Source organism: Aulostomus chinensis, chromosome 2, assembly GCF_037954235.1.
Source record: "Aulostomus chinensis isolate RoL2024-O1b breed Wild chromosome 2, RoL_Achi_v1.0, whole genome shotgun sequence".
In the NCBI taxonomy this organism is placed as follows: Eukaryota; Metazoa; Chordata; class Actinopteri; order Syngnathiformes; family Aulostomidae; genus Aulostomus; species Aulostomus chinensis.
This window is the reverse complement of record NC_141321.1, coordinates 20144453-20288631: the sequence shown is the minus strand read 5'-3', so window position 1 is coordinate 20288631 and position 144179 is coordinate 20144453. Positions and strand designations below refer to the sequence as shown.

The window sequence follows — 144179 nt, the reverse complement described above, 5'->3', positions numbered from 1 at the left end:
CTATTTCTGGTTGCTATATTTTTGCTTTTAAATGGAAAATCCTATGTTTTTGATGTTTGTAGCAGTGCTGTCACGCTACAGAGAGAAACAACCACGTGCGCACTCACTACATGGGCAGATATGGAAGGCAAGAAATAATCAGAGTTACAGCAAGAGTCAGGTGTCAGTGTGTTCTCTTCCTTGCCCATAAAAGTTAATTAAAGAAAAGGAATTTTTATTGTGCTCCATTGCTCAAGCCCGAGCGCTGGGCTGCTGCTTAATAACCGCCTCTCGTGAAGCTCTCTGAGCAGCCTATCCTGAAGCTGCTGTCAAGAGGAGGTGTACAGCTAAATAATGGTTGACTGGAGATGTGTGTGTAGTATGTGGGTGTGAACCAGGGTCAGGGAATTATTTTCATGTTTTCCAGAATTGTATACTCATAGTATATGCATCTATTACCATGTTTGGTTTTTATAATACACACTTTTCATCCACCATTGGTGACATCTATACAGCTGACTTTAGTGTGAGCGTCATGAGATTTTAGGTGTGATACCTTGCGTAATATCGTCATAGTAAGAATAACGCATGAGATGTAAGTGTTAATTCAGAATTATGTATTATTGAAGAAGGAAAATCCTAAAATATAAACAACATCATATAAATCATGGTACCATGTTATTGAAATTTAGGGTCTGTTGGTTACTTTGCAAGGCAATGTCAAAATCTGATCATACTTCAAGGAAAGCATTGCTCAATCTATGGCACCACAGGGTTGGTGGACAACACTGTTATCCATCCATCATCGTCTTCCGCTTATTCCTTACTAGTAAGGGTCGCTGGGGGGCTGGAGCCTATCCCAGCATCTACGGGCGAGAGGCGGGGTTCACCCTGGACAGGTCGCCAGTCCATCGCAGGGCCAACATACAGAGACGAACAACCATTCACACTCACAGTCACACCTACAGTCAATTTAGAGTATCAATCAGCCTCGTCCCCTCTTGATGTCTTTGGACTGTGGGAGGAAGCTGGAGTACCAGAGAGAACCCACACAGGAACAGGGAGAACATGCAGACTCCACACAGAAAGATCCCGTGCCCGAGCTGGGACTCGAACCCAGAACCTTCTTGCTGTGAGGCCACAATGCTGACCACTGCACCACCGTGCAGCCCGACAACACTGTCATTAGACACCTAAATATTCACAAGTGTGTTTCGGTGACATCAGTCGGGCCAATCAGAGTGCCTCATGTCATTTCCTTTAAAGCCCAGGTTGCACCAGTTGCGCTTGGCATGTTGCTGTTTCAGTGAACACATGAGCACTTCCCATCTGAGAAAACAGACCTCTTCATGGGCAGATGAGGGCACACACGCACGTCCTATGTTTATATAAGGGAGCAGCAGGCTGTTTCCATGTTGTCAAGCATCAAAAGATCCGAATGGCAATGCTTTGAATCTACTCATCTTATTGAAACACCCTTTTAATAGCATTTCACACATAACGTCTTGTCTGTGTGAAATCGAGGTGTAATATTCCTCTTTCCAAAAAAGCCGCCACTTGTGTGGCCATAAACATGTGGTGTGAACATTTAGCCCCGTGACAGTCTGGCAAACCTTGTAGTGTTCCCAGTCCAACCTCCTTGTTCTGCTGCTGCTGTTGTGGTCATAGTCCTGGTGGTACTTTTTTTGGTAAGTTTTTCAACTTACTGGTGATGTTCTGTCATCCAGCGATGACCATGTCGATCAAGCTCCTTCCGTGACCTTTTCATACAACAAGCCATCCTTCACAGTCCCATGAGGTGGTTGTCCATGGTCCTCTTGCCAGTGATGGTGAGCAGCTCCCTGATCTCAGCAGCTCCCAGGTGCTCATTTTGCTGAAGTGACGATGCGTCAGAAGAATATTTAGCCCCATGACAGTCTGTAAGTTTCAAAACAGCAGTTCGCCGCTCTGGCTGCCAGCAGCATCGCCGTTGACATTCTCAGAGGTGTTTGATGCGGGAGAACTGGCAAGCATTATGTTTACGAGTTTGCATCATCATCAACACATCTGCCCACCTCAGACCAAGCTGGCACACTGATGGCTTGGAGTCACATAGCAGTGGAGGCAGCAATACGTGTACCCTTGGAGGAGGAATATTGCCGGGCCAAAATTGAGCCCCAATTTGCCGCAGTCTGGCTGAAACCTCGGACTGAGCCGCAAACAAGACAGGCGAATTAGTGGCTCGGTGGCCAGTGTGAAAGTGCCTACACTGAAGCACCTGATGGAGGGAGCTCATGATTATTAGTTAGTTAAAGGGCGAGGGCGCTTGGTGTGAAAATATCATTGCACCTGCTGGAAACTAGCAATGACACTTGTGCTTCACCGAGCATCAGCTGTGCCGTGCTTAAGATCTGACCCTTGGTCTCCCAATCAGGTTCCTTTCAGGAGATGTAGTTTAGGTGTAATGACAGAGAGGCAACTATTCTTTCTAAACAACAATGGCTGCTCTTGAAGAGGTTTGTGTAGATGCTGCTGTAGGCTTGTGTTATATCAGAACTGGAGAGTATTTCTTCTTTCACAGAAAAGCAGAGAACAAGCTTTCTTGGTGGAAAATATGCTTCTGCTCTTCTGCAGACTGGCTGAAGCCTCTATGTCAGTTCATTGATCTGACTGGTCGAACTCTGTTGTAGATGGTGATAGACAGATGGTTCATCCAATCAGCTGCCAAGTATTTTTTGAAAGCGTGCATCCTTTTCCAAAAAGCCTCTATAAGCAACTTCTCAGCAAGCTCTGTGAAACAAATCATCTGATTGATCAGGTTTAACAGACGGAGCAGCGTATATGAAAATGGTGGAACTTGGAACTGATGCCAGTCTGTAGGATGTGGCTGTTTTGCAGGTGAGGAATGAAGAAAGATAGAAAACCACCATAGAAGGGTGGAGTACATACCCTGAGAAGCCCCTTCAGCCAGTCAGCTTTAGGATGTTTTTTGAGGAGAAGCTTCACTAGTGCGTCCGACTGTAAATGTTTCTGCTGTTATATCAGTCTATTTCTAGTAAGTGCACTTCAAGCCATGTTTATTCGAGTGACATACTGTAACCACTTGTTACTTCCAGAAATAACGTTTTCTACTCTCCAGCAGTGTCAGCAGAACTAATCGGGAGCTACTTCACTGTTAGGTGGCAGAAAATCAGTTGCAACGCAATTCTGATGGGTTCATTAACATTCTACAATGGTTGTAGAGAGGATCCAGATGTAACAAGGGTAGTGTACCTTGAGATTGAATTGGTTAATTGTTGTCACTTGTTGCACACAACTGAGATCAGTAATGGATGACATTATCATCGAGGACAGACCACTGTTCATTTATAAAATCTGTACTACTATGGGTTTCAGAAAAGTGGACTAGCAAGTCGTGTTTTTACCAAAAGGAGCACATTTTTAGCAGTAGCTTGCTTGAACTAAAACAGAGGTAAACTTTGCTGTTTTTGTTGACAGATTTTGCCACTGCGATGTCACAAAATATAGTGAACATTGCAGGTGTGTTGTGGTAGTAAACCTTGAAGTCATCAGTGGGGGATGCCCAAGGTCTGCAGGCCCAGCAGCTTGTGACTCCAATTAAGGTTTTTGCCTTTTTCTTCAACTGTATATGGATGTTACCAAGAAAGAGGAATTAATCAGCTTTGGCGTTGATGTTAACATATGCTAGCACAGTAATTCCTATCTCAGATACAAAAAGCAGTTAGCACTCCACTATCAACAACATCATGGAGGCAATAAAAGCTTGTCTGCAACTTTCTGTCATCTCCACAATTTCAGCTCATCTGAGCTGAGGCAGTGAGGCCCAAGAAATGGCCCATCCATCCATCCATCCATCCATCCATCCATCCATTCATGCATCCATTTTCAATACCACTTTTCCATTATGAGGAGCCTATCCCAGCTGACATTGGGTGAGAGGTGGGGTTCACTTTGGACAGGTCGCCAGTCCGTCGCAGGGCCAACACATATAGACAGACAACAATTAGGGGCTCAGTATCTTGCTCAAGGATACTCGGACATGGTCACCGGGGGAAATGAGGATCGAACCAGCGACCCTTCAGCTGCTAAATGGCCACTCAACCTCTGAGCCATAGACAGAAAGAAAGCCCCAAGAAATGGCCCACAATAGTAAATCCTGGTGCTGTCATGATGACACCGTTCACTTCTCGTTTGGTCTGAACTGAGTTTGGAATGTCAAATGTGGTAAACCAAAAGAAAAAAAAAAAAACAAGGGAAGGGGATCAATCCTATTCTGATTGTGATTAAAACTTGTGGGTGCACAGGTACATGCTGTGGTAGTGGTGGTGGGGGGGGGGGGGGGGGGGCTGTAAGGTGTTTGGGACTGGAGTCCAGCACTGCGGCTAACGGGGATATCTCTTTAGTTAGCTCCTGTGTGAAACTTAAAGGACACACTATGCTTGGTAGTTATTGGCAAATTGTGCCAATTTGTTGCCCTCCAACTAGAGGCAGACAAGTGGTTTGACTTTAATTACCAGGAAGAACGTGGAAGTAAATGAGGTGGCAGGTGAGGGGATGAGAACTGGGGGTGGGTGATAAGATGGAGGGGGGAAACTGAGAGGAGTGGAGCAGTGCAGCAGTAAAGGATGCATTAAGTAATTAAAGTTGGAGAGCAGCAGAATGAAGTGATGCGATGATTTCTCCAGTAATTGTCATAGCTATCAGAGAAGATTACAAGAAGCAGAGATGATAGGAGCAAACGGCAACAGCATGCTGTACATCATCAAACTGCTTTGACAGTTTTTCATACATAATCAGTCAGCTGAATACACACAAATACCGTCAATATAAAACATCACATATTAAACTCTGTAATATGACAAGATAATATATTTATTTATTTATTTATTTACCCAACCTGGTAATTAAGCCTTACAGAATCCACCACAAAAACATACAGGATTCATCTTCCATTTGATTCTATCAACATATTCTTACTAACAGTGCACATATGTTTAAATAATTACATATGCATCAATATTTAATGAACAACAAAGAAGTTAGCACCCTGTATGATATTTTCAGCTTGTGCCATGGGACTATGTTAACAATGTTTACACAAACTCATCTATGATTCATTTCTTGCCAGAAACTGAACCACCTCTTTTATTCCTCACTCCTTTCTTGAATCTGTGTGTGAGAGATAGCCAGTGGAAAGATGTAGGCTTGGTTGGCAAACCAGGGGAGATTTGATGCTTTCCCCCTGCAGGAACTTACAGATCATTCGGGAGGCCAATACCTCTGATAATGTTCTGAGTTTAGGGAACCGCTTGTGACCTCTTTCGAGGCCATTTTCAGGGGGGAAGTATGTACCTGCTCTGGTGTATGTACCTCTTTGAACAGCTCTTGATAAACTGCTGTATGGGGCTTGACACTGATTAGGTTGGACCACGAAATGAAGTCTAAGTGTTCCAAAATCTGAACAACAGACATCAATGGAGGTAACCACTAATTGCTGTATTATCCCCTCTGTTTTGCTGCTTCATTATTGCTTTGACCAGTTGTGAAACATTGAGATGGAAGCGGTCTACGTCAGCTCAGGGGGCGTTCCTGTAAACCTTTGCGCCACCTGGCGAGAGCCTAGAATCCTTGTAGTGGAGAACAGCCTTCTGGTATGAAAAGGAAGATGGAAAGACGACAAAGAACTGTAACCTTTTGTTCAGCTTGAAGCTGTAACTGCCATTCTCTCTCCTCCCATTCTCTGTTTTCAGTCTTTTCAGCCCTTCCCTCCCCTCCCCTCCCCTCCCTTACTGCAGGTCTTTCCAGCCCTTATTAATGCTAATTTATGCAGCCTGGTTGGCACAAAAGCAGCAGGGAGGGGTCCTCTCCCTTGATTACCAGCAGTGAGTGTGGGGGGTGTGGGAGGCTGGGGAGAGGGTGACCTGGACAGACACCTCATTTAATTTAATACATTGGAGCATGCAGCGGCGGGGGAGTCGAGGCGAGGGAGGGAGATAATCAAGAGGCTGGGCCCTTATAAATGTGCTCTGAGATGACAGAAGAGATTGGATTTGGAAACGAAGAGCTAAGAAGAGCAAAACCAAGCGGAACACAATTGATTGATTCCATTCAAGTGATCGTACCCACTGATGAGAAATGAGTTATTTTATTTTTTCGGGGGGGGGTGGGGGGTTGGAATCTCATGAGGTTTTTAAAAAAAAATTCAACACAAGTATTTTCATTGCCTATCCCTTATTCAGCAAACTCTCCCCTTCACAGCCCCGGTTGCAGAGATAAATAGTCACCATAAATTTTGGTTATGCAGCAAAATACTCTGTAAGCAGCAAACTTGCCACAGTTAGAAACTATTTCTTCTTTTGTCGACAAGCAACAAAAACAGAAAAACACAAAAAATAAGTCACCTTTAAGATTTCAGCCCATAAACATCATATTTATGGAGAATTCTTTGGTGAAATGTTTCAACTAATTTGATGATAGGAACCCTGCATCGAAAGAAATATGGAAGCCCCTGCATAATGTCATATAATCCAGCAGGGCAGCCTTGTAACTACCTTTCTGAGACGAAGACTGCATCATACGAGGTCCATTTAAAGAATTATATAATGTAGCCTCAGCCTATCAGACACTTTCAACCACAAAGTTAAGCAAGTGTGTTTGTTGCAGGCTTGTTCTACTACATTAGATTATTGTACTTTATAAAATCTGTTTTTATTTGATCAGCCGAGAGAATTTTGACATTAATGTATTATGAGAAACTGACGTAATACCAAACTTGACACAGATGCCCAAGCGCTTCTACCCCAAATAACATTTTAGCATCTCCAGTTCAAGGCTAATAACTGCAAGTGACCAGGGCTCCGAATGCAAATCTTTAACATAATATGATACCTGAGCCCTTTGTTCTCTGTTCTTCTGAAGATGAACTGTTCCATCCTGGGGCGAGTCTAAGACATCAGCCGAACACCACCCATCCATCCAGCCATCCATCCCTTCATCCACACTGTGACGAATTGCAGGAAATCAGATGGTGGCCATGACAGGCAGATTATGAGATTTCTCCGTCTACATGATTTGGCCCTGTCTCTGCTTCTTAATCGTTAAATGTGATTAAAGCAAACAAACTAAGCATTATTAGATTAGTCAAAGGGACACGGAGTCTTTGTTGCTGATTATCTTTCCTTTTTAATGAAATGCTGCTTAAAATTAACATTGCTTTCACTAATTTGATTTAGCCATTGCCCCAAGAAATACCAGACAGCTCTCATTTGCCCTCAGATGGCATTTTCTTGTCGGGACCTGTAGATCAAATGTTGGAGCAAGGCAAACATTTGAGGATTTGGGTTTTTTTTCGCAAAGTGCACCAGAGTTGATTAAGTTACTGTTTCTGCTGTATATGTGCATTATAGATGATGTCAGGTGAGACCAGAGGGAGATGAGGTACAAAGCCTGAGACACATGAAAACAGCAAGTGAATACTGACGGCAAAAGAAGTTGGAAATGTAGCATCATTTTAAAATAAAGTAGTGGAAAAGTATGCCAGTGTTAGTGTTGTGTGCTTGTATTTGTATGAAAAGTGTGTGTGTGTGTGCGCGTGTGTGTGTGTGTGTGTGTGTAAAATTGCCCGCAGGTTCTGCATTGTTGTTGAAAATAATCCTTTAAGCATAATCCTCCTTTGTGAGGTTCATTAATTGTGTTTAAAATCGGATGCAATCTAGCTGATTCAGATGTTTGCTTCAGAGCTTTTCTCAGCTTTAGCAACACAAAGCCTCTCAAAAATGACAGAGGAGATTTTAATTTGACTTTATACTACCTCATATCCCTTTGACTCAACAGTGTGGCCACACTGTGTAAACAGGGGTGAAATTAATTTAACAGCTTAACATCTCCAGTGTACAGCTGCTACCAGCCACTGCCGCTCAGTTTTGGGCAACAATAACTATAATTTTTGAATCTCCATGTTTTTTTTTAAATTATGAATATTTGAACTACATTGAATAGAGTGCACATGTGAACAGCATCCTCTGTGCCGCAGCAAGCTTTGATATATTTTACTCATAGTCTCATGGCTTTGCAGTGGAAGCAATTCAACTTTACAAAAGTCTGATTCTTTTTTTGCAAGCAGGATATAAGAAAACACTAATAAATAGATTTTGATGGCATTTCAGAATCAGAATCGCTTTACTGACGGCGGCACAGTGGTGCAGTGGTCAGCACTGTCGCCTCACAGCAAGAAAGGTCAGGGTTCGGGTCCCAGCTCAGGATCTTTCTGTGTGGAGTCTCCATGTTCTCCCTGTTCCTGTGTGGGTTCTCTCTGGTACTCCAGCTTCCTCCCACAGTCCAAAGACATCAAGAGAGGACGAGGCTGATTGATACTCTAAATTGACTGTAGGTGCGACTGTGAGTGTGAATGGTTGTCTGTCTATATGTGTTGGCCCTGTGATGGACTGGCGACCTGTCCAGGCTGAACCCTGACTCTCGCCCAAAAGCTGCTGGGATAGACTCCAGCCCCCCAGATAGTACTGGAAGCTGAGGAAAGATTATTTTGACTGTTGGGACTCTGTCTTCAGCTGATGTGTTCTTTCCACTCATGCTTCCAAGGGCATTGGATGAGGTCTTTTTTTAACCAGTTATCCATATTTGAGCAAGTTAGATTACATATTGGGTGCTAAAGTACCTTATTTTCTCTTACCAGGGAGGGAAGGGACATAGGCTTACTGGGTGATTATCCCCAGAAGACCCGCTGCAGCCAAGTAAGATGGATCAGGGTCAGAGCCAATCAGAAAGAGAAGGAGCAGGTCTTCATGCAGGAGAATGCAACTAGGAAACCCCTTCAACACTGATTTATTTTGAAGGATTTGGAGAAGATTCAACAGATTTGATTTGGGGGCTCAAAGGATCAAAGTCCATGTGAAATGGTTAAACACTTTCGCCTCCAGAAGTAATCCTGATTGTATTCTGGATCTATCCAGAGGAACTTTTTTTTTTTTTTTATTGTCAATAATTTTATTTAAATTATTTTGACTAAATTTTTTCAAAAAATATATTGAAATGCATAAACGATAAAAAAGAATAAAACTAAATTCTCTTTGATATGATGAAACATAATTAGCATATTTGCACATTGACCGTGAAAAAATTTAACAATCATGTATTGTTTTGATTACATATTGTCTCTGCAAGCCACCTTCAGAGTTTTTGAACATTTTTCACTTAAATGTCAGTTTACAATTTCTGGAACTTCTAGTTCGCTTATTTTTTGGACCTATATGGTCCAAGATGGTCTCATAAGGTGTGTGATATCGTCCTTAGTGCAGTGGTAACACCAATTGATGGAAAAGGTCCTTAATGGTGGAGTGTTACAACAACAGGAAAGTTGATTCATTTAACTTCCCTTCTACCCAAAATACTTTTTGCTTGTTGTTACTTCACGTCAATGCTTCGCTGCACAGAGTGATAAATATGCACAATTCTATACAAGAAGACTTTTTACATATCCATCTACATAAATTAAAAGTTTCACAGACCTTTTGTGTACAGCAGTTTTCGGAAAAAAAATGCAGATTCAGATTTCATTGAAGGATTTTAATAATGTAATTTGGAAGTGAAACCATATCAGAAGTTTGGGGGGTGGGGGGGGGGCTTGTATATAATTAGTCACTGGAGTAAGGCAAAGATTCAAAAAATTTTCTGCAAATCAGGGTCCTCATTGTATTTACTTTATAGATTCACGGTTCCCAGTCTGGAGCTCGTCCAGATTGGATACAAACCAAGCTCCTCGATGTACGCGGCTCTCTTCCTATCAGCCTTGCCTCTGAAATACACTCCATTTTTATTTTCCAGAATGAAACTTTAAGAAATCCATTTAGGATGGCCTCTGCAGCTTTGGCTGTCAGAGATACAGCCGCTTAAAACCAGAGGTCACCTCTACACTTGTTTAATAGCTACTCAGAGTACCTTAGTGAGTGTGTTTTTGCCCTGACTGGCAATAAATACTCATGGGCTGGGCTAGGTTTATCCTTTCTCTGTGTCTTAAAGGAATGCCTCTGTTTTAAAGGATTATGACACTGAAAACAAAAACACTGTATATGAATAGTGGCTCCTGTAAGTCTGTAGTTTACTCTTTGTCAAAAGGTATCGCTTCAAAGCAACAAGGGATAATAACCCAAATGCTCCAAGATAGGCAGGGAGCAGTTCAGAGGAAGACCGTATCGTGTGGTGGTACCACATTGATGTTAAAATTAAATCCTGAACCACAAAAACCACACCAGTGTTCACCAGTGAGGATCCTTTTTCAAGGCACGTAAATTACCTGCTTGAACAGCGTCATGGGATCGGGGCTGGTTGGCGTAGTTGTTGGGAAAAACAAGCATTGAGAATTGGAGTCTTTGAATACATTCAAGTCCTGTTAACACTGTGTCTTTTGTTGTTCTTTTGTTTTGTTGAAAACATGTTGGCCTTCATCAAGTTTGTCAGAATTACCATGATTTAGTAACAGATTACAAAACCTGCTACTTACAAATGTAATTATGTTGACTGGTGAAATTCACTGACAGTTGAAGAGCTGCTCCCTGGATGTTCTGTACACGGCTCTATATGCTATCCAGAGGAAAAAAGACCATAGATTCAGAAACAGATTTGTTTGAGTGAGAACTGAGTGAAGCTGTGTTTACAGTCCATGTCAGTCACTCAATCTAATTGACTATATTTGCAGATATTCATACTGTAAGACTATATTCTTATAGATTAATAATGGAGTCTGTAAATTGCTGTATATCTCTGACTTGTGGACAGAAAATCTTCAGCTCTTACTTTGCATGCTTAATGCCAAGGTTGTTTCAATAAAGGGGCTTTTTTGGCATATGTCATACATAATCATGCGTGATTACTAATTTGTGTTTGTGTTATTTGTGTCATCGTCTTCTCCGCTCAGCTTTTTCAAGCATATTGGTGTCTTCTCTTCAGATTGTTTTTTTTTTTGTTGTTGTTTTTTTTTCCCCTCCCTTTTTTTCTCTGGCTGGTGGCAGGAGGGAACTTGCCATGCATTTCACGTTGAACTCATAGTTCAACTGTTGCTATGGTGGTTGCTAGGGATTTAGCCTAGAGTGACGTGGAAGGTCCAAATATTGAAGGTGTCCTTCTGATGCAGAGGCAATGGAAGCTGTGAGGAATGAGCAATTGGCTCAGAGAGGTTTTTATGTGCCCTTTCATTATCATGCCTCTCTTTTGAAATATCAGAATTGATTTTCAAAACACAAGAAAAGACTGCATTCAAAGGCATAAGCCATGGCAAAAGGTGAAAATTTCTTTTCTATTTTATGCTTTTTTCAATCATTTTCCCATTTTGGCATGTATGCAGAATGTGCTCTGCATCCTCTTTATTATAAACTCTCCCACTTTATCTATCTACTAAAAAGACGAAGGATAACTGAAAATAATGTTTACTATTACCAATAATAGTGTCTGTATATTTGTCTGGTGGATATCAGTACATTATGCATTTTTTCTATAAGAGTATGCTGGACACCATTGTCATAAGACTCCCCTCTTTGCTTTATTGAAGATCTCTGGTATGCTGTAAAATGATTAAAGAGGGAATTTGCCTATAAATGGAACCTTTTGTCCAAATGATTCTCATATCAAGCAGTCAGACCTCTTATGGTGACTCCCTCAGGTGTTTTAGGGAATGACACCAGTGACTTAACTTGAAATCCAATGTCTTGTATGTCTTAAATATACATGAAAGGAATACACTGATAAATCAAGTAATTTGGCAATTGGAGCAAAGTAGTAAATTTGCCATTAATGTGTATATAAATACAGAACCAGACCCTCAGTAAAGTTTATTCCATCAGCCCTGAAGGTCTAAATGTTAACAGGGTAGTTTTTGTTTCATATTGCTCCACTGAGGCCGATCTTTCCTCACTGTTCCTGAGTGCATACTGGGTCGAGATAACAAGATAGATAATAACATCTAATGATAATCATAATCACCCACACATGGCATTCAGAGCCCAAAATGAGATTGAGGATTTCTCATGCGAAAAGCAAAACAATTAATTTGGCTTATGTATTTATGTTAATTGTGTGGACTCTTCCAATTAATGACAATGGAAAATCCATCAACCTCTAAAGTTCCATTTGATTTTTTTGCACACCTAAGGAGTCTGTTAATTATTAACTAATTAAACCGAATATTATCTCACTGAAAAAAAAATCTAAGAGATGTAAAAGATGAAGACAGACATCAGTTTTTCCCCTGTCCTCCTCCCTACTACTGCTACTGCTACATGATTCCCTTGGTTGCTCATGATAGATTCCATTAGATAAACCAGTCTGACGTGGTTGTGTCAAGCTTTAGTTAATTTGCTAATAAGAAGGTGGAACCTGAGAAATAGGAGAGGGTATTCTCTCTGTCTTCAGCATGGTAAGTCATCTGATGGATGCTAATGTGAACCACTCTTAAAAAAGCCAGCCCAATGGCAACGGCGTGGCCTGGTCTGAATGCTCCTCCTGAAGTGGAAGCTCTTTAAGTTTCATCCCTTTTATTTTACCCAATGTTGAAGCTTCCACACAACATGCACACTTCAGGTTATCTGATTCTACTCAACTTTGCTACCCTTAGATGAATGACAGAGGCCCATGTGACCGAGCTGGGGTTTACCATCTCTTGTACACATCAAGCAAGTTGAGTTAATTGGCGCTGTACTTGAGTGCAAAGTGCTAATGAAGGCATTTCCATTCTCCCAGAGGGTAGAAGACACTCTCAATCTCATTTCTTTCAAGAGGTAGGGGGCTAATATGCTTTCTATTCCTCCACTTGTGGGGCAAATGCATGGAAATAACAGCAGTCATTTCTGCCAGGCTCCTGGCAGGATGGTAATGGTCTCAAGCCAGTGTTGCCTTTCTCAGTAGTCCTGAGAAGAGAAGTATACTTGTTAGAGTGGCATTCACTTGAACTCAATTCCCTCCGATTGGGAAACAGTAACTATAAGAGTCTGCCTGTCATGATGCGGACCTGCGTGGAGCCATGTGACAGGTCAGTGAGAATTAGGGCCCCAGCCAGGGTGTTCTCTCAAGAATCTCCATCTATTTCTGGAGCTTGAACATGTCTATTCCGTCACAGATCAACGTCACAGTTTATGTAAATGACGAATGGGGCACCAGCCACTGTATAGAACATGACCGAGCAAACACTTCCCCTCCAGTAGCCTCAGGCAAGATGGAGGCTGAATCCTGACACTGACCAGAAGGATGTAGGAAGGTGTAGAGAGACAGAGGTTGACCCGGTTACCTCGGAAACATCTGGGACCAAATTGCCTAAGTTATTCCAACAAAGTCATTTTGACTTTTCACAGCGGAGACAAGTGCAGCCACAGACTGCATTGTTGAAACTTAGTGGAGGGCCTCATCTGGACCACCCTCAAAAAGATATTCAACGGGATCACAACTGATTATTTCTGTGGTAAAGCCTGTAAGACCACTCTTAATTTGCAGGCATCCTGTTCTCTGATGCTGTATGACAATAGGTTGACACTCGCTCTTGAAAGTGTCTCTGGATCAGGAGTTCTTCGCTGTCTATACTAAGGTGCCGTCTGTTTGGCCCTCGTGTTTGTAATATGCATGCATTCCATCCTAGAGGAGTTATCTGTTGGAGCACTGAACCTGGTTCATCCAAGGTGGCTGTCTTCTGTCTATACAGTCTGCTTTTATTCTCTGGTATTTCATGACAGGCTTTGTGAATTCCATGCCTTTTCTGTTGTTAAGGTGTGTTTTTTTTCCATTGGACTTTTGATGGCTAGAACCTGACTTTCAGGGTGTACTCATTATTTCTTGTTCAGTTGTATTCTGATTCTGATATTCTGCCAGTCAATCTGGCAGCTGCCAACCAATGGCAGGAAGAGGAACCATTGTGTCCAGTTCTCACCCTTCAAATATACAGATCAGGTTACAAATCTGTCAGCTTTAAATCTGGGTTTTTACTTCTTATGGAAGGCACCTGGAAAGACAGTGCCACTCTTACTTCTTCAGCTATGCCACCATCTCCACCTCATATCATTTGTATTTTGTTTCGTTATCTACCAATTTGATGACTTTGTTCTGCTCATGCTGTGTAATGACAGTTTTTACATATAGTGCAAATAATGGTGTTTAAGTTTGGTCTAAAGTTATAAGGTAGACATGATAGTGGACATAATATTCCTAAGTACGTTTATCTGCAACTGAAATTTAAAAAAATATCATTGACTGAAGCTTCTCATGATCTTGTTAATTAATTTATATACATAATTCAATTATCTTTCCAAACCTAATCTTTAGAAATTGGTCCATTAAAGGAATTTCACCTGAAATGACAACATGATGTCCGTGACATTTTTGAAAACAATTTAGAATTTCCAAGCTTTTGGGACACTTGGATTACTTCAAATGAGCAATACGGAGGCATTTTATGTTTTTAATGTGTTTACGTTTATGTATTAAACTTGGTCTCCCTTTACTTCAGTTGTTTGGGACATTAACACAATGCTTTTTCCTGTGAAACACCAGCAGCATTATGTGTATTACTTTCCATATTATCTCGAATTGAATGTTTATATTCCCGTAAATGCTCTTCTTGTTTTGTCTGACTGTTTTTTAGTAAGGCGTATTAGACCTGTTGCAATCAATGGCAGCCTAAGTGATCATGTCCAGTGCCCAACTCAAGGCCTGGGAGAGAGAGAGACCTGTCCTGCCCTTCCTTCTGCCTCCTCCTCTTTTGCCTTTTTCTTTCTGTTGTAGCTGTTGTAGCCACCTGGTAGGCTACTTAGCCTTGAGAAAAGACCTTGAACCCCTAATCAATAACTTTAGTCTTAATTGGTGGTTGGTCGACATCAGCACCAGACTATATGTGAGTGCATGTGCCCCAGACTGATTCTGCTCCATTTCCATCCTTTTTCCACCTAGTGTTGGGCTTGCTGTCAGCCCCTCTCTCTTCTATTTCCTGTCCTCGCCTCTGTTCAACCATGTTCGCAATGGAGAAAAACTAACCTGATCGGCTTCTGCTCAGTTATCTCCGTGGGATGAGACTCAATGTGATGTGCTGCTCTCTCACCAGGCCCATGACGTCCAGGCTGCTCAGGTAAATATCCGGGCTTAATGACGAGCGGGAAGATTAGGCAGTTACTCTTGTTGGCAATTTCAATGAGCGCCAAGAAATTAGCTGGTCTCGTTTGGGGTTTTCTGAACGGCTTATTATATGATCTAATGCAGACACACTTTATGAGTGTGGAGCACGGTATGGAGAGGGCAGTATTGATTGCATTCATTGTGAATTATGTGAATAGATAAAAGTGTGAGTGTGCATATATATGAGCCAATTATGCGCTCAGGTGCTAATGTAAAAATTCTGCTGAATAAATATGAAATATACCTCCATCAGCATCCGACGTGTGTCCCCTCGACACTAGTCATTTGAGATGATAATTGGGATAGCATGTTTGCCTTTTTTTGATGAGACAAGATATTGTGATAGCACTCCTCAGCCTGGATTTAAATGTGTATTGATCGGTGTGAGGCTCAGGAGCTCAAATCAAAACAGCAGTGCAGACTCCGCACACTTGCATATAGTTGTGCCTTTGTTTTTCTCATTATATTTTCAAGAAATTGTACAACACAAGTATATAAAACATCCATTCGTATGTCATTTAACAACACAAACTCATTTTATTTTTTCTTGCGCTCGTTTTCTGGTATAAGTGTGCTAATGTCAGGATTTAAATGAAGTATTGATCAGTTTAGGAGGGGAGAATAGAGAGAGAGGGAGCGATTGTGAGGCAAAGACAGCAAGACCAGGGTCATCGGTGTGGATCGCACACAGAAAGAGAGCGCTAACGGATGAGACACGTTTTTAAGCGATTCTGTGAAATAGATTTCTGCATAATCTTTATTTTTAATTCAGGAAGAAGTGCCAGGCTCTTTTGTTTGACTTATTCCGAGAAGCATAAATGGACCCGGAGACAACCACAACGCTTTTCACTGGATGGAATTGGAGAGAAATATCCTTTTTTATTCTTGATTTTTGTTGATTACATGGAATATGTGCCAGCCTGTTCGCAGATGCTTAAAAAATGGTTTGTTCTGGTTCCTGGGTCTCCATCTTGTCTGGCTATTTCGTCTGCATCAACGACACTGCTGCAGCCTCAGGCACACTGGGCTAAAGCCTCTGCCCAAGGTCTGTTTGTCTTTCTCTTGATGTCCTTCCTTTCTCCAAAACTCCCTCCTCTTCCTCTCTCACGTCTCTCTCTCTCTCTCTCTCTCTCTCTCTCTAGCTCTCTTCCTCTCTCTCCATCCCTTCCTCTCATGTGATTTAGCACAGCAAGGTTGTATTAATTAGTGGCCTGTTTATTGTTGTTGACACACTTAACTGAGCATGCGTCTGTGCTGTTTATCTCACCATTTGTGAGACATCATTGCCACAGTGATGTTAGAAGCTCTATGGTAACATGCATTTTACTTGAACACATTAATTTTGGACATTCCTCGTATTGGTGACAACATATTTTTACACAATTATATCTTGACATTTTTATGTTGTAAATAACTTTTTCTATTCTGTAGTCAAAAGTTCACCTTAACCTTATTCATATTTTATTTTCAAAAGTATCTATTAATTTTTGTTTCATGTTGTCAACTTTTTTAGACTAATGTTCAGATCCTATGTAGCAATTAATGTGTTATATCACAACACAAATGTATGTTACAATTAAATATGATTTTTTATATTAGCAGTGAAATTTGAGCTGTGTCTTCTGAAGTCTTCCTCACTCAGAACAAGCAGCTCCAGGCAGATATCAGGCCTGTCCTTGATGTAGAGAACTCAATCGGATCTTTATTTCTGTGTATCTGCATGGTGGGATCAGGAAGCATGGTGCCTTTTAGCCTCAGCTACAGAGAGAGAGCAGGTTGCCTGCACAAAGAGGATAGGCTCTGTGTATTGGATTGATTTTTCTCCTCCTCTAGCCGCCCTGCCTCCTTTTGTGGTTCAATAGCTGGACATCCAGGAGCAAGGATCTCTCAGTCGCAGTCAGAACTGCAGGAGAGCTGGCTGGATCTCCCAAGGAACAGAGTCGCATGCAGCAACACCAAAAGCAGCTTCAGAGCCAGATCAGCACATCCAGGAGCTCCAAAGTCAGGTACAGTGCTCACTGCTAGGCCCAGGTTTTTCTCGGAGGCCTCAGACTCAGACCCATCACCCTTCATGTCACCATCCTTATCAGTGCAATTTCAGCAGAACGGCATTGTTAAGAGCACATCTGAAATGTTTCCATCCCACTGTTTGCAAAGGCCATCTGAACAGGACTAACGACATTCAGCTCTGTATATAAAGAACAAGCTGGCTGCTGATGAAAAGAAAAATTGCTGTTGTTTTTCTGTCCATTTCATTTTCAGTCTCTTCTCACCCATTCTATCCCTCCTTCTCGGGTTGAAATAAATAATGGATGTTGATGGACTTATTTTTTTTTCCTTTTTAATTTGTAATTACCAAGGGCTGTTGTTGAAAATAGAGCAATGTTTTCATTAGCGACTTCCATTATTTTATTTTGTGTCAATTCCAATATGCCCGATGCATTAAAAAGACTTGATACACATTCTGTTGACTGTGATTTCTCTTTTGTTACTCAGGTAATGTTGATAACAAAAGAGCAAACACATACAAAAACACACCGATGCAACTTTGTGCGTCTACGCTTGCACCGTATGTCGTCCAGAGTTCATATTTCTCACAAAGCTTGAAAAGTTTTTCAATAAAGAACATAAAATTCCGGTTTGTCATCAATATGCTTAACCAACATCTAATGCAGCTATTGACTATATGTGCCTGATGCCTCAGCTATGTAGCACAGGCCAGCAGCTTACTGATCAGTTGTAGCACGAAGCAGGTAAGTCTAAAGATCCCCTCCACACATGCATTACGGTATACACAATTCTAATTACCACTTTAAAGAGATAATTTACCCCAAAAAGTGTATTTTGCCTTTCAAGTACTTACAAATATATGCCTTAAGGCATATTTTCCCTTATGTATCACTTCTTTGTGAGTCCAGAATGAAGACAAAGCCAGCCTGGTATATTTATCTTGAAGCTAATGACAACTGAACAGATTTGTGGTTATTAGTCTTCAGTTGCTATTAGCTTCAAGCTAAATGTACATGGCTGGCTCTTTCTGCATTCTTGACTCACAAAGAAGTCATGCATGAGGGGAAAAAAACATCTATGTGAGCTTAAGATGTGTATTTGTGAGCACATGAAAGGCAAAATACACTGCTTGAAGTATTTATTTAAAATCCTCAAACTGTCAGCTACTCCTCTCCCTCATTAAAAATTCTAGATTATGTAAATATAAAATTATTTTCATTTCATTGCTGCTGTACACAGGTTTCTCTTTAAAGTCCATTCTTGCTATTTGTGCACTGGACTTTTCAAAGAACTAATGCATGCTAAATTTGAGATCAGAATGAGCTTCCAAAATATTTGAAGTGTTCCAAATCCTCCAAATGAGGTTTTCACTGACCACTGAGAAATTTGACACTTTAACCAATAAATGAGAAAACAGTCTTCCAGTGTCAGAGGAAAACATATTTTTGACAGGAGGGGAACTTTTCTTCACATTTCTTGATTAGGCATTCGACTCTTTGCTGACTGGTGCTAGCCTGCTCGGAGAGCTGGCTCTGGGAGTGAATGACAGATACATTATCAACAAACCCAGACTAAGACTACAGTTCAATGTGCTGGGTCGCTGTCAGACTCTTCTTCTTGTAGATGAAACCGATGAATACAGTACCAGTCAGCAGCAGCCAACTGGAGTCACTGAATAACTGTAAACTGCAGCTAGCAGGCATGTTGTGTGCACAGATGTAGTGGAGTTTAACTGTTAAAGGATGACATCGCATTCATCCATGTGGTGCATGAAGGTGAAATGTTGGCTATGTTTCCCTTGACTTCCTCACACTTCCTTAGTTTTAGGCCCATGTACGGCCAAGGCTGTGCTGCCTTAGCCAACTGTCTTCCCGTCGTGTCCTCAACAACATGAGTGGGATGAAGCCATTTCTGTTTGCTCCTCTAGATCGTCTGAGTGTTTTTGGACTGTTTACAATATAAACAGTCATCGCAAACATGTTTTTTGGGCCATAGGCACCAAGATGATAATTACTCTGGCAATTGTATCAGATCTCGTAGAAATACGAGAAATACGTAAAATGACCACAACCTCTGGTTGCACGACATCTGTTAAAATCAGCACCTTGAAACAATGTCAGTTAGGATCCTTATTTTATGATGGGCACAGGAAAGCCTTTGTATAACAGCATAGTCCAATGAGTTGTGGATGATGGTGTTTTCTAGTTTAGAATTTTTTTTTTATCTATGTTCACTGACAACAGCTTCTTAAAATCAAATTCATCGTTCAACGTTGTGAAACCTGTTGACATAAACAGGACTTGGGCACGTTTCGCCAGCCTGTCTCCTGATGTGGACTTTCCTGTCCTTTAACAACAGTAACCACTATTTGTCACATGATGTTGATGAACAGGGACATTGCTATACATACAATGTATCACATCATGTGGCACCACCATGCAACGCAGTGTCAAGGTTCTTTTCTATTTACATATTTTCTATGAGATCACCCCTTCACTGTAATCTGTCCCGATTCGCTAATGGTACAACATTCTTAGGCATGTGATACATACTCAAATTTAAGTTAGACATATAAAACATCAACTAATCTATTATTCCCTACTGCAGTTTGTGAATTTAATTTTGCTTTTTTAAATTTTCCACCTCTTATAATAGACAGTAACGGGGAGCAGATGAGGGTTTAATGCAACACAATTTGGAATTTTACCACTGACGTGTTATGTGTCATGAGTTTAAATAGCTAGAATCATATTATATATACAGTATATATATAGGACATGTATGTGGAGCTAAAAAGAGAACATCTTGATTTTATTTTAAATGAGAGAATGAATGCGTGAATCACAGGCAATAGAACATTTTTACCCATGTCGACTCAATACCAACAACTCAGGGGGCGTATACATCACAAAGGGCCAATATATTAGACAGCACTCTCCCCAGCCGCCTTGTAGAATTTATGCCAGTCTATGCTGAAGCTGTTCTGGCAGCTCAACGTGGCCCCGGCTGTCTGCCACGTGTGTTTGTGTTGTGTGCATTACTATTTAAGTATGCATACTTGTCTATTTCTATCCTTCAGGTGTGTAGCTGTAATGGATAATATACACTCTTTACTGAGCGCAGCACAGGGCAGAATGGCAGAAAGCACCCAGTTGGGGCACAGATGTAAGGACTGTGAGGCTCAGCTGGTGCTGACATGTAGCAGGGTTATATAGTGGCAGGAGGGGAGCGAGGGAAGCAGGTAGAAGGTGAAACACCCACAGCTTCACCTGATACCATGTGGCTTGCTCACAAGACACGCAGTCTTACAGGAAATGGTTTGTGCTAAGCAATTGTGGTAATGGACAAATTTGTCACTAAGCAAGTTTGTTGTTCGTGTGTTTAGTTCAGCAGCCTCATCCACCATCCAAAAATACTCTGTTACTATGAGGCTTTACATCGGTGCCATAGTTTTAATGCCCAGTCTCTTTCCTTAGTATTCTTTTTCATTGTTGGTTTAGGAAATTGCAGGTGAGAGAAAAAAAAAAATTTGTGTCTGCGAGAGTTAACGGACCAGACGCTTAGGTTTGCAGGCTTGCTTTCATGTTATTTTATGCATGTACATGTATATGTGTGTAGGCATATGTGTGTTTCCAGTATTTGTCTCCCCCTCTCTCTGTCACCTTTGTTGACTTTGTCTTCCTCCTTGTGCAAAGCTGTGCTCGCCGCTTTAATGACGTATATATCCTATCTCCATTCTCTGCCTAATCCCGACAGCGCTAGCTCAGGAACAGATTACTGCTTACAGACACCAGAGGACAGAGAAGCATAGCAGGATGGGGGTTGGAGGGTAGAAAGAGATGCCTTAGTGATACAATATACAGAGGGATGGAGGAGGCCAGCACATGCATGTCAACAGTCTCTCTGCAGAGAGACTCTGTATGTTTTCCTATAATAATGCTTACATTGCTGATTTATTATTCCACATACTCGATGGAAATTTTTACATGTAGTGGTCACATTAAAATCCACACTGGCAATGTACTGATCCCAAATTTTCAGTCCCAATTCTAATACAGACCTGTTATGATCCGGTGTGTAATGATGAAGCTGTCTGCCTCACTGTGTGGAAGAAACTAGCACCTTTCTGTGTGCAAGGCAACATCAAGATTGATTTGAACATTGCTTTCTTAACATTGTAAAACAAATCAAGCTGGTTTTATAATTAAAAAAGGGAGGAATACTTTCAATACAGTAGGTCCCTCCATGCTGTTCGCTCTCTCACTCACACAATTCAGCTTACAAGTCTAATGCCAACCAACAACATAGAATACATGAACATGCAATCGCAGAATATAACAGAATTGAAATGACCAGACCTTCACTGTCACAATATTCAACCCAGCAACATGAGTCAGTATCCGATTGATATCCAATAACAGAGACAATTCCTCCTCTAAATCAAGTCTTTGGCTCTTTTCCCCCCCTTTCTTCAAATTTTAGCGTGCCAATTATCCAAATTGTGTTTTTCTCTTGGTTTATCATAAATCAGGTTAACATGCCGGTGAAAAGAGCACTGGAAAACACTCATCCTTAGAAATATCGCACCGACGTAAGTCTTGTCAAGTTAACATCCTTTAAAGCTGGCTAGCAAGCTAATGACACTGTAGCTGATGCATCGAAGCTAACAAACATGTTTGCAAATGCTTATTTTCATGTTACCAAGTGACTGACCTATTCAGATTCATTCTTAGGTGCTTGATCAAGTTGGATGTGGTCGAGCCTGCATCCATTATTTGACATTACTCATGTTGCATATTGTAGGTCAAGGACAAGTCTCAAGTCACATTTATGCAATTTGAGTTTCAGACTTGAGTTTCCATCTCCATCCAGCATCACCATCACATCACTGCGTCCCTATTTCGTTTCAGTACAATTCATGAAATGTGTATTCTACAAAGGCGTAGATGATAAAACATAAAATATGCAGATATATTTGAAGGGTTCGTGATCATCTCGCTGACTGTTCTCCCATCTTCCACTCTGACCTTTAGGCTCAAGAGGAGATGTTGCAGGTACAATCAGAGTTGTTGAACATCAGCAAGCTGTTGACTTCTCTCAACTCTGCCAGTAGAATCAAGGTAGGGAATCAAGCATTTTATGTAATTGCATTTTCCTCATGCTCTCTTTGTGAGGATCACATACTGTAGTTTAAATGACGTTGGATGTCCTGCCTTAAACACTTAATTATAATTCATGATGCCATGCTTATTATAGTGCGCACAAGGGAAGTCCCATAGGTGTAAATGTGTTTAATTAGAGCTTTTCTTTGAGCTTCAGCTTCAGGTGTAAATAACCGGGAGGGCTATGTCCTGGAGTGTAGTTGTCTATCCAGCAGCTGCTGTCATTATGCCAGTTGCCACCTGAAAAACATGACTTTTAGGACCAAATGATTGCTAATAAAACATTTGATTGAGAGGAGAAGAGAGTGAGAACCATAAAGAAGCTGGATTCTGCCCTTTAATTTCACCATCTCCAGAGAATTGGTTTTGCTGTGCTGTAGAGTGGGTCCCACACACAAGCAGTTTAGTTGTCTGCCCAAGGACTGAAATTTAATTTAGCCTCTGTGTGTGTGTGTGTGTGTGCGTGTGTGTGTGTGTGTGTGTGTGTGTGTGCGCGTGTGTGTGTGTGCGCATGCGTCTGTCAATCTCACAGTCTTTGTCTGTGCTTGTGTCTGCATAAGTCAGTTTGCAGTGCCTCTGTGGGTAAAACTTGCTTTGATTGTAAGATTTTTGTGCTGTAGTGTTTTCGAGTGCAAGCTGTATTTTGTGTTTTCTTATTCTCTTGTGACTCGATCGTTTTTCACTGCGAGCTTGTTGCGACACCAGTTCAGTCCAGTGTTGTTGTACTGGAGTGTTTATTTGCTCTGTATTATGTTCTTTGGATTTTAATGCTTTCTTATGGAGTTTTGTGTTTGATGTATTATCACTATGCTAACCTGTTCACCCCAAAAAAAAATAAAATAAAAAAAACTTAATTACTGTTGGCATCAGTGGTGTATTGTAGAACTTTCTGGCAGTAATTTTCAATAAATAAACACTAATTGTATGTTAGAAAGAACATCGGCTGAATCCTTGAACGGTGGTTGCCGTGGGTTTTCACGATGGTTAGTTCGTAACAGTTCTTTTGTGTGTATGTGCGTGTGCGTGTGTGTTTATGGTGCAGGTTCCTGATGAAAGCCTGGAGCAGAGGCATATATCAGAGCTCCAGCACTAATAAAAGGCCAGCAAGCTGTGCTCCTCTCCTTCTGGGAACAGCACTGCTTTTTACTGCTCGTCTGACAGCAAGATAAAGTGCCCTTCCAATTAGAAAAATATTTGGCCACATACCTACCAACAGCAATTGTAGGTTTTTATTTTTCATGCCATTTGATCAGGAATCCTTGCTATTTTTACAGTGTGCTTTCCTATCATCATGTCCTGGGTATACATGTTAATGTGCTGTTCATGACAGCACCACAATGCTGTATAATAAAATATTGGCGGTATTATTTTGTTATCTTTCTTTCTGTCTTTTTTTTGTGTTCCCTCATAAGGGTAGGGCTACACACAGTTATGTTTTAGCATGAGTTTGGGAGTGAGACAGTATTTGTTTTATTTTTCATTTTGCATGAGGGGATTCATGCTGCTGTGTGTGTTTGGGTTGATTTCATTCTTGTTGCCCTTGTCATCCATCTATGCCTCATACAGAGATGTGTGTGTGTGTGCGTGTGTGTGTGTGTGTGTGTGCGTGTGTGTGTGCGCGTGTGTGTGTGCGTGTGTGTGTGTGCATATATACTTAACTGCTGATGCTAGTCCCTATCTCTGTTTAAGAATACTGTAGATGTTTTTTTTTTCCTTTTTCTCCAGAGAGTGCATTAAAATTAAATTCTCTCTTGTTGTTGTGAAAAGAGGCACACGTAAAAAATAATTGGCTGTAGGAGAGAACAAAGGGCTGGCTCCTCTCTCCTCCCTGCACACCCCATCCAAGTATTAATACCAAGCCGGCTGCATTGTTCCGCTGTCTGCAGCCATCCCCCTAGCCAGACACTCAGCTCTGGAGAAGTCACTTTTAATGTCTGATAATCAAGGTGAATTTTCAAAAAGCTGCCATTTTCAAATGATGGTGTATATATTATGTGTAGATGGGAGTTCAGGAGCAGGCGAGCTTCATTCAGTGAGAGAGAGCGTGTCAGCCTTGCAAAGTGAAAGAGAGACACCTAACGGCTGTAGAGGGAACTGCAGGATGATTGTGTCGCTCTAATCAGAATTGTGTGAAGGACAGGAGCCAGCTGCAATATTGCTGTCACTGCTGAATTTTGCCTGATAATTTGCTTTGTCTGCAGTATTTATTCTTGCTGCGGTGTATTGTATTTTGCACCTCAGCCGACTGTACAGCACCATATTGCAGCATCTAGAGTAGCATAGTATCTGTACAGATGTTGCCTGCTGTTGCCCCTCACTGAACAGAGCTCTGGTGCAACATTATTGGCGAATCAGGCAGCAGAGCAGTGGAGCTCCATTTCCCTGCCACAGGGCACAGACTCATCTTCCTCTCGCTCCCCCCTCCACCACCACCACCACTAGGTATGATTATTTCTCCTCAGCTCCACCACACCATTATATTCCAGGTCCGCAGTTACCTCTCTCTGCTGTCATTTTTCATGGCATGTTTTTGCCCGTGTGCAGCACTGCACATTTGCTCTGTGCCTGTACAATATGTTAAGAATGTGAATATATGCAGTGTGCAGAACGTAATAAGTATATATTTATTTTCTTTGAGAAAATAGGCAGACTCCAGCCATGTATCTTAACAAACATGACTGCTGCGTATGCACTCGCCTCCCAGGCTTTTTACTCACCGGGGAAACCAAATTATAAATCTGAGGCAGACTGGTTGTTTTTCGTGCCATGACTGTTAAACTCCTCAGCTTGGTTGTGAGCTATGTTTGCTAACATCAGTAGGGTAACTTTTGGTTTGGTATGGGGCATTACAAATAGAACGTTTGAGATGCAGGATTTGTAATAATGGTTGAATTAATAGATCAGGTGGTCAGACACTCATACGTGAAATTAGCATGATACCCAAATAGAACGTAGATCTGTAACTCTCTTCCACAGTAGGATTAAAATGGATTCTGAGCTGGGAGCAGCACAATTGACAGGTTTCCCACTGTGAGGCTGTCAGAGTGAAAGATTTTCAGATTTGCTGAACAGAAAATTTAAAAGACCTTTATTCTTAGATATATATTATACCTGATGCTGTTAGTGTATCCACGACTGTTCCCAGAATTTCCTCTCTGCTCATTGCTGATGAGTATGAAAACAGCATGAAGGAAAAGGACAGAGGAACAGGAAACACGGAGGAGAAAGATGGAACTGCAACACAGCTGACATGGACACTTTTTAATTTATACATTTTTTTATGTGGTTTTGCTTGCATAGCACGGGTTGTGTCTGTCATCCTGCTGTGGGCTACAGTGCAAATCATATTAAAGGATATCCTCTACAATTTTAAATGTGCTGGCAGGCTGCTATTGAAATGTCATATCTGTGTGGAAAGACGCCAAATTTTTTTTCAATCTTTTAGTGTTTCATCAATTTGTGAGAATCCATGTCAGAGCTCACAGTAGATGCTCATATTAAAGCATTAGCACCTGATACCTGATTGGTTTATAGACAACTTGCCGTCAGTGCGATTGCATAATAAGCTTGTATTCAAATGTGTGAGTGCTACATTTTTTTCTCCATAGTATTAGACATAGTATTATTTTTCACTGACTGGTTTGAGGGCATACTTCCAGTGTGTTGATCTCAGCTGTGGTGGAGGATAAAGGCAGAGGAAAGGGCCATGGGCGTGCTGAAGTAAGGCTGTGCAGGGAATCTAGGGTGTATAGAGGGAGTGTGTTGTACCAGTCCAGTGTGGCAGAGCAAATCTGGCCCAGTGCCAGTCTGGGCACTGTGCCCACGAGGAGGCAGCACTGACTGTAGCACTGTACAAGACGCACACCGAGAAATACTCTGTGTGTGTGTGTGTGGGGGGGGGGGGTGTTTGAGTCTGGCAGAAGAGGTTTAGTCGGCATTTGCATGTGAAGTGGCCAGGTTATGATACAGCATGAGTGTGAGGGGACAGGACAAATAGAATGAAAAGGAGATTTTCCTGCCTTGAGGAGTTGCGTCACCAAATCAGTGCTGGTTAAGTTTGCTGTCAAAGTTGGATCCTGTTTTCACTGACGAGGAGTCGATGGAACACTTATTTAATCAGGTGTCTGTTGTTTCATTTAATCATGCACTTGATTGTTGCTGCTGTGTCTATTGTTTCTTTATACACTGCCTGAATAAATACTTTCTCCACAGGACACAAATGTTATCTTTCTGCCTTGTATGCATTTACATATTGTTTGCCTTTCTACATACTGTATTATCTTTCTCTCTCTCTCTCTCTCTCTCTCTCTCTCTCTGTCTCCCTCTTTCTCTGTGTTCTTTGTATCCTTAAAATATTCTGCACACCCCTCAGCAGTTCCGCATGGCAGACAGTCCTAATATAATCTGTGCGTCTGAATTCTAATTTATACCGTCAGGATAAAATAAATAGTCTGCAGTTAATTATGGGGAGCCAGCTCGTGGCTTTGCCCCGGTGATTTATGAAGTGCACGTAGGCATTCTGCAATGCATTTTTCTTAATTTATTTTTAATCTATCTTTCAATTAATTTTACTCCAAATGTCTTAATGATGGCAGAGGGCCGTGTTAATGAGGCTGCTGAGGTGAGACGTGCGCGGTGGAAGTGAGAAGCCTTGTGGATGGGGGTCATACAGAGGGTCTCATACAGGCCCAGCCCCCGCCATGTCTTTACACTACCCTCCGACCTTTTAGAGGGCGTTCAAACACATGCTAAAATACGGTTCATCAGAGGAAAATGATAATTTTCCAGTACTTGTGCAGCTTTTTGTTTCATGGTGCAGCAGAGGGATGTGTGCTATTTTTACTTCCTCAAATGAAGACAAAGCAGTACAATGTCTGTTCTCAGTAATTGGCATCTTCACACCCCACCATTCCTCCTGTTTCAACCAGTTCATTCAGCTATAGAAGTAATGTCACTCTATTCTTGAACTACACCTGTTTTTTCCAGCAATTTTGACAATGTATGATTGTCCAATTCACACATCTTGTAGTCTACCCACAAATTCAGCCTATAAATAAAAGTCGTATTCACAGTGGAACTGAATAAACCGTGTTTTGCTCGTTTTTGTCACTTCACGGTTCAGGTGAAGTGTCGTTTTTTTGTTGTTTTTTTGTCAGGCTGTTTGCTGACTGACCAGCTTCTGCAAGCGGATATCAGGCGTTGCTTCAGGCTTGCGTGGATTCACAGTCCTCTTGTACATTGCAGTCTTTGTCCCTGTGTGGTTTGACTCCTGGCTCACAGACAAGAAAATGCCTCATATGATTGGAAGCATTTTATCCATGGTTTCACCCCCCTCTCAAATTAGACCAGTGTCTCTTCTGTATTTGTTATGCACCATCGTTTTCTGCCAATTAGTATGGAGTGTGGTTATCTCACTGCTTGGAGGGCCTGGTGTGGGGTAAGCAGGATGGCTGGGTGTAACCATGGTGGTCAGTTACCAGACAGCTCACATCAGCCTACCCCATTAGGGACATCCGCTCACAGCTCTCTGTATCAGGATGCTCTCATTTACCGCCTCTACATCCAGCCATTTATCTCTTTCTTCCTTTGCTGTTCTCACTCTCTTCTCTCTCTCTCTCTCTCTCTCTCTCTCTCTTTTTAATTTTCCTCTCAAAAACAGATCTCACATTAAGCAGCCAAGCATGGCTGGCTGCAATGCATCTCCTGAAAGAGCAAAGGAATGATTTAATTTCTCCTCCTTTCTGTCTCTGTGGCCTCCTCTCCCTGCTCATGCACAGATCATTACACACAGAGGCCTCATTTTCATCTCCCTGTGAGGGCACATGCAGGCCTTTAACTACTCAGCCACGCCATGGCCATTGCTGACAATCAATACCTGTGGTCAGGACGGAGCACGCAGTGCTTCCTAAATAGGCCCTGAAGGTCCAGCTATAAAACACCTTAGAGGCCATACATGCCACCCCATAAGTCACCTTTTTCTTTCATTCCTATGGAAGAGTGAGGGGAGCTGAGACTGTGCTAGATAGGTTTCCCACTGAGTTGGGGGGAAAAATGATTAAGAGGTCACAGCAATTTTCGGAAGATACTATTAATTAAAGATTCAGGGTAGTAGATGACACTGCTTGTTGGCATAAGAAAGAATTACAGCTTTGGGGAAGTTTTGTTATCTGATATAAACAATACATTTCAACATGTGTCCACTGTTTTAGGTTGTTTTTCAAGGCAAAGTTAAGCAATTGTGTCCTTTACTAAAAATAACCGTACCATTACAGCAATGAAAAACTACTCAGTGACAAGTAAAAGTCCATGAAAGTCCATCCAACTCAAGTGATACTCCTACCAAGTATTAAGAGCAAATACAATAAAAGTAGAGCAATCTAAATGTAAGCTACCACTCTATTGAAATTAAACCATGAAAGAACTTCAGAGGGGAAAAAAACAGAAGTTAGAGGACCTCAAACACTCATGACATCAGAAATGTGACCCCCGACTACATAGTAGTGCTTTTCGAAAGACTTAAAGAACCAAAAGGATTGGAAATCACTAGTTTAATCTTTGACTGTGTTGTATGCAATCTCTTTGGCAAAATTGTCATCATAAAGTTAACTTATAAGTTAAAGCTACCAAGTAAATGTAGTGCTGTAGAATGAACAATTTCCCTTTTAAAATGTTACACGTGAAGGAGGTTCACACACTGTGAATCTTAACTTATATCCTTAAACTTTTAATTGTTAATAACTTCAAGGAGTAAGGAGTTCTCGGTCCTTACCTGTAGATTTGAGGAGACTGAGCTGCCAAGGCCACAGAATCTGTCTCTGGTCTGGGAATAATCACAACATCAGTGCTTTTCAGGATTGACAGCCAAAAGATACACAACGTGACTCTGAGTCAAGAGATGTGTTTTGTTTTCTTTTTTAGTTCTGCCAATATACTACATACCAGGAGGACAGTCTGCAGAATTGGATGCCTTGAATGGCTTTGCGTTGCTTCAGCATTTAATTCACTCTATAGACGGCAGTGAACCTCAATAAAAGCTTAGACTTAAAGACTTTCACTTCAAAACCTCCTGACTCATATCAGATCATACAATTTCCTTCATGGAGAGGAAATGTTAAGTGGTGAAACTTGAAAATTGTCACATAGAAGAAGCTTAATATTGCACTGAAAGGATATTTCACCTAAAAAGTTGAATTTGCCCTCAAATGACTAAGTGCCTTGAACATACAAAGTTGTTTATTCGTCTTCTGTGACTTCTTGATAACTTCAGAATTCAGAAAATGCTAGTCCCATTTAGCCTGACACTAACGCAGACAAATTTCTAGCAACGGCAGAAAAAAACTTTGCAAAATGGCTGTCCACAAACTTTCAAATGCATCATCTGGTATAATCCAAGTCATCTATCCGGGCATGTCTCCAATAAATCACAAACACTTTAATTTTATGTAAAAACAAATAGAACACTTCTGGTTTGATGTGATCATGACCAGCAATCAATCATAAATGGATGAAGTATTCACAGTGGTGCCAAACGCAAAGTGTTCTATTTTATTTATTGTTAACTCAAATAAAGTATTTATTGAGAACTGAGCATGAGGCAGATGTGGGATTCATTTTTGATGATTTTCCCAGTTTGTGATGGTTTAGATGATCAGCTAAAATGAGCTAAAGCAAGCTACTAGCGTACAGTGGTTTTCAGATGGTTTTGTTGATCAAGCTACTTGGCCAGTTGCAACTAGCCAGCCAGTTTGATCCACTGATGCGGATCAAAAAGATAGCAATAGAACATTTTTCTAAATTTTGGGTTTGATTAATGAATGCCACCACAAATAAATAAATGAAATATGCCATGAGCACTGAGTCAAAGTCAATTTGCGTTTACATGGTATGCTTGTCAAGCAAAATTTGTGACTTGAGACAAGTCATGAGAATCAAGTCCCCCACTTCTGATGTACAGGTAGTTAAAGAAGACTTGAACTTTACTGAACGATTTGTTTGACAGACAGCAAAAAGAGCATTTGGACAGTTACGCTGTTGTGAGTAGTTAGTCGCTTCGCTTCAAGCTAAAAATATATAGCTAGCTTTTCCTGAATTCCGGAGTTGCAGAGAAATCAATACTCCATTTTTTTTTTTTTTTTGGTTGAAGTATTGATTTGAGGACAGCACTAGGGTGATTAAACCCACTTCTGATTTAAAGGTGTACCTGTATTTTAATCAGGTAAACAGAGGAAAGTTAAGGAGGCAGAGATATAAAACGATGTGACTAAGCAGGGTGTATGTGTAGGCAACCCTCAGCACTCAACGTGGTCTGTAATCTGACAAGACATCAGGGCCTGCAGAGATGGTTTAATTTAAACAATAGGCTACTCACAACTGAGAGCTCCTAATGAGATTTCACTCAGTTGGAACATAAATGAAACCAAGATAAGCTCAGAGGAATAGTCAGTTCAAGTTTTTCTATATGGATAGTTCCCTGTTAAGCTTCCAGATTGCAGGGCTGGAATAGGTGATATATGGACCAGATGAGGGTTTTGCCTGGGGGGCTGGTACACACAGACAGAAAAATGGATGTGTTTCTCATCTTGCTCTGCCTCCAGCTGGCCCAATCCCTACATTAACCAAACAGATAGCCAACAACTTTGATTACCTTTGCATCCAGTCGCTCTCCCTATCCACCATTTCCCACTTCGATTGTGCAAATGAAAGAAGTGTTGGGATAGAAGGAGAAGCATAATTACTTATTTTACTGGAGTGCAACAGAATGCCTTTTGCAAAATGACTCTAATTCCAAATGGTTAACAAGTTTTTTCTTTTTAATAGAGCCGAATCCATGTGGCAGCAAATTGCTTTCTTATTTGAGGCCTTAATGGCTTTTCATACATTGCACTTCCAATAAGCAGTAAAGTCGGAAATTAATATTGCACACTGTGTTATGATGTAAATAGCAGCCAGATAGGAGAGTTGTACCTTCATGCAGAAACCTCTGATTAGATCCGTAATTGCTCTGGTGGAATGATTTTTCCCATTTGAGGACATTTATTTACTTGTATAATTTCCATTCATACACTTCATTCTAGCATCATTATCAGTGTCACATCTGTGTTGCTATATGTTGCATCTCACTTTATAATGACGTTTAATACATCATAATAAAAGATGCTCACAGGTTCTGGTTCTGACCCTGTATTATATCAGAGGCTGTTGCATGCTCTTTCTTTACTTACTCTGAAATCAGTTTAGTTTGTCATTAGAAAAAGGTGCTGCTCACCATTTTTCAGAGATTAAGGCTTGTACTGACAATACAAGACTGATATGTGACATTGTAGCAGATGTAGGCTGTAGGCACCCCACCCTGGTCTCAAACCCAGGGCTGTGGGCTACCTAACTTGAGCATGAGGGGGGTGACCAACCACTCCTGCCGCTACAGACATCACAACTAGTTTGGAACCAGTATTAGTCCAGTATGCACGGTACCCATGTATAATGTGAAAACCTGAAACCGTCAGTGTAAATGCAAAACTAATCTATTTTTCAATGGACTTGTGTCCAACAGTTGAAGTTTTGAAAACTTAACTACATGTAGTGTTATAGAAACTGCTTGGATTCACAAGTTGCCTCCAGGATCATTTGCATCGACTGCCTGACAAACCTTTAGAAACTTGTCTACCATGTCCTGTTCTGATATATTCCATTCATGTTTTGGGGTTGGATGATGGATGAGCTTTGTAAGTATTATTATTATTATTATTATTATTATTATTATTATTATTATTATTATTATTATCTTGTCTCCAAACCAATTTATTTAAGGGAGAATATAATATCCTTTTTGATTATGAGTTATGTAGCTTTCCTGATTAAAGACAGTCAGGAGGATTGGGAGAGTACTGCACTATTGTAGCCTAACCTGATTTTAAGTGATTTAAAAATGCAGCGACACAAAACAACATTTATAAAATTAGGTAAAATTATAGTTTGTATTGTACTTCTTGCTGATAGTTGATTAAATCGCCGCCTTAAACCATCGATGTGAACTTGTGATTTTTGTTCTCAGGAACATGTGCTCGCGTCTGATACCTGACAGTAACACTTCAAGCTAGGAGTTTGCAGAGGGATGCAAGAGACACCATAGTCCTCATCTCAGGTCAATGTGCCAAAAAGATGATGTGGAAGTTATCAAGTTGAAGTTAAAATATCTCATAATGTTGCAAACTAATTGCACTAATAAAATACATCCACAAGCAGACTTTTGATGAATATAAAGACCAAAAGATCACCATTTGTTCATGTCTATAGTTGCAGAGCAGATTTGTATTAGTCTGCTGCTGATGGGCTCAGAACAGTTTGAACCCACCTTGCTACCAGCAGGCGCAATCTAAAAAGATATATTTGTGCAAGGTGTTTCTTAATTAACTTTTGATCCAAGTCATTTCATTTCCAATTCCATTTTACACATTCTCAAATATTAATCCTTGTCTGTGCAGGGTAGGTATTGTATTCTTAATAAGGGGGATCACAGAGTGGGACACAGTTCACACAGCATACGGTATGGGCACAGGGGATGCTCTGTTAACAGCACACACATCAGAACATACATATAATATCACTCAAATCAATGATAAAGTAAATTCCTACAAGTGCACTTGAGGAGATGATCCTTGTTTATGTCACTATCTTTTAGATCAATGAGGTTTGTGTTTCAGGTGTAACTGACTGCTAAATCCTAGCTCTCCAACTCTGTAACAAAAGAGAGGTGTTAAAGGAACACACCCAGATTTTGGGGGAATATATTTATTGACTATCATTTTCATTGTCTGACAAGCAGATAGATGCAAGCGCTCCAGACCCCCATCGGACCACTGGGTGCTAGTTAGCTTAGCTGCAATCAACACTTGCAATTGTAGCAATGAGGCAGTGGTTAAGCTGTCTCTAAAGTAATGAAATCTCTTTCATGGGTTGTGCTCTTCATTCGCTGAGAAAGAAAACAACATTGAAAACGGTGCGAGATGTTGTCCTATCAGATACATACCTGGAATGACTCAGACCACCTCAGCTTCTGGTCCCTTCCAAAGCCTGTAGTTCCTCCTCTCTCTATGTTCCAGTTCAAATAGATCTGGATTAGGGTCTTGATTTCTCTTAAATAATATCAACACATTTTATTTGTGGAGATGATTTACAAAAAATAACAAAATGCAGATCATCAAAACCAGATTAAAATCAGTTCTGAATAGGGGGAGTGTGATCAGGGACTCGAATGTGGACAGGTCGATGCAGTCACAGACGTGAGAGAGGGGTCGGCAATGGAGGTCTGGTGCTTGGCCCTGTCTGGCAGACATTGTTGGATGGCATCACAGGAGCGAGTGAGCGTTGCGATGGATAATATCTCACCATTTTCAACAATTTTTATATAGTTAATGTTAAGCACAAGCCTAGTTTAACTAATGCAGGCAAAGAGCGTTTTGGAGAAAAGTGTATTTGATGACTCTTTGAGACGGCTGCTCCACTGCTAGCATTCAATGCAGCTACGCCAACTAGCAGTCAGCCATCTGGTGGGAGTCTGGAGGTAATGCACACAGAGGAGAGAATGGCATCTTACTGTTTGCCTGGCTCTAGTAATGAGGGGCATGAAGCATATTTCCCTTAAAGGCGGCATGTTGCTTTAAGAATGTTCATGTGCACGAACAAACACACAGCCAGCCTCACTTGTAAATAGAAATGGCAAATGAATTCAATTGAATGGATTTGTGATTGAAGTTAAGTGTCCTTTGGCGCAAGGGGCCTGAATGTTGCAGCATTCAGCCAGGTATTGGTCGCTAAACCACACACATTCAATTTGATCATTTGACTTTATCACCATGGCAACCTTTTGTTTCCTCTCAGCATGCTCCCATTTCACTTATCATTCTGGTAATTGGCTCTGATTTTTTTCTGCATATCTTGAAGGAAAAAAAGTCATGATGATCAAAATAAGACAATATTTATGAACCAAACATTGATAGGCAGGTGTGGAGGGTGGGGGCGGGGGGGGGGGGGTCTGCTTTCATTAGGGTGGAATATTAGTGTAGCAGAAGGGCTTTTTAGGGACAGATAAAGCTTGCTCTCCTTGTTTTCACAGGTTCCTGTTCATTGTGTGCAGGAGCCACATTGTTGAGCGAGTCTGAGTTTCGATTTGGTTTTAATTGGGTCACCCTCTCTCCTCTTTCACACAGCCTTTCTGTTGAACTCGGTTTAATTAGACCTACAAAATTGTGACACTACCAGAAACATATTATATGTGCTCTGTCTGTATTTCTATTGATGTTCTCTTTTTAGAAGTATTGATAAGACAAGCTATGTAATGACATTTGCTATACTGCTGTAGTCATCAATGCCCCTCAGCTGGTGTTCATGTATAGCAGCACAGAGAAATGGATAAAAGGTTTCATGGAAATAAAAGATGGTTCCTGAAGGTGCAGGTAGCCAGGCCTAATGGCTGTAACAGCAGCTGCTGCTCATTACCAAGGTCACTGGCTTCAGGACCAGTTGAGATCTGGTCCATATTCATTAAAACAGCCACGAGACCTGGCTAACAGGACTGCACTCACTAACAACACCAACTCAGGGAAAGGCATACGCGGTTCCTCAAATAGACATGTTCTTTCATTATCCTAGTCACCTCCACCGAGGAGCTTATATGATCACTGCTGTTTGTCTCTGTGCAGAATGACATAAACTTGAAAAGATAAGTTTTCACCAAATTAGTACAATGAATTATATTTCGGTGCAGATCCATTTAACACCAAGTGAATCAACGAAAGAGTGAGTTTGGCTGAGGTCTTAAAGCACCTTTTATTGTTGTTTACATCAGTGCTGGCAGAGGTTTTCTCTCCTCAGCCTCCATCTGTCAGCAGGATTACACAAACTAGCGACTCAGAGTAAAACTCTACCCAGTATCTGGTTATTTTGCTGCACGACGCAGAAGCTTGGAAATGAGACTCTAACGTACTCATCACGTTGGCCTACACCAGAAACAGATGTGCACGAGAACAACTTCACTAGGATTTCAGATGTATTCAACTAAAATATATTTGACAATTAAAAGGAAAGTAGAAGGAAGAAACACAGGAATTTTCATCGATGTTCATAAAAAAATTGTCGACATATTTATTTTACTTTTGGAAGTATTGTGAATATTTGGAGCACACAGTGCACACATTAGTCTGCTTCTTCATGGTTTTACCACCCTCTCACTCCCAGAACCACCACGCATCACATCATATGACGGGTGCAAGCGTACGTTCATCACTGCTTGCAGCTTTAATTAGGGCCTGAACACAAGAGTGCCAGGGGCCAAAAATTGAGCTTTCTGTAGTTTTGTTTTGTCTGAGTGTTTTCTTCTTTAAACTGGTTTCAAACCATATAGTCGTGCTGTGCTGGCATGAGGTCTGCATGTTTATATTACAGCAGGCCATGTAATGCATTTTTCTCACCGGTTATGGTTGTTTGAGTTGTAATTATAGTGAGAGGTATGTCAGCCCTCTACTATTAATTTCATTCCAAATATTTTCAAAAATCAAACTTCATTTTATAATGTTCAGTACAATGACAACAAAGCCTATTTCCGCTATGCCATTTTTATTCAGAATAAAGACGTAAGGACAGTCCGTCTTGCTGAGAGCAAACACAGCACAATGTGGGATTTATACATGTGTCAGTGGAATTAATTGATTTGCCCATATGTAACAGAGGAAAGTAAGCTCCTAATCCCAGTTTGCATTATTAAAGATAATACCACAGTGGATTCTGCAAGACCACCACATTGAATCAAAGTCTGACATGGACTGATGATGTATGGATATATTATTCAGAGCTTTGCATGGGCCTCAGAAGAGAGCAGCTCCTTTATATACCCTCCCCTATTACCTCCTCATATGTACACACTCGTGCACACAACCAGCACTCATCAACCCCTGGAGGGCACCTGTGTTTTCAAAGTAAAGACCACTTAGAGAATAGCCCCAGGCATCTGAATATTGAAGTGCCCTGTGTTACACATTAGAAACCTCTGTACAAGTCAGGAACATAAACACTCTCAGTGGCCTTGTCTCCTCCCAAGAATATCCCAAATACCTCAAAACAGGGGGGAAATCCGCTTACACCGTCCAGACTGGAACAGATAGTCTTTTGGGACTTGACCACATTAAGGACCACTCATTGAGATGTACAGCTCATCAGATAGTAACCTGGCTAAGAGTAACCGAGGGGAGGCTTTTTAATATTTTATCTCTGACAGGGAAAGTAAATATCTTCTAACGTTCAAGGATACCATACGTACATGAGGTGCGTTGGAAAGGTTGAAGGGAATATTTGACATCTTTAAGTTTGGGTTGAGTTCACTGACAGACGACATAAACAACAGCAGCGTAAACCGAGATGCACCAAAAGATAAAATGTGTTGGAGGTAAACAGCCCCTCCACCCTACTAACCCCACCACCACCACCACCACCCACTCCCCAGAACCCCCAACCCTCCTCTTCCAGAGTCAGACATGATGTTAATGATCAGACATTTCCTTCAATCTCCAAGTCAAGTAAATAAGCTTTGATTAGACACCAACTGCCGAAGCCAGCAGCTTTCACTGCCACTTTCATAATCTGTCACAATCAACACTTTAATATTAAAAGAAAAACAATCCTATTAACTAACAGAGAAAGACAAGAGTTCTCACCGAAGCAAGGGAGCTGTAATGTAAATTTTTAATGACCGTTCCTGCAGTGATGATTTTGTCTTTGTGTTTTGTCTGTTTGGAAGAGTCAGACCTGTCAAAGTGACGTCAGAGCGGTGGGTGCTGTAGCTGACGGAGACGTGTGGAAGGCTTAATAGACATTGGAACTGCTTCATCTCTAAATGTGTTGAGATGTGGGCATGAGGAATGGCATCATTACGCTAATGTGTTCAGGAAGCCAATGAGCTCTAACCTCTGCTGCTCAGCCTGAGAATTCAGTAAGAGCACAAACTAAGGTCACCTTAATCAGAGAGAGAGTGGCGGCGCTAACACACCCACCCACGCATGCACGCACGCACACGCACACACACACACACACACACACACACACACACACACACACACAAACACAACTCAATTAGATTTTTGAAATTGCTTTCAAATGAGTCGTACAACATGTCTCGCTGCTCTGTTCATGTATTTGTGTGAATAGCTCAGTTTGCGCACATCTCTCCATATTGGCAGGAAACTGCAGGTTTTTACATTAAACACAAAGAGACTCAAGTTCCTTTGTGTGCAGAGACAAGCAGATTAAGAGTGTTCATGAAGGGCAGGGAGAAAAAAAGGAACTCGATTTTATTGTCCTTTTTTTAAGTATCGTGAATCAATTTCTATTTGTGAGATGATATGTGAAAAGAAAAATCCAGCTATTTTACAATTTGAGTGGCTTTTTACACCTTACCAGCAGCAACAGCTAAATGTTGCAGTTGCCAGTTTAGTTTATTAAAAAAGCAATTAAAAATTATATATATATAATTTTTAATTGATATATATATATATAAACATGAATCAATATTATATATTATTTAAATGCAATGTTGTGATTAAAAAAAATTGCAATAATAACAAAACCGCACCGAAGACATTATACACATGTTCTCCTCAACCAGTGTTTCCAAAAACAGCAAAAGCAATATTTCTCTCCAGTCTGTATTTTTCTTGTCAACACTGCAGCAAGAGAGTTTCCACATATATTTGACACACATGTTTAATGACCAGAGAGTTTGTATCATTTGGATCCCTCCAACGTGTGTTTTGTTTGTTTTGTTTTTTAGTGATGAATTTCACCCGTCACATGTCCCTCTATGGCTGACCAATGAGTGTTGTGAAAGCATGTTTTTCTTTAATAAGTGCAGAGGTGAGGCAAAGCAAGCAGGTGATCAGTCATCCTGTCAGGATCGTACTGGTTGACTATCGGCGTGTATTGGCAGAGAGTTTAACCTGCCCCAGTTGCCTCCTTCATAGACCGGGAGGACAGAGAGAAGTTTTGTTCCTGGCCTGTTCATCATGTAGTTCATAAGACACTCTCTTTGTGAGATTAACATTGTAACCATTGGAATTGACACATTAAAAAAAAATTAAAGCTTTCCAATAACAGCCAGCATAGAGGGGGACATTTTGTACATTTTTTTGTTGGGGGGGGGGGGGGGTTCTTGTGCAGATTCGTATCCCTCAATCCTAATTCCTGTCTTTGTGGACTCTACTTTGCCCTCTGCTGTCTTTCCCCTCCTCATCAGATCAGGACACTTGTGTGGTCCGATACAGCCGGTGCACAACCACCATGAACAGTGGCACTCTCGCCTATGGGCCTCAGTTACACTCCTCAGAATGGATCTTTATTTACAACACAGAACTCGGAAACAGCTGGTCAATCCATTTAGCCTAAGGCCACTGATTTGTTCGTATTTACTACAACAGCCAAAGAAAAGCCAGGGTATTTTTTCTTCTCTCCTTCCTATTGATCCGGCGCTTAGAAAATCTGCCCTGCTGTCTAAACACTATTGATCTCTCCCTCTCAACGACAGCCTCTCGCACCAGTGTATAAAGGGACTGGATGAATTGAAATTTCATTTCCGACAACTTGTTCCTGTTATTTTTACCCTTTTTTTCAATAGTAGGGAACATGCGCTGGCGGGCCGCCACCGCAGAGAGTCGATCAACATTTGGCTCAGAGAAGAGGTGGGGGGGGGGGGGGGTGGTTTGGATCAGCCTAAGCAGGTCTGATCACCACTGTGCATCATGGCTGCCATTTTAGTCCTAAATATCTGAATCAATTGAGTTTGGAAACAGTTTTAACCAAAAAGACTGTTCTCATTCATTAGCTTTGAGATTGAAGGAGCCGCGAGGTCATTGGCGCAGTCAGGAGGAGGTGAGCAGCCCCCCCACCCCCGTAGGGTAAACCAACTAATAATGACTTGGTTGCTCCATCTGGCTCACCAGCATGTCCAACTCTTAGCATTACAACAAGATGGAGTGTTACATAAAAAGGGAGGTCCTAGTTTAATTAACATAAATATTCATGTAATGGTCATGAAACCAGCCCACATTCCATTTCTAGCTCTTAATGCTAATGCATATTTTAATACATTATCATTGCCGCCATCATAAGTCTTATTATGATAACTGTAATTATTAGATTTATGACAGAATTATGGTTTTGTTCCCTCAAGGCACATATTTTGTAGCAAATGCAATTTTTCCCCCTGTGTAACACTCTCAGCCTTCAAAATACTGAGCAGACACTGATAAAGATAAACACACAAACACCCTACTGTGGCTGCCGCTGTGCCTGTAAAACACTCCATCTGAATTGCATATCCGCCTCGCCACCAAGCTTGTCATAAGCTGTATTAAGAAAAATGGTCACACGGTTTGACATAAATTGGAAAATGACATTTGGAAAATGGTCGCTGCTGTGGAAATTAGAGATATTAAAATTATAAATCAGTGTCTGGAAGTGCAGGAGGTGTGGAGGCATTCCTACTTTTTTCTCACTCTACCTTTTCATCTGTGTTCATCTTTCTCTGTTTCTTTATGTCACACTTGTTGTTTTCAACTCTTTTTCTGGAGGCAGTGTATGGTGTCAGAGCCCAGAAGTCAGTCCAGTTAAAGTGGGTTTTTAAATGCAGCTACATATGACTTTGCCCCCACAGGGACAATCCCACTCTGTGTGCAAGTGTGTGTGTGTGTGTGTGTGTGTGTGTGTGTGTGTGTGTGTGTGTGTGTGTGTGTGCGTGCGTGCGCGTGTGTGTGTGTGCGCGTTACTGCTGCTCTATCTCGTCAGCTTATTGCTTGGCTCTCTGGCCGTAACCTGCTAATGGATCATCTCGGAGGTGTGATATGTATTATGCAAAAGTAAGGTGTGCTGACACCTTTAAAAAAAAGACAGCTTCATTCCTCCGCTCGCCTCACCTCTGCTCCCTGTTTTCTTTCCTGCCCATGTGTTGAGTAGAAAGAGGCAAAAATGGCAGACTGAAGAACAGATTCCTGAGCTAAAGGTTGAGATCTTCAGTAGACAACCTGTTTGAGGATGAGAAGCAAAAACTGCAAAGAAAGTGAAGCACACAGAAACACATATGAATACATATATGGCTTTTCCTCTGTAAAGAACCAGCTTGCTGGCACATTTAAATAATCGTGTACACCCTTGGACTTTAGCTCGCTCTCCTTGCTTTGGACCGGGTTCAAATAAGGTTGCTAGAAAAGGCTGCAAACTGAGGTCCTTCATGTGCCGACCTGATGACCTCTTCCTTTTCAGAAAGAAAAAAGTCCCTGCCTGAAGAGGAGCTGTGGATGTGTCATACAGTATATGCTACCTTTAATATGTGGGTCAGAAGCCCTTTTCAACAGTTGTGCAGGGAAGAAAACATTCATCTTTTTGTCCTTGAAAGATGAATGTGACATTCATATATATGGTCTAAGTATTTAGAGAGAGGTCCAAAGTAATCTCTCTCGTATGTGAAAAACGGGAGGTCACCCATTTAAGAGCAATCATTTCCTCAGACCTGCTTCACTTGGCGTTCTCAACACATAAAGCTGGTCTCTATAGCTTCAAATTGAATTTATTTTGCAATAGCAATTGTGTTTTCTAATGTTCATTCAAGCCTGGAGTCAGCTCAGCTTAATTTCCTTAACACAGTGGCTCCTTAAATGTCAGGTGAAACCTGGTGTAAATAATGTCCGTCAAGCTCACGGCTGCTATTCACGTGGTGTTGCTGTGTATGAACCATGATCATTCTAACAGTTATTTTCCACTCCATCCTCCTACCGTGTACATCAGTATTCCAGCACTTTGTTTCCTTCTGCTTCAAAATTTGCACTCTCTTTTCTGAAATTGAAATATTTAATCTTTATTCTGAAGTGGCACTCTGTGTTGATGAAGTTTCAGTTGCTTCTTGCTCCGGTTGAGAGCACAGAGAAAAATGTAGGGCAGGGTCAGTGCCGTTGACGGCCACTCGTGAATACTGAAAAAAAAAAAGAGGAAAACTTGACAGGTTCATCGGCATTGAGATGGCAACAGAAAGAAATGTTCAAAAAAATATAACAATGTGTTGCAAATATGAACCCTAGAACATTCTGTCTCTATAACTATGTTATCAAAGGAAATTTCTTGGTCTTTCCGTGTTTGTTGCTGGCTTTTCTGCTCTTGGTAACTCTTCTCTGAAGACGAGGTCTGGACCACAGCTCCAGCTACACAACACAGTCAGAGACATGTACTTTTATCAAACAAGCACTCACATCACTACTGTGCTGTGGCACAATGGACAAGCAGCAATGAAATTGAAGCTGGATACACACTAGATTACCGCCCCCGCTCCCCACCCCGATCTGATTATCCAGCCAGAGGATCCTGTAATGTGGCAGGTTTACGATAGTCTTCCTGATCTTGAATCATACGTGTCAAATCAGTTTGATATTTATGACTCTATGACGGGTTTGTGAGCCAATAAGAAGGAGCTGACCAGGAAGTGCCACCACAGCTGGATTGCTTCTTTAGCTTGTAACTGTAGCTAGCATTAGCTCCATTTGCATCCAATGGTAAAACTTCCACACACACACACACACACATACACACACACACACACACACACACACACACACACACACACAAATATACATACATACATATATAAAAGCCATGTACCTTCCATCCTCTTAGCAATAATTTCATCTACATACTGCTTTTTAATTCAAAACCTCACACAAGCACAACCACTTTTCAGTGTCTGCTCTCTGTTTTTTTTTCTTTCTGCAGTTGTATTTGATCATGGGAGAGTCTTGTGAGATCCTGAGAGCTGAGAGCTCAGAAGTGCAGCTCTTCTCCCTTCAAAACTGTTATAAATAAACCCTCTTGCCCTTCTCAGGGATGAAGACACAAAAGAGCTTGATTGTCCACATGAATAAAAGCTCCATCTCTTAGACAGTGCGAAGTAGGAACCCCACCCCTTCCTGGCCTTCACGCTATGTGTGACAGCCAAGTTCAGCCCTGCAGTGGTTCGGGTGGTCTTCAGGCCTGTGCTACATCACAAGGTGCGAATCTCGTACCTGGTGGCATCTGTTGAGCACTGAGATGATGTGTTTTTAAAGCGGCGTCTCGCTGTGCTTTGGGATGGCAATAAAACACGGCCTTCAAAGCACAGCCAAGCGCCACTTACTGCTGAGTGCTTCTCTTGTGGTTGGGTGAGATTACTCTCAAAAGTAATACAAGTACAAGTGTGGACAGGTTGATTAATAGAAGGGTCTGCAGAGGTGCATGCCGCAGTATATTATCACACCAACAAACTCTCCTTCGCATGGACTTTTATGGGCTGATCCTGTCACTGTGTGAGTTTGTCACTTCATAAAAATCGGTCCCCCTCCTTGAGTGTCTTTTAGTAAAAACTTATCAGTGTTGTTGCAAGCGTGTTGTTGTTACGTAGAGGGCAACACGGTTCAAAGATCATACATTTTGGATGAAAAGGCCTGTGTGTCATGGTTTACCTTTGGTACAGACGGATATCATCCTATTATAATCATCTGTCTGACTGACTGATCCCGCGCTACAATGACTGGAACTCAACCTGTAGAGGCACACGTCCATATTTCTGAGCTGGTGAGGCTTGCAAAAGCGAAATAAAGAAGCTGCACGGTCATCTTCTGTCTGCAGACAGAAAGAAATCTCAATCTGGTGGTCCAGAACTGCAGGATGTGGGAAGAGATGAATATCGTGAGAGGGGAAAGACGAGGGGTGAGAGAGAGACAGAGAGAGGGGGAGAGTGAGAGAGAGAGAGAGAGAGAGAGAGAGAGAAGCAGCAGATTGGGACCTTGAATCTGGATGAGACTTGTTTCAAAGCAATGGGGTTGAGTGACCTAGTATTCAGTAATGATGAGCAGGCTCAGGGTGATTGCAGTCATGGTGGGGAAGGAGGGTGGGGGCTGGTGGCAGCGTGCCATGCGGTCACCCCCTCATCACATCAGATCACAAGGTTCTAATTAACTTCAGCACCACATCAGACCGCAATCAGCAGAACCACAGAGGAAATTAGATTTTTTTTTTTTTTTTTGTTCAGTGGCGTTCAAAAGCTCGGTGTTATAATGTATACCAGCCTTGTGTTTTTAATTAACATTTTGTGCTTAGGAAGCATGTTAACAGTATCCCTTAATGAGCTTTGAGGAAAATGAGCCTCAGAGAGGACAAAGGGCAACTTCCCCCTGTGTTTGCTGATGTGCTGTTCTTTATTCTAATACAATGAGATTAGTAATCATTGTTTAACTCCTCATTCAATATTGGCTCCATACATAATTCCCGTCTCTACCACTCTGTGTGGAGTAGAGCATTATCAAGGGAGGCCTTTTGTTTATTTTGATGACTAGCGTAATGAGATCTGTCAAGATTTTGAGGGACTTTACTGTATTGTTGTTGAAGTTGTTCTTATCCTCATAATGGCTTTTAATCTATTCATGAAGCCCACTTGCAATAAAAGCAGATGAACTACATGTACATTTTTGACTTAATTTGTCTTTACTACACATTGTGATTAAACATGTAATTGTCTCCACTAATTTACACATTAAAATATGTGACAACCTTTTATTTGTTGCTCCTTTTTGGCCCAAACTGTCAGCAAATATTTATGGGCTTAACAATAGCACCTAGTTTCAGTACCGTACTTGTAGTTTAAGGGGTGGGGCCATGGGTTTTGTGAGGAGCAGAAATTTATTTCAACAAAGAAAAAGTACAGAATATGTCTTTACACGCTCAGACATGAGTCAAACTGAACTTTCAGACCCTTTTGCTGGTATAAAATTCAAACTTTGGCCCATCTGAGAGAAAAAGTTTTTTTTATTATTATTTGTAGTTTCCAACCGATGCAACCAATGAATGGAAGTATGTTTTTTCTTCAACAGACTAGGTGAAATTTTGGAAATCCTGTCAATGGCTTCCTGCTCCTCACTGGTATATTTATTTCCCCTTGAATCTGACTGGTCAGTTACTATGTTTTCATCTTTGTCCTTGTGTGTTATAAATTGGACAGGCCTGTCACATCAAAGCTGACGGGATGTTTTAAGAGTTTTTTTTATATATATTTATTTCGGTTCGAGCAGCAAGGTGAATAATGCATCTCAACGTGCTACATGCACTGTTTTTATCATTAACATGCAGCTCCAGATATCTGGAGAATACTTATGAGTACCGGTGAAATGTTTGTGATGTTATTTATTTATGTTGCTCCTTTCAATTATTCATTTGTTTATTTATTCATGGAAGAAGTAACTGAAATCTGAAATTGGAAAATTCATTTTTGCTGAAGGGCACTTGGCCCCACGCTCTATCCCCTCCCTACAAAAAAAAAAAAAACGAAAAGGGGGGGAGCACATCAGATTTGTTAGTAATTGCTTTATGTGGTGTTTCCTTAAACTCACCAGAGGACGAGTCAGTAAAGAAAGAGAGAAGTGAGCGGAAGTTAAGGTGGAAAGAGGATGAGACTAATTCTGTTTTCCCTCCAAAACTTACAACTTAGCTTGTTGAGAGGGCTGAGCCGAGGTAACACGGCATGCTGTGTGTGGAAATCAAATGTTCTGAACACTCTGACAGGATTCTACAGGTTGGACTGGAGGCAGAAGTTCAGATAGAGAAAAAGCATAATAGGCTGTTCTTGCCTTCGGTTGTATCCGTGCCTTCACGCTCTTCTGGCCCCTCTGTGTTATTGTGTGCTCACTGTGTTTTCTTTAATTATATGGAGTGGGATTTTGTTCAATTTCACACTTGCACAAACATGCAGCAATTATCCCTGATAAGTGATAACCATTCACTGAACATTAGAGTGTGTTTATGTACGTGGGCAAGCATCCATGCATGTTTGTATTTATGTGGCACCGACTTCAGCCTTGTGTCATAAACTGCTCACAGACATAGAATTCCAATTAGCGTAAAATATAAAAAGTAGAACAGGTTTTTTTTTATGTCTATACATTAGCATATTTACAGATCTCTCAGTTATTTTGACTCTCTGTCCTTGAAATTCCTGTTTGTCTGTGTCTCCATTTGCATGAGTTGCCATGGAGGTGCAGGAGGTGACGGATACCCATACTGGTCAGAAGATGGAGAAGAACAGCGGGAAAGGTACAGACCATGTACACACATACGTGGACATGTTCAGTAAACAGGCTAAAGAGCTGTTTGCGGAGCTGGTTTCATATTGAATTAATTATGATCATTTTAATCATTCTAAACACATTTCTTGTAATACTTTTTCACCTTAATGGACCGGGCTGCACGGTGGTGCAGTGGTCAGCACTGTCGTCTCTCAGCAAGAAGGTTCCGGGTTCCAGTCCCAGCTCCAGCACAGGATCTTTCTGTGTGGAGTCTCCATGTTCTCCCTGTTCCTGTGTGGGTTCTCTCTGGTACTCCAGCTTCCTCCCACAGTCCAAAGACATCAAGAGGGGACGAGGCTGATTGATACTCTAAATTGACCGTAGGTGTGACTGTGAATGGTTGTCTGTCTCTATGTGTTGGCCCTGTGATGGACTGGTGACCTGTCCAGGCTGTACCCCGCCTCTTGCCCGTTGACGCTGGGATAGGCTCCAGCCCCCCCCCCCACCCCCACCCCCGCAACCCTTAATGTAGGAATAAGCGGAAGACAATGGATGGAAGGACCTTACTGCTGAAACGATCCTGTAGTATTAAACATCTAATCTTAATGTTCCGCACTGGATCAGAGTCTTCCAGATCTTCAATTCTGATTGTGAGAGGAACATTTATGGAACACACTGAGTAGAAACCTACAATGAGAGAGCTGACCAGGAAGCTTCACAAGCTTCAAAGTTGTTAGCTCGAGCGAGAGGCAAGACTGCAAAGTATTTAATCCATATTTTGATTTCTCAGAACATCTGGATTTCACACACATTTTTACCCTCTTTTTTTCTGCAAATTATTGCACAATCAAGCAGAAAAAAACTAAAAAAAACTGCCCTCCATGATTGTATTTTTCTGAAGTTGCGTACCTTTCTGTGAGATCTTAAGTCCCTTGGCACACCACTGTTAAATCATGTCTGTCTTGATTGAAGATGAAAATCTTTTAGTGGGAATCGTGCTGTTCAGAAGGCAGGCCAGCTACCGTGCTGCCTTGTGGAGCATCTTTTGCGAAAGCAACTCCTGGAATCAAACCACTAATCCAAAGAATAATCGTCTCTACACCCTGAGCCGCAGCCGTCCTGCAAATGCTCTGACATTAAAAAAATGCTCCATTGTGAAACCTGAACAAAAAGATGAGATTATTACATATATGCTACTTGAATCTGATGCATTTTTAAGTCTTGATGGTTGCTGTCTCCTTCATCTAGAAGTGAATTCAACTGATAGAGTCAAAATGGTGCAAAATGATGCAACTGGCTGAGTAACAATCCTGTCAGAAGATTGAGACTGCTATGTTCTCTAGTTCATTTTCCTTTATGTTTCCCACCACTCAGTGTCTCACAAACCCTCAAGTACACTGGTTTTTCTTCTATTGTGACAAGGTAATGATACAATTAGTAATTCACCTCTAAACCTGAACAATTTTAATGTGAGGCTCTCGGTGTCAAATCAATAAACATCAGAAATGTATATCTAAGTTAATACCATCAATAAGAATAACTGCAGTGTTTTATTTAGGATTTGGGAATAAAGTACTTTAAATGTTCTGGGATTGATGCAACTTCAGTATGGCCAGGTTGGAGTTTATCATTTATGTGCAGTCTAATGAATTTGGCTGAAAATGCAGCTTGAGTGGGACTCAGGAGGGTGGTCAGGCATGTCACGCTCCCTTCTTCAAGGTGTCAACAAACAGAGCACAGCCATGGAATGACAATTTGTATCATTTAATTAAAGCACGCTTCTCCTGGCACAGTTCATTTATTTTAATCTTGTTTATGCACCTTGATTGTTTCACAATATAGCCTTTTTTTAATTAGCTCAGATTGATTAAATTGCATTGATCCTGTGTCCTTATTAAAATACCCTCCCACCCCCACCCTCACAGCTCTCCTTCCTTATTTTTCATAATTAATGTGAGAGTGTGGCAGTTTGGGGGAAGCACCGGTGACAGTATGGCACAATTTGCAATCAATTGTTAGAATTATTTATGGCGCTCGCTGTCTGAGTAGCACAATGACAGGCGTTTTATGAGTTTGTGTGCCATTTGTGGTGATAGATGCAGATATGTGACAGTGCTGTAAGCGCACCAGATGAGAGATCAAGCAGCGCTCGCATGTTTAGTGTTAGCCAGTTCAGATCAAATGAGTTAGTGGAGATGTTGATGCAACCGAAATGACCTTGGATGCATATGTATGCAAGCGTGCATGCATGGCTGCATACATGCGCCCGCTAGTAGGAGAATCTCATTCCAAACCTAGTATTATTAATCTTGATTGATGACTCAGTTTATCTCTGGAATAACAATCCTGTGATACCCCTCACCACCACCACATCTACTGCCTCCCTCTCCCCACATCCTAGCATCCAATTCTTCTCCCCCATCACACCCCGGTAGGAAAATGATATTAGAAACAAAATGAGATTTGAAATTTTGTGTTTGACAAGCAGCTTGATGAAATGGTTTCATAGCTGGGCTTGATCCATGGAAATTTTATGCTAATAATACTGCTGGCCAAGCAGTCTAGTTGGAAATTAATCAGGGGGCTGGATGGAGAGGAGAGGAGAGGAGAGGAGAGGAGAGGAGAGGAGAGGAGAGGAGAGGAGGTTGCTAAACCCCCCCCCCCCCATTCCCTCTCTCCAGTTCTGAATCTCATCAGAAATAGCCATGGGGTGTTGTCTGTGTGATGGGGTACGGCGAGAAATAGGGAGTTAGAAAATTACGCTGCAGCTTAGCGCTGATTGATGCAGTAATGTATGCAGCCATGCAGCAAGCTGCCATATCATGGATTACGACTCTTCCCTTCTCAAGCAGTCCCTCTCTGCATTAGATGGGACACACGTGCTTTAGAAAACAACACACACATTCCTCTATTTAGCCCTCTCCTGATAATAGTCAATCTGTCCAGTTCAGCTTTTTTTAGTGTCTTATATCATTTTTCTTACAGTTTTATGTCCAGTTAGGTGTTTATCTAAATGGTGACAGAGAGCCACAGTGTCTTTCCTCAGACAAACATATACTGTTTCCCTCTCTCTCTCTCTCTCTCTCTCTCTCTCTGTGTGTATTTATTCCTCTCTAAACCCTGGGAGTCATCATTACAGAGTCACTAATGAAGTCATTATCAGATTTCACTCCTTTAAAACAACACAATTAGCCAGAACCCTTAATGATGTTTGCAAGTTAAATGCAAACTAATCGCTTTTTTTCCCTCGCTCTATCTATCTCTCTCTTTCTCTCTCTCTCTCTCTCTCTCTCTCTCTCTCTCTCTCTCTCTCTCTCTCTCACTCACTCATTTCCTATCTCCAGGCTTGGTGCTCACTTGGAATAAAGAGAGTAAATGAATCACTGAAGTGTTTCGTGTATGTGGGTGTGTTCGTGGGCGCATGCTACCAGTCTGTGTGATTTATTATTTTTACCTCGAGAGACATCTGTTACACTATTCCTTATTTTTGTAATGCATCATCAGCCAGAGGAAAAAACAATATTATCCAGTCTGGGTTATTGTACTCTGGAGTCTAATAATCTAATGTACACTAGAGCTAGTGTTATTAAAGTACCAGTAGTGCTGTAGGGAGATGGTAGGTACACATCTGTCTGTCCCTGAATCCCCAGTGGTGCTCCCATTCCTTTCTTGCACCCCATCAACGCATAAATTCACAACACACACCCTCACACACTCAGGCTCATATCTAGTTTTCTTGCTGTGGACAAGCCAGCAGGAGGCACTGAATCCTGCACAGAGGGGAGAAAGTGGACGACGCCGAGCCTCCGGCAACTTAGGACAGTTTCCAGCAACATAGCTCTCATATAGAGAGTAGACACAAGCTCAGAAAACAGGCCGAGGACAGGTGGTCGAGACAAATATGGGCATTATTCCTGAAACTTTCTTTGATAGACAGCAGAGAAATATGTGATGGAAGATGAGTACCAAAGAGGCTAACTTGCAACACGTTGACTTCTCCTCTGCAGCCTCACAAGCACTAGGCTGGCCTCAGTGAGCGAGCTCAGCAGGACAGGACTCCACAGGCTGGACTCGTCTCACTGAAAGTGCAATAGTCATCATCAACCATTGAGTCATTTTATGCTCTGTTTTTCTTTTCTTGCTAGCCATATGTCCAAAGGATTTTTGTTCATATTACAAATCTGCAATATTCTACATTCTATCTACTATTCAAAAAGTTGTAATTTGTCTGAGTCTGAGCTGCCTCCCTATCGTTTTGCAATATCAAGCTAATAGACAAACAGCAGCCAAAGCATAAGTTTGGTGGGAATGATGCTAATGCTATGAACCTGTAAGAAATATATTTTTTATCTACTATTTAGTTTATCAAAAAAATTGGTGCTTTTTCTGGCTGTCATCGATAGTCATTCATCGTCACAATATTGCAGGGAACATGGAGAGAACTGCACGGTTGAGTCATTAAAAAGTTTGACTGATGTGTGCATACACGTGTATGAAGATTGTATGTGTGCATTCATGCACATGAATTGTTTCATGCAACTGTGGATTTATTTACATTGCAAAGGAGGGTACATTCTCAAGACTGGATAGACAAAGAAGAAAGACCATCTCAGATGGACGACAGTGGAAAGTCACGCTAAGAGAGAGAAAGTGGGCGTCGACACCTGATGGAGACCTGGAGGTGGCCAAAGGTCTGATGGGGGGCTTAACTCCATCAGTGACTGAAGTGTGAAGATGCTGCTTCTCACACACTTTCATGCTCGTTTTCTACTCAACCCGAATCCCAATAAACAGAGACAAATCCCTGAGTCCTCAGTGCTGATCTTCCAGCATCAGCTCTGCCTGTGTGTTTCCACGGGACTCATGAATGCTGCTCCATTTATGTCAGATCTCAATTAGCAAAACAAAGCCTCTTAATCACACAGCTTTCCATGAGCGTGTGTCACATGCATGCACGCGCACACACACACACACGTGCACGCACACACACACACACACACACACACAGTCATAGTGGTTTACAGCAGCTCAAATAGTTGAGTTGCATTAGAATGAGTTGTGTTTGGCTCTCTATAGTCATTCTTTCTGATATATCTGATCTTTGTGGATCTGTGAGAAATGCACAGGTACCCATGCGTTGAGACTTGAGAGATGAGATAGTGAGTTTATTCATGTTTAATGTCCAATTTTTGTAAGATTTAATCTTATTTGGCTATAACCTTCATTTAGTTTATGTGATCCTGGAATCACATGCTGTAAAACGAAAAGAGAACACATTCTTAAAAAAATGATGAAAGCTATGAATTCTCCAGTTCTTGGGTGAAAAAGGCATTCCGCATAATGGAAATTCTTTTGTTACTTTCCTTGAAATCTTGGAAGAATGACAAAATAACACTAGAATTTGATTTGCTTGCAAAGAGACCACATTAAAACACACGGGTTGAATGGATTTTAAGTTTAAATGTATTTCTATTAAGAATATATTGTAATAAAATGAATGAGGATATAATTGTTTCAACAGCCAGTCCCAGCAGCAGTGTGCAGCTGGCCTTATATCAGCATTTCTGCAGTTGTTTTGCTCAGCAAGGATACATGCTAGGATACATGCAGAGAGGCTGGAATATTCTACATTTCTGTGGAATATCCTGGTTCATCGGGACAAAAGGAGTTTGTAATCAGACATTGTTGAGTGGTTTGTAGTTGTTTGGATGGCAAGTGAAAGCCCACATGGGATCTTGACAGTAAGTTTCCCATCTGTAGAATCTACAACTGAGGGTCTATTGATGGAACCTGTGTTGATTGAAGTCAGCCATTTATGAAATAGTTAGTGTTGATGTTCCCTCGACGTTCAGTGTACTGGACTAATGAATAGAGACAAACAAGTCCATCAGTTGGTGATTTTTCAGCAAAACAGAAAAACACATCTTGTGTTATTGATTACATGAATCGAACCATTGGCTGCTTGGTGACTGTCTAATGATTTTACTGTTATATTCTGCAGCCTTTTCATATCGCAGTCGTTCCTCCATGCCCAGACGGGAAGGGAGTGCCCATCAGTAGGCAGACCCTCGGCATGTTAAGTCCATACCCACAGCATTGACTAATTGTTTGTTATGTCAGTGCTTGTCGTGCCCGTTTGCCTTTAATGGAGTGTAGTGTGGTGATCCATCAGGCTGTCGAGCAAGCCCCATGTCAGTTGAAGTGGTTGTGTGTCAGTGGGGCAAGCGTGCTGTGCAGATGTGATTTACTGCCCTGCTCATTGTGCCGTGTTGCGCCTCGCCTCTTAGCCACGCGATGCAGCCCACTCTGCCGCTCTACTCTTCTCCGCCCCACCCAACACCACCACCTCCACCCCTCTCACCTCAGATTGATTACCAGTGCAACTGGCTCATGACACTCGCCGTCTTCTCGCAACCTTTTAGTGCCATTTTATAGATGTTTAGCACTCCTCATTTGGCTATTTATACATCTTTAAGTGGCCGTGAAATATAGATTTGTCTTGATGGGTGTCAACATTGGAGCTATGGAAGCAGAGCTCAGTGGCACACCATTATTTTAATGGTGTGAGATGAAGTGGCCACATGGCAGGAATATTTTTCAAACATACCTAAATGATATTGTTTTTATTTCCATGTAATATTTGAACTCATATTTAAGTCAAACCTAAAAGACTTGTTTCTTTATTACCATGTTTGCTTGGTGCTGGGATAGGAAAATAGAGAAGAGGTGATTGCAAGCACTGATGCACACACACACACACACACACACACACACACACACACACACACAGGAATCCACATATTCTGCAAGAATGTTAAGGAGTGAGAAAAATCTTTAACAGTAACATGGTGTGTGACCTGTCATCCACACGCATATATTTCACACTATTCACAGCCAAGGTCTCATAGGTAATTAGGTGCTGGCATCTACTCAGTGTGACATGCCAGTTAATTGAATAGTTAACACGTTAGAGGACGGCCCATGCAGATTGGAGGTGACACCTGTCAGAGAGCTGTTCTCTCCCAACCTAGGATATTTCCTGGTTACCCTGATGTCATCTTTGTGGAAAAACCAAATTAGAGGCAGACAGCTGGGGGTGCATCAGGTGTGGAGATAGCTTAAGGGTGGAGGAAAGCAGCCGCTCCTCTCCTCTGTCCTTCAAGAGGATTTGTTAAGCTTCGGGCACCCAGTCTTACTTCACCCCGGGGCATTTGTGACAGGATGCTGACAATTCTCTGAGTTTGCAAGTGTGTGTGTGTGTGTGTGTGTGTGTGTGTGTGTGTGTGTGTGTGTGTGTGTGTGTGTGTGTGTGTGTGTGTGTGTGTGTACACGTGTGCCCACATGCAGGATAGCAGTCCCTCCCTGTCCCCCAAAGGCCCTGCAGCAGTGTGCCCAAGGCATTCAAGAGTAGAGTATGCGGTGTGCAGAGGTGTGTCTGCTGCTCACCCAGCTCAAAGACATCTGTCTGGCAGGTAGACTGGCATTTTCAAAAGAATAACAGTTTATCAAAACTAGTCATTGCTCCCCTTCACGCCATAAACTTGACTGAGGATAGATATGTCTCGACTTGTGTTCTTGTCAAGTGGTGTTGCAGATTCTGTAAGTCCTGTGAGGGGGGGGGGGGGGGGGGGGGAGTGCAGTCAGCAGGAGATAACAGCTTTAGAGTTAATGGTTGTAATGGTACCTGCAGGCAGAGAGCAGGTTACCAGCTGGTCCTCCAAATGTTCTTCTCTACATGTGCAATTAAATTCACACACTAGACTCATTATGGGCTCTCACATCTTTCACAGCAGAGCAGGAAGAGGATGGAATGCTACACCAGGCAGGACTACAACCCCACGGTCTGACGGCAGTACAACTGTTGATCCAACACAGACAGGCTCAGCGAGGCCTCAGCAGCTCCAAAAAAATACAGGTAGGAGAGATTTTTGAAAAACAAATGCATTATACCGTCTTACATATCAAACCTCATCTTTTCATTTACCTCTATCATATTCTGTATTATCAGATGTGGCAGACACGCCTCCAGTGCCGGATTTGAAATATAGAGTGAGACTGTCACCTATGCGTGTGATGCGGCAGTTGCTTTTGGTAGACACTCATCAGAAAATTGCCCTTCAGTTTGCAGCACAAGGCTTCTCATGTTGTACTATCACATCTTCTCTACACAACATAGCCGCTCATATGTGACACACTTACCAAAAAAAAAAAAAAAAGATTCCGTCGTGCACGTCAAATTAATCTGCATGCACTCTGAAAAAAGTTCTGGAGACAAAAAAGTAAATAAAGTGGAAATACTTCAATTTCAAAAAGGTAAGTACTCGACAGGAGACTACACAAACAACTGCATGAATGCTTTGTAAACACTTACCTGCAAACGTCTTCTGTCAGCGCAGTATTGTGGATTTACAGCAGGCAGCACGGCTGGGACAAATATGTCTCAAGGATGAGTATTTGTGTGAGAGTGAATATTTATTTGTTTTCAAGTGTTCAGTGTGTCTCTTTCTGCTCCTGTTTCAGCTTGCATGACAGAATGGAAGGACTTTACTGTCAGTGGGTGGGCATCAGGAGCCGCTGGCAAAGGTGCCACAGACAGAGAGGGTCCACGAGGCATCTCTGCATGACTGAGCTTTAGCTGCGCAGCTACAGGTATACTGTATTCCCTCCGGTGCTTAGAGCTTCAACCTGAAATACTCACATCTCTCAGAGCTGTTAGGGTATGATTTATCATGAGACTGCATTTAATTTAAACCTAGTGTGATCCCTAGACAATATGAAAAACACCAGGAAGGAAGTCATCTATGCGAGACCTCACACAGATACTAGCTGACAGAATATTTTAGCACTGGGATTCTGGATGTCCTGTATCCGCTGTCTATCCGCAGCTCCGTCCCCATTCCTCTGGGCCATTTGTGTGGGCCAGCTGATCAATAGGTGGATAATTTCAGGTTCGGGCCCCTCGTGTGAATCAGATGTTTAACTTGCCAGCTGAAGTGGGACGGGAGCATCTTAACCAGCACCTTGGCAAAGGTCTCATGTTCACTCAGCCACTGGGGCTGCTGTAAGACCACCCGCTACCTGCCAATAGGCATTAGGGAGGATTTAGTAATTAAGTGATAGGCTGAGGACTAAATTGGGTGTTTGTGGGCTGGCGAGGTCCCTACAGCCATGCAGATAGGGGATTCTAATTGCCAGGAATATTGATCAGCCTGGTGAGAGGGGTGCATAGGGAATTCACTAGCCATCGATTAGCTGTTACTGCACCTCACTTGTCAATGGAAGAGGGAGGTGAGCATTGGAAAGGCTCCGGGGTTTTCCCACAGTATCCCTTACTACCACCACCACCACCACCACCACTGGCTCCTGACACACACATTCACATATTCAGCTAGTGACACAGCATGTAGAGCTAAACTTGTTTATGTGAAAACCAGTTTCTTGCAGGCAGCTGAAGCCAGCAGTGTGTTCCGCGGGAAACGGGAAACAGAAAGAAAGACTTTAAAGGAGGCTCATTGGAAGTATTTTATGTACTAATAAAGTGCCACTCTTCACCTCGGCTCATCTTTCTCTCCCTCTCCTCTGTGTTTTCCTTCCAACTCACTTTGTATGGGCTCTGACCCGTAGCTGTGGTCCTAGTTAATGATAGAGAGAGAGAAAGAGGGAGAGAGAGAGAGACAGAGAGAGAGAGAGTGGGGGGGCTGGGCTGGCCTGCCCTCTGATATTTAATTAGCAGCTCCACCTGCCTGTAAATACTCCCTGGGTAGCACTCATACATTTACACACACACTTACACACACTGATGAGGATCCTATTCTATTCACTTACAGACCAGTGACATATTACCATCACAAAATGCCCACAAAACCGTGCCAGCAGAATTAATAAACATCATTAAATGTTAAACTTTGCATTAACTTGAGGCTCTTTATACGCCTACCCGTGAATACACAGCTGCATCCACTATGGATGCGGGGTATTTCAATTTATTCTACACGCATGCCCACTACAGGTCAGATTATAGAAATAAAGGCAACACAATGAATGCAACAAAGAAAAGGAGCTGCTTTATCTGTTTTTAACATAAAATTAAAAAAAAAAGTGTTGCTAAGGATGAATTTCTTCACTCAAGCTCTTGACAAGGGATTTACTGTGTCTGGTGGTAAAATTTGCATCTCAGGAACTTTGACACACAGGCAGATGTGAAAATGCTGGTTTAATTGCACTAAATTTCCCATGACGAGTTCAAATAGAGACACACCAACCAGATCAGGGTCTTAGTTTGAGGATTTCATATGTGGTTTTGAGAGTATCTTTCAGTTTTGATAGATTTTCTGAAGAAAGCTCCCCTCTGAGTTACTTTACTCTTTGTCATCATGTCATTCAGGAGGGGTTCAGGTGATGAGGGTCAACAGATGCTACAGAAGCAGGGAGCGCTGAAGGAAAGGACCATTGACCATTGGAGGGACATGTGCTAATTAATAAGCTCAAACAGTTTTAGATCTCAAGCAGGTCAATCAAAAAAAGATAAACCATCCCAGCAAAAGAAAAAGATCTTGTGATTTAATTTCCCATTAGTCCCAATAACGACCCATCATATGAAGGGAAATTAGATCATAAGCTCCAACATGTAGCTTGTTGTTTGCTCCTAAAGTGGCTTACAACCACTTATCAAGAAGGCTCGTTCTTTGAAGTTAGGTTCCTTTAGTGTGTTATTTGCATCAAAAACATGATTTTATAGCCAAGTCTAGTGAGTAATTATTTGATCTATTTAACAAAAAAAACCTGACGCATCTTAGCTACCATGTTCAATTTGTGCTGAAATGAACTGCAGAAACAGAAGCAGTGGTAAGGTTTGCTGCACAGCAGTTTCTAGCCTAAGTCATTTAGAGCCTATTACAAAACATCAATATATTGATTGAAGGAAGAGTCTCAGTGTACTGCTCTGTAAACACGCGATTGCCTGTTTTATCTGCTTGAATCTTATCAGGATTTAAATCGTCTCTCCTTGAATTCATTCAGTCCTAGCCAGATTGATTTTTAGCCCATAATTTGGATCATTCCACTTTTGATTTGTTTGGTTAATTCTCAGAAGAATCAAATGTTGTACATGAAGCAGTAGGGGTGCTTAAATTACTACCGGAGCCCATCTTTTTCTTAAAAGTAAGCGATCTTGGTATATTAAGTCCATCTCCCGGTGAAGCTTTGGCACCATGCAAAAGCAGCCCAGGTGGCTTTGGGAGTTGGGAGCTCACGGGTCAGGTCATGATGAAGCATGAAAAGGCAGGGAAAGAAAGTTTGAAGTGGACAGACGCTGACTCGTAGACAAGCCAAAAGATACACATTCAAATTTGCTTCCAGAGATCAGAATTCCTCAAAATTATGATTTTGGATTTGAAGTTTTGGTCTTGTACACTATTATGTTTAGTGTCTGAGTTCAAATATTCTTTTAATGCACAGATTTTATACATTGATTTATTAAAAACCAAATCAAAGACTGAATTTTTCATTTTTTTTTAATCCTGTTTCTCAGCATGACTCATGAGACAGTGGTATAAACATACACCAGTGAAGAGGAACAGTCAGTCTGCTTATTCTGTCTCAACTCTGATGAATTTATTGAAACTGATCAGCCATCAGGCTCATCATACAATACATTTACTGTATGTCACTGTTTACACCTGTGCAGTGAAAAAGTATTCCTGTCGGTGATGGTTTGAATCCACGTTCCAATTTCAGTGTCTGATCTGTGTAATTTCCAAGGTCATTTTCTCATCTCTGAAAGGGGATTGTTCCCCACGCTTGTCCTCTGATTGAAGCCTAGCTACAACCATTTATACACCATAAGAGTCAGCCTCCAGCCATGCTCACAAATTGAATTAGTTTCAGTCTGAATTTGTGTTTCAAAACTAGTAATTATATTTTAACCCCAGAGGAAACAAGAGAAATGAGTCCTATCTTCAAAAGTCATGAAATTTGAGGATATATGATTTTACACCAACCAAAGGGACACACGTCTGAAGCACAGCAATTTACCAACCGTTCCTCTGTTAGCAAATTAAATCACACCACACTTGACATCTTTCAGAAAGTTAGATAAATCTGATGAAAAAGTTTCTCTCTCAATTACCATCTGAAATTAATCTCCTTAATCCCAATTTGATCTCTTTCATGCATATTAGGGGTATCTTTCATCTGCCCACCTATGTGCTTTAAATCTCCGTCACAGAGTAGGAACGTGACTGTCAAACTTAGTCCTGCAGCTCTGTGAGATTGGTGAGCTGATTAGGGGGTGATGAGGACGGAGGGGTGTGACTGACAGACTCTTACTTTCTCTGTCTGTAGCTGGAGGAGCAGGAGGGAGTATCCAGGGGTGAGGATGACAGAGCACCACCCAGAGGCAGGTATGATCCAGCTGCCCCTTATCACAACACAGTGCCACACACACACAAACACACAAGTCAGAGAGACACATTGTAGCTCAAGATGTAGAGCAGGTTATCTGGTAAATTCCTGGATTGTTCCTTTGCTCTTCCTTGCTAAGTGTCCATGAGCATCTTCAAGCAGTACAGGAATGTGTGTGTGAATGGGTAATCCTGGAGCTAGCAGGAGTTACCGAAAACAAAACGTGCACTCGCTACATGTAGCGTGCTAATATTACAGTGCAGAGAATAGGTACTGTAAACCTACCAACAGTAATTAGTTATTCTTCTGAGGGAGCAGAGCAACAATGAACCTACACATCTACAAAATAATCAATAACTACTACATGAAAACAGCATAAAAGTATAAGCAGGGGAAGTAAGCACCCAGAATACTCAACCTGCCTTTATAGCCACCCACGCATGATGCTGGGCTGGCGATCATGGAGCAATCAGGAACACGCTGCAATACAGCCATGGATGGATCACGAATGCCCAGTTGCTTATTAGCTAAGGAGCTTCAGCCTTCTCCCCAGAGCTTGTTGGCCATAGTGAGTCAGACTACAACTGGAGCACTAAAACCTGGCAATGCAGGGCTCCGTTCTTTTCAATTAGAAGGTGCCATTGTTGATGTAATGCCAAAGGGGAACGAGATACTTGTCGCTGCACCTCACCTCACCCGCATCTGCCTTCAGAACAGCACAAGTTTCTCAATAACTGGATCCGTCTGAAGAGTACCTTGGAAGTCTGACTTTGGGAGCCAGGGATCAGAGCTTCCATTTCTTGAAGGCTGGGTGAATGGTGACAGGACAGGGATTCCATACTGGTCAGTGGACTGACCCCCAATGCTGTTCAGTTGCACCAAGCTTGGCAGCTGACAAATGTCACTTTAAGCCTCAAAGGTCTTCTTCAAAACCTGTGGTTCTAGGCTACTGGCCTCCTGTGATACTGAGAGAACTGTCAGTTGACAGGCACAACTGGCATCCACTTTAGGTGCAATAAGAGTGCTACTCGTATTGTTTGATGAACATATTGGCCTTTTTGAGTCTTTATGATTTTTTTTGTAGCTTTGGTTATTTTAAGGTTTTTGGGGAATGCCTTCTCTTAGTTATGTCCCATTTTACAGCAAGGGTGAGTTTTCAATTCAGAATACGCACTTCTCTCCCCTTAAACTGTTCCCAACATCCAAGTAGCTCATCCCACAGTTGACAATGATCAGGCTTACTTGCACAGCAGCCCCCCCCCCCCCCCCCCTTTAAGCGGCACTTTGACCAGCCAGTGATCTACAAGCCCTGAGCATGGTTATGATGGTATGAGTGCACTCTAATAGAAAAGAAAAGGAGACTCATCTCCTCTCTCAACAGTGAGCATTAGTCTGAGATGGCCAGAGATGAGTAGGGGGGACAATGGTAGCCCCTTCACAGTGCATTCTGGTCATTAGAGTGGACGACAAAGCCTTTCTCAAGTGGAGTTGTAACCTCCAGAGGTCACTCTGTTCACTAATTGTACACTACAGGCAAGATTAGATTCTGTTGTGAAAAAGAGGAGAGACTGTAAGCTCTGCCTGTTCTATGTGTGCCCAAAGCTGATTAGATAATGAGGTCTTTTCCAGACTCAGAGTCTGGCTTTACGCGAATATTAAAAGCTTTCTGACATTATAAGCAATAGTTCAGGTTTTCCCATTTTAGCCAGTCGAATATCAATAACGTGGATCTCGTATTAGTGTTTTGTTTATTACATATCATTTTGGAGCTTTTTTCTGTTCTGTACAGAGACATATATTTTATTTTCTATGTGTGAATGACTGCATAAATGTGTATTAATCTGTATGTGCTGACTCTGAGCCAATAGCACATCTCTGGCTCATTTCTAAGGCCTGATGTCAGTCTCTTTAAGTGCCTCTGTCAGTGTCACGTGGTAACAGCAGCACTGCAGCATCTTAATTGGTTTAGGAAAAGCATCCTTGTCATTGTGCGGTCAGTAAACTCTGCCAGAGAAAATGAAGTCCGAGCTGCCCCCCCCCCCCCCACACACACACACACACACACACAGCCAGTCCAAACAAAAAAATAATGATTATGTGCCTTGTATATTTGTGCGTTCGCTGTCTGTTTTCACTTTTTGCTTTTAGAAATAATTGCTGTTGGTTGTGTGGCTGCATCAGAGTAAGGGCATTAATGATTCTCACTGGCCGTGAGGAAACACTGCGCTGCAGAGGGCGGGAGGGGTGCAATTCATTTTCTCCAACTAAACACGTGCGATTGTGCGTATTGGTGCCTGAATGTGTTTGGTCATTTATTTTTAGGCGTAGTTTTTGTCACTTTGTTGTGTGGTATGCAGCCTATAATAATTGTAAAATAATTGTTTGTGGAGTTGTTTGTGTTTTTGAATGACTTCAGTGCTCATGCGTGTTTGTTTGTGCATGAGTTTGCGTGCATGTGTGCGTGGCGTGTGTGTGTGTGTGTGTGTGTGTGTGTGTGTGTGTGTGTGTGTGTGGATGGCTGTCCTTTTGCAGGGATTAGTTGGTGAATGCTGCAAGAGGATGATCAGACTGGGAGCACACCAGGGTTGCTCTGCGATCACACAGGGATTATGGGGGATATGGAGCTGTAGTGCATTCCAGGGCCGCCTCCAGTTAGGCTCATCTCCGCCACGCTCTCCTCACACACACCACTTTAATTGCCTTTGCTTCTTTCATTACTTTTATTGCCTCTCCTCTGCATTGCATGCTCCCTGGGCTTGTGGAAAGGTCATTGTGATGGTGCTGGTGAACACACAGTCTCCCTCACTAGCAGAAATTGGCTGTGCTGCTGAAGCTAGGAAGCAAGTGACACCACAGGGTAGCCACTATCAGACTGCGTGCAGATTTTAATCACAATGTCTAGAATTTCAACCAAGACTGGGCATATACTGAGCTATATTTTTGAATGCCACCTAAAGAAATGAGGTGTTTCAATAGATGTTTGCTTTGGTGGTGTAGATCTAGACCAATGATCCCATCTCTGACTGGTTTAATTCACTCTGTGTAATTATTAATGCATAATCATTGTTAAAATGACTTCATCCCCAACACAGGGAGGAGATGAGCAGCAGTGTTAATGGTATTGGCAATATCTTGGCTCAGAGGCAGTGAAGGGATGACAGTCCTTGGAGAAGAGCCATCTTTGTGCCTTACTGTGTGTGTGTGTGTGTGTGTGTGTGTGTGTGTGCGTGTGTGTGTGTGTGTGTGTGTGTGTGTGTGTGCGTGCGTGCGTGTGTGTGTGTATGTGTGAGTATGAGAGTGTGTGTCCGGTCTGGGATTCTCAATTACTAACATTTTTAGTTCAGCTGAATTTTGGTTACATTTCACATTTTTGTATGGGGACTAAATACTGGCTGTTGCTGAGGACGGCCAGGCTTATCTTTTTTATACGCCTATCTGAAAATTATTCGACAAGATACAGTTTTTGTTCAATCAAATATTCATATTCACCATCAAATTTATCTACTTTTTACAAATCAGTTATATATTTGAATTTAGAAAATTAGTTGACAGCCCTTACTCCCAAAGCAGCCTGGGAGGAGTGTTTTTATCAGAGTAATTGGTCAATCCAAACTACACACCTCAATTATATAAATATAAGTTCTTTATTTTTTGGTATTTTCTCTTTTGAGGGTTTACATTCCAAGCTCAAGTGTGTGTGTGTGTGTGTGTGTGTGTGTGTGTGTGTGTGTGTGTGTGTGTGTGTGTGTGTGTGTGTGTGTGTGTGTAGAGCAATAGCAGTCGTAATTTGTTCAAACACAAACTTTTTTTTTTAAGAAATCTGTTTACTTTACTCCACTACATCTGTCCTTTGGTCTAAAGTGTGTGTGGTTCAAGATACACTCCACCATCAACCAAACTAATCCCAGTACATTAGTTAGGCCCTATTATATACCGTTCTCTGGCTGAGGTCTCTCCGCACATTCACAATAATTGGTTTTCATCCCAACAATAGCTAATACACATTTTATCATATCCCTGCACTGCTGCAGGCAAGCAAATGAAAAACTGGCACTGAAAATACGAGTAAAGCATGTAGATCATCCATCTCTGCCAAGAAAACGAGTGGACAGCGCAGACACAGACAGAGTTATATTTATGTGCTTTAGTCTCAAATCCAACAATGTGTGAAATATAGTGTTGTGTTTGTGTCCGTGTATGTATGTCTGTAAGTAAGTGCGTGTGTGAACACACTTCCACGTGCAGGAAGGTGCGAAAGCTCAGTAAATTGAGGTCAGGAGATGTAACGCCAAGCTTGACCAGAGGAAGATCGGAGAAGAGATAAAAATACGCTGAAAATAAACTAACTGGCCAAACCATCTAAATATTGTTTTGCAACGTCAGTTGTCAACTTCATTTTCAGTTTTTTAAATGGATATTAAACTGTCACACAATAACCCTTATCAGATCATTTCAGCTTTATGATAAACTAATTATTTTAGTGGATTGACACATTCTAATTTGCAAAGACGTAATTGTAAAAGCTTGTCAATCGTGAGTGACTCAGTGTTGTGCTGCTGATATAATCAAGGCTTTTTAAAGTATGTTAACAAACAAGGGCCTTGAGATTTACTCTAGATATATGCCTGATAAAGCTACCTAATACAAAGAAACCTATGAGAGAAATATTTTTTTAATGTCGTGCTTAGTCCCAACAAGTGTAAATAGGCTGAAAATAGTGTACATCCTTCTGGTGTAATTATTGAGTCCATTTTAGGGGTAAACGGACGGTTAATTAAGAGCACAGGGCGTACAGACCATTCGCAGTCTGAATCGACAATTTCAGGACCTTAAATCATTAAAAAATAAAAAAATTGTTCTCCTGTTTTGTTTCCAACTTACTGCAGTGCTTCAGTCATTTTCCTTCAAGCTCATGACACGCGTTTGCTGTTTTCTCAATCGATGCAAGAAGTTACACGAAGGGAGGGGAGGTTCTTCATGAGTTCAAGACATCTAACTGTCAGCAAATTACACTTTTTGGCGACGTATGGCTTGAATCTTGTGGAGATGGTATGGGTTGTGGTATGGCTCGGTTTTTTGGAAGACCTATTTTTGACAGTGAGAACATTCTTGAACAGATTTTGATGATATTATGGGAGAAGTATGCGCTCTCCGAGTGCCCTCTAGTTTATTGTGTGCTACCTTTGATCGGAGGATGCAGAGATCCTTTGAAGAAAGATGCTGACATTTTTTAGATTTGACCAGAGACAGTAAATTTAGTGTTAACTTTTGATGGTCTTCAAAAGGACAACAGTTCCCTTCCAAAAGCGAGTTCAAATCAATACAAGCTCTTTTCTGAGACTACATGTTTTGTTCTTTTTCCTGCCCACTCCTGAGACAGTGTCAGTGACAAAGCAGTGAGCTTTCAGACAGAGCGTGAGTGTTTCTGGAGTGGCTCATCTAAAACACGGGTCAATACGAACACTCACCAGCACGTCACTGACAGTATCACTGAAAAGCAAAGCTGCTGCATAACTCCCAGGATTTTATGGGCTGTCATGTTGATTTTTCTTGTTTTGGGATTAGCATAGGCCACAGTGTGTTTGTGTGACTAATGGTCTGTGCTCTCCGGCTGTGAAATCAGCAGCCTGAGAGCCCTGAACAGCCTGCACATCAGTGTTTGAAGGCTGTTGCCCTCTCGGGCTTTTCCTCAGGGCCCTGTTGCTAATGGAGCCCCGGCATATCTTGCCGAGCCAAGACTCTCCTTTACATACAACCTTGTGGAGCACTCTTCTCCTCTACGCACCCACGGTGACCCCCCACTGCAATCTGCCCAACTCTGGCCGAGCAGTGTGGCCAGGCCTCAACTGATGACTAATACTTGTTAACACCGAAGACGCATTTGTGCAGTTAGCTGGGAAATATGGAGGATGGCAGAGGGAGTCTGTGATCAAATGACATGTGCGGCTGAGGAAAAGGACGTATCACCTTGACTGATGGTCTGATTCTCTAGAGTTGCCAAACTTTTCACCTCACCGACCCAAGGACAGTTTCTCCTCTGGCCAGACAGACAGAGAAGTCCCAGTGACTGTTAGTCTCAACAAAACCACACAGGACACTTTTAAATAAACATGTCGCACAGGTATCACCATGGAAACATTTTCTAAATAATATATGAATTTTCTATGTTGCTCGAAAAAAGGTTATTTGTTGGTGGAATGATGTCCCACAGTTAAAGCCATCTCATTTACCCAGCCAACACCAGCATCCCTCAAAGTAAGCCAGATTTCTCTCTCCTGGCATTTGCCTGCACTACCTCCCTATCTGATATCCTCTCAAATTGAAAGGAGGGAAATTGGGGCTGATTGAAGGGATAAGATTTTGGTGGTAAAAGGACAGAGGCAGAGCCAGAGTGAGGGGGACGGATGCGAACCCAATCTGCTATGTGTTGACTGTACTGATTAGGGGCTTGTGCTAAGATGAGCCTCTCTATCCCTTCATTCCTTGTGTTTACTCTGAGCTTCACTACCCTACACAGGCATCACTGATACGAGTGGCCCGCCAACCCCTTCTCCTCCCAGCTTTAGCCACATCACCTGCATCACAGGAGGTACAAGTGCTCCTTTGTATGCTGAAGTGGCCCAATTTAAAAAGAAAAAAAAAGATGAAAGCTTAACGGGTACAAGATGTGGTTTGGTTGAGTTTCTTAATCCATTAGCAGTAGAGTAAGCAATGTAATGGGTAATAAGGGGAGATCAGTGACATGTCTTAATATTTGCTTGAGTTTACAGTGGTCTGGCAGCTAATTGTGTGTGTATATTTATGCCTGAGACTGGTGCAAACTCAGCCTATTAAGGAAGCAGTGTCCAGCTAATGTTTTGGGACATTCAAAAAGCCTGCAGGGAGCCTTGAGAACAGAGGTGGGCTGAAAGCAAACCAGGGAATAATAATAAATAGATAAATACGCAAATGGATGGCAAGAGAGAAGCTAGAAAATTGCACATCCATTCTCACGCAAGACTTTGTTTATTTATGCTGTTGGAAGGTCGGTCTGGACGCAGGTCGGTGGGGGCTGAGGGGCAGATGCACAGCCTTTCCCTCTCAGTGTATGGCTCCCTTGGTTTCATTAAGTGTCATTACCAGTACTTTCAGAAAGCTGGCCAGGCTGAGACCTGACATCCCCTCTACAGATAGTTAGCCATGCATATGGATGGATTTCTGATCCCTCTTATCCACCACTGAGGAGGGGGAATTGGGCCAGTGAGAAGGAGAGTAGGGGTCTTAAAGGGCGCAGTCATATCTGCCTTTAATGGCAAAGATGGAGCTATTACTTCAGTTGAGGGGCTGTGTTCATGCTTGGTTTGCTGTTGTGTATATGTCACACAGGTTATCAACATTGTGAGTGTTTCACTTAAGATTTTCCTTGTTATGACTATATGGGTCATGCACACTTGTGTCTGCACCATCAAAACAGATTTGACGGGAAGTACTGTATCTCCATGTCGCTCATGACAGCCTCCTAAAAAAAAGTTTTTTTCTGGCGAGCTATCTGTAAATGATTCAAACTAGAAAAAGAGTCTGCTCTCTTTTACTAAATTTGTGTTAAATATTTATTGCTGTAGAACTTTTACTCACAGTATACAAAGTGTACTTTGTTAAAATACATAGTAGGCCAGCTAGAAAAATAACAGTATACCTATGTTCAGTTGTAGTTCAAAAAAGAACTTCTGCTAGCTGTTATTAAAGTTTTTCTGGCTAGGTTAGTACTTTTACATGAGACGTGTTAACATTTCATGTTTGCCATTTGGTGACTACCTCAGTTGGCATTACCCCTCTTGCTGCATGAAAACCACATCTGAGCCAGCTAGCTAGCTAGCTAGTAGCAACCTAGACGGGGAAAATGGCAAGGTATAAAAATTAGTGAATAGTTTTCCATACAATGATAATATGGACAAGTTTCCTGAATAAATTGGGCATATCCTCGTGTTATTTTGCAAGAGTTCAATAACAACTGGTTAAACCAGATGTATCTACTGTGAAGGCACAGTGAGAATGAGGTACTAGAACTTAGATTTGAGTACCTCTATAATTAATACATAAAGTAAAATTCTAAAAATACAGCCTTCTAGTACTTTACTTTAGTTAACTCAATAAAAAGAACGAGAACTTTACTTTTTTTGTAAGCGCAGTTATACGATGTACCCACAGTGCAATTTTGAAGTGTGCATTTCTGGCAGCATGTTATTCATTAGCAATTTGCTCTTCCAGTTCACTTACTTTGACAATGTCCCCTGATTGATGGAGGGCCTTGTTCTGCTTATTTGTATATCAGGGAATGAAATATTCATATTGTATGCTTTTCTGAGCAGAAGTTATCTAGATTCAGTGAAATGGTACTTGGGATTAGATTTTCACAGCAGATTGCTGTTATTAAGGCGAAAAAGCCGACTCCTTTGAACAGCCATCTTCCTGGGAGGCAATCTATTTCTCTTTTACGCAGTCAGTGTGCTGGACCATGGCTCTTAATGCACTGAAGCAAAAGTGCTTCGGTCCGCAACCTTTCACGCCTTCAGCTCTCCCTTATGTGATTGAATAGTTAATAACTATGAGTCGCCTCTGAAAGCTCACTTCTCTTCTTTTTGTCTGTTTGGCTGCTGTACCTGCCCATTGCTTTGTCTGGCTGCATGTCTACTTGCCCTAGATGCCAAGTCGACTGATAGCCCACCTCTTCTCCACCAGCCCCTCTTACTTTTATCTTTGTCTCTCGCCTGACTTCCCGCTTGTGGCTATCCTAGTCTGTGCATCAGATTTTTTTTTTGGGGGGGGGGGGGGTGACTAGAGATCAGCTTTTTCATCTCCTCTATCTCTTCCTATTCACATTCACACACAAACACACACACACACACACACACACACACACACGCATACACCCTCGCACAGCTCATTAGCCCATCCTACGCTCACAGCTCTGGCAGAATGTGACCCTGCCTAATTGTGTACCATGCTCATTTGTTCTCCCTGCATGATGTGACGATTGCTTATTTATTCTCCTCAGGGCTCCCATCTCACATTAAAATGATTGCCTCATTTCATTCACTGCACATTTTCACAAGCTTTATTTGATAAGCGTGTTTCCCTCGGCATTCAAATCCCTTCTTTTCCCATGCTTAAAAGTTATAATTTTACTGAGGCACATTATTGTTCATACTTGGGATTGTTTCACCGGCTAATTATCTGTGTTAGGAAATAATTTTGCATGTGTGATCCTATTTATTCTGGTGGAATTGAGCAGCACAAAAGGGGCAGACATTAATGATGCAGCTGGAATGTTTGAGGAGCCAATTGTGTAAAACTGGCAGACGTGGTCAACAACAAGCTTAAGAGGGATTTGGACAGTGTGGAAGCTCAGGCCAAATAAGCAGAGCACATTTGCATTCTGTTAGATTTTACATCTGGTTAGAGAAGTGTTTTACAAAAAAGAGCCATCAAGCCTTTTTGCCCAATCATATAATAAGGAATTGTTTTGACACAGAAAAGAGTATAACAAGCAGTTGCTGATTGGGAATTTGAGCAGTATTGTTACGCTTCAGCAGCTGACAGTTGATCTTTTCTCCCTCCAGCTACTGTACATCGACCAGTCCGAGTGAGGCAGCGGATTCTGGAACCTTGTTTATTTACTGGTGAGTCAGTTTAGACTGAGACTTGTTATAGCGACAAGCACGACCTAAGTTTTATTGGCGCAGGGTTAGTAACCCAAATCATTGAGGGTCTTTTTGGCACACGCTGAAATGTTTTAATTATCGACCCGCAAACTGACACAAAGTGAAAAAGGTGACATGTTTGTAGACTGTGCTGGACTCCCTTCACCTCTATTTTGGCCTCAACTTTTAGCCAGTCTCAACTCCATCTGCACCTGAGCCCTGAGTCAAGCTACATAAATAGCATCTTTCTCTTTATGCTCCCTCTAAGAATCAGGTCAGCTGGTTTAGGGGTTGTCTTCTTGATCATATCGTGGCTCTGATGGATCCATCAGTGTTCATGATCCACCCAGTCTGTTGTTTCAGTTTTAAGAGTGAGCTATGTGTGACATTTGCTTTCTCTGCAGAAATTTACAATACACAATTTCTCTTAAGTTAGCTGGCACTCTGACAAGCTAGCAAGTGTTCCTGTTTCTGATGTTCCTGTTTCTGATTTGTCAAAAGTCACAAGACGTCAGATGAAGATGTTTTTTAAGAGCATTCTGAAAGCCAACATTTCTAGTTACCTGACCCCCCCCCCCCCCCCCCCTTCGGTAAAACATGCTGCAAAGCAATATATAGGCCTGATTAATATAACTAATTTGCTGGTGCTTAGGCCAATTTTAAATAATTTCATGGAGGCAGCATTGTTGTATGGCTGCTTGTTGTGATAGTTCCACCATGGCCCTCCGTAATTGTTCAAAAATTAATAACAAAAAAAAGCACATGGTTTGGACGCACTGCTTTGCTCCAATGGACTGAGGAAGTGCTGGGAAACAGACTCACGCAGGCTTTTTCAGGGAGATTTGTGTATGATATTAAATATTCATTCACATGGAACAGATTTTACTTGAATTCAGAACAGGTACAGTGTTGATGTCTTGCGCCTTGGTTCTTGACCTTGACTTGCCCCTCAAGGAATCCCCCAATAACGGATCCAATGTGTGTATGTCGAATTTTGAAACACTACCTGAAGTCCAGTGGCAGCAGCAGGTGATGATGTAGCTTTCAAGTGGGTGAAGTGGAGGAGTGAGCGTAGCTCTAATGTGTGTTTAAATACACAGCTGTGATTAGAAGGGTGTGTGACACTGCCTGAACTAGCTGGCACGCTTTTGGCTTCATTCTATAAATGACAAATGTATACATTTCTCAAATTTAAGTGCCAAAAAATGATGCTAGTATAGATATTCAAATTCAGGACCTGTATTAAGTTTCAAAGAGTATTGAGTTTTTGATAAAACAAACATTTAAATGCATTGTAGCTTGTTTTTCTGTCTTTGATCATCCATTTACTGTATGTATGGCCTAATGATGTCTCTTGTGCTTTAACTGTTCACTGATGGCTACAGGAGCTCTGATTAAAGGAGCGGAGACGCCACAGAAGGGAACAAGTGGCTTCCAACCTCTTGGAGCCCGAGCATCCCCCAGCAGCCACACACACGCTGCTGGAGTTAGAGGAGTTTTTGTTGGTCCAGGAGTGACAGACCTCATCATGGTGCGAGTCCCCAGGTAGATTTCATGGTATACATCACACACACTTTCCAGTTCTTCCAACAAACATATATCTATTGGTGTACAGTAGCACACAACAGCAGGACCTTTTCAAGCTCAATCAGTTTTGGGTTATTGGCAAGATTTAGGCTCTTTCATATATTTTGTTAGGTTTGTACTCTCATTTTATTGGGTCACTCTTGTGGGGGGGGGGGTTGTATCTTTGTTTTCTATATATTATTACATTTTGATGTCAAGGCATAAATGTAGTTGTACTTTCATTATTATTTAATAAGTTAAATACACTGAGTTGAATAAATGATGAATTATGACATAAAGGCTTGACTTTATCTCTGTAGATGGAAACCGTCATTATGTGCTGTATGGTTATTTTGTACTCAGCTAATCATTGTTTTCATCTCTTAATCATGACCTCAGCAGAGTTCTGGCTGTTGCTAACACAAACGCATGCTCAAGTTACTGTTTGTCGACTTCTACAAAAGAAAAGAGACGACTGATGTGTTTTGAAACCCTCTGTCACATAACTACTGAGCCACAGGGCCCAAAAGCCAATGTAGCCAAAATCTTAATGAACGTGAACTGACAGACAAGAAATTGCAGCCAAATGAAAGAATAATAAAGGCATCTAAACCTTAACAAGTCTGCCTTTGTTCTTCCACTCCACCCACTAGAAGTTGGCTGCTCGAATGCAGGCATTGTTGCAGCTTTGAGGGCAGCTCTGAGAGTTCCATGCCCATCGGCCTTCAATCACATGGGATGTCTGAGTTTGACAGTATAAAGTCTTTCTTCTAGAACAAAATAAGACCCCTAAGCAATAGTGGATGAGCTTTTAGTAACCACACGGTCCACAGGGAGGTAGACCAAGCATGGTAGTTCACTATACACAAAGTGTTGGTTAGGGATAAGACAATGGACCAGTAAAAACATTACCGGATGCTGCAATACTCTGGCATTTCTTACATTCGCTAATAGACGTAAACAGTATCTGTTGTTGTGTGTGGTACATACCATTTTACCACAGAGAAAATAAACTGATGTAAAAATGTATAAAGCCTCATATTTTCATTCGAGTTCTCGCTAAACGAGTTCATGAGCGGTGCTCGTGAAGCTCATCACCGCCAGGTAAATCTCTGCATTCACACTAGATGGCACTAGTGCGTTCTGTCAGCAGAGGTGGCAGCGTCCTGTTAGCCCTCTGCTTTATTTCATGTGTATATATATATATATATATATATATATATATATATATATATATATATATATATATATATATATATATAATCATAAGGTTCTCATAGACTTCACTAATGTTGATTCTGTCATTTCACAGGGGTGTGTGTTGCTGAAAACATTTTTTATTTAGCAGTCTATTTACATCCAGAACAGTAACATCGGTTTAGCAAGGATGACTACTTCCTTGTAGCTCTTCGCTAATTTGACAATGGAGAATAATTTTATTGTGTGTGTCTTATAACCGTATCAGACCAAAGGGATCAAGCTGTGACAGTGACAAGTCATGTCACAGGACTTATATGACCTACAACCCAATTCATCCAGTAACGGAGTCCCCTTAACCCTACCCCTACTCCCTAGTAGAGCCTCTGCTCCACACAAGAGCTTTAAGTGTCTTGAAACTGCTGTAGCTGATAAAAAAAATCCAGACAAATATATTCTTTTCCTTAAGTTGCACCTCTTTTCTTTTTCCTGCTCTTCCGTCTCTTGTTTCGTTCAACAGTCAACAACACATCAACAGAGCTGAGGGAGGAGCATTCAAATGGTGCTCTGGTGTCTGGCCTAAGTTTTTCCCTCACTGGCAGCATGTAAGGATTAATTCCAAGCTTACAGGAAGAGGACACCATCGGTTTCTGCCTCAGCCAAATCAATACGCAACATTATTTCCAGGATAGCAGTCAATATGCAACACTTAAGGTGTCTGAAGAAACGAAAGAACACCAATAATTGTTATTAATGCTTAGGATATCCACAAGCATTGCATTTAAAGGCAGTTCCCATGTGAAAGACAATCAACCGTTGCATGATACGTATCCTACACATACTCCCCTGTCAGGAGAGTGTGTGACAAAACAGAAACATGAACATGTATTTGTATTCATGAAAATTACATTTCTCTAGATCCATTTATTCACTTTTTTAATGAGCTCATGTTGAATTCATATTCTAACGAATCTTAAAGGTAAATACATTATGAAGTAGCTAGCTGAGATGAGCAGCCAGCTAGCATAACCTAAAAAAAAAATATACTATTTTTCCATGTAGTACTAGTTATAAAAACAGTAAAAACCCCAAAAAATCTGCTGTTGGCCAAGAAAATAAAACCAAGTTAGCCTTTTACACTTTATTTTTTGGGGTTTAAAGGAAACAAGTCTGGATATGTGAACGGTGCAGTAAGCAGGTCAAATTTAAATAACAACAGACTGCTTGTCAAAGTCAGCAAACATCTTGTAGAAACAAAATGCTACGCAATAGTGAGACTAAATAATGAATAAGATCATTCCTCATTATTTTAGTTTGCACATTTTTGCTCCTTGTGTGACTGACAATGTGATTGACAGGATTGCTACTCCTGTTTAGATTTGGCTTAGACAAGTATTTGATGACAACACCTATTTAAATATTGACAGACTTATACCCTTACTCTGCATTACGCACACAAAATGTAATGACTAAATATTGCACTTAAAATAAGCCACTAGATGGCAGAAGGTACTTTATAACTACAGCCTTGTGGTTCTTCCCCTACAAAAAGCCTCTAGAATATAGATATTTTTCATAGTGGTTTCACCAGTCAAATATGAAAATATTGTCTGGGTTCTTGCCACTTTATCTCAAATACTTTATTTCAATTTGACCATGTATGGCTCAAAGTTGTCAGGGTGCACTATCAGTTATTATTTCATTCAAAACTACCCTTTTAGATGGAGACAATATAAAAATGTCTAAAAACAACATTTAAATTGATCTTCCATCACAAAAATATGCAATATCTTGCACACAGGGATATGAACTAGAGATACACCATCAGACACCGATCTCTACACACTGTGTGCAAAGCCCCCTCTACCAGTGTGAGCAGTTATCAAATGAAGGACAGCTAACAACACACATGCATTGCCTCCTGCTTCCATCACAAACCTTGTGCGGGTTGAAGGTAAAGGACTGCAGAGACAGGGTGGTGTGTGTGTGTGTGTGTGTGTGTGTGTGTGTGTGTGTGTGTGTGTGTGTGTGTGTGTGTGTGTGTGTGAAGGGTGTGTGTAAAATTCAAAAGTCAATCAAGTGAAGGCCGTCTCCAGCAGGGTTACAGGGAGTGGAAGAGGGGGAGACGAGGGGAAACTCAGCTGAAGTTTCCACTGGGCCTGCTGTGCTCCTAATGCAGCCTTGGATGTAATTGGGTCCCAGAAGGCTGTTCATTATGGGGGGGTGAGCGAGACAACAAAACAGAAAGGGGTGGAGAGAGAAAGAAAATGTCTCATTCTTTGCTCAGCACCTCTGTCCCGGCACCATTATGGGACAGGCGTTAATTAAAAGAGCTGTTGATGCCTCCGTTTTTTTCTCATCAATCTCACTTCTGCTCTTATTAAGTTTGTAATGACAGCGGCGCTCTGCGCTGTCTGCCTCCTCACAAACAACAAGCATGCCAGGAGAAGGGTGGGACCCTTCAATGTGAGGGACCGCTCATCTCAACAAATCTCACAGTGGCCAACATTCACCATAATAATCCTCCATCAAATCTCAGCTTGACAGCAAAGGCTGTGCTCTTGTGAAGAGGCAGCTTCTTTTTTTGGGGTGTGGCAGGAGAGCCAATTTAAGAGGTGTGGCCTTACATCCTAATCCTACAGCTCCTATCTCCACTGCCCTAAAGGCCATTTTAATTCCTTCCATCATTACAGGGACCCTTCCTGGAAAGCTTTGGTAAAGGTGACTGCTGACGCTGTCATTCACAAGGACTATTTCCAAATGTCAGCTCGTAGCTGAGATTTGTCTCATTAAACTTGGTGGAGTCCATTATATCCATCCCCTCCTCTGCCTGCCATACTCAATCAAGACTACTTGGTGAAGCGGAGGGTCAAGGGATTTCTCATAATCATGCTTATTTGCATGAGTGTTACAGTGAAAGAGACCATCACTGACCAACAAGAAAGGAAAGTAGCAGCGGGACTCAGCGATGCTTGTTGTTTCACAAAAAAAAAAAAAATATATATATATATATATATATATATATATATATATATATATATATATATTTGAAGAAATCACAAGCAGGCCAGCCTTTTCTTCTTCTTCCTCTTCTTCTTCTCCTTCCAAATTGATGCCAGCAAGTAAGAGGTTTCAGCTTAGAGACATCAAGAAACGTCAGCGTAACCACAACGAAGACGCTGGAACACCATCCAGGCTTTTGTTCAACAGTCTTGTGACCTGAAGATTTACATACAGCTTCAATAAAGCCAGACACATGATCCGCCCACATATAGCTTAGCTCTTCATCTAAAGCATATCAACATCTTTACAGCTGAGGGGTTTCAAAGCCTCAGATCACTCATGTAGATGTGTGACATCTGCGAGTGCGAGCGCCTGAGTGAGAGAAGGACAGGCCGAGGATTTTTGTTTCTCTCTGATCAGTTTCACTCGCCTCAGCTCGCAAATGTGGAACCGACTATGAAAACAGCCATTCTGGGAATTTCATTATGACCGTTTGAGTTCCGTAGCTTGCGAGCTGTTGCCATGTTTGTTTGGGGTTTGCTTTTTATCCGCCGAGGCCCTGGACCTCAATGACCTCAAGTCGCTGTGTGATGTCCATTATATTGTTTGGACATCTTAGGATAACATCAAGTCCCTTACAACCCCAGCCGTCATAATTTTTTTGTTTATTGTCATTTCATTAAAAGTACCAAATATTTTCATGTTCCATTGACAAGTTGTTGTCTTATAATAGTCAAGTTACTATTTCTGGGTTGTGGACACAAAGAAGAATATAGAATATATTTGAACCTAATATCAACCAGCTGTTTTGGTTATTTGTCAAATGGCTCTAATTCAAGCAGAAATAACGATTAAAAAAAAAAGTTTAACTTTGATTGGAAAGGTTTGCAGCATTTCTTTTGCTCCGTTGTAAATTTTTAATTTTCAACAAAATGGCCTTTTGCCTCAGAAAACTATCATTTTTTCCATTACGTGGAACACTTAAAATCAAATTAGCACTTGTTTAAAAAAAATAATCAGAATATTAATCAACAGTGGAAATTATTGAGAGTTGCTGTCCAAATTTGAAGTCGTTCCCCAGTGGATAGTTTTACTAGTTTGAGGTTTCATGGAAATAAAGGCGAGGAAGCTGCAAGATTTGTTTATAATCTGAATCACCGTGTGACTGTTTGTCATCACGGTCCTGCACTGTCACTTATCCTGTAATATTTGTAGAGAAGTTAGGAGATGATTTTCTGCGTGATGGGCAGTAAAAAACAGTTTTGCTTGAACAGGAAAAGATACATAAACAAGATCATTAACTCAAGAGAGCTGAGCCACATGTAGTGGTCACCACAGATGCATTTTCACTCGTTAAACTTCACACACTCGCATCACCAACTGAAAACTTCTAAATGACATTTTGCAACACAACAATCTCATGATGTCCCCTGCATTAAAAACATTTATATTTTGCATTTTACAAACGATTGTGAGAGGACAAAACTAATAGCCATCCAACCACTGTGACTAGTTTTGTTTTGAGACTGGCCGATTTATCTGACACAGTGTGATATTCTGGTCTTGGGGCAGAAAAGAGCAGTAATCAAAGAAGCACATTATTTACCCATTTAAAACCACATGAGTAAACATTTATTCAGTTTTTTCAGAAAAAAAATTCACAAAGGAAACAAGGTTTTGATCATGAGAATAAAAGTTTTGATGTGTTTTATTCAACGTGGTGCTATCGATTATGAAGCAAAGCTGTTGCACGTTACATAGTAGAATCCAAGGTAGCAGACAGGAGAAGGGGGTACACTTCCTGACCTTACATGAGAGCTTTGTGTGTCTCATCAGCTTTTACAATGCAACTCTACACAGTCTGAGGACACCTGGCTAGAAGTACAAGTTCACTCGAGCTCCCATCGTTGGAGGAGCACTTTGTGGTTGCCAACATGCTGCACAAGCTACGACAATACAAAACCTAGTAACTGCAAAGGACACAAAGACAAGTAACATTGAAATTAAATCACTATTTGCTATCAGATCCTGTGATAATACCCTCAGGATGGAGAACATTAGATGACTGTAGCGCAGGCAGAATTACAGGGGCATCTGTAAAAAAACAAAAAAACAAATGCTCCAGCGATGCCTACATTCAATAACAATTAGTATTGAATATACAGAAACAACACAGCCGTCCTCTATTCTTCCTCAAAATGTATCAGTGAAACAGCTGATGAAAATGGCAGGCTGGAGTCTTGTGCCTTATACAAGTTCTCTCTCTAGTGGTTTGTACATGAACTGCAGATGATTCCAGCCCTGCTGGGAGGGACAAATGGCAGCTGTGTTGCAGAGGGGGGTTTTTTCTTCTTTCTTGCTTGTGTGATTGAGGTCTGGATGACAGTGAGTTCAGAGAAGCTAAAACAGCCGGTGGGCTCCGATGAGGTGTTTCACAGTCCAAAGCGTGCTGGGGTGCGTCTGGGCGTCATGGGGGCCTCTTCCCTTCTGCCTGGTGTGCAGATTTTTACAGCTCTAAACAGATGAATCAGAGGAGGAGCAGAATTAATGTGCTGCGTAATCCTATTTTTAAATTCGACTCTTCAGCTGTGGTTTAAAAACAGCCAGAGGATGATGGGAAGGTTGACCCAAGCAGCTAAATGTGACCATGAAGGCAGCTGGACTGGGACAAGAGTAGAAAGGTAAGCTGGTGTCTGTGAAGAGAGTTGGGACGGAGAGCCTGAAGCCTCTGACAGCACAATCCATCATCTTTAATTACACCAAGCATGACACTCTGACACAGCCCACACTCCCCTCATCTCTCTTTTTCTCACACACACGCACACACACACACACACACACACACGCACGCACACGCACGCGCACACACGCACACACACACACACACACACACACACCTGCAGCAATTACAACCATCGGGCCATAACCCCCTTCTGTCACTGTGGGAGAGAGCTCCGTCTCCCAGTTCACCTCAGGTTTAATTGTTGTGCTTCCCTCAATACATAAATTTCAGACCCCTTTATGACATCATTGCATGCAAATGCAGTTTATAAACAAAATATGTACAAGCTGATTTTTAGTTGTCGGAAGACATGAGTCCATCTCTACTACCAATCAAATGTTTCCGTATAATTTGAGAATTTTTTCCTAACAAGTGGAAGACAATGCATAACAAATAAAATACCATCTGCTTATTATACAGTGCTTCTGAAGACACTCAAAGACGCATCAAATTCAACATCAGTGTTGTTGGCCGGTCCGTCTGAACGAATTTCGACTCGTGTGAGCGTACAATTAACACACACACACACACACACACACACACACACACTCTTGAGTGGTGCAGAGGAACAAGATTGCATTTGTATCATCATAATGAACTCTCCAGCGTACATTATCACGCAACAATGATGGAAATTCGACAACAGTTGCACAGCATTGATAAACTACTTGGGACATTCGACCCATAAAGACATTACAAGAAGTACGTGACTGCTTGAAATGGTAGAAATTTTCTTAAAAAAAAAAAAAAAAAATCTGAGCACATAAAAGGAGCACAGCATCTTTTAAGGACTAACTGTTTTTGCCCATCCTCTCTAAAGCCCAGCAAGAAGATAGAAGCCCTTCTCCCCTATGTGCGTGCAGTGGGGCACCCACAGAGACCGTTTTGTTGCTGGTTAGCTTAGCACAATGAATAGTGTTGGATGGGAAGTGTTAGCATTCCTCAGTCAAAATTCATCAAATAGATCAGGTGTCTGTGTCTCATTTCATCATGTTTTTGGAAAATATTTCGTTGAGCCATGCACCGACACTCACTTGGGTCTAAGTACTGCTGGACACTGTTTTACTATTTGACAAAGAAACACAAATTCTCTAGTGTTCTCTCAAGGGCGCTTCTGTACGTCAAGCTAGCTCTATCTATCATGTAGTTCCAAAAAGGCTCACTTTTACCATTTTACATCTACAAACAGAACAAATGGCTGATTCACTCCACTGATCTGTGCTGGGCAGCCGGAAATGATTTGCTGCTGGTCACACTGAACTCAGAAGAGGAGAAGAGATGCTGGTGAATCCTGCTGGAGGAAAAAGACAGCTGAGAGCCCAGGAGAGCGGACGCCGTTCATTATCACATAACTTCTCCTGCTTAAACCTAATTCTTAATCCCATTCCTTGAAAGTGATTATTTTCAACAGATTCTCAATGACGTGGTCACACAAACTTAGATAAACCAGCTTGTTAATTAACAATAAAAGTTCTTTTTTAAATCCATCTTTATAACGTTATTTCTCTCTGTAAAGCTTGTGAATGGGTGTGAAATTAATTTTTTGGTCTAATTTGAAAATGAACGTTCCCCTCCTTTCTCCGCTCTGCTATGGCACAATTTAAATTGCTGCAGTAATGGGGGTCAGCCAGGAGTCAATATTATTTCTTTTTGTCTCGTCTGGAGGGACCAGAGGTGAGAAAAGCTCATCATGAAGAGCGAGAGTGGGAAAAGAGGAGAGGGAGAAAGAGGGAGGGATGGAGATATGGATTGGCAGCATAGTAGGTAAATTAAACCTTTCTATCTTGACCATGTATGGGAAATAAGGCCACGGGGAACAATTGTTGGAGGAAGCTGGTGTATGATGGTCACTGACTCACTTAACACTGGCGGTGCTGCTCTTCCTCTCCTGCTCATCCCGACGAGCTCGTAGCTGCTCCTCAGCCAGTGCCATCTCCTCCTCCATGTTGCTGATCTCTTCCTTGGCCCGGCGACGGTTTTCCTGGACGAGAAGCAGAAGGGTGTCAGGATCATAGACTGTGTGTTACTAGTGGCTGAAGCAGGAGTGACATCACACAGGAGTTTTGAAGCCTCAAGATGGATGATTTGGCTACCACTTACAGACTATAACTTAAAGCCTTTTGTTATTTAAATGTATCAAACAAATACTAGCTTTCGCTTTTCTGACCTGTCGGCTTTTCCCCGCATGTTTGATGCTATAAAACATGGGTCCAAGTTCTGCCAGCCACTCTCCGTCCACTGCAGTCACACACTGCATGTACTCCTACAAGACAAAAAAACACGTTTGAAATCTACAACATATTGACTCTGTTTATGCCTGCTAAGTTCTGTATCTGACTAAAGTTTTACCTTGGTGGTCATGACAAGCTCATGGTAGATGATGTAGTCGGGGGTGTAGCCCATACCAAACAAGGAGCTGGTGGGATGGAGGTGGCATGGCATGCCTGTCCTCACATTCACGTATTCACCAATGCCCTGGGAGCAAACACATATCATCAATAAGATATTTAAATAACTGGAGAAGTTTTCCCACACAAATCCAAGTGTGTCTAAATATGTGTGTGCAATTTGTGTGAGTAATTTAGTGTCCACATGGCTTTCAGCTACAGCAAATGTATCTTATCTTGTCAGGATTCCAAATTTAGTCCTCAGTATTAAACTGAGGACTGCTGAGATATTCCCACAACTATGTAATTACGCCGCTGTAAATCTGCCACAGGCAGCTGTCACTACACATATGGTTAACTGAGGAAAAAGAGCAGAAATACCTTGAGCTTGGCAGCCTGGTGGAAGTAGGCAGCACAGATGCACTTCCTGATGATGTCCCAGTCGGAGCCACAGGAAATCAAGTTCATCCTCTGCTGCACCATGATGTCCTTTAACTGGGAGCGAACCTCACGCACCTGAACCACGACAGGATGTATTAAAGTGGAGCCAAGCAGTAGACGAGCACTACCTGACGCAAAACCCATGGACAGAATACATTTCTGCTCTAGAGTTATAATGCAGAATTTCAGAAGTAGAACTCACCCCATTTGTGGGAATATAACTTTGTTCTAATGAAATAAGTGCGAATAAAATTAGCAAGCATAACATTCACACATTACCACTCTCTGAATCCGCCACCTCAAATTGCTACAACCGTTGAGACATTTTTATGGGGAACTATTCAGGATTTTTAGTGGCCAGTGTGTGTTGATAAATGAGCGGGAGTCTAACCTTACGCATGGCCTTGGTGTGGATGAAGTGCTCATTGCACCAGATGCTGGAGTAATTGTTGTTCTTCCACTGCATGTAGACGTTGAGGTATGTCAAGTGGTCACTCTCCGGCACAGAGAATTTCTCCCTAACTTGGTCGCTCTCCTCTTCCCGCCCCTGCAGGGACATAGAGAGTTTGTTTGTTCGCATACTACAATTAAAAACGAAATATAACCAAGATAATAAATTGTGTTCTTTTATTAATTTATACAGCACCAACAAAGAAACCCAAGGAGGCTTTACGTGTCAACGAAAAGCAACAAAAAGATAATATGAAAAATGGACTATAGGCCTACGCAAACCATTATTGCAAACACTTGTATTTGTGTAAAAACGCAATTACTCTACCATGCAAGTAAGTATATCTGACTGAAATTAATGAGAAGTTATTTAGTTTCATACAATACAGATGAACGGTAAAAAAACATTAAAAAAACATCCACAAAATAAACTTTACAGTGAAATAAGATGAGGAGTAGAAACTAAACATTAACAGTGACGTGACAAACCAAGGAAGCAAGCTACAGATTTGTTTATGTCAGTATTAACTGACTACCACATAAATAACTAACCACATAAACATATACAGTTTCTATTAATTTCAAGACTTCCTAGCTTTATCATTTTTAACATTCCGTGACACATCCAGGGTCAATACCAGCTACAGCTACCACCTACATTTGAATGTAGTAACAGTGTTACTGGTACCTTAGGTCTGTAAAAGATGGCTGGCACAGACAGCATGGACACGATGATGAGGATGTCTGCACTGCAGCCCATATCACAGGACACAATCAACATTTTGGAGAGGGCTGGGTCAAGGGGAAACTCCACCATCATACGCCCTGTTGGTGTTAAAGCACCTGTGTGTAGAAAAGAGAGCACAACGATGAGGTTATACTGTGACGTGAAATAACAAGACATTTGTGAGAGGGTGCAGCTCTTCTCCATCAAAAGCCTGCTGCATGGAGAGGAAACCAGGATAATTTAACAACTTATTTGTCTGTCACTGGAAAAGAGGAGGATGAACTGCTGACAGTTAAGAATACTTGTAGCACAAAAAAAGAAGAGCTAGATCAGAAACTTTGCCAGTTCTGATTTAAATGATTAGGTGACAGTCTAAGAAGCTTATGGGGAGGAAAAGCAGAGCAGCAGAGCAGCCAGTTTGGGGCAGGTAAGCCTTAATCAGAGATAATCTGCTGTTAACACACCATACAGGAATCATCAAAAGTCCCCCCTTATCCCCAAATCCCCAAATCCTTTGGAATCTGGCTACGGATGAGACAGAAATGAGGCCCGACCAGTCAAATCAAACACAGGATCAGTTACTAGGCAATTACTCCACTGGCTAAACCCACAACTACCTCAGCCCGGCCTGTTTGCAGTGACTGCAGCATCATCCTGAATAAAAGCTACTCTGCTTGTGTTTGTGGTGTCGGCAGCACCACGTAGCAGCTGGAAACAGCACTGAGGGAGAAATAACGAAAGCCTCAAACACACAAAACTCTCTGTCACACATTCATCTTCATCTCATCAGAGGAGGATTTATGGCATTTGGCCCCTTACAAGTCTTGCTAGGACACAAGTGTGAAAAATTTGATATATGCACACACACATATAAATATGTGTGTGTGCATATATAAACATATACATACATTATATATACATATATAGAGATACATACATATGTGTGTGTATATATACATATACATACACACACATATGTATATATACATATATGTGTATATACATACTTATATATACATACATACACATGTATATATACATATATACATATATATACGTATACATATATACATACACATATACACACACACACACACACACACACACACACACACACACACACACACACACACACACACACACACAACTTGAAAAGGTGGATCAACCAGAATTTTACCAGGAATATCAATAATCAGAAAAAATGTCTCCATTCTGATAATTATAACATCATACTCACCGGTGTTATCCAGAGCTCCCAGGATCCAGAGCTGGTACATGGAGTTGAGCATGTTGTCTTCAGGGGGCGGATCCATGAAATGGAACAGGAGTAAATCCTGAACACCCAGAGACTTCAACAGCAGGACCACATTGGCCAGGTTGGTCCTCTGAATCTCAGGGATGGTGGTGGTCAGCATCTCGTTCTTATAGGCACTCTGAGTGTAGAGCCTGGGCAGAGAAAGACCAGGTAAGACAAGATTTGTTTGAATTCATTATTCTTTAGTTGTTCAAATATTAATCATTTAACCTCACATTTTGGACAGAAAACTGTTATGCTCAAATATAGCGTCATTTTCATTTCCTTCTTTCTGAAGGTGAAAACATGCAAGAGAGACCAGGGGGAGAAGGTAATTTGTGTTTTCCAGGTTTTTGGAGAATGTGCAAGAAAAGGATATCCTCATTTTTAGAAGATATGGTACAGCCAAAGTCAGGGTCTACCTTAAAGGAATGTGTAAAAACAACCCTGCATGCATGAAAGCAGACATTACCTGTAGCACTGGCCTGGCCCTGTGCGTCCAGCTCTGCCTGCACGCTGGTTTGCATTAGCCTGGCTGATGGGATAAACTTGTAGAGCATCCATTCCGATCCGAGGATTGAACACCTGTTCACATATGAGTAAAACAAAAATGGTGTCAGTGTTGAATAAATCCTAAAAACAAAAATTTCTAGCATAGAAAGATTTAAGAGTGAAACATTGGAGTACCTTAAGTTTGCAGTATCCTGCATCAACAACAAACATGATTCCATCCACAGTGAGGGAGGTCTCAGCAATGTTTGTAGCAACAATGCATTTCCTCACACCATCAGGAGCCTGGCAGAGTGCAGAAGAAAGACAGTCAGCCTTGTTCTCTCACTAATGTTCATTAATAAAATAAATACTACCCTTAACAGGATAAGTGGTAGAAAATGGATGGATGGATGGATGGACAGATAGATGGATGGAAAATAAATACTAAATACTTTAGTAGAAATACATGTAAAATAATAGCCAATCATTAGAAAGTGATGAACAGAAACCTTCTGGAAGATCTTGGCCTGGAGATCAGAGGGCAGCTGGGAGTAAATGGGCAGCACAGCTAGAGGAGGAGCGTTCTCCAGGTCCTCCAAACGCTCCACAATCTGGTCGGACGTCACCTGCAAGGACAAAGATAAATTATACATTTATATAATCAACGCAGCAGGAAGGTTATTGATTATTAATACCAACAATGTCACCTTTACAAGAGCAGGTTGTGCATGAAAGTTGGAGCTTCACAGAAATGCCAAGGGTTAAGACCTTTACCAGTTAGCAGCACCATCCTTGATCAAATTTCCTTTCAATGCAGATCTGACCACCTACACAACTATCACACAGTTTTATGTTGTGCAGGTGTTGCCCATCTGGAAGTTTGACTGTATGCTGTGTCATACCCCCCCCCTTTTATTTCTTTTCATTCACCTCGTCTTTGTATTCATCTGCATGGCCTTGTTTTGCTGTTATTTCTATCACTTGGTGAGTTAGCCCTCACTTATTTTGCCACTATTGCATAATTCAAGTCATATCTGAGGTTGGTTTGAAGTAGTACAACTCGCCACATCTCTCACCTCGATATCTTCCTGGCCGGGCATGAAGATGAGGATGTCTCCCATCAACCCGCTGAGGTGGATCTGAAGAGCTTGTTTGACTGCTGCCTCAACGTAGTCCTCCTGAGGAGTCTACACAGAACACAAAAGATCATAAACACACATATTTCCCAAAAAACAATCAGCCAAAATCACTTTTTAATATCCTGAGACCACAGGGAAAAAAAAAATTGTCAATGCATATGGCCTATGTATAATTCACAAAACAAAACTACAACAATCTACTAATATTTAATTAACTGAGGAATATTTTTCCTTTTGGAAAGTGTTCTAAGTCCAATGGACTGGTGGTGGAATGGCCAGATGTGAAGTGATGGCAGGCCTACTTCTTTAGGGCTCTAGTGGTAGTGATACTTCTGTGAGTGTTTTATCAAATAAGAGAAAAATGGACAAAACATAATGACAACAGATACATACCTTGCTAAACAAGATGTCTACTGGAAATGTTCTTCCCGGAATGTGGAATATAGGTACGTTGCCGAAAAATGCCGCAAATTTGTCAGAGTCCATCGTTGCGGAAGTAACGATGAGTTTCAAATCAGTGCGTCGGGATACAACCTGGTAGGCAGCACGAGACAGAAGTTAAAAAAACAACAACACGTGTTTATTGTGAACACATGCAGCAGCTTCCTTATTCCATGTTAGCCAGTGTGAACTGACCTCACGTAGCAGACCAAACAGCACATCAGTATTCAAGGAGCGTTCGTGAGCTTCATCCATGATAACGGCACTGTAATGGTCCAGGTCAGACTCCCTCAGTGACTCTCTGAGCAGGATACCATCTGTCATGTACTTGATCAACGTTTTCTCCGATGTGCAGTCCTCAAACCGAATTGCGTAGCCCACCTGCATGATGCATCATCATCATAACTGTTTTATGTTGTCTTTTATCATCACCAGTAATCACCTTAAAAATTAGAACTCATTTCTGTCCCTGCTGAAACTCCAGGCAAGTAACACATGCTGTTCTTCTTTTGTCCACCAGATGGTGGTGTTACACTGCTTAGATCTTATTTTCATCGCAGAGATGAGCTCTCTCTGTGTATCACTGCACAGTTCAGCCATATTTGTTTTTGCTATATTTGTAAAGTAAAGCCAAAGGCAAGTTATTCAATGATGTATCATAGTGCCAAAGCATTTTTCTCAACAACTTCTCTAATTTTATCTTTCCATCCGCATTATACGGTCATAATGTTTAAAAATAATGAAATAAAACTGGATGCAAACAAAAAGTGCTGGTGGGAACAATTTCTCCCGGATGCAGTTAGCTTGACCTTGACCAAGCCGTCTCACCTCCTCTCCCAGGTTGGTGCCAATCTCCTCACTAACTCTCTTGGCCACACTCATGGCCGCCACTCTTCTGGGCTGGGTACAACCCACCATACCGTAGCTGGTGTAACCATCCTCATGCAGGTACTGAGTCAGCTGAGTGGTTTTCCCGCTGCCCGTCTCCCCAACAACAATTACTATGCTGTTGTCCCTGCAGGATGGACATCAGAAGAACTTCATAATTCAGTCAAATGCTGACTGATCTTAGTTTTCATGAGATATATAACACATCTGGGTTGTTAATTATGAAATAAAACAATTCAAGCACATGCATGAGGTCCATCAGTACCTTATGATGTTCAGAAGTTGCTGTCTGACAGCAAAGATGGGCAGGTACTGTCTCTGCTCCAGGATGCTCTTCTTCTTAGCAAACTCACTGCTGGCTTCAGACTTCTCTTTCATGTGGTCTGCAAATTTCTGCTCTGCTCTATAAGGCAGAGAGAGAAATAAATGACCAGTCAGACAAAGTCCTACTGCAGCTCAAATATAACAAATGTGAAACATCATTAAGTTGCAGTAGATGGACTGCTCACCTGTAGTCTACTTTTCCGTCCTCTCCCACCACTTTGCCTCCAGACACATCTTCCTCTTCCACCTTCTTGATACCCATGATATCCCCCAACTTGGTGCCTGCCAACTCCCAGTGTTTGTGTTGTGCCTGAAACATAAATTATTCATATGATTGTGAAGATTAAATCTTTGCTCTTTAACAGCAAGCGCAGATTGCAATTTCATGCATGTTCAACGTGCAGCAAAGATAACAGAGCGTGTCGAGCCGTTTCACCTCGCTGATGGTGGTTTGCTGCTGAAATGTCATCAGCTGACCAGGTGAGGTGATTATGAATAAATTGGTCATTGAAGGGGTGAAGCTGGACAGGAATGGCAATATCGGCCTGATAGGTGTGAACCAACGGACTCCATTAACATTTCTCAACAGCAGATTATCTGAAATCATCTGCTTTGGTTTCAGTATTTTAACCTCCATAGAGATTCATCTAAGATTTTCTTGTTTTAAAATCAACAAAAATTGGTTATTAATAATTGTATTAAGAGCACAGAAACCATATAACACCCTGAGATATAAAATAAATTTAAAAGGAAAACTGACATTCAAACCATCTATTGGCTATTAATTCTTTAATAGCTCCTATTACAGAGCGCTATTCCTTTTTGTTAGTGAACTTTAATCAGAAAGAATAATTCTGTCCAAAGGAACTTGATCAAGCCTCTCAGAAGGCAGCATCATTTGTTCACATAAAAGCTGGAAGAAAACGTGTCAGGGAAAAAAAAAAAAAAAGAAAAAAAAGACACCAAGACAGAAATTCAAATCCTGGCTGATTTCCCACTTTTATGCAGCTGGAAAATCAGTGTAAGATGTAAGTATGTAGGTGTGTGTGTGTGTGTGTGTGTGTGTGTGTGTGTGTGTGTGTGTGTGTGTGCGTGTGTGTGCGCGCGCCAGATTGTCATTCTTACAATTTGTATAGGGAGTAACACCCATAAATCAGTGTCAAAAACGTAACGTGCAGGGTTGAGATGCTTCAAACGACATCCAACTAGCGGTTGTGATGGGAAATACCAGCCTGTTACAGAACAACTTCTCAGACGGCATCGTTGTAGCCATGATTATTTGTGGTTTAGTTCATCATCCAGTCTTCCAGTACCTTTTTGCGTTCTTTCTGCTCACGATGTTTGCGAACAAGCTGGCTGCCTTTACGGGAGATGATGGCCATGTCAGAGGTGGCATCTTTCACAGGGATAACAGGCTCTGGCTGCAGCAGCGGGACAAAAAAAAAAAACCAACCATTTAGATCAAAACATCTATATGACATCCAACTAGGGCTGAGCGACTGTGGAAAAAATATGAAACTGGCATTATTTGAACTGACTATGCCATTTAGATATGATTTATAATATTTCAAAGGATTAGCACTCATGTCATTATTGAATTTGACTTTAAAAAGATGTTGAAATGATGATGGTGTGATTTAATTAGGAATCTGTACCACATAAAGCTGTTTTCTTAAGTGTGTAGAAAACCACTTGCAGACTTGACTATCACTGCAGCACCACAACATTTGATTTAGAAATGTATTCTACGCACATCTGGTGTTTAGCGGCTCATGCACTTCCTCCTATGTAACTGGATTTGCATTATTCTTTTAACTAAGTCACAACGTCTTTAAACATGAACTGTTTCAGGGTTCTGTTACCTGTTTGGTGAACACTATTCTCCCATCCAGGAAGGGAGGCACCAGGTTGTGAACCAGCAGGTGAACCTTCGCAGCGTTGTCCTCCTCAAAGTCTTCGTCTACCTCCAACCTCTGCACCACACCGCTGGTCAGCATGCGGTTGGTCTCCCACCGTTCATTATCCTAACAGAAGGAGCACAACCCGTGAAGAAGATGGACCAACTCAGACGGATGTAAGAACAAGACAAATACACAGATACAGTAATGTACCCCGTTACCTCATTAATCTGACGTCTCTGGGCTGATATACGTTTCTGGGTCTGCTTTTGAAGAATTTGCTCTCTCTTCTTTACATAATCATCAGATGTGGACGTGAAAGGGTTGTGAAACTCATCATAGCCTTCATCCATCATGTACCAGTCTCTGTCCGCTTGCTACAAAAAGTGAGACAAATAGCAATGTACTAATGAATCATCAGCAAATACATAAAATATAGCTTTATAAGTGAGAACTGTTTAGCTATGCCACTTACCTTCTGGTCTTCTTCCCACTGTTCTTTCTCATCTTCATTTTCGAACATAATTCCTCCCTCGCCGTCTTTTTTACCTGAAGAAAACAATTACACTCCTTACAACAAAATTAAACAATTTTTTTCCTCTTTTGAATATTTAAATATCTAACAAGACACCTGGAGGAGAACTTTAATGTTACCTTTCCCTTGTGATAAACGAGGAGTAGAGCCCAAATGCTTCCTGTCGTTGGCCCACTCGTTGTACTTGTAGGATGGGGTGGGCAGGGGTGTGTCGGCGGGGAAACGGCCTCTGACTGACCTAAACTCACAGCAGAGACAAATTAGTGTAAAAAAAACTATGACATTCATTAAATGTGAAAAAACAAGAGTTGACTGACAAATGCAGCTGAAGTATGTAAGCAACTGTAAATAGTAGCGGTGTGCCAGGTTATTTCTATTTTTTTGTCTACTGATGCAAACGATTCATTCAAACGTAGATTTGCCATCATTTTAAAATATAAATCAAATCTAAAACATGAAGTTTTATACTTCATACAGATATGTTCTAATACAAAGTGAGTGTTGTTTACCTGTCCCTCCTCTCACTCTCTCGGCCGGTCAGATGGCTACGCTCGGAGCGGTCCGATTCTCTTGAAGACGGTGCAGGAGATGGAGACTCCCAATGGGAATTCCGCGAACTGGAATAACCACTGTCATCCTCATCCCAGTTGGAGCGGGAAGGCGTGAATGAATCTATGCAGAAATAAGCTGGCTTAGTCAGAACGATTAAAGTAAGAGATTTAAACATACAAAAAGAATTGATCAGTACCTCTAGGGTGCTGCTGTGGAGTGGGGGGTTCATCTCTCTTACTCCCCCGACTGATGCGATCTGACCAGCCATCTCTCAGAGAGCGCTCACTCCGTTCACTGCGGTGTGAACGGCTGCTGCTGCCGCCACTACGACTGTGGCTGCTCTCTCGCTCATCTGACAAAAACGAAGGACACTTACGCTCAACAACGCAAAAAGTGAAAACTGCGAACTCTTTTTAATCAAAGAATCTAATAACTATTCCCTTCACACTGAATAATTTCGCTGTCAGCACGATGTCAAGCTACTTCTAACATTTCTGAAAACCTCCTACGAGTTAATACTTCATCACTCACACTGGACCATAAATGTAGAACATGCCACTGCCACTACACTGCTAAAACAGGCTCAGCTCTCTCCAGAATCACCTCTTTCACCCCGTCGTTCTCTCCCTTTGTCTCTGCTTCTGTCTTTCTCTCTTTCCCTGTTCTTGTCTTCCTTAGATGAAGCGTAGACTCCATGTTCTCGTCTGTCTTTCTCTCTCTGCTGGTGTCGACGGCGGAACTCTTCACTGACCCCTCCGGGGCTGGAAGGTGTCTCAGAGCCAGTCAAACGATACTTCCTGCTGTAAGATGGTAAAAGAAAAAATGCAGATAATTGATATGAAACAGTTTATCAAAGATTGTTTGAAGATTTCATGTAAACTCACAGCTAAAATGCTTTTCCAAGCCAAATCTCAAAATCAACTCTTCTTGTGAATTTATTAATGGTAATTTTAATCCATTTAATACATTTTAGTCTTTAGGCTACATACATGTGTTCCATTTATCTATAATCTACTTTTTCAGTAAAATAATATTCTGAGTGAAGCACAAACACTTACCTTTCCTTCTTATCTTGTTTGCTATTTTCATCATCTTCATCATCGGAGCCAGAATCACTTTTACCTTCCTCCCAGTCCTTATAGGAGGAAACCTTTGATTTCTTTCTTGTCCCCTCATCTCCATCTGCCAGCTCCTTACTCTCACGCTCTTTCCTCTTCTGTGCTGCAAGCACATCCAAGCCCAGCAGAGAGGTCCGAGGAGTAGGTGCCCGAAAAACATGAGGCTCTGCTGCAGCACTCTTCTTCTTTACTATCAGTCCACCAACTTGAGCAGATGGATCAGTCCCTTCCAGCCTGTGCATGGAGTCATCGTCATCCATTATCTGTGGAGGAACACACATATAGTTATATCTGATGTCACTAGAAAACTTAAAACAACAACAGCAAGTGTAACTGCTCAAGCTCTGTGTCTAATCTAACCACAAAATCACTGAGGCAGCACTGCAACTACTACATTTGTCACCCTGACGCTTCCTAATATCTGTTGACTTGTCCCACCAACAAATAATCACCAGTTTGTTGCAGAATCACCGATGACAGCCACCAAATCTGCACGTTAGAGGGTAGAACCCCAGAAATCTGAGTATTTTATTCAATGGACTACTTTCATTTCTAAATAATAATTGTGTAAAACAAAGCATAGCATAAATCCATACACAGGCAGTTCTTGGACGATAGATAGCTTTGGGATACATGATAATATATTATTTTTCAGCTTTTACAAATGTTTTTGAAATAAACAAAGGGGTTACTTTTTTCAAATTCACTACGTTTGAATGTGTTTTTCATTTGCAGCATGTCAACATGTGAAAATCATTTGTTCTTTGAGGAAAGATTAACTCTGTAAATCCCTCCAGGGTTTCAAATCCCTCAGCAACAATTTACCTTTACCTTCTTTTGGTAGTTGGTAGTTGTTTTTTTTTGTTTTTTTATAAAGATAAATAAACAACATTGTCATCTGTAAATCCAAGAATCCAACATCCTGCATCCAAACCACAAAGTGCAACAAAACCATTTCGTAATTACACGGTTCTGGCTTTAGTTGCCTGCTTCCACAACATTGATCATGAAAAATGCTTTCATTTCATGGGTGGAAGGTCCTGTTATCCGTTTAATAACTCATGAATGAATACATACAGCTAACACGGTTAATACACTGTTAAATTACCGTCTTACCTCTACCGAGTCAGTATTTTCTGTCTGACGTTATTTAGCGTTTTTGCTTTAGTGATTTATTAATCGTCTGCTGTGGCTCGTGCTGCTGTATTTAATAACTGAAAATGTGAAGCAAGTTCCTTAAACTAAATTAGCGTTTAAACTGAGACATATTCGTCAATTTATAAAGTTATAATCGCTCTGTGATACCAGGGAGGTCATATAAAACTTACCTCAGTCAGAGCAGCTAGGCTCGGCTAGCCAGTGAGCTATCGGTCCTGTCGGGGCCGAGCGGCACAACACCGCCGCGTTTCTCTCCGGAGCTCAAATCTAGAAACTCTCACATTGAGTTAAAACAGTTGGAATCCATTTATAAGAGATTAAATAACGCTGGTGATTAAATCCAGAACTCCTGCTAATACGTAAAATGTTCACACCGCAGCTTTCGTAAACACAACGCGTATGTTTACAGACAAGGGAGCAGCCATTGCTATCCCAGAATCCTAAGCGGTGGAGGAAAAAAAAAAACTTCAGACCTTTATTAACAACGGAGCTTTCCAGTTGGTTTTTGTTGTTGTTGTTGTTGTTTGTTTGTTGTTTGTTTGTTTGTTTTTTGTATAATGACACGCAGATAAATAAAGCAAATGACAGGTAACCAGCTGAAGGACAGGTTAAATTTAAACAATAAAAACATTCTCGATAATTTACAATGAAATTACACAGAATTAGTGAAACTTTAAATAACACAAGGATTAAAAAGAAATGACAATCCCAGACTAGATGTTTGCAAATCATAACATAAAAAAGAAAGACTTTTTATGCAAAAATTAAATATTCACTGTACTATCAGGCACAAAAGAAAGTTGAAAAAAATCCCTACTGAACTACCACTGTCTCAATTTCTATTCTCACCATCTTATCAAAGGCATTCCTTTCTTTGGTACCATGGCAACCATACCAATAAAAAAATTGAGGTATTTATTAGATTCATAGAATAGTGTCATTATAGTGTTGTCTATCTGAGTATAGCAAGTTTCCTTGGTCAAAAACCGATGGCTTTACTGCTGGATTGAAATTGCATATCCACTGTCTGGACCTTGACGCCACTGACCCAGGCAGCTGGAGCTAAAGATACATTTATGTCTTTTATGTAGTGGTGTTACACACAAAGTCAGAGAAGTATTACCATGTCTGCAATAATCAACATGCGTGTGATAGCCACTGGAACTTATCAGTCACATACATATGCTGTGCTGGCCCCCTATCAGCACAGATATGATTGCCTCAGTCCATATATCTTGTTATTGCAGAAGCAAAGGAAACCACGATTTGTTATTATTGTATGTGAAATACCTTGGTATTTTTATTCAACATTAATTAAAACATCACTTCTTATCTCAGTACAATTACAATCCCAAATATTAAGAAAAAGTAGCCATGATTGTGGTGTACATTCAAAATAATTTTAGATTTTCCTGGTTACTGTTTTGAGGCTTGAGTTGACCCTGTATTAGAACCTGAAGGGATGTGTAAAAAGATGTGGATTTTCTAACATGCTGAATGAAGAATTGTATTTTCACAAATGTGTCAACTTTTCTTCAGGGAAATAGGCACTGATAATACATTAAGTCAGGACATAACTGACTGTTTCAAATATTGCTGGATGAAACAATCCACATTTTCACATTGCTTTTTTCATCATTCTTCTTCTATACGCTGCCAATTCTTTTATTCTGATTTCTTATATTTTGTCACATTGTTTTTTTTTATTATCTTTTTTTTCTTTTTTTTTCTTACTTCTCATAACTACCATTCAGCAAAATCCAGTTGCAAACAATGCAGTACGTGCTGGCTATAATTTGATTAAATTAATTCAGGTTTCTATTACAATTCAACATTTGGATCAGGAAAATTATCTCAAAGCTTAAAATACAATAAAAATAATAAGGGAATTTAATGAAATATTACATATTTGTGACTAAATGACGTCTGCACAAAATTAGCGCACAGCTGACAATCTTTGGGCATTTTAGTCTTCAGATCGTCAAGTGGTCGATTTTGATTGGCTGCAGCTTCTACAGTCGCGTTTTCATTGGTCAGCTGTCGTTGTTACGCATGATGGTCTGGTAGCGTAGATGTCATTGGTGTTTTTCTCATGTCGTCTGATGTGCCGGGGGTTGGGTTGATTTTGGATTTCGTAACGCAACGTTGCTTAGCATTTGGATGTTTACGTTGTCTACTTTTTGCGAACTGAAACGTTACCAGCCGTATCCATACGAGGAGTGCATTTCTAGACGTAGCAATTTGGCGTTAAGCTTCATTAATACCCGCATAACGGAAGCTAACTTCGGCTAGCGGCACGGTCGATATAATTGTAGGCTCTTTTTCATTAGCCTGAAAATGGGCGAGGAAGTTAATGAAACCCCCATTTACGCCAATGAAAAAAACCCTAATAACCCTAATGTTGAGGAAAACGGCGAGACTGTAGAAGGCGGAGCGAAGTACTACACGTTAGAAGAAATTAGAACACACAACTTGAGCTCTGACACATGGCTCATCATCCACGATAAAGTTTATGACATCACAGGTTTCCTTGAAGAGGTAAGGAACACATTTTGGTGGTAACAATTACCAGTGCATTAATACAATCATGAATGAAATTTTTGTTGTAAACCAGTGGTTACCTAAATTCGGTCATGGCGACTTCCTGGAATTACCAGATGATCGTTATCGTCATATGACGTTTCACGTTGGCTGACGTGATCGTTTCCCAGCTTCTATTCACGCCGAGCTTGAGTAAGGTCAATTACGGTAATTATCACTATGGAACCGGCCTGGAAATATAGCAATGATAAAAGTTAGCTACTGCAGGCTAGGGGCTAAACACACAATCGTTTTGCTACGACCATTTTTATAACAACCATATTGTTGAAAATTCACTAGCATATCTAGATTGTTATTGTCATTAGCTTCACTTGTTGCGATCTCCATTAAATAACTGAGTACATTGAACTTTTGTGAATTAGTCAGTAAGCTACACTGTAAAGTAAGTGAATTTGTGCCCGAAAAAAAATCTGTTCATAAAATAAATAATTTTATTTTAATGTATCCGATTTGAAAGGAAAAGGCTATTGTGCTGAAAATTCATAGAATTATACTAACTTGTTTTTACTTTTTTTTGCATGGGACAAAGCTGGACACTGTTTATCCACTCTCTCATTTCAGCATCCGGGGGGCGAAGAGGTTTTGCTGGAGCAGGGAGGTGCAGATGCAACAGAGAGCTTTGAGGATGTGGGTCATTCCACCGATGCCAGGGAGATGCTACAACAGTACTTTATTGGGGAGCTTCACATGGTAAGAGTCTGAAAGTTGCCCTTCTGTCATATCTGGAAACAATGTCCTTTTCCCTCTATCAAATACCGGGATGTAGCTAATGCATCTGTCAATTCATTATCCTGGCTTTAATCTGACCTCGTTTTGCAGTGTAATAAATCTGTGTCTCCAGACCTCTTTGTGAATAAAGCGGCTGTCTGCTCCACAAAAGTTGTCTGAAGTCACAAGATGGCGTAATCGTTTGGATTTGCATGCTTATTAACAAACGGAAGGAAATTCCTGAAGATATTCCTGCCTGGATCAGGAGCATTACACACGTGATAGTATGACTGTCAGAGAATATTCATGTACAAAAGTTCTGTCTTTTCTGAAGTCAGGTGTCATAGGAGTGACACATCCACAACTTCATGTGCTGATGTTGTCCATTTCTAAATATTGTGATGGTAACGTAAACAGCTGAAGGTTTGGGATTGTGTGTGCAAATGTAACCTGGTCAATAATCAGCGTTATTGATTTATTGAATGTCTTTGTAGGATGACAGAAGACAGACAAATGCAAAGGTAAGCATCATGAATCCACCTAATCGAAGAGGTACAGACTGGAATGGGAGCGTTGCTTGTTGTTGTTATTTTTTTATTAACGTGTCCGTTTCACTCTCAATTCCTGCTACAGGAAGTACCTGTCACAAATTCAGGAGAGTCCAGGTCAGTCATCATGAAGCACACCAGATGTATCTGTCTTGCTCAGTTTTTTTCTGGTCTCAGTTTTATTCTTTTAAGAAGAAACAATTATCGGACAGATTTCCTCGTTTCCAAAAGTTACGTTTCTTACCACATTAACGGCTCAGAAAGTGAAAATGGAAAGAAAGCTGCTGTGTTTGAGTATTTGTTGAAAAATGTGTCTACTAAAAATGTTTTGAGATTTGGTATTTTTGATTTCCACCCCTTTTACATTTCATGTGGCAAACCGCATGTTTTAGTTTTTGTATCACTGTCGGCAGTGGCAGAGGAATTAGACCTGCAAGGTCGTTAGTGTCGTAGAACTTTGGTTCCCTCGTCTCAAAGTCAAAGGGGTTTTGGTTAACTGACTGCAATAAAGTCTGCAGTTCACACAAGCTTAATATATTTTAAATTTGGAGATGGAATAAAACTTTTGGATTTGGAAGCATTTGTGTCTTAAAATGGGGGTTGCTAACAAGCTGCTCCATGAGACTAAAAGAATCATCACACTAAGAGTCAACGCGTGAAGCCTGATTGTGGTGATGTTGAAGTGATGCGTCCACGATGTGGTTTGTTCATAGCGTAACTTTAGCTTGAAGTCTCAAATTCTTTTTTTCCCATGGAGTTTTTTTTTTCTGGCAATAATCTAAAATCCAGTTTGAATTGTTTGTGGTTGAGGGAACCTGTGGTGACGCTAGCCTCAGGGTTTTCTTTACAAAATAGGCCATCCCTGTGGCGATCTACAAACAACAATGTTTAAAAAATGACAAAAGCAAACGTTTACACCTTAAACAGTGTTTTATTGGACTTTACTTTCACAGTTTTTATGTACCCGACTCAAAAAAAGTGTTGTCTCTTTTGCAGCAGCTCCTGGACCACGTGGTTGATACTGGCTATAGCTGCAACTGCCGTCGGTGTCATGTATCGCTTCTATATGTTTGACCATAAGTCCTCTTGAGTGCCGGCTGATGTTGCATTTTCATCTCATTCTTTTCATCTGGAGGCCTTGAAATGTTTGACCAAAACCTCCCTGCACAGCTACTGTAGGAGTGTCTGCTTCCGTTGCAACAAGAAACGGAGGAGAGCAGTTTGATTAAGTACTTTTGTCCCTGTCATCAACATACATTGAACACACCAAACAGGGAGACTTTATTAAATTGTCTGCCTTCAGTTTCTTTGTATATCATTGTCACAATGCCTATTGTCATATTTGTTATATATATTGTCTTAATCTTAAGTTTTCATGTGCATTTCCCAGTTTGTTAAGTCTGCCTGTTAAAAGATAACCCAAAGCCCTGATTTCCCATCTTGCCTTTGGTCAGAAATAATTGGAATCAGCACAACTATTGAATTATTTCATTACATTTGTCAAACACATGACATATTATCCACTATCTCTGCAAAGACCATATAGAAAGACTGGAGAAAATCGTTGCATGCAGAATGGTGATTCAAATCCGGGTCATTATGTTTTTTGTTTTTTTTTACACGACTGCAAATGTTCTGATGCATTTTCCTCAACAAATGTCAAGTAGTTCAATAAGACCCTGAAGTTGATTCCATTCACTCCTGGTTGCAAGGCCCTGGTGCTGGGAAATGTTTGAACTCCTTTATCACTTGGTTGCAAATGCAGAGCCTCTCACTTATGCAACTGTTATTTCAGATCTTCGAGTATTTCTTGGCAGATGGTGGTAAATTATATTACACCAGATTTAAAGTAGAAGATGTTATCACTTGTGCTAGTTTATTCTACTTTTCTGTTGAAATTATCAGATCAATAAATTGATATAAATTAATATAGTGTGTTATAATCTTCTAACATAATCATAGAAAGGGAAAGACTTGAGTGATACTGACTAAAGAAAGGAGTTTGGTAACTGATGGTGTTGTCCTACATTCTATTGTTCTTCACTATGCCGTTTGTTATTTAACAGCGTTTTTCCTGAACCTTCCTCTGTCATTGTACTGCTGTTTTTCTTTTCTTGACTGGTACTGCTGCCTGGCTCTGGAGTTGTGTGAAGTCCAGAATGTGTTTCTTGACTGGCAGCTTTTAAGAAAACCCTAATGGGAGGTTCCTCAAGCCCCAGCTGGCCCCAGTAGATATTCAGTCAAGTACTTGGTTACTCAACCTTATTGATTTTCATCAGGTCCCTGATATGATCTCAGCACTGAGGAATCTGCTTTGGTTTGAATAAGTTATATTCTTACACAGACATGGCCATGATTTAACTTTATAAGACTATTTAAAAAAAAATCTTTTTCCAACTTAAAAGATCAGAAAAATGTGAAATTATGAATGCGTCCGTATGACTTCACAATACTTCATGATGTAGTAATATGCTGTTTTTACATCAGACTATAATATTACATGCAGATGTTTATTGTTGACTTTCAAGGTGAATATTTACTATTTTGTTGCATTTAAACTGCCATTTTCTGTCATCAAATGTCTGAATAAAATTAATCTTAAAGTGGCTTGTTTGGTGTCCGAAAAATTCTACTGACAAGATAACAGTCATTATCCTGCCAGTAGGAAATAATACACCAGTGTTACATCTGTCTGAGATTTTTGTGCCTTCTCGCCACTTTACAGACCAGAATTTTTATCTATTTGCTGATTTATGGACTTGATTAATACAACAGCAGCTTCAATTTGGTGTCTGCTGCAGACATCCTCGCTGTAGCCGGTAAAAGCAGGAGGGTGGCCAGAGAGAGAATCAGAAAATCAGTTTCTGTACAGCAGAGATGTTTCAGGCCAAACGAGGACTTGATTACCGCTGATGGACGCCAACTGCAAGTTTAGAAATGACACGGTTCCACGAACCACAGGGAGCGAGCCAAAACAGAAGCACATTATGTTAACCGAGGTTGAGCAGGCTGGATGTGTAATTCAACCAGCAGCTGTGATGGCAGCATCCCAGTCCTTCATTATTGGTCGTAGTTAAGGTGACTACAGCGAATCAGTCTGTCTCAGTGAGCGGTGGAATAGCCTTCATGATACTTTTAGTGCCGCAACAGCAGAAACCTGTCCAAAAGAATAAGGGAGAAAAGAAAGGCTTCTCTATCATCTGCAACGAGCTACAAATTCCTTTTTTCTTTTTTTTTTTGCTAAATAGCCACAATTACACAGGTTTCTTTTTAAATTTTGATGAACTTAATAACGGAGAGTATATCCTGACACTCATCTGCTAATTTGAAAAGAATACATGAAAAATGAAAATGAAAACAATTAAACAGCTGGGTTCAATTTCACCTTGTCAGAGGCCCACTTGACTACAGAGGCCTTGATTGATGTTCATTAATATTATGAGGATCAAAGGCCATGTGTTCTTTAATAGAAAAACCTGCACTAAAACCAAAACCAGAAAGAGAAAAAAATGAGTCCAATGCTTCACAGCAGCAGAGCCCAAACTTTTTACTGTGCAGGGTCAAAAATGGAAGTCAGCGCTGAAGGCAAATATACATGGTGATTAGACATGTAATGACACATTGGATGAGTCAGTGACAACAAAATCCATTTATTTAAAGTATTTCATTTAAATTACAGGTCAGTTTTTCAAGGGCAGATACATTTATCATAAATAATCAAAACCAGGAGAACACAAATGTGCTGCAATACTAGAAATTAGTGTTTAACTTTAGCTACCCAGTGCACGACTGACTCTCATCTCACTCACATCCTGAACAAGGCATCTCTCTGCTGCCTGATTATATTATTTAATAAATAAATCAATCAATTAGGTATCTTGCATATTTAAGGTACATTTTTACCCTCGAAAAAACAGGAGAATTTTACAAGATACAGTTAAGAAGTTGGCCGGGTGTGTTTTACAGGGAGGCAGCTGATAAAATAACACGTTCAATTTTAAGAAAAATCTTTTGTGCCACTGTGAATTCATGTGAAATATAGCTGATGATGGGATTTTTGCAGTCGCGCACTCATCTGGTTTTTTTTTTTTTTTAGGTAACTACTCCCCGGTGCGATAATAACACAAAGTGAACAGTACTTGAATCCTGAATATGCTTGCTCCTGTTGAAATTAAAGCCTTTCCATCTGTAACATCCACCAGAGCCCACACAGTGCAGAGAGTACCCATGACCAGCTCACCACAGAGAGCTCAAATCAACACAGAGTCATCCTTCTGAGTCACGTGGGCATGTCAAGAACCCGGTATTAAAGTTGAAGTCCAATAATTGATTGAGGGGAAGATTGTTTTAAAAGAATGGCATATGTTTGGCTGTCTGAACATCAGCTGTATCTGGTTTATTAACATAACAGCCAGCAAATTAATCATCTCACTGTAAAACTATCACCAGCCACTCCTATTTTGCAGCACCTCACCTGGAAATGTCCAAAAGGTCTCATCCTGTTCCTGACGCTGAGCTCGATATAAACACAAGATGGCACTACAACCTCACTATGGTGATACCAGCAGCTGTTGGCTCTCAAACAGAAACAATGACAATATACATGAAAACAGCTAATCTGACTCATGCACCCACTCTGATAGAGTCATCACATCATTTGTTGACCTCCAGCTTCCATGTGTATAGAGCAGCAGTGAATACAATGCTGTCACACGGTAGGAATGATATTATGCAACAATAAAACCTCCAACAGTGTATTTGTGATGGTGTGATATAGACTGCGTGCAACGGGAAGGTTGACTGTAATATCCAGGGACAATATAATGACTAGTCTGATATGAAAACCACTTTCACTCGAGTCTGAAAGTTTTTCTGTTTATTTTTAAAACTTGTCAGGAACATCTATGATTTGTTGTCTGCATTTACATTCAAGCCAAAGAAAGATTTTTTTCTTTATTTTCTAATGAAGGAGCACTTAGACATCAGACCATTTACCTCCACATCAGTGGATATGACCAGTCTGAATGATGAGGCCTTATGAGACAGCATCCTGTACCTGTGGGAATATCTGAAGCCCTCAGATAAACAGCACTCCCCATGACTGAATCGGCTGTCATTTCTGTCAGGAGTCACTTCCAAGGAGAGCCGAGGCTGCTAATGCACCTCACTCCAGCGTCCTCGGAGACGTCAGGCTCGGCAAGGATCTGGAGATCCTGGAAAAACACTTTTAAATGCTGGGATAAACATGATGTATGAAAGCAATTACTGAACATGCCTAATAGTCATAGGAAGCATTCTTTATGGGATTTCACATAAAATTATATTAAGATCGAATTCAGCATTTGTCCTCCGGCCTACAAGAACGCAGGGATACAGCCTCATCCTAGAGAACCCGTGTCAGATTTGTCCGCAGAGAAAATCCCAGGAGCCTTGTAAAAGCTTTGACAACATGCCTAAAAGGTTCGCTAGACCACTCACCTCTCACTTGAGAACTTCACTTGCCCTCTAAAGGGCTTAAAGGACATATAAGGATTAAATTCACTTTTAATTAACCAAATAATTCTCGACGCTTAACCTGAGACTTTGCGTCACACTACATCAGTGTGGCTTAGCTAAATATAGCTGTTTGAAGAGTGAGAATTTCCTGTTGAAATGCTGTTTAACAAAAGTGTAATAAATTTTCCCCGAAAGAAAATTGCATTATTCTTTGCACCAAGGAAATACTGTATTTTGTTTGTCCAAACGCTCTGCTGAAGCGGTTTTGGGGAAACTACTTGTAGCTGCCTCACAAACATTACAGAATAATTATACTGTATTGATAGATGGACCTGTTGAATGGCTGTTCTCTTGTCAGTACAAAAAGGATGTGTATCCACACACACACTCTCACACACTCTTTACCCATCAAATATGTAGCAGCAGTATTACACCATCCTTTTTAACCGTGCACTCTCAGCTCAACCTGTTATCTAACACGGTAGGCAGTCATTTGCATAATCCGATTCAAAATGTGCAAACTGAAACAAATAAAGAAAAAATGAATATGAAAAAACACAAATATCAAAATTGATGACATGTAAAATGTTTGTGCATGGAAATACTGAAATATTCTTAAGAAAGAACTGCCTCCAGAGCCGTACGTCACTTTTATCAGCAATCTGACAGCTGACTTGATGGATCTCAGCATTTACAACTTTGATGATACAACTTGAGTCCATTGTTAAGTATAAAAAAAAGTTTCTGAATTCTTAAGTGTCAACTCTGCACGTTATTTCCTTTGATGGTTGAAGCGGTTAGAACGTGACCTTCCATTTCCTGCAAAACAAAACAATTGACAGGTAGCATTTATGAGTACTGCAGGAGTGTTGGCTCCAGACAGTACAGTAATACTTGCAACTGTAATTGCCATCCATGATGTATTCACAGCTAAAGCAGTAACTGTACTGAGAGCACAAGTAACTGGCTGAGATTCCTGTACTATGAATACATTGGAGGGCTTTTTGTTCTTAATGAGCAGAAGAAAGATGGAAAACCAGCAGGAACTCAGGATAGAAGCTGGTCGACGCTTTTCATTTTGTTCCTTTGTGCATATCTACCTCATACTCAATGAAGCCACGGTTCAAAGGCATAATGCTTTATTTCATTTACTGACTAACAATTATCAATGCTTCTTAAGTTTTTAGATTGCAATTATATTACTTGACACAAAAGATCATTTTCTTCACATAGTTAAGTACAACACATTTTTACATTTACTTTGTGGAGAGGGCTGCTGTTCGCCAGTGCCCAAATGTCCTCATGGTGACACTGCCCAGCACTCAGACGGCTAAAGTAAGGTGCGTAAAATTGATCTACATTTCTGTCAGATGTTTTCCAAGGATCAAGCTCTTGATTTCTCAATCAGCCGTCATGACAGTAAACTAGTCAGACGAGGTGACGTGGTCATCGCCTTGCTGACGCCCTGCTGGAGCAGACGATACTGAGGGAGAGATGATGAGCACAACAGCTCAAAATAAACAACCACAGCATCAGAAGTTGCAGGAGTTATCTCTCGCCGGCAGAAATGTGGTGACCTTTCTCCAGTGGGGCTGCTTAATTACTTCTCTCCTTGCATACACTGAAATGCTGTGACTTAAAGGTTAACTTCTCCCAGCTGTTATATGCCAGGATCTTTGACTCATGCTTTAAATTGAAGAAGAGGTAGATGGCCTTGATACTTCAAAGTGCTTGAAATCAGATAGAAACAATATGTCTCATGAGTACAAGTCGAAATGAGGTTGTTTTTTTGGTATAAAGTAATGGACTAATATGAAATGTTTGAAGGCCAATGTGTTAACCAAAGCAAGCGGTCTCAACATGCAATATATGACATTAATAAAATGCTGATTTTATAGCTGGATATAAAAGATAGTGGGCACGTGTGGGGCAGCGGTGAGGTTTGAGAAGACTATAAAACCAGTAAAAGGTGGTTTAAGAGGCATTCTCTGACAGTGCATTGAATCATGGGGACACCGTGGGTAAAAAAAAAAAAAAAAAGAAAAAAAAGAAGTTATGAACTGAACCTGTGTTCCAGTAACTGCAAAATGATAAAACAAAAATAAAAATTTGAAACTATACAACAATCAAAATAACTCTAATTTGTTATGGATACTTGCAATCATTTCATGCACCTGCCATCATAGCCTGTCTTGGTATCAAACCATCTGCATTGCAGCTTGGTGTCCCTATTAGTTTTCTGTTAACCCTTAACGCCTTTCTGACCGTAATCTAAAAGCGAGCCCCAACAGAAGTCCTAGCCTGTGTTCTCTACCGGGCCAGTGAAGCGCTGCTAAGCCAAGGTCAGCAGGGTGCAGGTGGAGGACACACTGGAGCACCGCTCATGGACACTGGTATTACCCAAATATCCTGATTCAAACTGGGTTTTTGAAGTGTGGCAGCATCCAAGAGCGCTGGCCGACTCAGGGCAGAGGTCCAGAGCCAGCTTGTGGATGACCATGTGGAATTTCCTGCGGAAGCTTCTGTTGATCCAGAAGTAGAAGATGCAGTTGAGGAAGCCATTGGATGTTGGCAGCCAAACCACCACAAATTCAATCCACTCTGGTGCACTGCTACCTGAGAGAGCTGCGGGGCAGAAAAGCACGACAGATTAGCACCTTATATTTCTACAGAATAAAGCATACAAATAATTCCCCTCACTGCTTTTACAGTACATGAATCCATCAACTTAACATTTAGAGACAGATTTGGAGGCCAAACTTTGCTCACGATCATTTGGGAAGCAGCACACATAAATTCAAGTTCAGACTTTCACTTTCATTTCGCAGGGGTTTTCATCCAGATCATTCAGAATGACAGTCCTATTTGGAAAAAAGGTCTCAAATTCTAAAAATATTCAACTGTGACTCCACCCACCTTCCATCTTGATTACTCCAGGACAGCACATAGTTGAGGTGGATGAGAAAAGGCCTGACTCATCAAACGCTCATTTTTATCACCACAGTTAAATAAATAAGTGCAACTTCTGATGTTACAGCCAGCAGAAATGTTGACGGATGAATCCACAGTGGGGTGTAACTACTAACCCCTGTGTTGATCCATGGAGGCAGATATACCAAGGACAAAAGGTAGACCTATTAAGCCCCTTTTGATCATTTACAGACTCAAAAAAAACATGTCTCCCGTTATATTTTAAAGCTATTTCTTTACATTCTTTTGGTGACACTTTCCATTCTTCATATCCTTATCTACCTTGATTAAATACCATCTAATTCAAAGAGCTCTGGCATTTTTGCAGGAGAGTTTTTAAATATATATAGTTCTGAAAAAGTAAATGTCATCTCGTCCAATTTCATTTGTTTCATTCAATTTTTTTTTCCATTTATATCTCACCTGAGACTGGCAGATTGCCTATGAACACCGACGTGATCCAATTAGCGTCCTTTTACTTTTTAAGGTTTGGTTTTGTGACCAGAGGGAATCTGGCTTTTGCCGTTAGGGCTCCTGAACTCTGCAACCCACCTGCTGAGACAAGATCTTAACATATCTATCCACTTTAAGTTGTTTAAGGATGTGTTTTTGTGCCGTTCCTGTATGAGCATCCCTGGAGTGCGTTAATATGCGCATGTTTGAATATACTTGCTTGCACATGTGAATACAAAGTATCCATTTGCTTTTATGTTGATGACACATTCATCTTCTTCCATTGCCATATTGTTGTTGATAAATCTTTTTCTGTTATTTTGGACTAATGTTACTGTCTTGTGATGCACTTGAGGGACTTCTGTATTGAGAAGCACGGCATAAATAATCTTTATTATGATTATAGCAGGAGGAGAAGAGCGACCTCATTCGTTTGTAGTCCTCATACAGCAACCCCCTTGAGGAAGTTACTTCAATCACTGGAGAATCAATTTTGAATATGGCAATTTATATGTAGACTGCAACAATGCAGGAAATGCAACACATCTGTCTTTGGAGTGGTTTCTCGTTTTGATTGGATAGTATTTTATTTTGTATAGAACATTTGTAGGCAAATCTAAGAGTTTGGTTTTTCTAATAGAAAAGTTGAGTTATCCTGAGAACAAAAACATTTAAACGTTTGCACTGATTTGAACATGAATAAAGGATCATATTCTGAGCACTTTCTCGAAATCCATTCACTAAAGGGAATAATCATGCTCCATATTCTGCCCCTGGCTTCATTCATGCTCACCATTGTAGATCATAGCTGCCATGCAGGGCGTCCAACAGGCGTAGTAGGCTGCCATCACCGGCACAAGCACCCTCGATGCCACGTTCGGTCTGTGGCGGAGCGCACAGTGGAATTGGCGCAGCTTCAGTCTCTGTTTTCTGGCAGCGCACCACAGTCTCAGGTTTGCGAAAGTCATGATGATGGAACAAGGGAAGAATATTAAACAGGTCAAGCTGATAGAGTATCCCACGTTTGTAGAGTAGGAAGGATTGCAGACCAGTGATGCAGTGGAGAAATGAACCTGGATAATGCCACCTGGAAATGAGACTGGCGACAGTAAAAACGGGGGGAAGCACCAGGCGAAGGCGATCAGAAGCGTTGCCCTTTTTCTCGTCATCAGAGATGAGTACTGCAGCGGGTAAAAGACTGCGATGTACCTCTCCAGGCTGATCGTGGCCAGTGTGTACATGCAAGTGGAGTAGACGGTGGCATTACAAAAGGCCACGATATGACAAAGCGCATCCGGGCCTTCAGTGTAGTCTTTTACCAGACTCACCCAGAGATTCAAGGGCATGACCAGCAGGCCGAACGCAGAGTCTGCAGCTGTCAGAGAGAGCAGAAAGTAGCGAGAATTTCTTGACCAGCCAGCCACGGAGGAAGATATAACCAGGAGAACCGCAATGTTCCCCAGAGTGATCATCACACCCAGAAGGATGATGACGCTGACTTTGATGGAGCGGTGGGACAGCAGGAGCTGGTTCTGAGGGTCCGCATTGGACAGGTTGGAGTCGTCAATGTCTGACAAGTTTACGCCTGTATACATGTTTCCTTACAGTGGCATCGCTGCGACCACGGCCAAAACGGGAGATAGTCCATGAGAGGAAGCCAACATTTGGTCAAAGCTGCAGGGTTACCAGACATGAGAGAGCAGCCCTGCAGCTACATGTAGCCTCTAGCTTCCTCTACCTGAACAATCAGCCGCACACCTGCAGCAATTAGTGCTGGCGGCTCACTTCAGCTCCCTGCCCGCGTCATGCTGGAGTGCTATCAGACAAGAAGCCACACTGCTATCATAGACATTAGAGGTCTGATTGCAAGTCAAATCAATTTGGATTGAAAAATAATTAAACCAAAACTTTTCTTCACAAATTGAAAAATGTAATTAACCATTACAGGACTTGTTTGCAGGCGGCACGGTGGTGCAGTGGTCAGCACTGTCACCTCACGACAAGAAGGTTTCGGCTTCGAGTCCCGGCTCCATCACAGGATCTTTCTGTGTGGAGTCTCCATGTTCTCCCTGTTCCTGTGTGGGTTCTCTCTGGTACTCCAGCTTCCTCCCACAGTCCAAAGACATCAAGAGGGGACGAGGTTAAGGTTACGTAGGCGTGAATGTGAATGGTTGTCTGTCTCTATGTGTTGGCCCTGCGATGGATATGCGACCTGTCCAGGGTGAACCCCGCCTCTGTCCTGAAGGTAGTTGGGATACGCTCCGCCCCCCCCCCCCCCCCAAACAGGATAAGAGGAAGACAATGGATGGATGGAGGACTTGTTTGCTTATTCAAAATTAATTTTGCTTCTTAATCTGAAAATGTTGCTCTGAACAACACAATCAATAGCATATAGTCTCCTGCAAATTTCAAATTAAATACTGTGGAACTGTCGCACCTACACATTAATTGTACAGAATAGTGTTCAGTCTGGACAATGCGTATACTGAAAATATTTTAATGGATGAACAATAAAAGATTTTTTTTTCCATCAATGACTGTGTCGGTGCCCCGTGTGCATGTAACATGCTCAGAACCCCTTGATCCTGCTACATAGAGAGAAGACCAAACAGCAGGTGGAAGCTGGGCTGGTGGAGGGAGAACCAGTCATAATTCGTCAGAGCAGCGGCGCAGCAGGAACACACACAGCCAGCAGTGAGCAACAGGGAAGCTGTCAGACCTCTCAGTTTAAATGGGGCGCTCTGTTGGTGAGGAGTCCATGTGATTGGCTGAGGATGGGAGAAAGCCCACTAAAATCAAATGATTCTCATTAACATTGGGTTTTCAATGACAATGAGAATCATGATGTAAAGAAGTTAAAAGAAATGTTTGATGAAAAAGTGTGATGTTTTGGTGCTTTGAAGGAAGATATTAAATGTATGAAATGTCTTCCTTCATCAGTCCAGATGGTCCCTCGATGCAGATACTTCCATAAACTTGGTCTGTGCAGTTTCATCTGGTAATTATGTCTTCTGATGAGACAAAAAGCTGACGCCATAAGAATGCAGCAGCATCATGACACCAACTGGTCAATCAGAATTCAACTTTATCGGTCTGTTTATTCAGTATGTTAGCTAGGTTGCGCAAATAATGTGTCAGTGTGTCTGACCCCCCCCCCCCCCCCCTCAAAACCTGTTGCAATCAAATGTATTCATTTTGAGGGAAATGGCATCTGTGACAGCTCCAGATTTTTACAGAATACTGCTTCAGCAACTACATCAAGCACAAGATGAGCTTCGTCTCTCTCCCTGCTACTCTGTTAGGGCCTCACCTAACATTGTGTGATGGCACGCTCTGAATACTCTCAGCTTCTCAACTGAATTCTTCCCAAAATTATTTTCCACCTCTCCCCAGTTTTGTTCATTTTATGTCATGATACAGAAGATAGACTCCTCGTAAATGTTGTTTCAGCTTGAGCGGCATTCATCTTCAGATCAGTGATGTGTTGTTTATGTGGTTATCAGAATTTGAAGATTCAGGTAGCTGCGCTTAAAGTTTGCTTCCATGTACGGTATGTTTTATATATAAGAATACATAAACAGAGTAATATGTTGTAATCAAATGACTCTAAATGTGTGCAGTATCTATAGTGATGCTTTGTGAAAGTCACGTTGTTATCCAAACAGATCTAATTTCATGTGTAACAATCACTGGCCTACATCGTTGTGTGTTAGTTGCAAAAGAACAAGTAGAGGTCAATCTCACGCTTGACTGTATCCCCAACCAACCATTTCATCACGCTGCAGGTTTGTAGCGCGGCCTGCCTTGGCAGATGTCATCAGTAATGCTAACAATGAGTCAGTCAACATTTCATCATCATCAGATAGGTCCCACAGAAGAAGAATACACTGCCACGGCCAAGAAGGCCAAACATTTCACATCCCATCATGTCCAATTTCAATGATCACACACCATCAGTGTCAGACTCACCTCTGCCTCCTGTTCCGCTGTGAGAGGCTTAAGTGTTTTCCTCTGCTCTGCTGAATGGGTGCTGCCAACTGCCCTCCTTTTAAAGACTGCATAACACAAGGGCATGGAAAAGGGCAGGATAGGTTGTCGGTAACCTTTCACACTCAAGTAAGCATCTGTTTCAGAGGTATTCTGTGTAAGAGTGAGATCATCACACAACAAATACTGAGTTCTCCTGAGCACCCACTTACCTGCACTCCCGGACAGTAATAATATGATCTATGATTTATCATAGCCAAGCACAGACCGTCACACAAGCTGCAATGTCTCTAATTTATTGGAGGGAATAGAAGACTTTAACCCTTTACTTCCGTGAGTGAGCAGATGACCCTGAGAAATAGCCTTTGTTCAAATAATGGGACATTTTTGAGTGTGTACAATACAAGAATAAAAGATCACACATGAAAAATACATTGTTCATAAAGAGCTTATTTAGATCATTGAAAAGAAATGTTAGTCAAGTAAGATTCAGATAATGAAACTACAAAATGATCTTTCAAGTCAGAGACAAAGTCATCAATCTATGACGTATATCTCCCAAAGCTTCAAGGATAGTAACGTGCATTTTTGACCGCAGTGTAGCAGCTGTTACACTGTGTCATGTAAGATACCTTTTTCTATAAAAAGCTAGTATACACTGCATGGAGTGTAAATATACATATGAAGTATATGACCCAAAGATGCTCAGCTTCTCTCTACGGCTCCCCCGAGCGGATTCCCCAGAGGAGAACTGACAGCTATCTGTGTTTGATATATGAGTTACTTGCTGTCCTAATGAGTGGAATTCTCTGGATGATGCTCAACACTAGGCCTGGAGGAGGGGCTGGACTCAGATTCTGGGGTTAATACCCACACTCTCTTCACCCCAGTGCACACTCCTTACCTGATTCTGTCTCATTTACTTCGGGCTGTTACAGCTACATATTATTGAAGCACAAAGATTTGACGGTATCTTATCTTTTTCCTCCACATTTATTTCTCTCTCTCTCTCTCAAAAATGTGCCAATTCTATGTCTATAAATGTAACATATTCCCTGCTGGTCTTGTTTAAAAACAACACACACACACACACACACACACACACAAAAATAACCTCATGATGACTCCATAAAAACCCTGCAGTCAACATACTGATCTGTCTGCCAGTGGAATGCCTGCATCCCAATAATTTGATGATATGTTTTTAGTGACCGAATGCACATTTTGGATGAGATGGGGGGGGGGGGGTTGCTTGTAGCACCATTCTCTTTCAGTTCATTGATAAATCCAGTTGCTTTGGGAGTTATTCTATGGTGCTGAAATCCTGAGGTGTTTTCATGTGACAGAGAGGGAGTGTTTGCGTGCCTGTGATGGGTCTACATGTGTGGGTGTGCACACACAAGCAGCACTTGCACAAAGGTACATGTGTAAATATAGTCGATCCCATGTGACCATAAGTGAGATAGAGAGAGGATGAATTTGTACATGCGAGCAATTGAATATCCTGTGAGTGGGTAGACTCCTCCACTGGCCACCTACTGTACAGCACTTCCTGATATGGTGGAAGGCAGCCATTGATTTGATTTGTCTCTGTATGTGTGCTTGTATGTGAGAGAGTGTTTGAGTGGGCAGCAGCACTATCTCATTCTACTAGGGAGGATGGATGCATGATGTTTAGGAGAGATTGTATAGTTGGCAGGGTTGATGGGCAATTGTGAGAAAACGATGTCTATCCTGACAGTGTGTCCAGTTGATAACATGGCTCTGTAAGCACTGACAAAAGCAGCTTGGCAGGTAGGACGTTATTAAAGTAGTTTCTGAGATATATCCTCTTTCTGTCGACACACACCGATGTGAACTCCCTGTGGACTCACTAGGAAGACCATTCCATGCTTTGTGCAGAGATATGTGCAGAGACTGGATGGGAAATGTACAGCTCTACTGCTGTAAGCCTTACCACGCCTCTCATGTAGTAGGCAGAGGAAACATAGATCAATCATGTTCACATTTGACTCAACAATTCTATTAGAAACTACAAAGCAGTCAGAGAGCTCATACCGCCACCAAGGCAAAATTTGGGGCTCCGGGCGAAATTGAAGCTGCAAGCAGCGATGAGCTGGCCCTCACACCCGTGAACGTGTCAACGTGTGATGGGCCTGATAATCAAGAAGGCAGCAAAGCCTGAAAAGATTTGGATTTTGCATGAAGGAACAGACTCATGCATGCACTGTGGTGCAAACACCATTTCCTGTGTCCATGTGGTGGTGCAAGAGGACACACACTTACCATGCAAAATCTATGAGGATGAAGGCATCATGTTGCTGTACATCATGTGAAGACAAAACAGAGTAAATGTGATGCAAATTAAATTACGTTTGCATCATCAGACCTACTTCCTGTAAGCACTAGGTGGCACTGTGGCTTAAATTCTACTAAAAGAAGGAAGCTTGGAACAGATTTGACCCCTTAGAGTCTGGTTGCAACTGTTTTGTGTTCTACGGGGAGTGGTGTGTGTGTGTGTGTGCATTTGTGTGTGTGTGTGAGTGTATACACATGCACAGAGAGAGAGATAGAGAAATATATAGAGAGGTGTATATATATAGATATCTATATATCTATATATATACTATACTTCATGATGAGATCTCAAAATTGGGCAGCCATTTCACGAAAACTCACAGCAACCTGTCAACGAGTTCCGAAGGCGTTTCATACAATTTCCTGCTCTTACCAGGTGGCACAATGACTAATCTGCCACAAAACGATGGATTCCTCCTTGGCTCGTATTACAACCTTCCTCAGGGCTTAGCAAACTTCATCCTCATAGATTTTGCATGATCCTGCTAACAGAGCATGCAACCTTAGTGTAGGTAACAATACTCATATGCCTCTGGTTCTAGACGCTTTCATCTATAAACCGACTTCAACACAGTGTTCAGTGTTTTTGGTGAATATGGAGAAAGCATCAGCGAGGTTCGCTGGTGTGTTTCATGGAACCTGAAAGAAGATGCAGGTGCAGTAGCTGCAACAAGTAGACTGTGGGAGTTTATTGATTACAGTTCAGTCAGTTAAAAACAAGTTTATCTCATAGATTGAGAGGAAAAAAATCTAACCGAGCTTTCTTGTTTCTGTGTGGATGGAAAGATGGTAAACTGGTGCTCTACATTCCCCCCCCAAAAAAAAAAAAATCCTTTGTAATTTAAGCAGCACATATTGACCCTGTTATACAATATTTATATGTCACGGTGCCTCTGCTTCTCTCCCTCCATAAATACCAATATTGAGGCTGGAATTTCAGCCTTGCATAAGAGCTCATTTAAAAAGGCCTTGACATTTAATACCACCGAAGATCTTTGACCTGACAGAAATATGACTTTCAGTTTTGGGTTGCACTCCTACGTAAATCATGCACTGACCAAAAAACTGGCATGCGTCATATTGAAATCTCTGGTCGAAGTCTACATCACAGTGTTTGATAGAAAAGAGAAACAAAACAGACAAGATGGATTGATTCAATGATTTCACAACCAGTTTTATCTCATTTCAGTGAGCCCGGAGTTACAAGTTCACTTTTATTTATAAAAGCATGTTTACATTTATGAACGGTTGGTTATCTGTGATGCTCATCTGATGATGGATATGTGACATGGATGTGTGCATCTAAAACAAATGTAAATTGGAAGAAACTAGTCAACAAAAATGGTCATTTTTAACTCTAAAACATTGGGTTTACTCTATGGCCTGAACAATATGGAGGTTTTTTTTTTTGGATGATGCTGATATTAGGAAACAAAAAAGTCAAGTAACCAATTGATCGGCCCATGTTCTTTATGTATACATTTAAAAAATGATATGTAGTGTGTGTGTGTGAGAGGGAGAGAGAGAGTTAGAGAAAGTGAGAGAGAGAGAGAGAGAGAGAGAGCAGAATATCTCACTGTTGTTATAAAACTTCTTTTCACATGCCATGATGGGGGTTTCTGGTTTGCCCGGCAGTTTGCATAGGTTAGTGGGGGTCATAAAGCGTCAAGAGATGTCTGGAAGATGTCACCCTGATTTAAAGATCTTAAACTGGCCGTGACTTGGAGGACTGGGAAGATATGTGACGATATCTGTTGAATGTGTCTGTATAAACAGACTAAGCAGAAATACCCAGTTGTAAGGTATATAGACCCAACTGTTAGTGCTCCAAAGGGAGTCTTTTCTCTGTAACCTCACTTGTGTGTTGCATTGTAAAACGCTCCTTCTTGTACAAGAAAATACATTCAACTTAAACGTCGATTCTTAGGATCCACCCTCTATCATTTCAAGGTGATTCAGAAAAAATTCTTGAGACAACTGTTTAATAATAAATTATTGTTAGTGCATAAAAAGGTTCACATCATTTAATATGGCATTTAACTGCTAATATTAGAAAATTCTTAGATTGCGACTACATTAGCCGACTGATTTATCGTTGAGGCTGCAGATTGGTCAGACAGTTGTGTGCATGCAGCATGTATGATATTGTTGCTTCTGCAAATCATTCTTTGATAACTATTTTTTTGGCCAAACTGTGGCTTTATCAGCACTGAAAACTAGGAAAAGCAGGACAGGAAGGGAGCCACTGTCCTCCCTCATTTTCTCCAATATATTTTTAATTCCATTTTTTGTGAAATCTGCTGGTGCGCAGCGTTGACTGGTCAGAGTAAACATTTGTACGCATGGCTCCCACAAGCACATAACTATGGAGGTCACACAAGTGTTTCACGGCTTTTAATACTGTTGTGTCTCTGAAGCTCCTCACCCTGTCTGCTTGCCTCCACAGTAGAGTGCTTCTCAGCGCAGTTGTGTAACAGCAATAACGCCACTTGTGTGTGTTGTGTATATATATATATATATATATATATATATATATATATATATATATATATATATATATATATATATTGAGTTTGGAGAGAGTAATGCTTTGACAACAATGTTTAATAGTTGCCTTTCTTGAGGAATGGTACTGACGCGAGTGAATAATTGAAAACGGGCTTAAAGTGTGCTGAAAATATTAATGAGACACCAGGAGAGGGTAGTTACCCTCCTCATTTTAGTTTCAAATATTGCTTGCAATAGAGACCTTCCAGACATATCAGAATGTGGCAAAGAGGTCAACTGACACAAAATCACCAGATGGGCCATAAATGCAAGCAGCCCAAACGACCTATATTTAACTGACAGATGGCCATAATAATGACCACAGGAACTTGTGTTAGTATAGGCGACAGTGAGAGTCCATAAGGAAGAGACAACGTGGGTTGGTGAATCAGTCATCCAAGCACACGACTGTTTCATCACCATTTGAGATTGCTGCTTGTTTCCTATTGCCAGACCCAAACGATTTGTTGCCTTTAAAATTGTCCTTTAACCTAAAAAATTGCATATTCCAAGGGAGACTGACCGTTCACGTACATGTTTATGGATCATATCCAAGGGTCTGAAAAAGAGTTTTTCAGACAGAAGATGAAGGAAAGTATTGATTCCAGCACTTTTCTAGCAAGAATAGGTAAAGAGTTTATGAAAACATAGAACCAATATGACCAGTAAATAATAAAGATGACAATAAGAGTGACAATATTTGGTCAAAATGTCCTTTTGCCTCTTTAGAGGCAGAGTCTTCCTCTTTTATTAGATGGTCCTGTTGAATGTGCAGAGAAATATTTATTCGATGATGTCATGTGTGTGTCAAACCTTTGAAGCTGAGTAGCGTGGAGTGAATAGAAATGAGCCACTGATGGAGCCGTGTGGTTAAAAAAGGCTGCCTGAGACCGTTATGGGACGAACCATTTCCCCTGCAGCTTTAACGTCTTTGTAAAATGTGTTTATTAGCAGCTGAATGCTAGCCTTGAACACTCACAACAACAACATCAGCAGGGTTTTATCAATGTAGTCCTTGGACTGTCTGAGGGAAAAAGCCAAACATTTGTATTCTTCAAATGACTACAGGGTTGGATTTGACAAGTAATTTTTATCTTTGAAAAAGTAAAATAGTCAGGAAGTTACTTAAGTTCAGCCTGAATCACTTTCAGTGTTTTAATGGCCTGTTAAAGTCCTCTGTTTTAAAACTTTCTAACTCAAGCCAATGTCTTTATCAAGCCCCCTGTAGAAATAAAATGTGCAAGTAAGTTGTCGCTGTCATTGCTCGCATCCTTTAACTTGCAAATGTAGCTGTGTGGAACGGAGGTGTGGTAGGATGATTTGTTGGCACAATCAGATTGTCAAAAATCCCAGGACCAAAAATGTGAGGGATCCAGTGTGACACAATTGTTGAGTGACTCGTGTGGACCCAAGCAGCCGTTACAGAGGCAAAAACAGCATTTACAAAACATTTCAGGAGTGAAACTGTGTTAAATTTAGACCTTCATACAAGATATATCACTTTTGTGTGTGTAGGTTTTGGAGATGTTTCTCCACAATACATTTCCCAACATTAGCAATACTCTTCATGGTGATTTCATTGGTACAGAAATTTTTTTTGAGGACCACATAAACAGATCAAGCAGAAATTAAATCAATGTCATACGCGTACTCAACATTTTAGCTCCAGCCTGAGGACTTCTGTCAAGCTTCATCATGAAACACCGTTAAACCCGTATGTGAGGAAATGAGGATGACATTGTTTACTATTCTAGCAGAACAGCAGATTAAATCTTTCTGGATAAAACAAACAATGACAAAAGACTGTATTACAACTAAACCAACAGCAGACTCTTCAACTACAGCACCAGAATGGGATTAGAGTGCTGGAAATGCTATTGGTTTAAAAAGCTCCTAGTTGTCAAGGCTCAGTGATGCTGTTGTCAGACATAACAGCTTTTACTGTATGTAAAATAGTTTCCGAGATTTTTTCCAGCTGGTGCCGTCACAGTTTATATATTGTCAGAATTACTGGCATAATCGTCCAGATGTCTGTTCAATGTGTATTACATTCAATTCTCAGTGGAATTGCAAATATTTAATAAATATTACTTAACAACATTGGAAATTTGAGTTCAATTTAACGCGATACAGAATGATCTGTGCTGATTTATGTGTGTGTGTGAATGCATGGGCTTGCTCTTCAGCTGACTGATCTTAACAACTACCTCTAGGTGGTTGGAGAGAGGTCAAGGAAGTCTCAGTGATGAATAACTGTTGATGCTGAGAGTTAAAAGCACTTAAAGCAGTTGCATCACACACACTCCGCCTCACACCTGCATCTTCATTCACCTGAAGAGCCGGATGTCAACCAGTTCAGTAACTTGCTGGCAAATAAAGGTCTATCATGCGTCATTTGAGGCAAAACCCAATAGAACTTTAAGTTATATTCAGTACTGGCAACTAAGACCCTCATCGTAAGACCCTCATCGTCTTAAAGAAACATGACAACCTTTTTGAGAAATACACTAAATCCAACACTTTTAGTGCCAGACGAGCAGAAGTTTTATCTGGAGCTTTGAACACGGCCTCAGCGAATGACCCTACCCTTCAAACCTAGAACTTTTGCCAAATGTACTTGTTTTTTTTGTTGCTGTTTTGTTTTGTTTTGTTTTTCCATCAGCAATTACACTAAAAAGAGCCAAAACAAAGGCAGCAGTCATTTCGCTGGCCCGTAATTTCAGCCAGTCAGAGCATATGTAACATATACATAGTTCTTTTTTGCTCCAGTTATTTCACTTTTCATTTTAGATGCTACAAAATGTTTTTGCTGCACAATAGCGCTGTAAACTCATGAAGAGCATACATCCTTTCCCCTCCCCGCTTAATCTACATCCCCTCCTGTTCTGGATTCACTGCTGTTTATCTAAGTTGGAGCAGGTGCTCGCTGAAGAATCCCCCTGGATTTCATCTTCACACGAGGCTTGTTTACCATTCATATTGTGGCCCGTTCACTATCAGCATGTAGCTCTGTCCTCTGGATTTTTGTTATCCATACAAAAGGCAGCATATTTTATCACTGCAAACAGACATTAGTCCATTATCCTGTGGATGACAGCTACATACATGGAGATGTCAACCCATTATTGAGAGGTAGCTTGTCAGAATGATGGAGTTTAATGTACCTCTCTGCTTTCATAAATAACACTGGGCTTATTTGGTTGTTTTTGTCACTCTTCTGCTCCATTCTCTCATAATCGCTATCTTTTACTTTCACATTGCACTAAAACCACACAGAAAGGATGCCACTTTCTGACCTGTAGAGAGAACTGACTGTTCTGGGTTTGTTGGGACCCTGGTGAGTTATAAAAGATGGTGCGTTCCTTTGTTCTCCAGTAACATACGAAACAGTGGAAAGGGTTGCCTAGAGGAAACAAAAAGCTTTCTCTTTCTTTTCACAGACCTCAACTTTTACAAATTCACTTTTACCTTAATTCAACAATTTCCACATCTGTTTGAATCTTTCATTAATTTTTCTATTTTTAAGGGACAAAAAACCCAATCAAAGAGAGTTGCAGTCACAAGGGAGATTTCTAGCCATATGTCCATTTTCTACAGTTTATCCCATTAAGGGTCGTGGATGGGCTGGAGCCAGTCCCAACTGCCTCAGGTGAGAGGCAGGTTCACCCTGGAACAGATCACCGGTCCATCACAGGGCCAATCAGCCTCGTCCCCTCTTGATGCCTTTGGACTGTGGGAGGAAGCTGGAGTACCAGAGAGAACCCACACAGGGAGAACATGCAGACTCCACACAGAAAGATCCTGTGCTGGAGCCGGGGCTCTTCTTTCTGTGAGGTGACAGTGCTGACCACTGCACCACCGTGCAGCCCAGAGTGAAATTTCAGAATACATATTTCCTCTAAGTGGAACGTATGCATCAGACTAATAATAATGATCATATACGAGGAAGTGTTAGAGGACTTCTTAAATCATTCAACCTTACAATGTTCAGACTTTCAGGAAACCTCTCACTCAATGATTTTTTGTATTCTTTGTGTGTGTGTGTGTGTGTGTGTGCGCGCGTGCGCGCACTCGCATGTGCGTATGCACTTGAGAGTCTGCAACCTTCGGTCAACACAAAGCTGCGCTGCATGCACTGCCCTCATTCTCTGTTGTTTGAGTATTAAACACTTCTGTCCTTTTTTAAATCATATTCCAAAACAATTAAAAAGAATTCCCACTTGATCCATTGTTTAATATTAATGCTTAAACTGTAGAAATCCTACTATCTGACTTTTGGTGTAATAATGAAACAGGTGACTTATATAAGGTGAAGAACTGAGCGCTGCATACATTACAATGCCTTTTGTTCTTCTGCTGTCACATCTGTTGTTGTCCGCCTGCAGGCGTCCTGGCTAATTGAATATTCTCTCTGTATGTTACCTATTCAACAATGACCATGACCACAAGGCTGTTGTTTGTGAACACACATCTGGAGGGACTACATTAAAAAATAAAGCAAAAGTGCGGATCGACCTCAAACCCTGAGGTACTAAGAATGCTTGGCTAATATACTGAAAGTGCACAAATCTAATAGTTGGGTTTCAAATAAGTTTTTTTTAATGCACTTCTTCAGTGATGACACTATTTGAAAAAGTACTCACTGTACTGTACATGCAGGGAATCAGTGGCTGTGCTGGGGTTCAGATGAGGGAAATAGATAATATTGAGGTAGTACATTTCCTGTCTGCAAAGCAACGGGAACAGGACGAGGAGCTGTATTAAGCCCCCAGGTGTCAGTAGATTACCTCCTTTAATCAGGTCAGTCTCATGGTGCTTTTGTTGGGTGTAAAATCCTTCCAAATGGACTCATTAAGAATTCCGATGAGGCTAGTAGGTTTAATAATATTGAGCCTGCAACAACAGGTGGAGTTTCTACATGTGAATAGTTTTAGATTTGTGTTTTACCTAAAGTACTTGTATCACTGATTCCATTTGACAAGATTAAATTCAAACGACAGATTAATAAAAAAACCTGTTGTAAGTAGAATAATGGCCGTCATAGACATCAGCAGATATGATTCATCTTGTAGTTGTGTGGATCTGATCAGCGTAACAGCCCCGCTTTCCTCGTCTGTTCTGCTCTCATCATCTGTTGTTTCATCTGTTACAATATCTTCCATCCCTATTTATAAGTGCATTATGGAACTATCAGAAAATCAATTCAGAATGAATGGCCGGTATATCTGAGGATAAATGAGACATTCATCTCCTTGTGAGTCAGTTCCCTAAAACTTCAAGTAAAAATCTAAAAACGTCTCAAACCCACTCATGGTCTCAAACTCACTCAACTGTAGCTTCTCACTTTATTCTCCTATGAAATTTATCATCTCATGTGGGTCCAGCACACGTATCTACAGTATACTAACAATGCGCTGTAATGCATTTATGTATGTTGAAGCCCTAAACAGTATGAAGTGGGAATTCTGTGAAAGCTGTGGCCATAATGAATATGGATGTTGGCAGCTTCGCCTCTTTCAAATGGAAGCCTCAGTACGGTCATGTTGGCACACAGCACCAAATGTGCTTTTTGGCTGTTGCTGTATCCAATGTGTCGCAGACTTGACAACTCTCTCTCATCCACTCCATTTACTGTCATCACGTCACTTCCTCAGCACCTGTGATCCATCACAGCTTTGGTGGCCAAATAAATAAATAAAAAGAATATGAGCTTAAACTAAAAAACGAATTTACATTCATGAGATGATTAATTCACCAAAAAAAAAGAGAGCCAGAGAGAGAAAAGGAAGAACTGTGATAAATGTAAACACAAAGTAAAGCTTAGCCTAAGGTGAAGCTATTTTTTAATGTCACGGTTTGGTAAACGGAGGAGTCCACAGGCTCATTTATGCTTAGATACGGTGGAAGCCTGCTCCGTCTACTTTGCGTTCATAATGTTTCCTGGATGGCTCAAACATAGCGGTGCTACCAAAAACCTTGTGGACAATGTTGGACAGTGAGCTCTGCAAGAATCAAAAGAAACAGCGATGACATTGCAGAATGTTTTGTGGAGATGATGTGTGAGTCGGTTACAAAACTAGAAACAACTTGATGTTACCTCGCCCACAGACGACTGCAATAAAACAGTTAGGAGGAGATCGGACAGCAATTAAATTGTCAGCGCCTTTGTGTTTGGTGTTGTTGGAAAGCTTTTGACACTGACATGCTCTCTGGTGGATGTATTATGTGGCCATGCACACAGAGGGAATAGTGGTTAGCATCAGTTCCTCACAGTAAGAAGGTCCCAGCTGTCTCAGGTTCTCCCTGCATGGAGTTTGCATGTTCTCCTGTGTCTCTTTGATGATCAGAGATGGTATGTTAGGTTAATTGCTCCTGACCAAAAGGCCAGCTGAATATTTAGAACTGGTTGACAGAGGAAGGCTTAAATGCAAAGAACAGATTTTGCTGTACACGAGTGACAATAAAGACTTCTCTCTTTATTTCCATACACGAGGGGTGCATCAGCAAGCTGCAAGCATTCAACTGCAAGTTTTAATTCAGGTTTGCCTTTTTTGTGATGAACTTAAAAACAAGCAGCTACTGATGATGGGAAAAATCCATGTCAGCTTAAAGGAGCAAATGCAAAAGCAGCAAAGAAAAACAAATCCCCCATCAGGTTAGGGATATGGCACAAAAGACAATCTGGCAGGGAATGAGTGGCACCGGCTGTCAGAGAACAGGGAACAGGTGGGTGGTGGGATCAGAGGACTGGGAATGGTGGAATTCAGGAAAGACTGAGGCCACAGCATGGAAAATGGTCAAGGGAAATGTGTGTATAGTGGCAATGCAATGACTGTGACAGATGTACAGTAAGATAGAGAGAAGATTACACAAGATCTCATAATAGAATCAACACGGCACATTTCATCTATAAAACTCCTCATGATTGAGGCTGCGTCTGATATCACGCACTTGTTCACTTATTCACAATTCCCTGTATAATCAAGACATGTTATAGCTTAGTCTGTGGTAAACAGGGCATCCATAATTACCGATGATCTCAATTTTGTGTCATCGCCGCCAGCTGTGAGAGTCATACATCAGAATATTTTTTCATATTTAAAACAAGTTTCAGTTTAATTTAACAATTCAAATTAGCAGGAAAGAGGAATCTGCAGATGTGGTCTACAGCCATGATTTCCAAACTGAGTTTCTTTGTAAAGTTACTTTTTTTTGGGGGGGGGGGGGGTATGTTATAAAACTCTGCAGTATCCTCTCAATATTCTCCTGATGGACAGAGCCAGCACGGCGTCTGTTGAGGTCGTGAGGGTACACAGAAGTCGGTAGAATGTTTCAGGGGGTACAGAACTTACAAAAAGTTTGGGAACCTCTGGCCTATGGAGATTAGTATTCAGAATTGATTGATTCAAACTGAACCGACGTTTGTTAAATAATTTAGTTTCAAGCAAGAAACAACTCAACCACCACCAGTCTGCTGTGATTATTAAAGAGACAGAGGATCTGTGTCCGCCTAATCACGTGGACTCATTTATGACAGACTTGAATTTGACTCGCCAGAGCTGCTGCTGAAACTCTTGTTGCATTTCTGATTGCTGATAACAAAAGTGCTCTTTTGTCTGTTGTTTGCAATCATTTGTATCCTACATTTCCTGCTGCTCTCTGTGTCTCCTTCATTCTAAGGTGACTTTTAAGAGCCTGTGTAAGTATCTGCTATTGGCTGCTTCCAGGACATGTGACATGCAGTTTCAAGCCACTGCAACAATTGCACAATCAATCATGTGATGAATGTTGCAACATTAACCTACTGATATAAATAAGTATGTACAGTAAGTAGGACAAAATCCCCAAGATCCTTGATGCCAAGTAAACAGGTTTGTTCTTTCCTCTGTGCAGCCCCCTAAGCAGCTTTCTGACTGATCTCTGGGGCTGATTAAATACAAACACCTAATTGTTAAATGATATTGTAATAAATCTTAGTGAAACAATGATCAACGCTGGCACCGTCTGTCGTTCTGCTGCTTTGCATTATCAAATATGTGATATACTTATCCGCGAGTGCTGACGGCCTTCTTTTGAGTCAATGGCCGAGCTGAAGAAAAGAAAGAAAAACAAAAAGAAAAATAAAGAATGACTTTGTGACTGAATGTGCCAGCAGGCTTGAATGGGAATGAGCCTGGAATGTGAGAGATGGAGCTGTCTGCCGCTGACCAATGACTGCACGATGATGCAGTAACCCTAATTATCAGACAACTCGTTTAGTCTGACAGGATGATTCACAACCACTAATATATGCGCTGTATCCATGGTGAAATACGCAACACACACACACACACACACATACAAAAACGAAACTTGTGTCTGCTATAGTATTGACAGGAGTATACTTTGTGCGTGGTCTCTTTATTAATTTGAAATCTTTTCTCTACAAAAACCCGGTAAAAACTTTAAAACCGACTGCCACAATTTAAAAACTGATGATCATCTTCAGATGGTTTGGGGACAAAAGCAATACTTAACTTGTAAAAGTGTATTTTGCCTTTGAAGTTCTCTTAAAAAGGTCTCTATAGCTCATAATGATTTTTTTTCCCTTCCCGTGTCTATTTTTTGGAGCTCCACAATGCAGAAAGAACCAGCCACGTATATTTAGCTTGAAGCAAAACTGTCCAAAAATGTTTACACACTCTGAAGTGCAGGAATAGTCCACGTCTCCTCCACTCAGATGTATGTTCAATAATCCAAAACTTTTTGGGGCTATGCAGCAAAATTAGCCACTACAAAAAAAGTGACGGGGAAAAAGTCCTTGTGAGCTTAAGACAAGTGTGTGAGTACTTCCAGTCAAAATCCACTTTTGTGTAATTATCACTTCAAGGCCGTGAGCCACAGTGCCCATGGAGTTTGCTGCATGTCATTTATTGGTCATTACCTCTATTTATCTTCCAGAATTCAGAATCACTCAAGAAAAATAGAAACATGAAACTGTATGTTGTGAAAGAAATTGCTAGTTCATCCTCCTGCTCTTGGCTCAGTGGAGGTTTTACTGGGCTAATTTACAACCAGTAACACTGACTGGGATGGAAAGTAGAAAATATCCTTTAATTTCTTGTTGTTTCACTATCAAAGAGTTTAAAACTTCACGAGGTGAAACCTTCACTCTTTTATGACGTTACGTTTTGTGTGTAAACAAATGATCAAATACATTTATTTATCTGCTGGAATAACTTCCCTTTAAATTCAGTCTAATACACTATTACACTTATTTTATCTTCAGTGGAACATGTCAGACACCCGAACACTTGCACTTTTCATGGTCAGTTCAAGTTTTATTAGTCAGTTTATTTAACTTTAGTTCTTCAGATCAGCTTCATTGTACGATTGCAGCTGTGAAACCGGATTTAATGGTTATGATTTAGGGTTATAAAGTTAGCTTGTAAAAGAGTTGGTGCTTCTTTATCAAATAATATTTTTTTCTTAAACATTTGTTGGCAATAAATCAGCCTGTAATGGAATATATTCCATATCCCTCTGTCCTGAGAAAAGACAGGAAATTGTCATAATCTTGACATCATCCCTTCAGAAAAAAATCGGAGGCAGTGATAAAGCGTCAGACATTTTAAAATGTCATGCACATCGATATGAGGCAAGGCGTAGGTGGGGGTCTGCGCTTGGGGGAGTATAATAGAGAGAATGTCAGTGATGGATTTTTCAACGACTGGAGGCACATCACACTCCCTTTCGTGAATATCAGAAGAACAAAAAAAAAAAAAACCAGAAGACATTTTTTTTTCTGTTGTAGTCTCAGAAAAGTGCTAATTAAAACAAAATGGTTTAAAGTTTAGTTATCAGTCAGTCTGTATGACCAGGGGACTAGTGAGGGTACAGTCAAAGATGGAAAAAAAACAAAAACATCAACAAAGAACTAAATATTAAATTTGAAATACAGGCGTTTTGAATTCTAAATGTCAGGCATTTGTTTATGTTGAGACAACTTATTTCATTGCATAAAAGGATAAGTTTAGGCCTATGTGAAGTCGACTTTGGTAAGTAAATGATTAAATGGTATACCAAATTTTACAAAATCATTATGATTTTTTTACTACTGTGGAGGGAATAGTTAGATATGATGAGGGAAAATTTTGTTTTTTGTGTAAAAAAAAAAGGCTTTGGTCTTTTAGGTGGAGACAGAACAATGTGAAGCAGTTTAGGGTCAACAAAGAGTGAAAATTACTATACATCTGTACTGAGTTTATTTAAAATGTATCATATCTGTGCACGTCTCTACGTGATAAGATTCTAGTCAACCAGTGTGTTTCCCTTCAGCTTCTTCATTGTCATCTTTTTTCAGACAGTTTATTACAATGCAGGTCAAGGCTACTGGTGTATCATCATTATATTCTTGGGGAACAGTTTTTGTTTTGGAAGAGGAGTAATAATTACAGTTTCCCAAAGGCTCAACTAAATTCACAGATACCCAGGCTTTCTCTGTGCATGTCTTCAGAGGGAAAGCTGAGACCCCTCCAGGGCCTCTTGTTCTCCTCTCAGTTCTTGGATCATTAATTTATACGGCGCTAATGACACTGTCTCATTAAAAAAAATTAATATCTTAAACCTAGAGGAGTTGTTCAAATTATTTGTTGTCTGCTGTGTACAGTGGTTACCTTTCAAAAGGTGCTGACGTTCTTGGTACAAAAGGAGTTTTAGCCTTTAAGCTCCTTTTTTGTCCCAGGACCATTTTCCTTGGACCTCTTGGCTCTGGCTGTCTCAGCCGTGTACTTCATGTCCCTGCTTGGCACTGCTGTGATTCAAACTCCAGTAATTCGCTCTGTGGTCATCCAAGGTGCTGTGTCTTTGAAAAAAGTTTTTAAAAAGGAAAAAAAAAATCATCTCAAGTTATTTCTATATAAGTGTCTGGCTGTATTTTTGAAGCTTTGACTGGGGTGATTTGAAGAAGGATAGAAAAAATGATACTTAAATACTTACATAAAAATCCCCCAATAAACCACCAACTGTTATGTTTATGCACATTTGTAAATAAAGGCTTCTGAACGAGTTCTCCCAAGGCATCTCTGGCTAATTCCAACCGTACAAACTCAGCTCACCCTGCTGCTCCTGAACTCCTCACACACACACACACACACACACACACACACACACACACACACACACACACGCACACACGCACACACCAGCCAGTGCCAACCATACTTATTAAACCCAACAAACTTTTCAGTTTTATTATGCACAGCAGGTTGTTGTGTGTTTGTTTATCTTTATGACCTGCAGGGTCAACTTTTTCCCAGCTGATTTCTGTTTTGTCACTGTGACTCTTCCTTGACCTCAAACAGCCTGTTTGTCAAAAAAAATAAATAAATAAACAACAGCTGAGTGGGGTGAATAACACATGGCACTGCATGGCCAATGGAAGCAGAAGATATCACACAAACTAACAAGTCACTATTTTCATGGCATTGTTGTTTACCTCATTAAGAATGAAAATCCATCTTATTTAATTACTGTACTTAAATGAATAATTTTTAGCTTCCCCAACTGGTGTGAACACGGACTGAGTGTGAGCTCACTGACTGAACAGTGTGTAACTGGAAATACCTGACCTGACTAGTTCTGATACATCTGCTGATCTCTTAGATCTGTATTGATTTCCTTATTTGGGATGGAGGCGGAGCATCTAGTCATCCTGTTGTGATCCCCGACTCCCCTACAGATCCCGTCAAAGTGTCCTTGAGCAAGACACTGTTTAATGTGGGTGAATGTGTGTGTGTGTGTGTGTGTGTGTGTGTGTGTGTGTGTGTGTGTGTGTGTGTGTTTGTGAATGTCATGTTCAGCACTTTAGTCGGTGGACAAAAAGCATAGAAATGCAGTCTGATCTGTTATTCCACCAAATTTCAACAAAATCCATCCATAGCTTTTTCAGTTATCAACCAACAGACAAACCAGCGCCAGTGATCACATTATTTCTTTGGCGGGGGCAGAAACTCCTTTGCAGCCTTTCCCAGAAAACATGGCCCAGCAGTCCAGTTTATGTGGGTCCAGGGGATGGTGAGTTCATCATGAGTCCAACTGGTGGTCTTCTCCTGACTATTGTGGTTGAGTCCATTCCTAAAGTGCCAGCGTCCCCTGCCAATGTCCAGCCTGTTTCTGCTCCTGAGCCTTGGCTGTCTGCACCGATGTCCTTTCCATGCCTGCTCCTTTGCTGTCAGCCATCCCTGCTGACTCCAAATTTGTTCCTGGGCCACCACCAACCCTGCTGGTGTCCAAGAATGATGCTACAGTCCTGCCAGTCCTTAATGCATCAGAGCTGCAGCCATTCCAGTCTCCAGTAGTGCAGCTGTGGCACTGCAGCTCTCCGCTGCCTCTCCATCCCCTTTCCTGCACCAGGATCCTCATGTTGTTTGGCTTCATCCTCTCTTCTTTTCCTCTCCCTCAATGGAATCAAAATGGACTATGACTGCAAAAAAGGCATAAACCATTCATTCCAGTTTATGGGTTGGGCCTCAGTTGTTGTGCTGAAGCTTGTTTCATGAAGCATGAGGTGGATTAGCGGATTCTCGGTTTAACAGCTGTAGCATACTTTTCAGCAGACATATCGGCATAATAGCTTGTGCTGTGGGCCTAAGTATTTCTGGAGCAGTGGCAAGACACAGACAGAGTCTCCCTTCAGCCTTCCTTGATTAGTTGTTTTTCCTGTTGGCTGCAATCAATTATGCTGCCATTTCTTAGTCCTACATTGTAAAGGGATATAAGCCAAATACAGTGACTGATTGATCCTTGTACTTGCTGAGCTAATGAGAAGCACAAGCAAGCGTGTTTACCACAATGAACACTTCTTATATTTCTCGCTCGCTCCAGACCTTTTAACGCTGCCAGGGTTGCAGCCAAATGAAATCTCAATAATATTGATTTATACACCTTTAAAAAGGCAACCCATTTGTAATTACAGTCAGATCTGGTGAGTGAGCAAGCTCAACTGAACATAAACCTTATTTACTCATAAATATATATGTTGAATACCCAGAGGTTTACATTCCAATTTAAAAAAAATACATATATATGATCTCAAATTGAAGTATCCTGCAAAATCGCTAGAAGCAGTAATATCTGAGAATAAGAAACAGATCAAATGTAACAAGAACAAATATTTGTGGTTGTTGCATGTAGTCAGTTTGCACAAGACAGCAGGCAATGAATGTAGTTTAAACCCTTGAGGAATTTTCTAAAGGAAGGTCTACCCATAAACATCTTATCTGTAGAGGCTGAGGGAAAGTGATAGCAGAGATGGACAGGAAAAGGCATATTGAACTCGCTCCACATCCAAACTTCATCACACAGCGAACCTGTGGAGAATCAATGCTATTGATTACAGCATTGTTGCACAGACCAGGAAGTAGAGGACAGAACCGAGAGCTGGACCATTACTCTCCTCACCTGTCAGAGACAAAAGCTCTCTGTTGTTTTTCTATAAGTGCAAAGGAGGAAGCCTTATGTTCCCGTTCATCAAGTGCTCCATAAACATATTAGAGCATGAGCATATAATATCAGTTTTATTGTTGCAAGAAGGCAGTCAGGGATGGTTCATTAAGCTTGTGAAAAAAACCGAGCAACTTTTAAGTTATCAGCTACAAAATTACATCTTGAATATTGGCAGTGAAATGGTAGTTGGAGACACTAGTTTGAACTACAGGGGGGAAGTTTGTGTTTACAGGGAAACTAGAAATCAATTCATTTACAAGTCAATCTCAAACATTCAGAAATATAAATGGAAGTGAAGCTAATTTCAGAGAAATCCTTGGCTCTCTTTCTTTTCTGCTTTTCTTGTCCTATCGGCTAGTACCAATATTATTATGGCCACCAAGGAGGTCTGTGACTGACAGTGCACGTTTAGTTTTTTTTCCCTCTCTTACAAGGAATATGATTAACTTTTGGTTGTGATCTGGATCTAATTGTGGTTTCTAGTCACCCCCTTTAATTATAACTGTATTTAGTAATATACTAAATACATCCAAGTCTATCTGCTGTACATGAACAGGAAAAAAGGAGAAGGAACATCCTTGTGCTGGTGCTCTGTCCTTCATTCATGCTGTGGGTTAAGACGTAACCAAGCCCAGAGGTTTAATCCAGGAAGTGAAGAATTGCAGAAATCTGGCACCTACTATATCAGCATTTTGGCGCTCTGACTGGTCCAGTCTCCTCTTCATCTGCAAGCTTAGTGGGATAAGACGGAATCCCTCACAACTGCTGATCGATTGTCCAGAGTAAGCAGAAATGCGATCTATAAAGTGTCCCCACTGAGCTTCAGTCCAGCGACAGGCAGTGAAGGTTTGTGAGTCCAAGTGTTTGGTTCACACACAGGAGACACTAGTTTGATGGGTTAAATCTGGAGGAAGCATGACAGCACATGAGGAACTGGGTGATCAACGTCCTTTCAAAGAGTGATTTACAGACATTAGAATTCAAATGCAAAAAGTATTTAAATACAGTATAAAATATATATAACAAAGGGCAGCACGGTGGTGCAGTGGTTAGCACTGCACAGCAAGAACGTTCCAGGTTCGAGCCCCAGCTGGAGCATGGGATCTTTCTGTGTGGAGTCTTCATGTTCTCCCTGTGTGGGTTCTCTCTGGTACTCCAGCTTCCTCCCACAGTCCAAAGACATCAAGAGGGGACGAGGCTGATTGATACTCTAAATTGACCGTAGGTGTGACTGTCAGTGTGAATGGTTGTCTGTCTCTATGTGTTGGTCCTGTGATGGACTGGTGACCTGTCCAAGGTGAACCCTGTCTCACACCTGAAAGTCGCTGGGATAGGCTCCAGTCCCCCCCCCCCCCCCCCCGCGACCCTTAACAGGATAAGTGGTAGAAAATGGATGGATGGATGAATGGATATATAACAGATAAAACATGTAAATACAATTAACCACAAAACATACAGATGAAAAAAACACCCATGTAAATATAAACGACAATACAGGTTTGTGTATTTTTATTGTATTACAAGTTGATAGTAATATAGTGGTTATTGTGACAGGCCTAACCAGGCAATAAAGTTCACCTTGTTGATTTCGTGTTTGCACGCTGACTGTCTCAAATCGCCACAGCAGAGAATGATAACTGAGGCTGGTGGGGAAGTCAGGAAGTTGCAAGATACACAGTCACAAACCAAAACACAATTTTAACATGCTGGTGGCAATGAAACCAAAATCAAAGCATCAGTGAAGTTAATTAATCAATGTGCACCGTGAATATCTACCAAACGTCATGGCAATTCTCGTTGCTGAGACGCAGGGTTTGAGTCTGGACTAGAGAGATACTGAAGCGATAGTGCCTCGCCTGGAGCTGGCTGGAACTATTGTTTAGCCATGTGCTTATATGCGGGATTTTTGTAGCAAAGCAAGTGGAGAACATCAGCTGAGTATACAGCTGAGTGTTTATTGGTGAGTAGTAATCTCCCTGGGGAGGACTACCACTATCAATCTACAGCAGCTGTTCAAAAACAAATTTGGAGAGATTTAACTCACCTGCCAGCACCGGTGGTCATCCAGCTCCACCTGAGCACTCGCTCTCAACTCTTCCTAACTAATCATCTGCTTGTGCGTCTATTAGAATAAGATATGGCTAATAAAATGTTATATATCAATTAAGTCACCATGTTTGCCCAGTTAAAGAAGTGGCACGTGAGCATTTACAGCACAGCACCCTGGGTAAAGAGAAGGCTTGTTTGCTGTTGTAAAGCACATTGTGTTCTCCCTCTTGCCACTAGATTAATCTATAATTAGAATGGTTACTTTCCCTCCCATCAGGACATTTTGTGAAGCAGTTACGGCATAAATGTAGCAACTAGCATTATGTGGGATGGCACCAAGGACAGTAGCATTAAATCATGACAGACATTCAGTCTCAGATGAGGCTTTGGCTTTTTCTCTGCCCATACACATGGGCAAACGTTTAATGGACCAATAGAGGCATTATGAAGATACTAATGGACTCTAAACTGTTTCTGCCCATCGCCCACTCCTCCCCAGATAATTCGTTTAGTATCATAGATCCTTATTAGTTTTCAAGCTGGAAAGAGAGGGTTAATTTTGAACAGAAGACACAGCCCAGCTTTATAAAAGTCCTGCTGCAGGGATTAATTAAACATCTTAATAGCAGGAATCTCACAGCATCCTTTACAACGCTGTTTGCAAGGGAGTGACGTTAATCGAGGCATGAAAGTAAAACACAGCTCTTTAACTCCTTTTTGTTTCTCCTCTTGCACAGCACAATTTTCAATCAGTATTACACAGTTTCAATCCAATAAGGCTGCATGTGTAAAAAAAAAAATTGAGGAAATCTATTTTGATATTTTCTGAAGTTCATCTGTTCTCCTTGAAAAAAAAACAAAAGGACATGAGCTACATGACACACAGTGCAGGCTGGTTGATATTGGCTCATCAATGACACCACACGATAGCGGCAGCAGACGTAGCAGACTCATCAGTTCCCTCCACAACTGGAACACAGCGCCATTAATGCGCAAGCACAGCATGCAACTGTTAGTCTGAAGAGGAACGGAAGGAAGCTGTTATTTGTGTTGAGTTCAACTCCCACTATGAGTTTAATGACAATAAAGCACTACGCAGATGTCATATATTTAATAATTAATTCTCAGTCACCATCTGGACAAAAATTTCCATCCATACTGCTTCGATATGATTCAGCGAATTAGTATTTGCATCATTTCTCAGCTCAAATTCTGTAAACAAATCTTTTGTATACTCATGCCTGTAGTGTGGAACTTCTGTCTCTCCTGTCTGGCGGTTCGAGTCATCACAAAAACATGTGTATGTCTGCCTGCAGCTCCCCCACATGCAGGAGCTCTCTCTTCAAATCCTCATGTTTAAATAAGGGAAGAGGAGACTTCAAATACTGCAAATATATTACAAATACCCACCTGTCCGAGAGCAGTATTAACGGCCCTCCTGCCCTCGGTCACTTTTCTTCTTTTCATGCTCTTCAGAACACAAAAGCTGACCGAGTCATTATTAGTGTTTGTGCTCCCTCCAATGAATGTAGAAATGTTTTTTAATCAGGTTCATAGGGTTTCTTTCTGGAATTCTTTAGCTAGAGCAGCTTGCCACGTTGCTGTGCTAAGCTCTGGTAGCCAAATCATTCCTGATTGTCTGTAAAAAGCATCGCTACCCTTAGAAACTGTGAAATGCAGAGACGTGTCTGCCAGTGATGAGTTTAATTAGCAATACGCAAACTTCTTCGGAAAACTGAATATTACTGATCTTCTTTTATAAGCAAACATCTGGTCCTCCACTTTTAATCAGGTGTGTCCAGGAGGCGACACTGAATTATAAATGGATTGAAAATTTTATGTTCTGGACGTTTGGAAGTTTTCAAATCAATACTTTGAATTATGGAGACGATTGCATATAAACCTGCATTTGAACAGCTGTAGAGACATACTGACATTACTGCTTATTGACAAGAAGTCGCGACTGACTTAGTTGTGGCTCCATGTGTTTCATACATATTTTTAAGCAGCGCATAAGAAAAAACTCTTTAAATTTAAAAAAAAGAATCCTATTTGAGTTGGTTTTGCCTTTTTAGAGGAAAAAAAACATTGATATGCGAAACAGGAGTTTTTTTCTGGAATAAGCTTTGATGTGAATGTTTCACTTGCTTGACTGACTGCCTTGTTTGTGCTACTTGTCCTTGGCATAAAAGTGAAAGGAATTCCTCAGCAACTTTCATCAGTTTTCGCTGGGCAACTTCTTCTTCTGCCTTTGTAGACTGCTGTAGTCTGCTGTAGACTGATGGAAATACATCATGTACAAAGTCTGCAAGGATTTGACTTGATAATTAAGAGGCAACTTGATGATTGTTTGTAGGCTACCAGTACTGGGAGACGGGTGCAGCGTGGTGCTGATCCTCCCCCTCCATCCACCTCCAACCCTTTGAGTGTCCATGTAATGTCATTGTACAAAAAGGGAAAAAAAGAAGGAAATAGATGAACCCATATTGAAATGGATTAATGACAGAGGAGAAATGTGAAAAAGAAAATGCTGTATGCATCGGAAATCTGGAGGCTGATTCAGCAAAAATATTTTAGGTTAATGCATTTTTTTATTCAAAAATACCCTTGCAGAAGCCAGTGCTACGTGAAATCCTGTTAGCTGTAGTGCTAACATCAACAGAGCGCTGCTGCCAAATGAAGAGGAGGAGAAACAAGTCCTCTGATTCCAGGAGACAACAGGGCCAAGAGGAGGAGGAGGCCGCTGCTGAGGATAAACACTAACCCTGTGGGGGGTGAACCGGTCCAGACAAAAAAATGTGCTCACAGACCAACTCAGCATCCAAGTGGAGTAGCATTGGCACTTATTTAATATTGTGCGTCTGGTCTCCTCACAAATGTAAGGTCACAATTCACCCACTCCTGAAGGATGTTGGGCCCTTCAGCTCCTCCTTTAAAGTCTCCAGCAGATGCATGCAGTCATTGTGGTAGAACTCTTTCACTAGAGACAAAGTGAAGCCATCAGTTGTCAGCTAGAAGACCAGATCAGTATAAAGGCATTGAAATTGTAGGGTACCAATTCTCTCTCTATTCAATCATGTGGTAAAAAAATATGAACTACAGTCATTTTAAAGACCTGCATAATAATTTCCCCTCCCCAAGCAATCAGGGGAGGCGCCGGTGCAGCAACCAGGACACACACCCTCTGTCAGACCCTCTGTCAATTCACCGCTGCACCAGCTTCACACCCTTCTCTTTTATTAGAATTAGAACAGAAAACAATTTCATAAGCTACTTAATGTGATATAATCAAAAGTCCCACCACTAAATGGACCTTGAGGATGCAATTGTTTTGCCAATTGAACTGTGAAACTAAACCTTTTAGGTAACTTGGACAGAACATTGTTCAAATGCTCAGAGGAAAAAATAATCTATGGTTCATCTGCTGATGAAGATCATGTCAAATAACTGAAAGCACAAGAAAAGGTGAGGAAGCTAATGTGAAGTCTTCATTACAAGAGCAAGCATTCAGCCATGGCATCTTGAGTTTTTGTTTTGTTTTGCTAAAACTGTTTTGAAGATCCCTTCAGAAAGCAAGAAATGACTCGTGCTTTTTGTGTATAAACGGTGTTTTATAGCAACTTGTTTGTGACATATAGGAATAATGGAGACACAGTCATGAGGCCCGTTCATCAGAAAAGTAGCGACAGATGTATTTATCCACTGTGTCAGATCTGATGGATGACAGCCCTGCCAATGGTTTGCCATTGGAGGGAGATAGCATCAGTGGTCATTAACACAAAATGTCTTGTTTGGAAGTTTCCCTCACACATTGCTCAGGGATATTTCGGGACAGCGTGAGCATTACTCCTGCTTGTTGAGAACAGAGTGCTCTGTCTGGAGCATCCAATAAATATGAAATAAATATTTGGAGCAGTTTTTTCAGATGGGGATGGTTTGCCTCACAGACGTCTCTCTGATTGTTCGTATTCTAGAGAGACAGCAGTTCTTGATGATTCATAAAAACACCGCTCAGGACAAACAAGAGAAATACATGCATAAAAACTCTGCTGTCTGTCTTTTCCACCTGCAGCTTTCAGTAGCTTCCTCCCACTTCTGTATTCCTAACTTGAGGCATTGCACTACTTAGAATTTGCAGAATAATTCTCCACTTCATGTGTTTGTGTGGACGTTTTTGTTTGTTTGACCACCGTCACTTTGGACATTTTCCACCTGGATTCCAAAGTTAGTTTTTCTGTTGTGACTCCGAAGTACTCATCGTAAGCTTTTGTTTATTTTCTGGTTTTATTACCTGAGCTGAGCTGTTCTCATACCACCTGCACTTGTGTCTGCTTGGTCAACTTGTCACTGTGTTTTGACAGCTTTTTCTTTCTCTTTATTCAAATCCTTCAGATTTATACCTGTAGAGAGTTTACTGATGTTAAGGTCTATTAGTTGCCTGTGCCTAGTTTATTTATTTATATTAATCTTTTTTAACTGGGACTTTGAGTGCCTTATTTCGTCCCACCTTGTGTGACAGCGTGGTTTGACGATAGATAATCCTTGATCCTTGACACCAAAGGGCAGCTTGTAGGTTCGTATTTAGACGTGGAGGGGTGTGAAAAAGTGTTGGCGTTTGACAAACCAGGATGACAGCAAGAACTCGTTAAAACAAAAACGGTTCTAATGAGACTAACGCGCATGCTGTATTTGGCTTCTCATGCAAACTACTGGACCAATTTTGGATCAACTGGCTCTCAGTTTGAGTTTGACTCCAGCACAATCAGAGAGTCAAGATGTCCGTGATCAGAAATAGTTCTTAATATCAAACATGTTCAATCACTTGAAATCCTGTAGTACGAACAGTACACTGAGGTAATATTGTGCAGAAAACCACAACATCCATTGAGTGTGTAGAAGATGAATCGAACGTACAACTGCAGGTATTCAACCAGACGGTAAAACCTCACCCGCAGTTCACCCTAAAATAAATCCAGATCGAACATTTTTTCATCCAGACTTGTTTGTCCTTCTGCTTTTGTTTTGTCTGACTGCAACTACGGCGACCTCTTGTACTGCACATCTCCATCTTACTGCGTCATGAGATCCCATGGGAGTTCATGGCTCTCTCTAGTATGATAATATCATGTGTGATGGGCAATTATTTTCACATCTTGTTTGCATGTTTGAGATTAGAAGGAAGAAGATCTTTGACGATTTTCCTCCAGCGCATGATGCAACTTCGAAAATCGGTCAGGATGTGTGACCCTTGTTTAAAGTAATAAATAACTATGGCAGTACAGCCTCTATAGAGATATATTATTAGATATTACAATTACATTGAATATGCATTGTGAAATATACAGTACTATTACAGGGGTAATAGCTGAAGTACATTAACATCATGTATCATAATACTGTATATTCTTATGTATTATATACACATATTTTATTATATATACTCATCACGGCTAATTCATCAAGTTTGAGGGTTTCCTCTATGCTTTTCCTGAATTTGCCGTGTATTTTGTCTAAATTCATCCCGTAGATCAGTAGCTGTTCCACTAATACAAGATTTATAATGAAAGTTGGGACCAGTCGTGAAATCCCATTCACGTATGAAGAGGCAAAAGAACAAAAGGTTTATTATGTGCGTGCAAAAGCTGCACGCACAGCTGTAAAAAAGGATCCGGTCATGCTTTTAATTAAAAAAGGTCAGCGGAAGGAAAGAAAACCCTGGCCTGTACTCAGAATAATCTTCAATTACATTTTAGACATTAAGACTAAGATCAAGCCCTGGGTTTAATGGGCTTCTCATGCTTGGATGCAGATGAAGCAAAGATTTTTTTCCCTGATTTTCTTACTTTATTTATGTTTTTAGCTCCAAAATAATAAAGTCATCTAATTCAGTGTTGCTGAGTAAGCGATGAAATAAAGAAATGACGTTCTGTGTCAAAAACCCATGAATAGGTCGAACTCCAGGTCAGTCATTCTTCCCAATGCTTCTCTCTGCAGGACACAACAGGCGTCCTTCCTGTTTATTTATTTGAATTTTTCAGTAACAGCATCATATGGCCATAAATGAGAGGTCTCTTTGTCTGGAAAATAATGGTTTCATTCACATCACTCACAGGGTGCAACTTCAGATTCATCGCCTTGATCAAGGGGAACTATAAAGAAGAGCCAGCAGGCTTGGACCTGATTCCATGGCCATCCATCTCTTTATATTCAGCTCTCCTGCTGTGTATGTGACTTTATTACAAGGTTAGATCTTTTACCATTGAACATTCGCTTTCAATAAAAAAAAAAGCACTGAGCTCTAAAGCCACATTAATAACAACTCACACTTTGTAATTTTATCTATGGCTTTGGTTGATTGTCCCTGGATGATCAGCTCGCATCGAGGTCTGCAGTATCTTCGGTCTCTCTATAATTTATCTCTTAAACAACAACGATTCCAGCGATTTACCCACTTCATCTTCTCTTAAGCATTTTGTAACATGTGGCTGTAACAACCGCACAACACTCAGGAGTCATGAACAGAATACAGTTCAACATCATGGGTCACGTATGATTATGAAGGTGTAATGTTTTCGCTTTTATTTAAGGTTGTTGTTTTTTTTTTCAAATATGAGCTGCATTACAATTCTACCTGGCATAATATAACACTACACGTCATTTTTTAACTTTGATGCTCCTTGTTGTTATTTTAATTATTTGTTGTTTAATATCTGTTAAAAAACACTCACAATAATTTATTCCGGGTTAAATTTAGTTCTTTCTTGTCTAATCTTTTTCACTTAGCTTAATTTTGTGAACAAAAAGCAAGGCTAAACCGATAGGTGGCTAAAGTTAGACTGAAATGTCAACAGTTGTTGTCAGCAAAGACTAGAATTGTTTGTTTTCTTTGAGTGAGATAAGACTAAAACTCAGACTATTTGCTGAAAGATATATATTCAATACATGTGACTTTAGTAGGAATTAATAAAGGCATAAATTGGATGTTTCTAGGAAAAGGATTCTGTATCTATACAGGAAATATAGACATTAGTGTGTGTGTGTGTGTGTGTGTGTGTGTGTGTGTGTGTGTGTGTGTGTGTGTGTGTGTGTGTGTGTGTGTGTTTCCTTGCAGCTGGCGTCCTGCTTTAGTCGATTTGGCAACGGAGCCATGCAGGCTGAGCACTGAACAAAATTAAGTCCATTTATCTCCTCCAGAGGAAGGGAGCCACTGGAGGCTGTAAATAGGAACCTGGCTTTGTTCACTTATTCAAGAACAGAGAAAACGGACTGCAACACATTAGCTTATTTATTTGTTCATTTCTCTCACCAATGTAAATTGGGCAAAAAAATCATTTCTACTCTTTGTTCGTGTGTGTGTGTGTGTGTGTGTCTGTGTGTGTGTGTGTGTGTGTGTGTGTGTGTGTGTGTGTGTGTGTGTGTGTACATACACATATAAAACACAAAGCAGGTTCAAGCACACTGATTCATCGGAGGGCCCTGAGGTTTCAGTTAAGGTATGGCCTAAGGTCATGATTTGGCTGATAAACCGATTGGTAGAAAACGAAAACAACCCAATGTTTTCTGGAGGTTTTGGGTTACATAACGAGACATTTGACTGCTACAGTGAATTCCACTTTGCTGAGCACAATACTGTCATAACTCCTAGAGCTACAAAGAATCAATAAATGTGGAACGTCTTGCATTATAATCTGACCTCAGGGTCCTCACAGAGGTGCAAAGAAACAAACCAAATACCTCAACATTGTTTGCTTTATTTAAAGATTAGCATTAGGGTGTCAAAAGTTAAATGATTAATTCAGTTAATCCTCAGTTAAAGGAATAACATTTTCTTTTCTGTCTGATTTACTGAATCACACTTCCTGTTATCTTTGACTGAAAATTCCATAAAAGTACTTTGGCCCACAACAGATGTCATTTTCTGATAAGACCATATAGTTATGACCTTTGTGTTTGACTCACAACTCTATGTGTGTGTGCGTCTATATATATATATATTTTTTTCTTTTACAATGACACAGTCTGTCTCTGAAGACAGAATGTGACTGGAAATAGCTGAACTACACATGTACCCAGTTTGACACCTGTTACCTCTTCACTTTGCTTTTGATCCTGTTTATTTCCCCGAGCGTGAGAGTGCTGTGGATGGAGGTGGTGGTATATCTGCCTCCTCTGGGAAAAAAAAAAAAAAAAAACAACAACAAAAAAAACCACACATGCTTCTGCTTTGCTGTTAAATGGCAGTTTAAATTGAATTCAAAGTCATGTCCCACTCGTGACACTTTCAGTCTTTCTATAACTTTGTACGTCACCACTGTAAAGTCATTTCACTCAGCTGTGCCATTTGGGCAAACCTGGATTGATTGATGTGGTTGAGAGTTTAGTCGTCTCCAGAGTAGCTGGGAATTAGCTAACATTAGTTCACACAGTATGCAGTTTATCTGTGGGATTGAAGAACACCAGTGACGTTTTTGAAGCGTTCTCTGAGGGATGCACTGGTTTATCAGCTGGTCTGGTATCAGCCCATGTTCACCTGGTTGATGCCATCGGAGACTAAACACGCACACGCAAACATAAAGTAGATCCTCTTCAAGCGTCACTTTAGCTTTGCTCATTGCTAACTTTGAAGCTGCACTTTATTTTAAAATTCAAATTCGCTATTCAACTAACTCCAGCACATTTACAGTGACGTGGAAAGTGAAATGTTGATTCATGTGCACGGTCCCTGGTAAGTCATTAAATGAATGAAGTTTAACGTAATGGGAGACAGCATTTAACGTGACATGATCAGTTACATTCATCTTAAGCCACACAACCTAATCACTTTTGACATTTATGACAACCCCTTTGCTAGAATATTCATGGCTTAAGCGATATGAATGCAGTTAAGAAGGCGTATCGTGGGCTTTTGAAAGCAGTTCTGTAACTATTTTGGGATTTCTTTGTTTTCTTTGGCACAAAAGGGGAATTCCCTCTGGCAAACACTGCATCAGCCCAATTGTTGTGTTGCTTTTTTGTTTTGTTTTGTTTTTTTGTTAAATCAGCCCAGAATTTCCCAATAAGTGTTTGTGCTCATTTTCTTGTTATTGAGAAGCATTCAAAAAGATTTTTTTCCAGCTTGAGAGCAATTCCAGCAAAATTTCAAATCAAACTGGCTTTAATAGACGGAAAAAAAATCCCAACTGACGGTGTAGTTGTCTGATGTGCTCTACTGATAAAACCTAAATGTTCAAATCACAGCTCCATTTAAAACACAAGTGCATTGACTTACATGATTCGCGTGTGCACTCAAACCTGTTTAATCTGGTTAGCACATAATTGACCATAATAGGCTCATAAAATCAGCAATATCTCATAAGACTCATTGTACTCTCCACATCCTCTAACCAGCGGCAACACATCACTATTATAAGAGGCCTCATCTTTCATTCAGGGTATGATTTTTCTTTTTCAGCATTTTGGTATTTGCCAGGGTTTTGAGAAGGGAAGTGAGAAAGTTTAACTATTCTACCGTCTGATTCATACACCTGCCTACGTAGATGACATCATTGCCTCCAGCGCTCCTCAACAGGTTCGGCTCATTTAATACAAAGTCATATTTTTAATCAGGAGGCTGAACATGTGCAGGATGCTACATGGTGTGAGAAAATAACGTTTTAAGATTTTCTTTTTAATTTGGTGACATTACAGATTCCTGTGGCAAATCAAAAAACACATTAATTAATTTGTTCATTTATGAAACCAGTCGTCAAAACTATTTGAGATAAGATATCATCTTTAAAAAAAAAACCCAAAAAAAAAACCTGACAATCAATTTACCGCTGAGGTGTTCATCCGCTGGGTCCGTGTCTGCTCTGCTTACACACTCAGGTCGTGATGAAGGCGATGCGCGGCGAACAAACTGATTTAAAACAACAACAACAAACGTCATGGTGGACTTGTGTCAAGGCCCCAAAAAGTTCCTTTCTGAGGGGATTATATTCACTCCAGACCGGATTAGAATATGCATTACGTTTTTAAAGTAGATAATGAGGTTGTTTGGTTTATCAGATCTGAAAAAAACTGCATCAACACGGCCTGATGAAGCAGATTGGCAGAGTTGGACTGTTGAACTGTTGAATCACTGTTTCTTAGTCACACTGTCAATGTGGCATAGAGATACTAAGAGAAAACTTTTTTTTTAGGTGATTTAAAGCTAAAAATCGGATTGAGAATTGAAAGTTGTTTTTTTTTCCTCTACAATTTCCAGTGCGAAGTTCTTGTCTGAACTGATTGTCTGCTCTTAATAATGAGACTGAAACCCATAAATACCTCCTTCCACTGTGTCTGCGGCACCATCTGACAAAAATCAACCAAGCAGATGGTAAATTGATGTAAAATTCCTACAACTGTGATCAATTCCATCTTTAACAGATATCATTTCTGTGTTGGGTCTCAAACATGGATGGGTTCACCAACAGTTGCGCTCCACTGGTTTGGCATTCAGAGGTGGAGGAGTGCGGCCCTGAAGTTGAAGTTTGTGGAGGGAGTTTTGTACAGCAGCAACAGAGTACTGCTGCGGAGAGCCAGGAGCAGTCAAGCTGATCAACAAGGAAACTCTGGAGCCTAATTAAATAACTAAATCTGTGGGTGTCTGAGTCCTAAGACCTGGCATTAACATTTATATAGACAGAGGCGCTTGGGACTGAGCCACAGAGTTACTGAGCCCCATCTGAATGTCCTGTAGTCTGAGAAGGCTCTTAATTGTACTTTGACTACTAGAGGAGAGTTGAATCTATTTTTCTTAAAAGTTCTTTTTGCTACCTCCAGAAAGAGGTCTTCAAAGACAAGCTCAGAATAGACTCCATCAGGTGGAAACTGGCCTTTTCCACAACATAAAGGAGGAGAGACACGTGTGTTGCTCATAGCGTTACTGACATGGTTAATATCATATTTAATTGTGACTGTGCTCCAGGATGAATAACTATAAACAAACAGAACATGAAATTCCAATTTCAACCCTCCTGAATTTCTGGTGACATCTTTGAATTTAGAAATGTGCCCACAGTTAAGCTGCCTGCTTGCTGTGGAAATTCTACAGGCACATTATGCGAAATACATTTTTTTTTAAAGCTCACATTTATGTAGCTCCTTTCATGAAACCCAAGGACACTTTACAAAGCAACAAAAAGGCAACCAATGGATAAAAATTAATCACGGTCATAGCCCCTGGTGAACGGGTGGGTTTGTAGCTCTCATTCATTGAGAGGTTTTGTCCCTAAACGACTGCAGGTGATTGAGGGCAGACCCTCAGGAGGAGGTGTGGGGGTGCAGGAGGTCAGACAGGTATACTGTGCAGGACAGAATGGAGGGGTTTAGGGAAAGATGATGGTTTTATTGATATGAGGGAGGGGCTGACGTGATGTCAGGACCTGGTGTGTGTTAGAACCCTGAGATGAGCTCTGCATGGAGCCTGTCTAAGGTTTTGCGACCTCAAACAGGACTCAGTTACACGGAGAACCGCCTGCAAGTTAGTTCAGTCATTCATGATGAGCCACGCAGCTGTATGCATATGACATCACACTCAATCACCCAATTTGTTGGTTTAGTTAAACTGCGGGAATTTCTCATCTCTCCCTCTGGCTGTGATGCTCTGCATCACCGCTTGTTATTCAGCCCCACCGCCACCACGCCAGCACCCACCCGCAGGCCCCATCAGGGGGTTTTAAGATATTTTGATGTAAACACAAGTGGGGGGGTGATGAGGTCAGAGCCTGGTTGCCAAACGTCTGCTTTGGTAATAAATATTTCAAATGTGAGCTGTCTGAACCACAGGAATACTCATATTGAATACCAATAGCGATGGTTCTTTTTGTTTTTCTCTCAAAGACACCTGTCTGAGCGATTTTCAAATCATTCCATTGAAGGCATTTTGATAAACTGAGGACATTTTGGTGTCAGTTAAAATTGCTTTTAAGATTCAGTTTAAAGTAAGGGTTAAGAGCTATTTACACATCATATGAATGACTGTCCTCACGTAGGAAGCTTCACAACTGTGTAGGAGAGAGGAAGAGATAGAGAGAGAGAGAAAGTAAATCCATGATGGAGCATCACAATGAGCTTGTTAGTGAGACACAACGCAAAGACGGTAATATAACATTGCGTAATGCCGCTAAATTGCTCGTTTGTAACTAAAATTCACAACCAGTGTCCTGTGTTGGAGTGATCCGTCCTCTGAGCTGTGTCTTCCTTCCCTCGCTCCTTATCAGCCTGTGCAAATCTTAATTCCAGATGACTCATCTATTGACATTTTTTCAATAGGCTCTCTTTAATCAAGCGTCTTCATGCAGCTAAGGGTGCTGAGAAAGCTGCTGGTAACACTGCATCATTTAGAAAATGCAGCACAGAACAGCTGTCAAATACATTTCAGTCTTTTAATGTTCTGCATATGTAACACACTTCAACCCACAACTGCTTGTGACAAATGCAACAATATTTATTCGGAATGTATTCTCAGTGTGCTCCTGTGTGTCTATACATGTGCTATATAGGAGTGGGGGATAGGATGCATATAAAAGGCTTCAGAGGAGAGATAGCTGGAAGCATTTCAAAGGTGGTGTGGTCCCTCGGGGGAAGGAGGAGACTGTTAATTAGTACTGAGGTTTGCCATTCTCCCTCTCTTAATAGTCATTTCCTCATTAAAGACAGGCAACCAGCAACTGAGAATAAAACCAATGAGTCGTCCATCCCTGACGATTATACAGTCCCTCCAGCAAGACCTCGCAGTCATATCAGTGTTTGGGAAACCCAGCTGAGTTTAAAGGCATTAAAGATAATCTGATAACCTGGAGGCAATGAGCTGCTCCCACAAAAAAACAGCACCCCGTCCCGAGGTGTGAGCCTGCTCTTGATTTCAGTGCAATGAATGTTCTGTAATTGTGACCATAAATCAGTCAAACAGGTGCAAAAAAATAAAAATAAAGGGAGAGTGAGGGAGGAGGAGGAGGAGGAGGAGGAGGAAGCAGCTGGACCAGTGGCCTTGCAGAGGGCAGCAATAATCAAATCCTCCTTTGAAAAAAAAAAAACTTCTGTGGCTGGCCTCCTCCCTAACACCCTCACCATCTTTGTCCCTGAATCTGACAAAAAATGAAGGTCTGCATCTCCCCACAAGTAGGTGTCACCATGGAAACAACCATTATTCAGTGCTCTCAACAATAGCTGTTAAATGAAAGGAGCTGTCTGATGGAATTAAAGAGTAGGCTCAGTCCCTCTTTCCATGCTGTAAGTACTCACATCATCGCTAGCCAAAACCACACAGGGCAAATGTGTACACGGTAACACAAGCTACACTTCATCGAGCACATTGTTGTCCTTCTCTCATTTCTATTAATCCTTCCTGAAGAGCATGTGTGCAGGGAGAGCTGATCACTGAAAAAAAGTAATGCACCATAAATTGAATAATTACACGGTAATACACGCATCAGTCACAGAATATAATATTTCTGGTGAAATCTTGTCAATAAGAGAGCTCAAATACTGCTTCCTTGGAGTCATGAGATTTATTTTACGTAACTGCAAGACATAGAGCGTTAACTACAAGAACAGAGGTTTGTGCAAATGCAGGCTTGCATATTATAATATAAAATCCAAAGGAATGACAACACAGCACAGCTTAACAATTAAAGTTAGCATGCAATAAATCCCTTATTTTTCCTTTTGAACAAATCAAATATTAACTCATAATGCACAGTTGTTTCTGACCCACACGGCCGGCAGTTACACCAGTTGCATATCAGCTTTCCGGGCTGTAAACCTTGTAAATTTTCAGTTGCACCACATATTGTTCTTTTTTGTTTGATGAGTGTGTAATAATAGATTAGGAGAAGTGAGGTGTTCAATGAAGGATGGTCAGATGAACTGTGCCCCTCTAGTCTCCTGCGTTTCTCTCTGTTGTCTGGTACAAAGAGTGACTTCCCATCGAGACGTGCGACCGGTCAGAGAGGCTGTGTACTTGAGTTCAACCAGCACTTCCACACAAGACAGTGGGGGTATTCTTCAACTCGTGACGGAGATGATTGATTCATCAATTGTCTACTAACGATAGATCAGAGCAAAACGTAAATGTATTTTAATGAAAACCAAGATAAATTGTTAAAACAAAAGAAAGAAAGGTCAGATTTGGAGTTGTTTCGGAGCAACTCCAACTTGCCATTTTAGTCCTCGGCATCACATTGAACATGTATTACCATATGACATTTAACATCTTGTAATGCCCGGAATGGTATACATGTTTTCCATGACTCTTTTCTGGTGTTTGAACTAAAACAAGATTATTTTTTTCAAACTAACATTCAAATATCTTCTCACCTCTTGGATATGTGAAACATTTGAAGGGGTGCAGCTGATGATGTGAGAAAAATTAGTATTTAGATGAAACAGGTAATTGGGGAAAGTAAGTCTGATGTCTATTAAATAGTAATAAGACACTGGTTTGCCCTTAAAGACCAAATATCTGCCTTTCCTGCCTTGGTTAGCATAAGTAGACACTAAAGATTTGCGGAAAAGCACAAGCTGGTTTTATAGATTAAGGCTTTCAGAGATTCTTGACTTTTTTGTGATAACTATCATCAGAAAATAGCACACAACATCTTAGTCACACTGTTTTTTTGTGCTGTAAATAGTGTAAACACCAGTTATGCTCTGAATGACATTTTTTACACATGAAATGTAGGAAAGACTGTATTGTATTGACATGATAAATATTAATGATACACACACACACACACACACACACACACACACACACACACACAATAAAAAAAAAAAATCCAAGATCGTTCAGGAAATTACCAGTGCTGTGGAATGTTGTTTATTCCAGCAGCATATTTCTTAATTTTGCATCCATTTCCATCCTTTTTTACAGCAGTCCTATGAAGCTGAGACTCACGACTCCAAAGCAAGGACTGCTGAATCAATAGTCCACATCATGTGATCCACAGTGACAGAAGAATCCTCAGTAGTTGAGTTCTTCAAAGGAGTTCAAAGAGCAGCCAACAGTAGCTCTCCCTTGGCTTCGGCACATACACAAGTCAATAGTGTGAGTCTGGGGAGGGTTGGTGAAGCTCTAGAGGACAAATCATGTCAGTTTAATATCTGTAGCTTGGAGGTGTGTATGTGTGTGTTTGTTGGAGGAGCTGTAAACACTAATGACGGTGGCAGATTGGGTTCTGGCCAAAAGACTTAGTTACCAATCTGAGCACAAATAACACCATTTTAAGATAAATGCAAAAAACACCCAGCAAATATACAGTTTAGCGCAGTTACCACAACACTTTTTGAACAATTAATGAGCTCTGCCGCCAAACTGCACAGTATCAGGGTTCATCTATGGCCAGCATTCAGTTAGATTCACTCTTAATATGATTTTGTCTTGAAATATTAGCAAATATATGAGGTTTTTTGGAGTCTAAACCTCAATCTACTTTGCATTTTTTTGCAGCGGAATACTAATGTGTAAATACAATTAAAAACTAATAAATATTTCATGATATACAATACGAATCTGTTCCTAGATCCTTTTTTAATTTCCTCTAATTACTTTCATGCATCATCTACTTTTGAGATGAAATTATGTGTTTTGAAAACGTTGATAAACAAAATATTTTTCGCTTTGTCACGTGGAACGAGAGACAAATGTTTAAGGGTTGGGCTGCGAAAAGATTTGAACTCCTGCAGTTGTCTGCTTTCTTGTTTAGTTGACTTTTTAGGGCAGAATAATTAAGAGTAGGTTTGAGGTTTATTGCCTCCGATCAAAAGATTAAAGGAGCTGCAATATTTGCCAAATGACAAACGTGTCTGAAATATTTTTATGAAGTATCAAATGAAGTACTGTAGTGCAGCAGAGATTTCAGATTTCCAATATCTGAGATATTTTTTCCAGATTGTTCAGCCCCAATGAGGAGGTAGGCGCATCATCTGATCAGAAGTTTTTGTGTTCATTTCCCAGCTCCTCTGGAGGTAGTGACAAAGTGTCATTGAGCAAAGCACTGAGCCCGTGGCAGCCTGAACGAGTGTGTCATTGGCAGCTCTGAGTGGTCGGTGGGACAGAAAAGCAATTACAGTACCTTTCCTCTACAAGCTGTTTTACCTTCTTTTCGCTCCTCTTTTTTGTTACACGTTCATGCCGGCATGAAAATACATGAGAAACTGCATGTAAAACAGCAATAATTTAATGACAGAGGCAGCTGGATCATTTTTCTTTAAAGACTCAATTTCAATTAGAGGTTATGCCTCAAGCTCTGCAGCGTTAACACACTACTAGATAATGAGGCCAGATCATAGCACAACATTTTCAGGTGTTTGTTTTTTTCCTTCTTCTTCTTCTTCTTCTTCTAAGGCTACACTGACATGACAGCACTGGCAAGTAGAGTTAAAGTGAATGTTTTTGTTTTGTTTTGATTCGATTTGACATCGTAAAGGTTGAATGAAAATTCGGACGCTTCCAAAGAGCCTTCTGATCCTTGTGATCTTCAGAGCAAAATTTAGCTGCTGTAGAGGGGACGAGTATCAGTGAAGCCTTCATTCTAAACATGCAAATGTGAAGCAAACCTTTTTATCCTCTGACTGTGGTGAGACACAGCTTTTCAGTATTTAGTGAGTAAAATTGTAAAAAATAATTAATTTGCTTCCATAACTGATTTTTTCTTCAGGTTTGTGTTGCAGACTGCATTCTTTCATTTGATCTAATCTGTGAAAACAGCACAGGGAGCAGAGGAAGGGAGGAAATGCGGAAATATACTACAGAAACATTGAGAATACCACCTGCATGAAGGTTTTGTTTGGGGATGACAACAACTACAACAACAACTGACAATTCAGAAGGAAATATTCACTTGACATGAAGCATGAATTTCACAGCTTATATGACGAAAGATTAAAAACGAGGTTGCTGTCATTCTTCTTCTCTTGGAGAAATGTGTAATTTTGAGCTTTGATCACAGCTGACCTCACAGCAACCCTATAGTTCCTGCACAACATCACCAAAAACATCTCCTGAAAACATCAACTGAAAAGAGACTTGAAGGAGCAAATCTACAG

General features: G+C 41.0%; 4 protein-coding genes and 1 long non-coding RNA gene across 10 annotated transcripts in view; 2 read left to right on the top strand and 3 right to left on the bottom strand.

Annotated features, from left to right (window-relative positions):
* The first annotated feature begins 45391 nt into the window (after positions 1 to 45391).
* On the top strand, positions 45392 to 69239 carry LOC147269366 (uncharacterized). 2 transcript variants are annotated; one of them, XR_015111433.1, is made up of 6 exons: positions 45392 to 45458; positions 53224 to 53345; positions 53951 to 54079; positions 57773 to 57831; positions 67432 to 67491; positions 68898 to 69239. It is a non-coding gene; the product is annotated as an uncharacterized LOC147269366 (long non-coding RNA). The 2 variants fall into 2 exon arrangements; XR_015111432.1 differs by lacking the exon at positions 45392 to 45458 and adding an exon at positions 52799 to 52902.
* A 5651-nt stretch (positions 69240 to 74890) lies between these two features.
* dhx38 (DEAH (Asp-Glu-Ala-His) box polypeptide 38) lies at positions 74891 to 90367 on the bottom strand. The gene is made up of 27 exons (XM_086183507.1): positions 90075 to 90367; positions 88687 to 89009; positions 88232 to 88428; positions 87825 to 87980; positions 87586 to 87748; positions 87196 to 87314; positions 87017 to 87090; positions 86763 to 86918; positions 86506 to 86667; positions 85957 to 86064; positions 84829 to 84953; positions 84585 to 84722; positions 84260 to 84446; positions 83627 to 83812; positions 83384 to 83524; positions 82928 to 83038; positions 82361 to 82477; positions 82047 to 82154; positions 81832 to 81944; positions 81303 to 81511; positions 80027 to 80181; positions 79280 to 79435; positions 78829 to 78963; positions 78410 to 78535; positions 78228 to 78323; positions 77920 to 78041; positions 74891 to 75792 (listed from the first exon to the last, which is right to left on the bottom strand). Exons 2-27 carry the CDS (start codon positions 89004 to 89006, stop codon positions 75711 to 75713), a joined length of 3762 nt encoding a protein of 1253 aa, XP_086039633.1. The 5' UTR covers positions 89007 to 89009; positions 90075 to 90367; the 3' UTR covers positions 74891 to 75710.
* Positions 90368 to 91970: 1603 nt separating this feature from the next.
* On the top strand, positions 91971 to 96364 carry cyb5b (cytochrome b5 type B). 2 transcript variants are annotated; one of them, XM_086183528.1, is made up of 5 exons: positions 91971 to 92442; positions 93067 to 93195; positions 93708 to 93734; positions 93847 to 93878; positions 94761 to 96364. In XM_086183528.1, the coding sequence occupies exons 1-5, from the start codon at positions 92242 to 92244 to the stop codon at positions 94849 to 94851; spliced, it is 480 nt and encodes a 159-aa protein (XP_086039654.1). In that variant the 5' UTR covers positions 91971 to 92241; the 3' UTR covers positions 94852 to 96364. The 2 variants fall into 2 exon arrangements, with proteins under 2 accessions (XP_086039654.1, XP_086039644.1); XM_086183518.1 differs by having other exon boundaries at positions 91974 to 92442; positions 94758 to 96364.
* Positions 96365 to 100379: 4015 nt separating this feature from the next.
* On the bottom strand, positions 100380 to 104542 carry LOC147269363 (histamine H2 receptor). The gene is made up of 2 exons (XM_086194648.1): positions 103474 to 104542; positions 100380 to 101882 (listed from the first exon to the last, which is right to left on the bottom strand). The coding sequence occupies exons 1-2, from the start codon at positions 104273 to 104275 to the stop codon at positions 101590 to 101592; spliced, it is 1095 nt and encodes a 364-aa protein (XP_086050774.1). The 5' UTR covers positions 104276 to 104542; the 3' UTR covers positions 100380 to 101589.
* A 36092-nt stretch (positions 104543 to 140634) lies between these two features.
* The window catches only part of cpne7 (copine VII), a 33513-nt gene continuing 29968 nt past the window's right edge, over positions 140635 to 144179 (bottom strand). For all 4 annotated transcript variants that reach the window (XM_086183471.1, XM_086183495.1, XM_086183479.1 and 1 more), the window contains exon 16: positions 140635 to 144179. This exon is cut by the window's right edge and continues 972 nt beyond it. The gene's annotated coding sequence lies outside the window, so the exon portion shown is untranslated.

Coding starts and splice junctions, on each gene's coding strand:
- dhx38 (XM_086183507.1), bottom strand. CDS start 89,006: ATGGATGACGATGACTCCATGCACAGGCTGGAAGGGACTGATCCATCT. Junction 86,668..86,762: donor AGAGACGTCAGATTAATGAG/GTAACGGGGTAC, acceptor TCCTTCTGTTAG/GATAATGAACGGTGGGAGAC. Junction 78,324..78,409: donor AGCTTGTCATGACCACCAAG/GTAAAACTTTAG, acceptor TTTGTCTTGTAG/GAGTACATGCAGTGTGTGAC.
- cyb5b (XM_086183518.1), top strand. CDS start 92,242: ATGGGCGAGGAAGTTAATGAAACCCCCATTTACGCCAATGAAAAAAAC. Junction 92,443..93,066: donor TCACAGGTTTCCTTGAAGAG/GTAAGGAACACA, acceptor CTCTCATTTCAG/CATCCGGGGGGCGAAGAGGT. Junction 93,735..93,846: donor GAAGACAGACAAATGCAAAG/GTAAGCATCATG, acceptor TTCCTGCTACAG/GAAGTACCTGTCACAAATTC.
- LOC147269363 (XM_086194648.1), bottom strand. CDS start 104,275: ATGTATACAGGCGTAAACTTGTCAGACATTGACGACTCCAACCTGTCC. Junction 101,883..103,473: donor GGCAGCTATGATCTACAATG/GTGAGCATGAAT, acceptor TCTGCCCCGCAG/CTCTCTCAGGTAGCAGTGCA.